The sequence below is a fragment of the Choloepus didactylus genome, chromosome X (assembly GCF_015220235.1).
Source record: "Choloepus didactylus isolate mChoDid1 chromosome X, mChoDid1.pri, whole genome shotgun sequence".
Lineage (NCBI taxonomy): Eukaryota > Metazoa > Chordata > Mammalia > Pilosa > Megalonychidae > Choloepus > Choloepus didactylus.
Window position 1 is genome coordinate 90421856 of NC_051334.1, and position 144179 is coordinate 90566034.

The window sequence follows — 144179 nt, forward strand, 5'->3', positions numbered from 1 at the left end:
AGCTGGAGATTTTATACCATGGAAACCAGCAAAAACTACAAATCAGGCTTTCCTCCAGACCCTGCCACACTCAACTCTCTGAGAGCTGGTTGTTAAACGTTTACCAACATATTACTGCCACTAACCCTACAAATATCATTTTAATGAGTAGAATCTTGATTCGGTAGATGTCGTTCCTTACCTGCTTGCTCTGGGTTTATCTTTGCTCATAGCTTGTATTCAGTAGTCCAGATTTGTTAATTAAAACCACAATTGGAGCTTGGTTGAGTTACTTTCCCTTGATCCTACTGCACTTCTTCTTTTTTCCACAGGGAAGTGTTCAAACTCAGCCTGGACTTGGTTTGGACTGCATCACCCACATTCTCATTTGACTCCAGTAGTTTGGCAGGTGGTGACAGAGCAGGAATAAGTATAAAAGAGGGTGCAGAAGCAACAGGAGCTGTTTTCTCAGGGGATGGGGATTTGCTGCTGATGGGACGCTGGATTCTGAATTCAGGACTCTTGTTTCTTCAGGTATTCAACAATTTCTGGGCAACAGTGACACATGTGACCTCTCAAAGATTCAGTAATAGGAACTTGAGTGTTACACTCTAGACAGGTTTTCCATCTACCATCCTGGAAGTCAAACACTGGGATGAGATATCATTTTCATCAAATATTCAGGTCTACTAGTTCTTTGAGTGCCATGGGCAGGGCCGTTGTTGGATACTACCATTGGCCCAGGACTCTGGCCCACAGAAGGGGTGGTGTTAAAGGTGTTAACCAGTTTGGCAACTTCATTGCTATTTTCACCCAGTGGAGATGAGGTGGGACTGATGGAAAAAAAATTATAAAAACAGAGGCTTTTGAAGATAGCTGAACTCACAATACTGGAAAATGGCTGTGACCCATGAAAGGGGCACATAGAACTGGGTACCAACTCTGGTTGACTGGTGAAACTGGGGAACTAAGAACTGGCTCTGAAAAGGGGATTTCTTTCTTTTTTCTTTTTTTCTCCCATGCTAACTAGCTCATTAGAGCAAGCCTCAGGCATTTTCAATTGTCAGTGCTGACCCAGGCAAGGGTGGAGTTCAAAGATTCAGAGAGACAAAGAAGTCATGTAGGAGATAACTCCCTAAAGGGCATATTTCCCTAAGAAAGGGGGAATACAGGGCCCAGCTCAAGCAGCTGCCCTCCCTCAGAGAATTCAGACCCAGGGCCTGGGGAAAAAAAACAGAAACAACTTAAGCTTGGATTCTGACACCTTTGGCCCCTGGCTGGGTCACAGTCTGCCAAGAATTAGAGGCACTGCACCTCTTTATTCCAGTGGGGAGCTGTGGGCTGACAAGCACTACCTGCTGGGCAGAATAGGGAAAGCGCAGTCTAGAGGTTTCACAGGAAAGTCTGACAACCTGCTAGGTCTCATCCTCAGGGAAACTTGATACTGATTACATCCTCCTCCTGAGACATGGGCTCATCTGGTCTGGGAAAATCTGATTTGGGTAATCAAGGAAACCAGATGCCTAGACAACAAAAAATTATGAGTCACACTAGGATAAATGAAGACATGGCCCAGTCAAAGGAACAAACTTACACTTGAAATGAGATACAGGAGATGAAACAACTAATTAAAGATGTTCAAATGAATCTTCTAAATCAAATCAATGAGCTGAAGGAAAATGTGGCAAAAGAGATGAAAGATATAAAGAAGATACTGTGTGACCATAAAGAAGAACTTATTGGCTTGAAAAAATGAATGACAGAACTTATGGAAATGAGAGGCATAATAGAAGAGATGAAAAACATGATGGAGACATACAACAGGAGATTTAAAGAGGCAGAAGAAAGTATTCATGAACTGGAGGACAGGACAGCGGAAATCCTACACACAAAAGGACAGACATGGAAAAGACTGGAAAAATATGGGTAGGGTCTCAGGGAATTAAAGGACAACATGAAGCACATGAATATATATGTTGTGGGTTTCCCAGAAGGAGAAGAGAAGGGAAAAGTGATAGAAGCAATAATGAAGGAAATAATCACTGAAAATTTCCCATATATTATGAAAGACATAGAGTTTAGGATCAAGGGGCACAGCATATCCCCAGGAAGGGTGGATCTGAGTGGGCTTACTCCAAGACACATATGAATCAGATTTGTGGGTGTCAGGTATGGGGAGAGAATTCTGAAAGCAGTGGGTGAGGGACAGTCCATCATATACAGGGGAATCTAGATGGGACTATGTGCAGATTTCTCAGTGGAGGCCATGGAGGTGAGAGGGTAGTGGTGGGATATGTTTGAGATACTGAAGGAGAAAGGCTGCCAACCAAGAATTCTATATCCAGCAAGGCTGTCCTTGGATGATGAGGGAATATTTTCAGACAGATGGACACTGGGAGAGTTTGTGAAATGGATACCTGTTCTGCAGGACCTGCTGGAGGGAGCACTGCAGGAGGGTGTGGGGGCACAAGACAGAGGGATTCAGAGAGGAGTGTAGAAATGAGGACTCTCAGTGGGGGTAAAGGGAGAGAGAAAAAAGATAGAAGTGGAATAAGATGTGCCATATAGAGTACAGGGGGTTGAATAGTGGTCAGTGTAAGTTATTTGGAGTCAAATTGCCCAGGGACAGAAGGACAGGTGATGTATGTTTTCATTAGTGTGAACTGATACTGGAGGGTAAAACTTGAGGGTTGAAGTTGAGAATGTGGGTTGTCAGGGGATAAAGGGTGGGTGGAGATCAGGCATCTGATGCTGGGGGAGTACAGAGTGTCCAGTGGGGTTGATTGTATGGATCCAGAGATGGATGGGGCAGTGCTGTGTGATGGTATCACAGTGTTGTAGGTACTCTGAAGAGGGATGAGTGTGAGTGCCAGTGGGGGAGGAAGTCTAGGGGCATGTATGATACCAGAAGGAAAGATAGAAGGTAAAGACTGGGATTGTATAAGTTAATGAAGCCTAGAGTGGTCAATAATGGTAAGTGTACTAATATAAGAATATTTTTACATGAAGAAGAACAAATGAATGTCAGCACTGCATGGTGTTGAAAACTGTATGGTATGGGGGAAAATGCAATCAATGCAAACTAGAGTCTATAGTTAACAGTAACATTGTAATATGCTTCTATTAATTGTAACAAAGTCAAAATAACAAGGCTAAATGTCTATAAGGGGTTATAAGGGAGTGGTATGGGATTCATGGTGTTGTTGTATGACCTTTTCATTGTATTTTAATTTATTTAATCTTCTTTTTTATTTTTCATTTTTATCCTCTTCTTCTTTCATTGTTGAAGAAATGGAAATGTCCTCATATAGATTGTGGTGGTAGAGGCATAACTATGTGATTATACTGGGATTCACTGATTGCTCACTTAGGATGGATGGTATAGTGTGTGAATAAAACTTTTCAAAAAATAAACAGAGGGATACAAGTGCTGGATAAAATGTGGAGAGAGGGATGTACCTATTCACTGTTGGTGAGGAAGTAGAATGTTGCAGCCCATCTGTGGGGCAGTGTGGTAGTTCCACAGGAAGCTAACTACAGGGTTGCCATATAGTCCTGCAACCCTGTTATTGGTTGTATCTTGGAGGAACTGAGAGCAGGGACATGAGTGGACAATTGTGGCATCAGTAGTCACAATTTATAATGGATGGAGATGGCCTAAGTGTACATCAACTGAAAAACCAAATGGTGGTAATATTGAGTGGCAGCAAGAAGAAATGAAGCTGTGAGGTATGAAAATAGGTGAATGGTTCTTGAGGACAGTAGGTTGGGTGAAATAAGCCAGAATTGAAAAGACAAACATTATAATACCTCACTACTATGGATTAACAATAATGTGAAAACTCTGAGAATTGAATCTGGGAGCATGGGTTATCAGGGGGAGACTTATATAAAGGTTCCTAGATTGAAACCTCTTACAGCAGTCACATCTATTCATGAGCTGTAACAGTTATTTACAAATTCTGAGATGCTGAGCTCTTTGTATATGACCTGACAGTCACTGGAGCTTCAGGTGTCTGTGTGGCACCTGGGACTCAGAGCCAGATTTTGGCAGCTGTGATGGTTGGCACAGCCCCATGCAGTAACTGTTAAAGAGGCTTAAAAGGAGATTTTGATTGGAAATATGAATGAAATGGACTTGGTTGAGACTGGGTTACATCAGACTAAAGGGTAAAGATGATACTAATGGTATTTTAAAACTTTGGCCTCTGTGTGGGACCAAAGGAAGACATGTTTATTTGGCGAAAAATCTATATTTTCTGTAGCATGCTATATAATTTAACTTGTATGATCAATTTACTCAAAGACCATAATTACATGGTACCTTGAATAGGGAAAGAGACCTGGTTGTTTTTTACAGGTTGATGTGATGCCCCTATGCATCCCAGAGTAATCTGGGTAGAGAATGTAAGGTTTTTGCAGGACCCCCTTGGGAGACTGGGGGACAATGTGGAAATTTTAAACTTCCCCAGCTGGGGAATTCCTGATATTCTTGCAAGCATTGGGGATTACCAGTTTAGTAGGCTGAGCCCTTGATCTTCAGGCTTGCCCTTATGAAGGAGCTAAGCCTACTTATAATTGTGCCTGAGTCCCCCCAGGGCCTTTTTTGTTGCTCAGGTGTGACTTCTCTAAGCCAAATCAGCAGGTTAATTCACTGTCCTCCCCCCTACATGGGACATGACTCCCAGAGGTATAAATCTCCCTGGCAATGTGGGACACGACTACTGGGGATGAGACTGGACCCAGCTTAGTAGGATTGAGGAAGCCCTTTGGACCCAGGGGGGAAGAGAAATGAAACAAAGTAGCATCTCAGCGGCTGGGAGATTTCAGATGTGGTCAAGGGGTCATTCTGGAGGTAACTTATGCATTATATAGATATCCCTTTTTAGTTTTAAGCTTAGACTAGCTAGAAGGAAATATCTGAAACTGTTGAAATGCAATGCAGTATCCCTGATTCTTGAATATGATTGTATAACTATATAGCTTATATGGTGTGAGTGTGTGACTGTGAAAATCTTAGAGCTCACACTCCCTTTACACAGTGTATGTCCAAATGAGTAGAAAAATGGGGACAAAAATTAAATGAATAATAGGGTGGAGGAGGGGTCTGGGATGTTTTGGGTGTTCTTTTTTACTTTTATTTTTATTCTTATTTTTATTTCTATTTTTTGTAGTAATGAAAATGTTCAAAAATTGATTGTGTTGACAAACACACAACTATATGATGAAACTGTGAACAATTATACACTTTGCATGATTGTATGGTATGTGAATGTATTTCAATAAAATTGCATTAAAATGCATGAGACTAACTGTAATCATCCAGAATGATGAATAGATTTTTATTTCCTCACCATCTTCCCTCCAAAAAAAAAAAAAAACAGTAAAAACAAATTTTCTTTGCACTTGTAATTCTTGGCTCCTTTCCCCAGTCTCACACCTTCCTTCCAAACAAAGGGACTTACATGTGTCATTAGCAAACAAGTGTTACCAAGGTGATCGAACAGAGTGTTAGGGTGGAAACCAGTCCCAATATATGAGTCTTCATCCAGCAATTTCCCAGGCACAATCCCTACTTTGTTCAACTTCCTCCTGTTGATTGGACAGCAAACCTATTCAAGAAACATTTCCAAAGCCAGAATCTAATTCAGCAATAGTTTAATTGTTGAACATTTTAAAATGAGAAGACAACCTACATGGCTGACTATCCTGTGGCTTTCCCATATTAGAGTTTGGAGAAGAATCTGATGTATAGAAGGAATACACTGAGGTGAGCACAAAGATGAATTTTTATGTTTCACTGCCAGCTTTGAGGAAAGAAATTTTTTTCTACAACTTGCATGTGAGGAATTTTTTTAAAACTCTATGTACTTATGGTTCTAAACTGAAATATAGTTTAAATGCAGAGAAACAAGATCAAAACACCAAGTCTGGGGGCGGGGCAAGATGGCAGAGGGGCGGGGCAAGATGGCAGACTGGTGAGCTGTATGTTTTAGTTACTCCTCCAGGAAAGTAGGTAGAAAGCCAGGAACTGCGTGGACTGGACACCACAGAGCAATCTGACTTTGGGCATACTTCATACAACACTCATGAAAACATGGAACTGCTGAGATCAGCGAAATCTGTAAGTTTTTGCGGCCAGGGGACCCGCGCCCCTCCCTGCCAGGCTCAGTCCCGTGGGAGGAGGGGCTGTCAGCTCCGGGAAGGAGAAGGGAGAACTGCAGTGGCAGCCCTTATCGGAAACTCATTCTGCTGATCCAAACTCCAACCATAGATAGACGGAGACCAGACACCAGAGAATCTGAGAGCAGCCAGCCCAGCAGAGAGGAGACAGGCATAGAAAAAAAACAACACGAAAAACTCCAAAATAAAAGCGGAGGATTTTTGGAGTTCTGGTGAACATAGAAAGGGGAAGGGCAGAGCTCAGGCCAGAGCTCAGGCCCTGAGGCGCATATGCAAATCCCGAAGAAAAGCTGATCTCTCTGCCCTGTGGACCTTTCCTTAATGGCCCTGGTTGCTTTGTCTCTTAGCATTTCAATAACCCATTAGATCTCTGAGGAGGGCCCTTTTTTTTTTTTTTTAATCCTTTTTTCTTTTTCTAAAACAATTACTCTAAGAAGCCCAATACAGAAAGCTTCAAAGACCTGCAATTTGGGCAGGTCAAGTCAAGAGCAGAACTAGGAGAGCTCTGAGACAAAACGCAATAATCCAGTGGCTGAGAAAATTCACTAAACACCACAACTTCCCAAGAAAAGGGGGGTGTCCGCTCACAGCCATCATACTGGTGGACAGGAAACACTCCTGCCCATCGCCAGCCCCATAGCCCAGAACTGCCCCAGACAACCCAGTGTGACGGAAGTGCCTCAAATAACAGGCACACACCACAAAACTGGGCGTGGACATTAGCCTTCCCTGCAACCTCAGCTGATTGTCCCAGACTTGGGAAGGTAGAGCAGTGTGAATTAACAAAGCCCCACTCACCCATCATTTCAGCAGACTGGGAGCCTCCCTACACAGCCCAGCATACCAGAACTGCCCTGGGGGGACGGCACTCACCTGTGACATAGCACAGTCATCCCTCAACAGAGGACCAGGGGGTGCACAGCCTGGAAGAGGGGCCCACTTGCAAGTCTCAGGAGCCATACGCCAATACCAAGGACTTGTGGGTCAGTGGCAGAGACAAACTGTGGCAGGACTGAACTGAAGGATTAGACTATTGCAGCAGCCTTAAAACCCTAGGATCACCAGGGAGATTTGATTGTTAGAGCCACCCCCACCTCCCTGACTGCCCAGAAACACGCCCCATATACAGGGCAGGCAACACCAACTACACACGCAAGCTTGGTACACCAATTGGACCCCACAAGACTCACTCCCCCACTCACCAAAAAGGCTAAGCAGGGGAGAACTGGCTTGTGGAGAACAGGTGGCTCGTGGAAGCCACCTGCTGGTTAGATAGAGAAAGTGTACTCCACGAAGCTGTAGATCTGATAAATTAGAGATAAGGACTTCAATTGGTCTACAAATCCTAAAAGAACCCTATCAAGTTCAGCAAATGCCACGAGGCCAAAAACAACAGAAAATTATAAAGCATATGAAAAAACCAGATGATATGGATAACCCAAGCCCAAGCACCCAAATCAAAAGAGCAGAAGAGACACAGCACCTAGAGCAGCTACTCAAAGAACTAAAGATGAACAATGAGACCATAGTACGGGAGACAAAGGAAATCAAGAAGACCCTAGAAGAGCATAAAGAAGACATTGCAAGACTAAATAAAAAAATGGATGATCTTATGGAAATTAAAGAAACTGTTGACCAAATTAAAAAGATTCTGGACACTCATAGTACAAGACTAGAGGAAGTTGAACAACGAATCAGTGACCTCAAAGATGACAGAATGGAAAATGAAAGCATAAAAGAAAGAATGGGGAAAAAAATTGAAAAAATCGAAATGGACCTCAGGGATATGATAGATAATATGAAACGTCCGAATATAAGACTCATTGGTGTCCCAGAAGGGGAAGAAAAGGGTAAAGGTCTAGGAAGAGTATTCAAAGAAATTGTTGGGGAAAACTTCCCAAATCTTCTAAACAACATAAATACACAAATCATAAATGCTCAGCGAACCCCAAATAGAGTAAATCCAAATAAACCCATCCCGAGACATATACTGATCACACTGTCAAACACAGAAGAGAAGGAGCAAGTTCTGAAAGCAGCAAGAGAAAATCAATTCACCACATACAAAGGAAACAGCATAAGACTAAGTAGTGACTACTCAGCAGCCACCATGGAGGCGAGAAGGCAGTGGCATGATATATTTAAAATTCTGAGTGAGAAAAATTTCCAGCCAAGAATACTTTATCCAGCAAAGCTCTCCTTCAAATTTGAGGGAGAGCTTAAATTTTTCACAGACAAACAAATGCTGAGAGAATTTGCTAACAAGAGACCTGCCCTACTGGAGATACTCAAGGGAGCCCTACAGACAGAGAAACAAAGAAAGGACAGAGAGACTTGGAGAAAGGTTCAGTACTAAAGAGATTCGGTATGGGTACAATAAAGGATATTAATAGACAGAGGGGAAAAATATGACAAACATAAACCAAAGGATAAGATGGCCGATTCAAGAAATGCCTTCACGGTTATAACGTTGAATGTAAATGGATTAAACTCCCCAATTAAAAGATATAGATTCACGGAATGGATCAAAAAAAATGAACCATCAATATGTTGCATACAAGAGACTCATCTTAGACACAGGGACACAAAGAAACTGAAAGTGAAAGGATGGAAAAAAATATTTCATGCAAGCTACAGCCAAAAGAAAGCAGGTGTAGCAATATTAATCTCAGATAAAATAGACTTCAAATGCAGGGATGTTTTGAGAGACAAAGAAGGCCACTACATACTAATAAAAGGGGCAATTCAGCAAGAAGAAATAACAATCGTAAATGTCTATGCACCCAATCAAGGTGCCACAAAATACATGAGAGAAACACTGGAAAAACTAAAGGAAGCAATTGATGTTTCCACAATAATTGTGGGAGACTTCAACACATCACTCTCTCCTATAGATAGATCAACCAGACAGAAGACCAATAAGGAAATTGAAAACCTGAACAATCTGATAAATGAATTAGATTTAACAGGCATATACAGGACATTACATCCCAAATCACCAGGATACACATACTTTTCTAGTGCACATGGAACTTTCTCCAGAATAGATCATATGCTGGGACATAAAACAAGCCTCAATAAATTTAAAAAGATTGAAATTATTCAAAGCACATTCTCTGACCACAATGGAATACAATTAGAAGTCAATAACCATCAGAGACTTAGAAAATTCACAAATACCTGGAGGTTAAACAACACACTCCTAAACAATCAGTGGGTTAAAGAAGAAATAGCAAGAGAAATTGCTAAATATATAGAGACGAATGAAAATGAGAACACAACATACCAAAACCTATGGGATGCAGCAAAAGCAGTGCTAAGGGGGAAATTTATAGCACTAAACACATATATTAAAAAGGAAGAAAGAGCCAAAATCAAAGAACTAATGGATCAACTGAAGAAGCTAGAAAATGAACAGCAAACCAATCTTAAACCAAGTAGAAGAAAAGAAATAACAAGGATTAAAGCAGAAATAAATGACATAGAGAACAAAAAAACAATAGAGAGGATAAATATCACCAAAAGTTGGTTCTTTGAGAAGATCAACAAGATTGACAAGCCCCTAGCTAGACTGACAAAATCAAAAAGAGAGAAGACCCATATAAATAAAATAATTAATGAAAAAGGTGACATAACTGCAGATCCTGAAGAAATTAAAAAAATTATAAGAGGATACTATGAACAACTGTATGGCAACAAACTGGATAATGTAGAGGAAATGGACAATTTCCTGGAAACATATGAACAACCTAGACTGACCAGAGAAGAAATAGAAGACCTCAACCAACCCATCACAAGCAAAGAGATCCAATCAGTCATCAAAAATCTTCCCACAAATAAATGCCCAGGGCCAGATGGCTTCACAGGGGAATTCTACCAAACTTTCCAGAAAGAACTGACACCAATCTTACTCAAACTCTTTCAAAACATTGAAGAAAATGGAACACTACCTAACTCATTTTATGAAGCTAACATCAATCTAATACCAAAACCAGGCAAAGATGCTACAAAAAAGGAAAACTACCGGCCAATCTCCCTAATGAATATAGATGCAAAAATCCTCAACAAAATACTTGCAAATCGAATCCAAAGACACATTAAAAAAATCATACACCATGACCAAGTGGGGTTCATTCCAGGCACGCAAGGATGGTTCAACATAAGAAAATCAATCAATGTATTACAACACATTAATAACTCAAAAGGGAAAAATCAATTGATCATCTCAATAGATGCTGAAAAAGCATTTGACAAAATCCAACATCCCTTTTTGATAAAAACACTTCAAAAGGTAGGAATTGAAGGAAACTTCCTCAACATGATAAAGAGCATATATGAAAAACCCACAGCCAGCATAGTACTCAATGTTGAGAGACTGAAAGCCTTCCCTCTAAGATCAGGAACAAGACAAGGATGCCCGCTGTCACCACTGTTATTCAACATTGTGCTGGAAGTGCTAGCCAGGGCAATCCAGCAAGACAAAGTAATAAAAGGCATCCAAATTGGAAAAGAAGAAGTAAAACTGTCATTGTTTGCAGATGATATGATCTTATATCTAGAAAACCCTGAGAAATCGACGATACAGCTACTAGAGCTAATAAACAAATTTAGCAAAGTAGCGGGATACAAGGTTAATGCACATAAGTCAGAAATGTTTCTATATGCTAGAAATGAACAAACTGAAGAGACACTCAAGAAAAAGATACCATTTTCAATAGCAACTAAAAAAATCAAGTACCTAGGAATAAACTTAACCAAAGATGTAAAAGACGTATACAAAGAAAACTACATAACTCTACTAAAAGAAATAGAAGGGGACCTTAAAATATGGAAAAATATTCCATGTTCATGGATAGGAAGACTAAATGTCATTAAGATGTCAATTCTACCCAAACTCATCTACAGATTCACTGCAATCCCAATCAAAATTCCAACAACCTACTTTGCAGACTTGGAAAAGCTAGTTATCAAATTTATTTGGAAAGGGAAGATGCCTCGAATTGCTAAAGACACTCTAAAAAAGAAAAACGAAGTGGGAGGACTTACACTCCCTGACTTTGAAGCTTATTATAAAGCCACAGTTGCCAAAACAGCATGGTACTGGCACAAAGATAGACATATAGATCAATGGAATCGAATTGAGAATTCGGAGATAGACCCTCAGATCTATGGCCGACTGATCTTTGATAAGGTCCCCAAAGTCACTAAACTGAGTCATAATGGTCTTTTCAACAATTGGGGCTGGGAGAGTTGGATATCCATATCCAAAAGAATGAAAGAGGACTCCTACCTCACCCCCTACACAAAAATTAACTCAAAATGGACCAAAGATCTCAATATAAAAGAAAGTACCATAAAACTCCTAGAAGATAATGTAGGAAAACATCTTCAAGACCTTGTATTAGGCGGCCACTTCCTAGACTTTACACCCAAAGCACAAGCAACAAAAGAGAAAATAGATAAATGGGAACTCCTCAAGCTTAGAAGTTTCTGCACCTCAAAGGAATTTCTCAAAAAGGTAAAGAGGCAGCCAACTCAATGGGAAAAAATTTTTGGAAACCATGTACCTGACAAAAGACTGGTATCTTGCATATATGAAGAAATCCTACAACTCAATGACAATAGTACAGTCGGCCCAATTATAAAATGGGCAAAAGATATGAAAAGACAGTTCTCTGAAGAGGAAATACAAATGGCCAAGAAACACATGAAAAAATGTTCAGCTTCACTAGCTATTAGAGAGATGCAAATTAAGACCACAATGAGATACCATCTAACACCGGTTAGAATGGCTGCCATTAAACAAACAGAAAACTACAAATGCTGGAGGGGATGTGGAGAAATTGGAACTCTTATTCATTGTTGGTGGGACTGTATAATGGTTCAGCCACTCTGGAAGTCAGTCTGGCAGTTCCTTAGAAAACTAGATATAGAGTTACCATTCGATCCAGCGATTGCACTTCTCGGTATATACCCGGAAGATCGGAAAGCAGTGACACGAACAGATATCTGCATGCCAATGTTCATAGCAGCATTATTCACAATTGCCAAGAGATGGAAACAACCCAAATGTCCTTCAACAGATGAGTGGATAAATAAAATGTGGTATATACACACGATGGAATACTACGCGGCAGTAAGAAGGAACGATCTCATGAAACATATGACAACATGGATGAACCTTGAAGACATAATGCTGAGCGAAATAAGCCAGGCACAAAAAGAGAAATATTATATGCTACCACTAATGTGAACTTTGAAAAATGTAAAACAAATGGTTTATAATGTAGAATGTAGGGGAACTAGCAAAAGAGAGCAATTAAGGAAGGGGGAACAATAATCCAAGAAGAACAGATAAGCTATTTAACATTCTGGGGATGCCCAGGAATGACTATGGTCTGTTAATTTCTAATGGATACTGTAGGAGCAAGTTCACAGAAATGTTGCTATATTAGGTAACTTTCTTTGGGTTAAGTAGGAACATGTTGGAAGTTAAGCAGTTATCTTAGGTTAGTTGTCTTTTTCTTACTCCCTTGTTATGGTCTCTTTGAAATGTTCTTTTATTGTATGTTTGTTTTCTTTTTAACTTTTTTTTTCATACAGTTGATTTAAAAAAGAAGGGAAATTTAAAAAAAAAAGAAAAAAGAAAAACAAGGAAAAAAAAGATGTAGTGCCCCCTTGAGGAGCCTGTGGAGAATGCAGGGTTATTCGCCTACCCCACCTCCATGGTTGCTAACATGACCACAGACATAGGGGACTGGTGGTTTGATGGGTTGAGCCCTCTACCACAGGTTTTACGCTTGGGAAGACGTTTGCTGCAAAGGAGAGGCTAGGCCTCCCTATGGTTGTGCCTAAGAGCCTCCTCCCGAATGCCTCTTTGTTGCTCAGATGTGGCCCTGTCTCTCTAGCTAAGCCAACTTGAAAGGTGAAATCACTGCCCTCCCCACTACGTGGGATCAGACACTCAGGGGAGTGAATCTCCCTGGCAACGTGGAATACGACTCCCGGGCAGGAATGTAGACCTGGCATCGTGGGACGGAGAACATCTTCTTGACCAAAAGGGGGATGTGAAAGGAAAGGAAATAAGCTTCAGTGGCAGAGAGATTCCAAAAGGAGCCGAGAGGTCACTCTGGTGGGCACTCTTATGCACACTTTAGACAACCCTTTTTAGGTTCTAAAGAATTGGGGTAGCTGGTGGTGGATACCTGAAACTATCAAACTACAACCCAGAACCCATGAATCTCGAAGACAGTTGTATAAAAATGTAGCTTATGAGGGGTGACAATGGGATTGGGAAAGCCATAAGGACCACACTCCACTTTGTCTAGTTTATGGATGGATGAGTAGAAAAATAGGGGAAGGAAACAAACAGACAAAGGTACCCAGTGTTCTTTTTTACTTCAATTGCTCTTTTTCACTCTAATTATTATTCTTGTTATTTTTGTGTGTGTGCTAATGAAGGTGTCAGGGATTGATTTGGGTGATGAATGTACCACTATGTAATGGTACTGTAAACAATCGAAAGTACGATTTGTTTTGTATGACTGCGTAGTATGTGAATATATCTCAATAAAATGAAGATTAAAAAAAAAAAGACATAACCATTGGAAGACATAATAATATTAAAAAAAAAAAAATAAAAACACCAAGTCCATCCTGAGGCTTTCAGCAACGTTTCCTTTCTGTGAGCCAAGGAGAGGTAACCTACATAGGCTTGTAAATTGTTAATCTTTAAAATATACATAAACGGAAGATTTAATGAAATAAGTGGGAAGGAATAATAAACACTGTGTTTTTTCCCCTAGGTTATCCTGTTTAATAGGCTTTCACAGACTGGGAGATGCTTAAGATATGATGGCCCTGGTGGTACACATGTGACATTTGCTGCCACCTATTTTTTCTTCCTCCATGCTTTTTTGTAACACCCAGCACACTAAAATATAGTGAACTGAAGCAATCCCTCCCAGAAAACAGCTTGACTAGCTTTGTGAACTAATGGCATCTGAAAACTGATCTGCAGACCCATCTGGGCTTTTCTTCTCCAGCTTTTTGCCTGATAACATTTTATTGATAGAATATGAACTTACACATCAACCTTTTGCCTCTGAGAAAATTCATGAACTGTGATTGGTTGACTGTCCACAAGTACCTAATCCTATTATCTGGTAGTATCAGCAGCAGCCAAAGCCTTAGCAGAGCTGGATTCTTGGCCTCTGCACAGCGTATGACTTTCTTGATGAGTAATTCTTTTAAGATCTAATGTCAGCAGTGGATTGGCTGGGTTTTAGTCAGGAAATTATTTTTGTGGACACTGCCTGCATGGTTTGGTAGTGTCAGACCCCAGAAAAAAGAGTCTAACATATAGAAGGAATGTCTGATCCAGGGGACCTGCTGCTTATCTCACAGTAAATAGGTGCCCCATAAACTAAAGAATGAAGGCTGTTCAAGGCTGTCCCAGCCACAGTGGTGCCTCAAAAGTGGGTGAGGCAAGGTCAGATATGTCCATAAGATGAATGACCACAAACAAGCCAAAAGGTCTGCTTCCTCCACATAGATGATACAGTGCACATCAAAGAAGAGTAGTGTGTTAAAACCCTAGTAACCAGTCAGCTCAGAAGTTGATAAGCTCTCACCCACTCAAAGCACAGGACACCCTTCCCTCCCCACATGGTTTTTTCCTTTAAAACTGCTGCTTTCTGATAGAGAGCCAGAGCCATTTTTTCTTTCTTTCTTTTCTGCTGGCTCCCACCTGCTTTCTTCTGCTTTCTTCCTCTAATAAACCTTAAACTCTCTACTTAAACCATGACTCACTGAGTTGTGTGGACTCCTGAATGACTCCAACCTAACAGGTAGTAGAAGAAAGTTTTTTTTTTTGTATATTTCAGTTTACTCAGTAAACAAGTATTTGCTGACTAAAAAATAGTACATTCAAAAGAGGTTACTTCAATGTCTGGTTAATTCAATTGTGTTTTCAATAATTTAATCTGAAGAGTTTATATCATAACCAATGAATAAAGAATGCTTTGTTGCAAGGAATTCTTAATTTCAATACTTTTAGAGGGTTACTGGTAATATTTAGGTCTTTGTGGCAAAGAGAAACATTTTGGAAGTATTTGTGTCTATTTGTTGGTCTAAAGTATAATGGGAATATTTATGGAGGGAGTATAACAAGTAATGATCCATAAGAAAGTCTATAGCATCACAAAAATGTGTTCATAATCCCATCACTTATTAGTTGTGTGACCATGGGCAAGTCAACCTCTCTAAACTTGAGTTTCCCCATATATAAAATGAAGAAAATAATATTTTCTAGCACACAGAACTGTTGTAAGAATTAAGTGAGTTAATATATGTGAAATACTTAATCCACATCTGGCATGTAATAAGCATTCTATAAATGGTACTAATGATATGTGATAAAAGTAAGTTGTGCTAAACCTCTTTCCATTGGGTGTTTTATCAATAAGAGAAGTGCAAGAGCAGAAACATTAAAATTTTAATTTATTTGCTAAACATTTACTGAACACTCTTTTGGATTAAATAGTGCTAAAAAATGTGAGGGACACAAAAATAATCAAGACAAGGTCCTCAGGGAGCACTCAGTTTAACATCCTTACAAATTATAATGCAAGATACAAAAATGAGGTACATGGCTAAGAGGCTTACAGGCAGAAAAAATTACTTTTGCTCTCTTGTCAGCAATAACTCCTCACTCCTTCTCATCTTCTCTTCCTTCACAATTCTCAATCTCATTGTGCCTCTGGCTTTAGTATCTGTAGGGACAGCCCCCATGCTCTCTTTCTCCTTCCCTGACTCTTTTACTAGCTTTCTTTCCAAAATCATACCCTTTAATTTAATTAGTTCTTATATCATTGCTTTTGTGTTACTACTCAACTTGAGTTTAATTAAAAAATTTTCTTGCATAGCTTATATGTTCAAGTTGATAATGTGTGCAAGATGATATGTGTGCAGTGATCAGTGTACTAGGTGGACAAACTAAGCTGATGATGGAATGGAAAATAGAGAGAAATCAGGAGAATTAATGCACAGAACTGTGGGCAAGAAGAGACTAGTGACATGTCTCTGAGTAGACAGAAGGTGAAGGATCTGTCTCCCATAGGGAAAGGGTATAAAGGCAGGAAGAATATCCAGATCAACAGGAATGAGCAGGGTTGGGCATAGTGTAGTCCTATTAAATATTGAAAAGACATGGAAATATCTGAAATGTAGTTCACCATCTATTATATCAATTATGAAGTTCAACAGTTTTATCCTATAATTACAAGTTAAATAATCTTAATAAAACAATCTTGATTGATAAAACATAGCCTGACATTCAATAACCACAAATAGAGCCTCATTTATAATAGGAACATGATAATCACACATAATCCTGGTGCAGTTTTTGTTTTTTTTGTTTGCACTCAAAATGGCCTTTTTAAGAAGACATTAAATTTCAGAAACACTTCATTAGAAAAATGTGTGTGAGACACAAAGACTAGAATCTGATGGCAATTAAACCCCTTCAAATAGCAAAAAAGGCATCAACAATGAAAATAAAACTTCAGAATTTTGAAACAATAGGCAAAACACAGTAACACCCCCACATTCATTCTATCATCATGTCCTAACAATTCTTTTCTTATAATGTCTCTCAGATCAACCATTTTCCTTCCATTTCTTTAGCCACTTGCTGGTACTAATCTCATTATTTAGTCTCCTAGGTCATCTTCCTGCCTTCAATTCATTCTACATTCATTTTGCAGAATAGTCTATCTAAAATACCATTTTCATGCTGATAATAGATAACTACTAAGCACTTAGTATGTGCCAGGCTTGTTCTAAGTAATTCATATGTATCATCTCAGTTAATCCTCATAACAATGCTATGGTGCATTTACTATTATTATGCCTGTTTTACAGAAGATGAAAATGAGTTGAAGAGTGGTCATGTAATCTGTTCAAGGTCACAACTTTGTAGGTAAAGCTAGGATTCAAACACAGATTGTCTGACTCCAGTTTCCATACTTCTAGCCATTCTCCTATATTGCAGAGCTCAAGAATATCTGATATCTCTCCACATTTTACTGAATCTGATCTTTACTGCCACAGAGTCATAAACAAAAAGAGCTGGAAGGAAACTTAGTGTCCATCTAGTCCAAAGATTGCAAACTGGTAGCACACAGGCTGAATATGGCCTACAGTAATATTTTATTTGGTCTTATTATTTTAATGGAAATTCTTGTTAGCAATTAAATGTTGAAAGAATTCTGAAAAAATTAGAATGGTTGGAGTCTCTAGAAAAATTACAGCATTGTGTGGGAGCCGAACCAGCTTGGACCCACGGTGACACAGCAAAATAACTTGAGGTGAAACCACAAGTTGCAAGAGCAAGAACAGCTCAAAGGGAGTGTCCTCTCAAGCCACAGTTTCTCAAGTATTTATTATCAAAAAACAAGAGCGGGGACATGAAGGAAGGCAGTGCTGCAAGTTTACAAAAAACAAAGCCCATTGTGAATGCTAAACTAAGAGCGGTAAGTGCTGCGGCTGGAACATAGCGAAGCAGGACGTTCCTATCGTTTGTGATGGGAATCAGCAAAGACATGACATTCCTATCATTTGTGATAAGAATCAGGGACAGCAAGCAACACATATTATAAATCTTTTATCCATAGTATTCCCACATTTCCCCCTTCTCTATTAATTGACTGCCTAGTAGTTGAGGGAGGATCAGGGAAGGTGGCAGCGGTGGTGAAGGTGATGAGCTTGGTTTCTGCTTGGCCGATTCTTTGGAAAAGTTTAACAAATAGTGTGCAGGAGCAAATAAGAATGAGAAATAAAATTAAGCCTAAACCAGTTAAAATCCAGATATGTAGATTGAGGCCTTGGAATCAATTAGAAGGATTTAACCATATGAGATTGTCATTAAGTGTAGTAAGGTAAATATTCCTGGGGAATGACTTGAGGGCAAGAAGTTGATGGGTGACTGGAGGCACAAATTGGGAGTAATTGTGAGAAAAATGTAGTAGTTTGGTTTAGACAAAGCCAATGAACATTTTCTATAAGAGGGCCATTAGGTGGTACCCAATATCTCCCGGTCCAATGACTGTCATTGGAAGATATAGGGGGGTCTGATTCCCACCAAGTGACAGGCTTAAAAAAGGGAGGGTCTACTATATGTGCCCAATAAGTGTAATTAGTAGAAATGGGCGGTAAAAGCATAAGAATCAACACCGACAGAAAAAATACCTGCGAGGAATTATGAGTCACGATTGTAAGATAAGCAAGAAATCTATTTTTAGGTGTAGCCGGAGTGTTGGTGCTACACATTTCCATGGCCTTTTGATCTAATTGTTTAAGACCACCCCAGTTTACTCCCTGTGCATGCATAGTTGTGACCAATGGCTGTGCATGGCAATTTCTGTTATCAGCCAGGTTCATCTGTTCCAACTGCCGGATCGGGTTTGGTGGTTGGTATTTCCAGCTCATGATATGGTTTGACGTGTCTTGCTGGGAACCACTGCAGTCCTGAGGGAGTAAGCACACAAGCATATACTCTTCCCTAAGTGAGAAGGTCATAGGGTCCTTTACAGGAACCATCACCTAATGAATCTTTATACATTACTTTCGCTTTTGGTTGGGTGGAATTTGATAGTTGTTGAAAATGATGCTTGGCTGCAATGAGCCCATTAGCATCACAATTTAAAAAATTTAAAGTAAAGAGAGCAATTGCTAATTTGCTTTTGGGATTAGCTTCCATAATCCCCCATTTTTGTGTTTTAAGAAGTTGTTTTAGCATGAGATGTGCTCTTTCGATAATGGCTTGTCCCTAAGGATTATGGGGGATGCTGGTAACATGTTTAATATTCCAATATTGTAAAAAATGCTGGAATGAAAGTGCAGTATATGCAGAGCCATTATCTGTTTTTAAAGTTTCTGGATGTCCCATTGGACTGATTGCTTCAAGGACATGTTGTTTAACATTTCTCACTCATTCTCCAGCTAGTGGGGTGGCATGTATAAAACCAGAGAACGTGTCACATGAAACATGAACAAAACACTGATGTCCAAAAGATTGGACGTGTGTTATGTCCATTTGCCACAGTTGATTAGGGGCTAAGCCATGAGGGTTAACTGCAGAGTGGTAAGATGGGCCTGCATGTTGCTGGCAGTCTGGGCAGGCTAGAATGATTTCTTTAGCTTGGGCTAGGGTGAGTTGGAATTCTTTGACAAGTACTTTTGCGTTTTGATGAAAAAAACTGAGCATTGTGCTTGTTGAAAGGCTAAGGTTAACCCTACTAGAGAGTCAGCCTTTTGATTTCCTTCAATAAGAGGACCAGGTAAATTAGAATGAGAGTGAAGATGGGTAACAAAGATTGGCTGATATTGTTGATTTGATAGAGTTTGTAAAGTGAGAAAAAGTGTGTACAAATCTTGGTCATTAATAGGTTTAATAAATGCTTGTTCAGTATGGAGAAGGGTATAAACAACATATTCAGAATCACAGATGATGTTGATAGGCTGAGAGGGAAATTGCTTGAGAGCCTTAATGGCGGCCTCTAGTTTGGCTCGTTGAGTGGATGTATGGTGTTTAGTAATGGCCAATTGCCAGGTAGAATTTTGGTACCAAGTGATGGCAGCTTTAGTAGTTTTTCTTGATCCATCTAAAAATATGGTTATGGCATTGGGAAGAGGGGTGGAGCTAACTTTTGCAGGAAGCTTAAGGTGCAGCAAAGGAAGTTGCTGCAGAATTTTATCTGCTGGCAGTGAGAAGCTGAGTTGTCCTATGTAATCAGCATAGGCTGTTTGTAATTCTGCAGAATTGAATAAGGCTTGTTGAAATAGTTCTTGAAGCAAACAAACATGTATATAATCAGGATCATAACCAGTAAATTGTTGGCAGAGAAAGCGGCCTTTAAACAATAATGATGCAAGATTACTTATGTATGGGGTTAATGTTTTACGAGGGGTGTGAGAAAGAAATAGCCATTCTATGCAGGTTAGATGCAGGGCAAGCTGACCTAGCAGTCCAGTAGGCGAAAGGGCTGTAGGAAATAGAAAAAGACATATTGGAAGAGTAGGGTATTGTCTAGTAAGTTGCCGAGACTGAATGGCACGATTAACTATTTGAACTTCTTCTAAAGCTTCTGGGGTTAGTGTACAGGGGGAGAGTAGATCAGGATCTCCTTTTAGTGAATTAAACAAATGTAACTGACAAGTAGGGATGCCTAAGCTGGGATGAATCCAATTATATTATTTGGGTACAGTCCTTTTGAAAATGTCCTTCTTTCCCACATTGTAAACAAGTGGGTGGAGGGCAAAGGACAGCAGCTAATGCTTGAGCTTTATGAGTTTCAGTTCCCACATTTTGACAAGCCTTTATAAATTCTCCAGTAGATTGGGGAGTAGCTCTAACTGCTGCTAGTGCTTGTTTACAGTCCATATTGGCATTTTCATAGGCTAACTGAAGTAAAAGTCCAGAGGCAGCGTCAAGTAGACAATCCAATCAAGGCAAATTGGAATTTGTTGTTCCAGGTTATGAAGAGAGTGCTGAAGACAGCCCTCTTGAAATTCTAATTACCAGACACTGAACCAAGCAGGAGTTACAATAGTCTTAATAAATGATCTCCAGTCCCATGGGCACGTTTGATAGCTACTAGCAATGGCTTCTAAAATTCCCTTAGTAAAAGTTCTTTGAATGCCATTATCTGCGATGCTTTTATGCAATTCTTTGAAGACAGTATAGGGGAGGCCATCATGCTGAGGCTACCCTTGTCTTAGGATTACAGGGAATGCAGTACAGTCTCCCTGTAATGCAGCGGTCATTAAGCACTGTTCAGTTACAAGACATGAGGTAAAAGGTGGAGGAGCATCACTGGAAGAAATGGGGGCAATAGGTGGAGGAGGAGGTGGCCATGATTCATCTGTTTCTGTGGGAGCAGGCTGCTTAACTTCAGCAGGAAGAGCAGAAGGGGAGGAAGACTCGGGCAGTACTGAAGATTCTAGAGGACACAAGGCAGTATGTACTAGGCCCCATGTCATTAGAGTGGAGACTGAAATTTTATTTCCCAATTCATGTTTCTTCTTAAGCAAATAACCAACTTGCTCCCATAATTCACGATCTAAGGTGCCTGGGTCAGGAAACCAAGGACAATAAGCTTGTATAGCTTGGAGAAGTGAAAGTAATTGAGTTTCCTTAACTGAGCAATTGGCAGCTTTTAGAAGCTGTTGCAGGGTTTTAATATAGACAGACTGCTCTTTAGTGAGACCTGAACCTATGATAAAGAAAGAAGAAAAGCTTCTGCTAAGACTAAGCACATCAGCGGCTATTTCAAGAGAACGCTGTCCCTCACCTTGGGATGATTATCTGCCTAGGTGAATATCACTTCCACTGGATGAGCTGGCAGTGACACTTGAATGAGCAGGGTGCAGTGCACCTCACACAGGGCACCACTTGTGGGAGCTGAACCAGCTGGACCCATGGTGATGCAGCAAAATAACTTGAGGTGAAAACACAAGTTGCAAGAGCAAGAACAGCTCAAAGGAAGTGTCCTCTCAAGCCACAGTTTCTCAAGTATTTTTTTTACCAAAAAACAAGAGCAGGGATGTGAAGGAAGGCAGTGCTGCAAGTTTACAAAAAACAACGCCCATTGTGAATGCTAAACTAAGAGCGGTAAGTGCTGGGCGCTGGAACATAGTGAAGCAGGACGTTCCCATCGTTTGTGATGGGAATCAGCAAAGATATGACATTCCTATCATTTGTGATAGGAATCAGGGACAGCAAGCAACACATATTATAAATCTTTTATCCATAGTATTCCCACAGCATTGAGTCTACATTGCCACTTAGCTAATGACAACTGGAGCTAAATTATCACTGTCTATTTAAATAGGGCATTCATGTTTTAGTTAGACAAGTCCCCATCTTTCCTTCACTCATTTAGCTACTTGACTCTTGTAGGCATTTGCATTTATGATTCATAGTTTGGTTGACCTCCAGATGTAGAATTGAGTCCTAGAGAGGGAAAATGACTTACCCAAGATTACACAGAGTGTTGGTAGCTAAACTATGACTATAGCCCAGGTATTTTTGACTCTCAATTTGAGGCTTTTTCTACTACTTGATGTGCTTCTACTTGACTCTTAATTTGAGGTTCTTTTCACTATATGATGTGCATCTTCTATGTCTTTGAATAAGTTATTCCTCTTGCTATCATTGTTCTTGCCTCTTCTTTCAGTCTGTTCATTATTTCCTTCTTGACCTCAAAATTTATTCCCCATACATAGTCTTCCAAACTAATAACACCTGATACTGATAACAAGTTTATTCAGCATCCCCTCATCACTTAATTTGCACTTGCTGATATGCTGCTTTGTAAAGCACCCAGTCATTTCCTCTGTGTATGTTTCGTTTCCTCATCTAGACTAAGATCCTTAAGACTGAGAATAAGGTTGGCTTGAGGCAAGGTTGTGAAGGTGGTGAAACTGATGTTCAGTGGTTGCAGCTTCTTATTTCTCTGCCATTTTGACTACCCAGTACTCACTTTTATGTTCTCTTCTTCCAGGAAATCCTCTGATATCAGTCATTGACTAAGGGTCCATGAACTGATGGCCTGCAAGCTGAATTTGGCTAACAGACCTATTATGTTTGGATGAAACACAGTTTTTAACTGTTTCAGTTTGAATGTATTTTGATTAGACATTCAATTTCTAGTTCATCTCATACCCCTCTCTCTTCTAGATTCCTAGACTTGGCCTGATTTGCACACTTTTGTGGTCTCTCAGCCATTGTTGATATTTAAATTTGTGTTCTCTATTTGTATCTTCCATTTGGAATTCTGCATTATTCCCAAGACCTTTTTTACTTTGCCCTAAATTTGACAACTGAATGCCTATCTCGTACCTGTGCTTGAATCTACTGAATCTTGGGACTCTTCCCAAATTCTCAAGGTCTGGGAGATGCAGGGCAAGATGGTAGCATAGAGAGTTGTGGAATTTAGTTAGTCCTCTATAGCAACTAGTAATTAGCCAGGAGCAGCTAGCAAATAGTCTGGAACAACTGTTGGGGGACATCTGGGACTGTCCACACATCATACACCACATAGAATGAGTGGAATGGCTGATATTGAAAGCTGTAAGTAAAAAACTGCAGAACTGGTGGCCCTTCCCCCACAGCAGGCGCAACTGCAAAACCTTGCCTTGGAAAAAGAAGCAGTCCCTGCTGGGAGCAAACAAATACAGCTCAACCAAGCTCCAATTGGGGTTTTAAATAAGAAATATGGGCTGCTGAATATAAGCTCCCAACACAGACAAGCCCCTAACAAGCAGGAAAGTACCCTGAGGTCACTCCCAGTGGAGAGGAGGTGGGGCTGATCTCCAACAGGTGAAACTGGGGATCCGGGGACTGGCTATGTAAAGGGGCTTTCTCTCTCAGTGGAGAAAGCTTCAGGCATTTTCAGTTCTCAGTACCCTAACCCAGGCAGAGTTGGAGTTAACAGAGTCAGAGAGACAAAGAAGTAATTCATATGCAGAAAATAACTCCCTTGGGGGTGTATCTTCCCTAAGAGGAGGGGAGCAGGAACCAGTGGTAGTGTCTGCCATCCCTTCAGAACTCTGATCCCAGGGCCTGGGGTAAAACAATCAAACCAGAAACAACTTAAGCTTGGCTTCTGATACCCTTGATCTCTGGCCAGGACTGGGTGCACTGTGAATTAAAGGGACCATACCTCTTTATACTAGAGAGGAGTGATGGGCTGACAGGTGCCACCTGCTGGGCAGGTTAGGAAAAGCACAGCATCTAGAGGCCTCATGGGAAAGTCATCAGTCTTCTAGGACACACCCTCAGGGAAACCTGATACTGAATATAGCCCCCCCTTCAAAGACCTGAGCCCATTCTTGTCTGGGAAAATCTGATTGGGTAATCAAGGAAACCAGATGCCTAGACAAAACTACAAATCACAGCAGGAAAAATGAAGATATAGCCCAGTCAAAGGAACAAACTTACACTTAACTGAGATAGAGGTATTGAAATAACTAATTAAAGATTTTCAAATAAATATGCTAAATCGATTCAAAAATCAAATCAAAAAATTGAGGGAAAATATGGCAAAAAATGAAGGACTTAAAGAAAACATCAGGTGAACATAAGGAAGAACTCAAAAGTTTGCAAAAACAACTGGCAGAACCTATGGAAATAAAAGGCATAACACAATAGGTGAAAACACAATGGAGACATACAAGAGTAGATTTCAAGAGGCAGAAGAAAACATTCAGGAACAGGAGAACAAGGCACCTGAAATCCTACACACAGAAGAACAGATAGGGAAAAGAATAGACAAATATGAGCAATGTCTCAGGGAAGTGAACGACAACATGAAGTGCTTGAATGTATGTGTGTCATGGGTGCCCCAGAAGAAAAGAAGGGAAAGAAGGCAGAAGCAATAATGGAGGAAATAATCACTGAAAATTTCCCATCTCTTATGAAAGACATAAAATTACAGATCCAAGATGTGCAGCATACCCCAAACAGAATAAATCTGAATAGACACACAACAAGACATTTAATAATCAGCTTTTCAAATGTCAAAGAGAGAATCCTGAAAGCAGCAAGAGAAAAGCAATCCATCACATACCAGGGAAGCCTGATAAGGCTATGTACAGATTTCTCAGTAGAAACCATGGAGGCAAGAAGGCTGTGGTGTGATATATTTAAGATACTGAAAGAGAAAAACCACCAAACAAGAATTTTATATTTGGCAAAACTGTCCTTTAAATATGGGAGAGAGTTTAAAATATTCTTTGACAAATAGACACTGAGAGAGTTAGGGAACAAGACACCTGCTCTATAGGAAATACTAAAGGGAGCACTATAGACAGATAGGAAAAAAACAGTAGTGAGAGGTTTGGAGCACAATTTTGGGTGATGGTAGCACAAACTCACAGACTGTGAGTATGGTTGAAAGAGGAAGGTTAGGGACATGTGGGACACCAGAAGGAAAGAGGGAAGATAAAGACTAAGACTGTATAACTTAATGAAAACTAGAGTGCTCAACAATTGTGATAAAATGTACAAATATGTTTTTACATGAGGGAGAACAAATGAATGTCAAAATTGCAAGGTGTTAAAAATAGGGTGGTATTGGTGAAAAATAAAATCAAGGCAAACTAGAGTCTATAGTTAACAGAAATATTGTATTATCCTTCCTTTAATGTAACAATGGCAATACACCAAAGCTAAATGCCTATAAGAGGTGGATATAAAGGAATGGTATGGGATTCTTGGCATTGGTGATATTGTCTGACTTTTTTATTGTAGCTTATTTTAATTTTATCTTTACTCTTGTTGCTTTTTAGCTGTCATTTTTCTTTTGTTTTCTTTTTCTTTTGTCTTTCTACCTTTTTTGACTCTTCCTCTTTCTTTGTGGAAGAAATGGAAATGTCCTTATATAGATAGTGGTGGTGGTGGCGAATGCATTACTACATGATTATACAGGGAACCATCAACTGTTTACTTAGGATGGAATGTATGGTGCATGAACAAAACCATCTTAAAATCACTGGTTGATGGATGAAATTTGAGGACATTATATTGAGTGAAATAAGTGAGACACAAAAGACAAATATTGTATGATCTCACTGATATGAACTAAGTATAATATATGCACTCATAGATATGGAATATAGGTCTAGGATATAGAATGAGGCTAAAGAATGGGGAGAGGTAGCTTGATATGTGCAGAATGTTTAACTAGGTTGAATTTAAGCATTTGGAAATGGACAGAGGTGATGGTAGCACGTTATTATGAGAATAACTAACAGTGCTTAATGGCATGTGGATGTGGTAGAAAGGGGAAGCTTAGAATCAGGTATGTTACCAGACATAAAGTTGGAGATTAAAACATGGGAATGTATAACACTGTGAATCTTGTGGTGGACAATGTCTGTGATTAACTGTATAAATATTAGAAATTTCTTTCATGAACCCAAACAAATGTATGACATTATAACTAGAAGTTAATAATAGAGGGGTAAATGGGGGGAAATTACCTGTTGCAAACTATGTACTACAGTTAGTAATATTTTATTATTATTTAATCAACAGCAGTAACAAAAGTACTATACCAATACTATAAGTCAATAATGGAGGGGTGTTAGGGATATGGGAGGATTTGAGTTTTCTTTTTTATTTTTATTTCTTTTCTGGAGTAATGAAAATGTTCTAAAATTGAAAAAAAAAACTAATTGTGGTGATGAATGAACAACTATATAATGGTACCTTGAACAATTGATTGCACAATTTGGATGATTGTATGGTATGTGATTAACCTCAATAAAATTGAACTAAAAAAAAACACAGCCCTTGGGGAAAAGTGGGTGAAGGGTACATAGGGCCTCTATTATTTTTCCAAATTCCTTTGAATCCATAATAATTTCAAAATAAAATACATATATTTTAATAATTGAAAAAAATCTCAAGGTCTTCCAGTATCTTAAATATATCATACCACTCCCTGATACTGTCTACTTGACTGTATTCTGAAAAACATCTGTTCCTTGATTCAATGGACATTTAGGAGCATGTTATTTCTTCCTATTAGACCTTCTCATTTATTCATGATTACCTGTTTTCATGTCAATCAGATATGGTGACTTTCTGCCAGACAGGACTTGCCTCCAATGCCTAAAGCTAGATCTGATCATAGGTACTTATCTCTGCTTAGTTGAGTTCTAATTTCAGGTCCTGTTCCTGCCCAGTTGATCTGAAGTCATTTGTAATTAATTAGGCCACAATCAGGGAGATCTATTGATATTATACTTAATGTGAATCTAAGTTAATGAACTGTCTTTTCCAGGGGCATTTTCATTTTGGCATTTTAGATATCAACCAACATGGGTGGGGGAGGGGTAGCAGTGGAGGGGATGAAGGGGTAACAGACATGAGCAGGAGTTTCCCAAGTTCTCTGAAATCAGTCCCTGCCCAGGATTGTGCTACAACTCAGCTCCTTGGTAAGCATTTAAAAAATGAAATCCCACAAAGTGTTAAGCACAAATGGAGGTTCAGCAAATGCTCTTTCTGGGAAACTGTTCACAATGCAATAAAAGTCACATATTTAAACAAACCAGAAACAGAAAAAACAGTTATTCAAAGCTAAGTTCTTCATGAAAAGACTCAAATTGGTTATATCAATACAGGAAATAAATGAGAAGTTATAAAACTCTTGACAGTTTTTGATGTGCAGTCTTGACTAAAAACTTAAAAAAAAGATGAATTAATCAAAGAAAACACATAGTAAAAAATCGGTTTTTATTTCTTCTAATTGATTAAATCTTCACTCTCACATTTTCTGTTTTGTTTTATCATCAACTGTTGACAGTGTTTTTGTTAAATGAAAGTTAGGATGGATTACTTTTTAAGTTTTTGAATAGTAAATAAAGTGACTAGTATTGCTTCTAATTTTCACATATGGAAATGACAGCTAAATTATTTGTCCAAAGTTCCCAGAAGAATAGCCCTCAGAACAAGAAATGTTTTATTCACTGTTACATGAGTAGATCCTAGTCCTCAAATAGTTACCTACTACAGATATCCCCAATCTATTTATTAAAAATCCTATTGAAATTCAGTGATAAGCACCAATATTTTTTTCATAGTTGTATTATTGTACATTGAAAATATAGAGACAGTTCCTTGGAAACCAATAGCTACAAAAGTAAGAGAATTACACTAAAACATAGAATTTTATATAAAATAAATCATTTAAGCACCATCAAAATTAGCAGCAAAACTAATCTATCAAATGGATTCTGGAAAGATGGCAGAGTGGGCAGATCCAGGAATCAATTTTCCACAAGAACAACTGTTTAACAGGCAGGATCTGTCTGAATCAACTATTTTGAAACTCCAAAGTCCAGTAGAACACTTTGAAGAAACCAGGGAAGAGTGGGAAGAAGAGACTGGTAAATTATAGTAAATACCAATAAATTGCTTTCTCTGCAACATGATTACCATCACCCATCCCCCAATCTCACAGCATCCAGCTGTGGTGTCCAGGCCCTGATGTAGCTTGCTAGAGCCAGAGAGGTACATAAAAACCTATTTTCCCAAAATCTGTGGGGGAACCAGTGCAGTCTTCTGATTCTTCCTGCTTTGGATTAGCTACTTCAGATCATGGTGACTCAGCTCTGAGTGTGACCATCCTTCCATCTAACCCTAAAAAAAGCCAGAGGGGGAGACTTAAAAATAGCATGCTTTCTCATAGCTATAGAAAAAGTTGAAGGGCTACATTTGCTGAGCAGGAACCAGTCAAGAAAGTACAGCTTTGGGGAGTCACAGAAGAAGATCCTGAAGGCCTCCCTGACCCCTCCTTCATCCCCTACACAGGGCAGTTAGTAGCTGGTCAGCACTCCCTTTGTGGATTGCTGGCCTTGTTCTGTCTGGGAAAGACTGCCTTGGAAACATCTTTCTTTCATGCCCCCTACCCAGAATTTGCCCAAAAGGCAAAAGCAGCTTGGGACAAGAGCAGTATAAGAAAAAATTGGATCAAGAAGCCTGGTGCAAATGCTTACCTACTTTAAATCGTGTTGTGGAACAGGGAGAGGACAAAGTCTGTTTCCTGGGAAAGAAAGGGGGCATTCAAACTACTCTAAGCACATGAGCTCCTAAGACCCCTACCAAGCACAAGCCTAGGAAAAGACATATGCCCAGGAAAGCCAGAGAAGACCCTGCACTTTTGTATTTGCCTTGGGCTGAACTTTCTGGTAGATCTAAACACTGAAGGAGAGAACAAGCCAACACAGAGCCAATTTGCAAAAGCAATGAGTGATGTTTTTTGCTTAGGTTTATTTGTTTTGTTAGCTCCTGAATCTCAAGAAAATTTCTTGTCATATAACTAGCTGGATACAAACTTAAAAAAATAGATATCTCAAGGAATGCATCCCAGAGTTAAAATTTTAAAATATTAAAATGTACAGTGTGAAACAAAAGATTAAAAAACAAACAAAAAAAAAAAAAAAACAAGAAATCATGGCCTATCCAAAGGAAGAAGATAAAAATCCAGAAAACATCAATGAAGAATATGGGACTGTGGACATATAAAAGACTTAAAAAAAATTAACAGCACTGAAATATACATCTGAATGCAGTTAAAATGGATAATGTTAGGTTGTAAATATAGTAAAAGAACAAACTGAAAAAAATAATTTTGGGAACTGCACACAAAGTGTGAACTCTAAGATAAATAATGGATTAGTATTGCTAGTACAATTATTAAAACATGCTTTCGTGAACTGTAACAAATGTTCCTGAACAATGCAAGAAGTTAATAAAAAGGTGGTATATGGGAATACTATGTTTGATGCCTGATTGCTCTGTAAACCCACAACTTCTTTAATAAAGAAAAAAAGAATTTAAAAATGCTCCAGAAGATGAAGGAAAATACAGAAATACTGGAGTTGAAGACCACAATAATTGAAATGAAAAGTTCCCAGGATGATTTCAAAAGCAGATTGGAGAAGAGGGTGGGGAAATTTGGTGGAGTTGTGAGGTATGAGTTTTAGTTACTCCTCCAGGGCAGGTGGTAGAAAGCCAGGAACTGTGTGGACCAGACATCACAGAGAAATTTGATTGGGCATACTTCATAAGCACCAACAAACATGTGGAACAGCTGAGATCAGTGACATCTGTAAGTTCTTGCTGCCAGGGTACCCACGCCCCTCCCTGCCAGGCACAGTCCTATGGCAGGAGGGGCTGTTGGTGCTGGGAACCAGGAGGGAGAACTACAGTTGAGGCTCTGATTGAAAACTCAGACTGCTGATCAAAAACTACAAACATAGATAGACTGAGACCAGACACCAGAGAATCTGGGAGCAGTTAGCCATGTGAAGAGGAGACAGGGCTAGCAAAAACAGCAAAAAAAAAATAGACTTTTTGGATTTCTGGTGAACATAATATGGAGAAGGGAAGGACTCAAAGAGAAACAGGCACATATGCAAATCCAGAGGGTGAGGACCCTTGTCTGAAGAGCCAGGTTCTCTGCTTTATTGATTGTTCCTTAATGGCCCTCAACATCTTGTCTCTTAGCATTTCAATAGCCCATTAGATATGCAAAGAATATAAATAGTACATACTGGGCTCTTCTTTTCCTTTTTTTTAAATCTTTTCCTCTTTTTCTAAAACAATTATTCTAAGAAGACCATTACAGAAAGACTCAGAGACTTGCAATTTGGGCCCAGGAAAGAGCAGAGGTAAGATAGCTCTGAGAGACAAAGCAATAAGCCTAGTGGTGGAGAACATTCAATAAGCACCATAACTTCCAAAGAAAAGGGGGCATGGCCAAGCTCCAGTGACAGCCCTTCTTCTGGGAACTCAGACCTCAGGGGCTGGAATTCAGAAACAAGCTTTAGTCAGCCACACCACCAACAGGGTCAGGGTCACCAGGAGAACTAAAGACTCCATAATGCCTTACACTGGTGGGGTAACTGTGGGCTGGCAAGTGCCACCACCTGGACAGCATAGGAGAAGCATAGACTCTAAAGGCCTCAGAGGAGTGTCTCATACTCCAGGAAATTCCAAAACCTCCTCCTGAGACTGGGGCCTCTCTGGAATGGGAAAACCTAACCGGGGTTGACCATATCGGAGGAGACCATCACACATAAAGGCTACATAGAGGCAGGGCAAGAAACAGAAAAACAAGAGGTGAAAAACTCTGATCAACTAAACAGAATCTAAGTTAAATGTCTAGAAAAGGTGGAAATGAACACCAAGGGTTAGAGAACAAAGACAAACAACAAGAAAACACTAGATAAAAGAGTGAAAACAAGATCCAGAATAAACTAATCAATAAAGTCAGATGCCTAGACAGCTTAAGATAATGAGCCATACTAGGAAACATGAAAATATGGACAAGCCAAAGGAATGAACTAATAGTTCAACCAAGGCACAGGAGTTGAAGAAATTATTGCTAAAGCAATTAAATGAACTGAAGGATGAACTAATTGGAGATGTTCAAACAAAGTTAAATCAATTCAAAAATTAAGTCATTAAACTTAGGGAAGACATAGAAAAAGAGATGAAGGATATAATGAGGACACTGGATGACCATAAGGAAGAATTCATAAACTTGAAAAAGCAAATGGCAGAACTTATGGGCATGAAGGGCATACTGGAGTAGATGAAAAGGACAATGGAGGGATACAACAGTAGATTTGAACAGGTAGAAGAAAGAATCAGTGAACTGGAAGACCAGACATTTGAATTTACACACACAAAAGAAAAGATGGTGAAAAGAATGGAGATATATGAGCAGGGTCTTGGGGAGCTGAGTGACAACAAGAAACACACAAATATATGTGCTATGGGTGTCCCAGAGGGAGAAGAGAGGGGAAAAGGGGCAGAAAGAATAATAGAAAAAATAATCACTGAAAATTTCCCTAATCTTATGAAAGACAGAATATTAGAGATTCAAGAAGTACAGTGCACCCCAAACAGAATAGAACCCAATAGACCTACTCCAAGACACTTACTGATCAGATTGTCCAATGTCAAAGGAAAGAGAGAATTCTGAAAGCAGCAAGAGAAAAGCAATCCATCACTAACAAGGGAAGTTTCATAAGACTATGTACAGATTTCTCCACAGAAACCACAGAGGCGAGAAGACAGTGGTATGATATATTTAAGATACGGAAAGTGAAGAACTGTCAACAAAGAATTCTATATAAAGCAAAACTGTCCTGCAAAAATGAGGGAGAAAATAAAATATTTCCAGACAAACAGAAACTGAGAGAGATCATGAATAAGGGACTGGTGCTACAAGAAATACTAAAGTGAGTGCTACAGGCTGAGAGGAAAAGACAGGAGAAGAGGTTTGGAAAAGAGTGTAGATATGAAGATTATCGGGAAGGGTAAAATGGGAGAGAGGAAAAAATAAGATGTGACATATAAAATCCAAAAGACAAAATGACATGCACTTATAGTAATAACACTAAATGTTAATGGATTAAACTCCCCAATAAAAAGAAACAGACTGGCAGAATGGATTTAAAAAAAAAACAGGACCCATCTATACGCTATCTACAGTAAACTCACCTTAGATACAAGGACAAAAATAGCCTGAAAATGAAAGTTTGGAGAAAGATATTTCATGCAAATAGCAACCAGAAAAAAGTAAGAGCAGCTATATTAATATCAGACAAATTAGACTTCAAAAGTAAAACAACTAAAAGAGACAAAGAAGGACACTATATATTAATAAAATGGTCAATTCATCAAGAAAACATAAAAATCATAAATATTTATGCACCAAGCCAGAGTGCCCCAAAATTCATGAGGCAAACACTGAGAACACTGAAAGGAGAAGTAGATAACTCCACAATAATAGTTGGAGATTTCAGTGCACTGTTGTCATTAATGGATAGAATATTTAGACAGAAGATCAACAAGGAAACAGAGATGTTGAATTGTATGATAAATGAACTAGACTTAACAGATATTTATAAAACACTACACACCACAACAGCAGGATACAAATTTTTCTCAAGTGCTCATGGAACATTCTCTAGGATAGACAACATGCTGGGTCACAAAGCAAGTCTAAACAAATTGAAAAATATTGATATTATAAAAAAACACTATCTCAGATCATAATGGAATGAAGTTGGAACTAAATAACAGGGAGAAGATTGTAAAATTCACAAATATATGGAGACTAAACAACACACTCTTAGAAAACCAGTAGGTAAAGGAAGAAATTACAAGAGAAATAAGTAAATACCTTGAGGCAAATGACAATGAAAACACAACATTTCAAAACTTATGGGGTGCAGCAAAGGTGTTGCTGAGAGGGAAATTTATTGCCCTAAATGCCTATATTAAAAGAGAAGAAGAGCAAAAACTTTAGGAATTAACTGTCCACCAGGAAGAACTAGGGAAAGAACAGCAAATAAACCCCAAAGTAAACAGAAGGAAAGAAATAACAAAGTTTAGAGCAGAAATAAATGAAACTGAGAACAGGGAAACAATAGAGGGAGTCAACAAACCAGAAACTGGTTCTTTGAGAAAATCAACAAAATTGATGGACCCCTAGCCAGGCTAATAAAAAACAAGAGAGAGGATGCAAATAAATGCAATCAGAAATGGGAAAAGAAACATAATTATTGACCCTGCAGAAATAAAGGAGATAATGAGAACATACTATGGGAAACTATATGCTAATAAACTGGACAACTTATATGAAATGGACCTCTTCCTAGAAAAGCGTAAACAACCAACACTGACATGAGAAGAAATAGATAACCTCAACAAACCAATCACAAGCAAAGAGACTGAGTCAGTCATTAAAAGCTCCAAAAAAATAAAAGCCCAGGACCAGATGGCTTCACATGTGAATTCTACCAAGCATTCAAGAAAGAATTAATAGCAACCCTGCCCAAACTCTTCAAAACCATTGAAGAGGTGGGAAAGGTACCAAAATATTTCTATGAAGAAAACATCACCCTAATACCAAAATCAGGTGAAGTTACTTCAAAAAAAGAAAATCATAGACCAATCTCTTTAATGAATATAGATGCAAAAATCCTCAACAAAATACAAATACAATCCAGCAGCACATTAAAAGAATTATACACCACAACCAGGTTGGATTTATTCCAGGTATGCAAGGCTGGTTCAACATAAGAAAATCAATTAATATAATATACCACATCAATCAATCAAAGCAAAAGAACCACATGATCATTTCAATCATTGCAGACAAGGCATTTGACAAAATTAAGCATCCTTTCTTGATGAAAACACTTCAAAGAATATGAATAGAAGGGAACTTTCTCAATATGATAAAGGCAATATATAAAATACCCACAGATAACATTGTACTCAATGGGGAGAGATTGAAAGCTTTCCCTCTAAGATCAGGAACAAGACAGGGATGCCCACTGTCACCATTGTTATTCCACATTGTGCTGGAAGTTCTAGCTAGAGCAATTAGGCAAGAAAAAGAAACAAAGATGCATCCAAATTGTAGAGGAAGAAGTAAAACTTTCACTGTTTGCAGATGACATGCTTCTATATGTAGAAAATTCAGAAAAGTAAAACTTTCACTGTTTGCAGATGACATGCTTCTATATGTAGAAAATTCAGAAAACTCTACAGCAAAGCTATTAGAGCTAATCAATGTATAGAGCAAAGTGGCAGGCTACAAGATCAACATGCAAAAATCTGTAGTGTTCTTATTCAGAATAATGTGCAACAAGAGGAAAAATTTTTAAATAATCCATTTACAACAGCAACCAAAAGAGTCAAGTATTTAGAATAAACCTAATGAAGGCCACAAAAGACAAACTACAAGAAACTGCTAAAAGGAATCAAACAGGATGTAAAAAAATTGAAGAAAATACCATGCTCATGGATTGGAAGACAAAATATAATTAAGACATCAACTCTACCTAAACTGATTTATAGATTCAATGCAATACTAATTAAAATCTCAACAACTTACTTTCCATAAATAGAAAAACCAATAACCAAATTTATTTGGAAGGGCAAGGTGCCCTGAATAGCCAAGAATATCTTGAGAAAGAGGAACAAAGTGGGCAGTCTGACACAACCTGACTTTGAAGCATATTACAAAGTTACAGTTCTCAAAACAGCATCATACTGGCATAAGGAGAGAGATACCAATGTTCAGAAATAGGCTCTTGCATCTATGGGCAATGTGTCTTTGATAAGGCAATAAAGCCCTAGCTACTGGGACAGAGCAACCTCTTCAACAAATGTTTTGAGAACTGGATATCCATTTCAAAAAGAAAGAAATAGGACTCCTACCACACACCCTATAAAAAAACTAACTCCATGAGGATCAAAGACTTAAACATTAGTGCTAAGACCATAAGAGTGTTAGAAGAAACATAGGGCAGTATCTTAAAGATCTTGTATTAGGAGGTGGTTTCCTAGACCTTACACCCAAAGTGCAAGAAACCAAAGAACAAACAGACAAATGGGAGCTCCTCAAAATCAAACACTTTTGTACACCAAAGGACTTTGTTAAAAAAAAAAACTGGAAAGGCAGCCTACACAATGGGAGACCATATTTGGAAACCACATATCAGATAAGGGTTTAATATCCTGAATATATAAAGCAACCCTAAAACTCAATAACAAAAAGACAAACAACCCAATTTAAAAATGGGCAAAAGACATGGACAGACACTGTATTAGTTCAGGTTCTCTAGGGAAAAGAATCAGTGAGAGATATCTATAAAAATAAGATTTATAAAAGTGTCTCACACAACTGTGGGTATGCATAAGTCCAAATTCCATAGGACAGGGAGCAAACTGGCAACTCCAATGAAGATGTTTAATGAATTCCTCAGGAAACAAACTGGCAACTTCAATGAATGTGTTTGATGAACTGATGAACTCCTCAGGAAACAAACTGGCAACTTTGGCAAACTCCTCAGGAAACACTTTGCTGGCTAGCCAAAGAAGAAAAGGTCCTCTATCTCTCTCACTTAAAAGTCTTCAACTGTTTGGATTAAATCCAGCTGACAGCATTCTCTCATTGTTGAAGACACACCCTTCATTGACATCATCAGTCACAGCTTCAGTCAACTGATGATTTAAGAAACCAGCATTCTGGTTTATCAAGCAGCCACAAACGTCCTCACAGCAACTGTTAGACCAGTGCTTGCATGACCAAACACCTGGGTACCATCACCTGTCCAAGTTGACACATGAACCTAACCATCACAGTCCACCCCTTGTCAACTTGGCAGTTATACACATCACCTAAAATCATACTTTATCCCTAAGTAGAGAAAAATAACAGATATATTTTGCATAATAATACTCCACTGTCCAGCATACAACCAGAAATGCACCTAATCTCTCCAGAATAGGGTGCAAGTCCTTGGGTGACATTAATGCTTAAAATTGATTTCCTTTAACTAAAACACTGCAAAATGAACAATAGAGCTTATGTCATATGATAAGGGGATAAGACAGAGAAGAAAGGAAAGATATTTGCTTTACAGACAAATACAAACATACTCATAACAAAACAGGGAGGAAATATTCATACCATCGTAGTCCTCATTTCTGTAACTGGTCACATGACCATAGTTCATATTTATCAATACCTTCTTCCACTATCCATTCCGTGTTCCCTTTACCCTCAGCAAGCACTTCAGCTGGCCATGGTTCTTTGCCTGGTGGGGTGACCCAAACCTTCATTCCTGAAGTTTCTTGGCTATTTGTAGCCTTGCCTGGATTGCATTGATGCAGTTATCTATTGACTTTACTCCCTGGGCATGGTAGTACTAAGAGATGCCCTAGGAGTTCTTCTGTATTCCAGGAAAATTCTTCTATACCCTCACTGTGTAGTTGCCATGCTATTTCCCCCTTGATATTCTGGATCAATCACCTCAGCCAGTACAGTAGTACCCTTCATTGCCTGTTGATTCAGAGGCATAAGAAGACCAAAGTGGCCAGGTGGCAGTCTTAACTTCCAGTTCAATGGCATTATTTTTGTGTTACCTGGTGGAAGCATTCCTCCTTTTAGAATGAAGACTTGCAGACCAGCAGAGCTTAAGATTTTAGGGATAGGAAACAAATTTTCCTAGTGGACCACTAGGAGTGATAGTGAGTGGTGTCACACCTGTTTCCACCCCTTAGTTCCTGGACCCATGAATCCTGGCTATGGGAGAAACAGCACCATAGAGTGGATGCTAATTCAGAGCATACACAGCCTCCTGGAGAACACTTCCCCAGCCCTGCAAGGTATTGGCACCTACTTGGTGCCATAATTGAGTCTTCAACAGGCCATTCCACTGTTCTATAAACCCAGCTGCCTCTGGATGATGGGGAACATGGTAAGACCAGAGAATTCCATGAGCATGTGCCCATTCCCTCACTTCATTTGCTGTGAAGTGTGTTCATTGGTCAGAAGCAATGTTGTGTGGAATACCACAATGGTGGATAAGCATTCTGTAAGTCCACAGATTGTAGTTTCGGCAGAAGAATTTCATGCAAGGAAGGCAAACCCATATCCAGAGTATGTGTCTATTCCAGTAAGAAAAAATTGCTGCCTCTTCCATGATGGAAGTGGTCCAATGTAATCAGCCTGCCACTAGAGAGCAGGCTGAACACCTCAAGGAATGGTGCCATATTTGGGAATGAGTGTGGGTCTCTGCTGCTGGCAGATACAGCACTCAGCAGTGGCTGTGACCAGGTCAGCTTCAGTGAGTGGAAGTCCATGTTGCTGAGCCCATGCATAACCTCCACCCCTACTACCATGATCACTTTGTTCATGAGCCCACTGGGCAAAGACAGGAGTTGCTGGGGAAAGAGGCTGATTGCTATCCACCAAACAGGTCACTTTATCCATTTGGTTATTAAAATATTCATCTGCTGAAATCACCCTCTGGTGAGCATTCACATGGAATGCAAATGTCTTCATGTTTTTTGCCTACTCAGAAAGGTCTATCCACATACCCCTTCCCCAGACTTCTTTGTCTCCAATCTTCCAATCATGTTCCTTCCAAGATCCTGACCATCCAGCCAAACCTTTAGCAACAGCCCATGTATCAGTATACAAATGCACCTTGGGCCAGTTCGCCTTCCAAGCAAAGTGAACAACCAGGTGCACTGCTCAAAGTTCTGCTCACTAGGAGGATTTCCCCTCACCACTGTCCTTCAAGAACATCCCAGAATGGGGCTGCAGTGCTGCAGCTCTCCACTTTTGGGTGGTGCCTGCATATCATGCAGAACCATCTGTAAACCAGGCCTGAGTTTTCTCTTCCTCAGTCAACTGACTGTAAGGAACTCCCCAAGGTGCCATAGCTCTGGGCTGGGAAAGAGATGGTAAGATGGAAGGAGCAGGAGCCATGGGCATTTGGGCCACTTCCTCGTGTAACTTATTTGTGCCTTCAGGATCTGCTTGATCTCTATCTCATATATACCATTTCCAATTTTTGATGGAGTGTTGCTGTGCACACCCAACTTTATGGCTTGGCTGGTCAGACAACACCCAGCTCATGATAGGAAACTCTGGTCCCATGATAACTTGGTGGCCCATGGTTAAGCATTCTGTCTCTACTAAGGCCCAGTAGCAGGCCAACAGCTGTTTCTCAAATGAAGAGTATTTATCTGCAGAGGATGGTAAAGCTTTACTCTAAAATCCTAAGGGCCTGCCTTGTGATTCTCCTTTAGGAGCCTGCCAAAGGCTCCAAACAGCATCTCTATTTGCCACTGACACTTCCAGCACCGTTGGATCAGCTAGATCATATGGTCCAACTGGCAGAGCAGCTTGCACAACAGCCTGGACCTGTCACAGAGCCTCATCTTGTTCCAGTCCCCACTCAAAAGTAGAAGCTTTTCTGGTCACTCAGTAAATGGGCCAGAGTAGCACACTCAAATGAGGAACATGTCTCCAAAATCCAAAGAGGCCAATTAAACATTGTGCCTCTTTCTTGGCTGTTGGAAGGTCCAGATGCAAAAGCTTACCCTTCACCTTAGAAAGGATATCTTGACAGGGCCCACACCACTGGACACATATAAATTTTACTGAAGTTGAAGTCCCCTGTATTTTTGTTGGATTTATTTCCCATCCTCTGCTATGCAAATACCTTACCAACAAATCTAGAGTAGTTGTTACTTCTTGCGCAGTAGGTCCAATCAACATATTATCAATATAATGGACCAGTGTAATGTCTTGTGGGAGGGAGAAACAATCAGGATCCCTGTGGACAATATTGACATAGGGCTAGAGAGTTGTTATAACCCTGAGTTAGCACAGTGAATGTAAACTACTGGCCTTGCCATCTGAATGCAAACTGCTTCTGTGGTCCTTAATGACAGCTATTAAGAAAAAGCATCTGCCAGATCAATAGCTGCATAACAGGCACCAGGGAATGTGTTGATTTGCTCAAGCAATGATACCACATCTGGAACAGCAGCTGCAATCGGAGCCACCACCTGGTTAAGCTTACTATAATCCACTGTCACCCTCCAAGATGATGACATCTGTTTTTTGCCCAGGTCAAATAGGAGAGTTGAATGGTGATGTGGTGAGAATCACCACCCCTGCATCCTTCAAGTACTTAAGAGTGGCATTAATCTCTGCAATCCCTCCAGGAATCCAGTATTGCTTCTGGTTTACTATTTTGCTAGGCAAGGGTCATTCTAGTGGCTTCCACTTGGCCTTTCTCACCATAATAGCCCTCAATCCATGAGTCAGGGGACCAATGTGAGGATTCCTCACAGTTGCTGAATATGTCTATTCTAATTATGCATTCTGGCACTGGGAACATAACCACAGAATGGGTCTGGGGACCGACCGGATCCACTGTGAGATGGCCTAAGCTAAAACTCCATTGATCACCTGGACTCCATAAGCCCCAACTCTGACTAGTGGACCAGAATAGTGTTTTGGATCTCCTGGAATTAATGTCACTTCTGAACCACTGTCTAATAATCCCCCAAATATATGATCATTTCCTTTTCCCCAATGCACAATTACCCCAGTAAAAGGCCATAGGTCCCCCTGAAGAAGGCTGGGAGGAATATTAAAAATATAAATTTTTGGCAGTGTAACGGTCCTTCCTCAAGGGTACCCAGCCTTCCCCTCATTCAAGGGGCTCTGGATCTGTAAACATTTCAAGTCTGGGAATTGATTAAGGGGCCATGACTCTCTGTATTTGTAATTCAATGTAGACTTTTGTTTACTTGACCTAGAATTCTTCTGCTTATATAGTTCAAACAAGAATTTAGTTGATTGCCCATCTATTTTACTACTTGGTACTCCATGGTTCACTAGCCAATGCCATAAGTCCATGTGAGTCAGATTATTTTGATTGATGCTTTGAGCCTGTTTTCCATTATGGTAGCCACACCCACCTTGTCTGTGGCAATTAACTGCATCCACTGGTCTTTGCCAACTCAAGATCCAATTATCCCCAATGTGTTTAAGGATTCCAGCTCAGTGACAGCAGTTCCTACAATAATATCTGTCCTACAGAGAAGGGCAACTACAGAACTCTTCAGAGATATGGAGCTGGTCTCACAAATTTATTCCTCACAGTCCTGGTAAAAGGTGTGTCCTCTGGACATTCCAGGAGTGTGTGAGCAGGTCTTCCATGATAAACCTACTCTAACATTCCAGTCTCTCTAAGCCTTTGAAACCCCTCCTCTACATTATATCAGGGCATTTCTGGCACTTCAACCTTCAGTAATGCTGGCCACCTTTTGATCCATGTTTCAGCTAACCACCCAAATAAACTGCCAATTCCCTTTCTAACACTTTGAGCTACAACATTGAATGCAGAATCTGCTTAGTGGGACCATATCAGTAAATTCAACCTGATCCATCTTTATATTCCTTCCACAATTATCCCACACCCTTAATATCCATTCCTTCACATATCCCCCAGGTTTCTGTCTGTATAAGTTGGAAAACTCATACAGTTCTTTTGGAATATAGCATACTTCCCCATGGGTCACACTTTGTACTTCACCCTTTGGGGCCTGTTGGGACTTTAGTCTAGTTATAGGTTTGAAGTAAAGACTGGTGGTGGGGGTGGGGTCATTAAAATATTAGAAGTATCCCTCAAGCCATCTACCTCAGAACACTCTGTGGCATTTTCATCTCATAAAAGAGGATAAATCTCTCCAGACAGAGGAGTGAGAGCTGCTTCCTCCGGGGAGGTGATTACAGGATTAGCAGGCACTGAAGGGTTAATCTCTTTAGGCAGAGGTTGGATGTCAGGCTCCTTAGGGCATACTGGAGGTGGGGAAGCTGTTTTCTTAGGGCAGAGCAGAGGTGGGGGGGCTGTTTCCTCAGGACAGCCCACTACAGGTAAATCTAACAATGACTCAGCAGAATCCAGGGTTCCAGTGTCCTCACTGACATTATTATCAATCCATATGTCCGCATCCCAAGTTTCAAGATCCCATTCTTTTCCAATTAATGTGTTTACTTTAACAGCAGACACCCCGAGAGGTTGAGATTTTAGTTTACATTGTAAATCTGCTACTCGCACCATGAGAGTCTGCATCTGGTTTTCAGAAATAAGTCTGTGGGCACAGGAAATAAGATTTTCTTTCAGAGCACACATAGAAACCTTTACATATGTCAAACAGCACTTAAGTTTTAAACTTGAAACTTTAGCTCATCCTTTTCCTTTATAACTTTATCCAGCATATCTAAGAGCAGCCAGCCAATGTCATTATACCTCTTAATTCTGCAAAACTCTGTGAAGGTGTCAAAAACACTGTCACCCACAGCCTTGCTTCATACAAAAGTATAATTAGGAGAATTGAATGGTGCTATTTTGCATATCGCCATTGCCAGCTCATGCCATGGACCATCAGTGTCATCTTGATTATTGGAAATGGAGTCATTAGTGCCTTTGAATCTAATCAGAGAAGAAAACAAATTGTAAAAGCCCACCTTAAGATTCTGTTTCTCAAGAACTACTCCTGCTACCAAGTTGTATTAGTTAGGGTTCTCTAGGGAAAGAGAATCAATGAGAGATATCTATAAATATAAGATTTATAAAAGTGTCTCATGCAACTGTGGGTATGCATGAGTCCAAATTCCATAGGGCAGGAAACAAACTGGCAACTCCAATGAAGATGTTCAATGAACTCCTCAAGAAATGGACTGGCAACTTTGATGAACTCCTCAGGAAAGATTTTGTTGGTTAGCCAAAGAAGAAGAAAAGGTCCTCTGTCTAGCTTAAAAGTCTTCAACTGATTGGATTAAATCCAGCTGACTGCATTCTCTCATTGTGGAAGACACATCCTTCATTGACATCATCAGTCACAGCTGCTGTCAATTGACTGATGATTTAACAAACCAGCCTTCTGGTTTATCAAGCAGCCACAAACATCCTCACAGCCAAGGTTAGGCCAGTCCTTGCTTGACCAAACACCTGGGTACCATCACCTGGTGAAGTTGACATATGAACCTAACATTACAGACACTTTCCTGAAAATGAAATACAAATGGCTAAAAACATATGAAAAAATGCTCAACTTCACTGGCTATTAGGGAAATGCAAATCAAAACCACAATGAGATATCCTCTCACATGTACCAGAGTGGCCACAATCCAAAAAACAGAGAATTACAAGTGCTGGAGAGGATATGGAGAAATAGGCACACTACTTCATTGCTGGTGGGAATGTAGAATGGTGCATGCACTGTGGAAGGCAGTGTGGAGTTTCCTCAGGAAGCTGAGTATAGATCTTCCATATGAACCAGCAATTCCATTTCTAGGTATATACTCAAAGGAACTGAAAGATAAGACAGTAATGGACATTTGTAAACTGATGTTTATTGTGGCATTATTCACTATTACCAAGAGATGGAAGCAGCCAAAATGTCCATCAATGGAAAATTGTATAAACAAATTGTGGTATATACACATGATGGAATATTATGCAGCTGTAAGACAGAACAAAGACATGGAACATATAATAACGTGGATGAATCTTGAGGACATTATGTTGAGTGAAGTTAGCCAGAAACAGAAGGAAAAAAACCATATAGTCTCTCTAATATGAACTAAAACTAGTGAGCAAACTTCACAAATTAAAAGGTGATAACACAGGCTACAAGAAAATAGAAAGAGGGTAGGAATCAGGCATTTGATGCTGAAGGACTGCAGAATGTTCAGCAGTATTGATTGTATAGATCCAGAAATAGCAAAATACTGTGTGAGGTAATATTGTAAGTACACTGAACAAAGATGTCTCTGAGTAAGGCTGAAATAGGTTGGATAGGGGAATGTATGACACCAGAGGTAATGATAGATGATGAAGACTGGGACAGTATAACTTGGCAAAAACTGGAGTGGCCAATGACTATTACTAAATGTACAAATATAAAACATTCTCACATGTGGGAGAACAAATGAATGTGAACCATGCAAAGTACTGAAAAAGGGATTGTATTTGGGTAAAAAAGATAATCAAAGCAAACTGGAGTCTATGGTCAACAGTAACATGGTAATAAATTTCCATTAAATGTAACAAAGGCAATATACCAAAGTTAAATGTGTATGAGAGGGGGATATAAGGGAGGGATACAGGATTCTTGGTAGTGGTGGTATTTTCTGTCCCTACTAATATATTGTGTTGTATGACACTTTATTTTTCTTTTTTATTATCTTTTTAATTATTCACCAAAAATCATTTTTCACAGTAATCAATATGTTGAAGTGCTGACTGTGGTGATAAATGGGCAACAGTATCATGATACTGTGAAAAATTGATTGTACACTGTGGATAATTTTATGTTATGTGAATATATCTCTATAAAATTGCAGGAAAAATGATAAATGGGGTAAAAGTACTGGAGAAAACATGGGGAGAAGGATGTACTTATTTACTGTTGATGAGGCAGAATGGTGTAGCCTTTCTGGAGGTCACTGGGGTGGTTCCACACAAAGCCAAGCATATGGGTACTATAAGGTCCTGCAACCTCATTTTGTGGTTTCTACTTGGAAGATCTGAGAGAGGAGACATGAATTAACATTTGAACATTGTTGTTTATTGAGGCAATATTCATGATTTGCAATGGGTGGAGGTGGCCTAAGGGTACAATGAGGAACAGAATGGTGAACTGTGGTGTATGCATGCAATGGAATATTGAGCAACTACAAGAAAGAGTGAAGTTGTGAGACACACAAAGAAGTGAATGGATCCTGTAGACAGCATTTTGAGTGAAGTATGCCAGAAACAAAGGCAAAAACTATAATGCCTCACCGATATGGACTAACTACAATGTGTAAACTCAGAATTGAATCTTAGAGCACAGCCTAACAGGGAAATGATTATTGTAATGGTCCCTAGATTGTAAGCTCTTACAACAGTCAAATCTATTCCTGAATTGTAATGGCTGTCTCCAATCTCTGAGATGTTGATCCCTTTGTGTATAACCTGATTGATATCTGTAACATTGAGTATCTGTGACACCTGAAACTCAGAGCTAGAGCTTGGCAGATATGAATGTCAGCATTAATGTGTTCAGCAACTGTCAAAAAAATAAGCTGAAAAAGAACCCAGGATTCAATTAGAGATATGAATGAAGCAGATCTGGTTAAGACTAGGGAAAATCAGCCAAAGGGTAAAGATTGAAACTGACTGTGTATTAAAACTTCAACTTCCATGTGAGACCAAGGGAAGAAATGTTTATTTGGTGTAGGATAAATATTTTCTGAACAATATAACTTTTACGGTTTGTTCAAACACCACAATTTCATGGAACTTTGAATAGAAAGTGAGTTATGGTAGGTACGTATAGGTTAGAGTGAAATATCAACACATCCTAAAGTAATTTGGGTGGAGAATAAAAATGTACATTTGGGGCCCCCCTGAGGAGCTGGGGGAGTATGCAGAGGTGTTGGACTTCCTCAACTGGTCTGTTGCTGATGTTCTCACAAACACTGGGGACTGACAGCTTGACATGTTGAGCCTTCTGTCTTGGGGCTTGCCCCTATGAAGCTTGTTACTGCAAAGGAGAGGCTAAACTTGCTTATAATTTTACCTAAGTATCTCCCCCTGGTTGCCTCATTGTTGCTCAGATGTAGCGCTGTCTCTCTAACTAAGCCACCTTTGCTGGTGATCTCACTGCCCTCCCCATAACATGGGACATGACTCACAGTGGTGTAAATCTCTAAGGAAGCACTGCAGACAGAAAGGAAAAGACAGGAGTGAGAGGCTTGGAAAACAATTTTCAGAGATAGTAGCACAGCAATGTAAGTACACTGAACAAAGATGACTGTGAATATGGTTGAAAGACGAAGGCTGAGACCATGTGCGACACCAGAACAAAAGATTAGAACAATAAAGACTAGGACTGTGTAACTCAGGGAAACCTAGGGTGCTCAACAATTGTAATAAAAGATACAAATATGTTTTTACCTGAAGTAGAACAAATGAATGTCAACATTGCAAAGTGTTAAAAATAGGGTGGGATTGGGGGGAAAATACAATCAATGCAAACTGGAGACTATAATTAACAGAAACATTGTATTATGCTTCCTTTAATATAACAAAGGCAATATACCAAAGCTAAATACATATGGAGGGTGAGGAATAGGGAAAGGGTTTAGGACTCCTGGCATTGGTGATGTTGTCTGACTCTTTATTCTACTGTAGGTTAATGTTATCTTTCCTTTTGCTGCTTTCTAGCTATCAAGTTTTGCTTTTTGTTTGTTTGTCTTTTCTCTCTTTCTCTTTTCTTTTTCTTTTGCCTCTCTGCCTTCCTTGACTCTTCCTCCATCTTTGTGGAAGAAATGGAGATGTCCTTATATAGAGAGAGGCAATGGTGCTGAATACATAAATGTGTGACTATACAGGGAACCAATGATTGTTTACATAGGACAGAATGTATGGTGTGTGAACAAAACAATCTTAAAAGAAATGGGTTGATGAAGAAACCTTGAGAGCACTATGCAGAGTGAAATAAGACAGACACATAAAGGCAAATATTTCAGGGTCTCATTGATATGAACTAATTATAATATGTAACCTCATGGGAAATATGTTAACAGGATATAGAATGAGGCTAAAGAATGGGAAGTGGTTGCTTATTATGAGAATGTTCAACTAGGGTGATATTAAATGTTTGGAAATGGACAAGGGTGAGGTTAGCATGTTGTGATAATAACTAAAAGTGTTAAAAGGTGTGTGAAAGTGCTGGAAAGGGTAAGCTCAGTGTCACATATGTCACCAGAAGGAAAGTTGGAGGTTAAAAGATGAGAATGTATGGAATAGTGAATCTTGTGGTGGGCAATGTCCATGATTAACTATACAAATATTAGCAATCTGTCTCATGAACTAGAACAAATGTATGACACTATAACTAGAAGTTAATGATAGAGAGGCATATAGGGAAAACTATATACCTATTGCAAACTATATACTACGGTTAGTAGTATTTTAACATTCTTTCATCAATGGTAACAAATGTACTATACCAAAATTATGAATCAATAATGGGGGGCATGGTTAGGTGTGTGGGAGGATCTGAGTTTCCTTTTATATGTCTTTATTTCTTTTCTGAAGTAGTGAAAGTGTTCTAAAAATTGAAGAAAAATTAATTGTGTTGATGGATGTACAGCTGTATGGTGGTGCCATGGGCAATTGATTGTACACTTTGGAACTTTGGATAGTTGTATGGTATGTGAACAATCTCAATAAAATATATATAAAAGAAAGAAAAGAACCTAAATAAATGGAAGGACACTCCATGTTTATTGATTAGAAGAGTAATCATTACGATGTCAATTCTACACAAAGAAGTTTACAGATTCAGTGCTATCACAATAAAAATTGCAACATATTTCATTGCAGAAATGTAAAAGACAACCATCAAATTTATGTGGAAGGGTAAGGGGCTCCAAATAGCCAGCAACCATATCTTCATGCTTCCTAGTATTTGTCATTTTTGCTGTGTATGCATCTGATTTTCTTGAGTAATTTATTCTTGAGCTCATTTTCACTGTTTTACCTAGGTTTTTCTTGTTGGTTGGCTTTTTTCTCTATCTGTTCTTTGATGTTCAATTCAACTTATTCTAAATCTCTAGCATAGCTTCTGTTTAGTTGATCAGAATTTTTTCAGCTCTTGTTTTTTTGTTCTTGCCCTGCTATATGTAACCTTTTTATGAGGAGGTCTCCAAAGATATTATCAATCCCAATCTGATTTTTCCCATCTAGTCAGGCCCAGGTCTCAGGAGGAGTGTTTAATCCTTATCAAGTTTCCCTGAGAATGAGACCCAGCAGGTGTTTAGACACTCCTGTGAAGCCTGTAGACTCTGCTTTTCCTATCCTGCTCAGCAGGTGTCACTTGTCAGCCTACAGCTCCCCACTAGTGTAAAGAGACATGGTGCTTCTAATTCTCAGCAGCCCATCCCTGCCAGGGGCATGTCTGACTCAAACTATTTCTCTTTTGCAGTCCAAGGGGTCTTATTTCTCTGAAGGAAAGTTACATATAAGCAGGGCAAGGAAGCATGAAGATAAGGACCAGCCAAAGGAACAAAGTAACACTTCAACTGAGATACAAAAGTTGAAACAACTAATTAAAATTTTCAAACAAATATAAATCAAATCAATGAGCTTAAGGAGAATGTGGCACATGAGATGAAGGATATAAAGTTAGACACTGGGTGACCATAAATAAGAATTCATAAGCTTGAAAAGACAAATGGCATAACTTATGGGGATGAAAAGCACAATAGAAGGTATGAAAAACAAAATGGAGACATACAGCTGCAGATATGAAGAGACAGAGGAAAGGATCAGTGAACTAGAAGACAGAGAATCTGAAATTATATGCAAAAAAGAACAGATAGGGTAAAGAATGGAAAAATATGAACAGGTCCTAAGGGAAATGAATGATAACATAAGGCACATGAATACACATGTTATGGGTGTCACAGAAGGAGAAGAGAAAGGAAAAGGAACAGAGAGAATAATAATGTTCCATTCCTAATAATGGAGGAAATAATTGCTGAAAATTATCCAACTGTTATGAAAGAACCAAAACTAGAGATTCCATAAGTGCAACATAACCCAAACACAATTGACATAAATGGAACTACTCAAAGACACTTACTGATCAGACTGTCCAATGTCAAAAACAAGGAGAGATTCTGAAAGCAGAAAAAGTGATTCATCACATACAAGGAAAACTCAATAAGAGTATGTATGGATTTCTCCACAGAAACCATGGAGACAGGAAGAGAGTGGTATGATATATTTAAGACACTGAAAGAGAAAAAACTGCCAACCAAGAATTCTATATCTGGCAAGACTGTCCTTTAAAAGGAGGAAGAGTTTAAAATATTTTCAGACAGACAGACACTGAGAAGGTTGTGAACAAGAGATCTGCTCTACAAGAAATAATAAAGGTGTTGTCTGACCTTGCTATTACATTATATTGTATAATAATTTATTTTTTATTATCTTTTTTATTATTCTTTAAAAATTTTTTCATAGTAATCAATATGTTCAAGTGCTGATTGTGGTGATAAATGCACAACTATATGATGATACCATGAACAATTTGTTTAACACTGTGGATAACTGTATGGAATGGGAATATATCTCTATAAAATTGTTGGAAAAATATAAATAAGGATAAAAGTGCTGGAGAAAACCTGGAGAGAGTTATGTATCTATTTACTGTTGGAGGAGAGGTGGAATGGTGTGGCCTATCTGGAGGACAGTGTGGTGGTTCTACAAGAAACTAAGCATGTGGGTGCCATAAGGTCCTGCAACCCCATTATGGGTATATACTTGGAAAATATGAGAATAGGGATATGAATGGACATTTGCACACTAGTGTCAATGGAGGCAGTATTCATGATTTGCAATAGGTGGAGGTGGCCTATGGGTACATTGACTGATGAACAGAATGGTGAACTGTGCTGTATGCATGCAATGGAATATTGAGCAACTGAGAGAAGGAGTGACGCTGTGAGACATGCAACAAGATCAATGGATTCTGTAGACTGCATTTTGAGTGCACTATGCCAAAACAAACCATAATAAATGCCTCACCAATATGGACTAACTATAATGTGTAAACTCAGAATTGAATCTTAGAGCCCAGCTTATCAAAGGAACACTTACTGTAATGGTCCCTAGATGGTAAGCTCTTAGAGCAGTCACATCTATTCCTGAATTGTAATGGCTCTCTCCAAATTCTGAGATGCTGATCCCTTTGTGTACAGTCTTGTCAGTCTCCGGAAATTTTGATATTTGTGTGACACCTGAAACTCAGAGCTAGAGCTCACCAGCTATGAATGTCATTATTAGTGCTCACAACTGTTAAAAAAGCTGAAAAATTTCCCAGACTTCAATTAGAGTTATGAATGAAGCAGCTTTGGTTAGGACAAAGACAAATCAGGCCAAAGGGTAAAGGTTGATATTGACTGGGTTTTGAAACTTGAATTTCATGTGAGACCAATGGAAGATATGTTGATTTGGTGGAGGATATACATTTTCTGTAGTACACTAAATAATTTAAATTGTATGGTCAGTTTATTCAAACACCATAATTATATGGAATATTGAATAGGAAGTGAGATCTGGTAGGTTTGGACAGGTTAGTGTGAAATAGCAATATATGCCAAAGTAATTTGGGCAGAAAATAAAAGTACATAGACACCCCCCCAAGGAGCTTGGGGAAAATGCAGAAATGCTAGACATCCCCATCTGGGTGGTTGCTGATGTTCTCACAAACATTGAGGACTGACAGTTTGGTATGCCAAGACCTCTATCTTATGCCTTGGCCTTATGAAGCTTGTTACTGCAAAGGAGAGGCTAAGTCTACTTATAACTGTGCCTAAGACTCTCCCCCAGAGTATCTCTTTGTTGCTCAGATATGTCCTTCTCTCTCTATCTAAGCCAACTCAGCAGATGAACTCATTGCCCTCCTCCCTACATGGGACCTGACCCTCAGGGGTGTAAATTTCCCTGGAAATGCAGTTTATGACTCACAGGGATGAGCCTGGACCTGGCATTTTGGGGTTGAGAACATCTTCTTGACAAAAAGTGGGAAGCAAACGGAAACAAAATAAAGCTTCAGTGGCCGAGAGATTTCAAATGAAGTTGAGAGGTCCCTCTGATGGTCATTTTATGCACTATGTAGATATCCCTTTTTAGGTTTAATGTATTGGAATAGCAAAAATAAATACCTGAAACTATCAAACTGCAACCCAGTAGCCTTGATTCTTGATGATGATTGTATAACTATGTAGCTTTCATTGGATCACAGTGTGATTTTGAAAACCTTGTGTATCACACTACCTATATCCAGTAAAAAAATGGGGACAAAAACTAAATGAAAAGTAGGGTGGAATGGGGGGATGATTTGGGTGTTCTTGTATACTTTTATTTTTATTCTGTCTGGCATAAGGAAAATGTTCAAAAATAGATTGGGGTGATGAATGCCGACCTATATGATGGTACTGTGAACAGTTGATTGTTCACCATTGATGATTGTATGGTGTGTGAACATATCTCAATAAAACTGAATTTTTAAAAAAGAAATAATAAAGAGTGTTTCAGACTTATAGGAAAAGGCAGCAGAGCAATGTTTGGAGAAGAGTGTAGAAATTAGGAATATCGATAAGGGTAAAAGGAGAGAGAGAAAAAATAAGATATGACATATAAAATCCAAAAGACCAAATGGTAGAAGAAACTACTGCCCTTACAGTAATAACATTAAATATAAATGGATTAAACACCACAGTAAAAAGACATAGGCTGGCAGAATGGATAAAAACCTGGGCTTATCTGTATGCTATCTGCAAGAGACTCACTTTAGACATGAGGACAAAAAAGTTTGAATGTGAAATCTTGGAAAATGACACTTCACACAAACAACAACAAGAAAAGAGTGGAGATAGCTATATTTTACCAGACAAATTAGACGTCAAAAGTAAAACAATTAGAAGAGACAAAGAAGGACACTAAACATTAATCAAAGGGACAATTCATCAAGGAGACATAACAGATATAAATATTTATGCACAGAGCTGGAGTGCCCCAAAATACATGAGGCATAGCTGACAACAGTGAAGGAGAAGTAGACAACTCTACAATAATTGTTGGAGATTAAATAAATTGCTCTTATCAATGGACAGAACATCTAGACAGAGGATCAATAAGGAAACAGAGAGGTTGAATTCTATGATAAATCAAATACACTTAACAGATATTTATAGAATCCTACACCCCACAACAGCAAGATGCACATTTTTCTCAAATGCTCATGGATCATTCTGCAGGATAGACCACATGTTAGGTCACAAAGAAAGTATCAATAAATTAAAGAATATTGATATTATTCTCAGATCATAATGGAATGAATTTGGAAAACAATAATGGGGAAGGCTGAAAATTCACAAATACATGTAGCCTAAAAAACACATTCTTAAATAACCAGTGTGTCAAGGAAGAAATTACAAGAGAAATAATTAACTATCTTGAGACAAATGAAAATAAAATCACAGCATATCAAAACTTATGGGATGCAGCAAAGACTTTGATGAGAGGAAAATTTATTGCCCTAAATGCCTATATTAAAAAAGAAGAAAGAGCAAAAATTGAGAAATTAACAGCTTACCTAGAGGAACTAGAGAAAGTACAGCAAAGTATCCCCAAAGAAAGCAGAAAGTAAGAAATAACCAATATTAGAGCAAAAATAAATGAAATTTAGAACATGAAAAAAATATAATTTCTTTTAAAAGTAATTGGTTCTTTGAGAAAATCAATAAAATTGATTGCCCCTTTTCTATGCTGACAAAAAAAGAGAGAGGATGCAAATAAATGAAAACAGAAATAGGAAGGGGGAAATAACTACTATACCTGAAGAAATAAAGGAGATAATGAGAAGATACTTTGAGCAAATGTATGCTAAAAACTAGACAACTTGGATGAAATGAACAACTTCCTAGAAAAGTGTTATCAACATTGACTTGAGAAGTAAAAGACAACCTCATGAAACCAATCACAAGTAAATAGATTGAATCTGACTTCAAAAAGCAACAAAAAAAGAGAAGTCCAGAACCAGATGGCTTCACATTTGAATTCTACCAGCCATTTAGAAAGAATTAGTATCATGCCTACCCAAACACATCAAAAAAAATTGAAGAAGGAAAGCAACCTAATTCAATCTATGAAGCCAACATCACCTTAATACCAAAGCCAAGGATACTACAAAAAATTACGGGCCAATCTCTTTAATGATTGTAGATGCAAAAATCATCAACAATATAATCACAATTTGAATCCAGCAGCATACTAAAAGAATTATACAACATGATCAACTGGGATTTATTCCAGGTATGTAAAGCTGGTTCAACACAAGAAAATTAATTAATGTAATATACCACATCAATCAAAGTGGAAAAACTACATGATAATCTTGATGTAGAAAAGGCATTTGAAAAAATTCAACATCCTTGATGGAAACACTCCAAAGGATAGGAATAGAAGGGATCCTTCTCAATATGATAAAGGCAATATATGGAACATACACAGCTAAAATCATACAACTGTGGAAAGACTGAAAGCTCTCACTCTAAGATCAGGAACAAGACAAGGATGCCCAAATTCATGATTGTTTTTCAACATTGTGCTGGAAGTTCTAGATAGAACAATTAGGCAAGAAAAAAGAAATAAAAGACATTCAAATAGGAGAGGAAGAAGTAAAACTTTCACTGTTGGCAGGTGACATGATCCTAGGTGTAGAAAATCCCAAGAAATCTACAGTAAAACTACTTAGAGCTAATAAATGAATAAAGCAATGTGACAAGGTACAAGATCAAGAAGCAAAAATCAGCAGTGTTCCTATACACTAGAAAACAGCAACATGGGGAGGAAGTTAAGAAACAAATTATTTACAATAGAAAACAAAAGAATCAAATATTTAGGAATAAACTTAACTAAGGCCACAAAAGACCTATATACAGACAGCTACAAGAAATTGCTAAAAGAAACCACAGAGGACCTAAATAAATTGTAGGACATACTGTGTTCATGGTTGGAAAGACCAAATATAGTGAAGATGTCAATTCTACCTAAATGTATTTATAGACTTAGTGCAATACCAATTAAAATTCCAACAACTTATTTTGCAGAAATAGAAAAACAAATAACCAAATTTATTGGTGAAGCCAGTGTGCTCAAAAAGCCAAAAATATCTTGAAAAAGAAGAATGAAATAGGAGGTATTGCATTATTTGTATTAAAAACCTATTACAGGAGGGGGCAAGATGGCAGCATAGAGAGGAATGAAGTTTAGTTTGTCCCCTGGAACAACTAATAAACAACTAGGAACAACTAGTAAATTATCTGGAATAACTGCTGGGGGACAACCATGACTGTCCACACATTATGTGCCAGCCTGGATTTGGTGGAGTGGCTGAGACCACACCATAAAATCTGTAAGTAGAAACTGTGGAACCATGCCTGGTACCCCCTCCTCCCACAGCAGGCTGAGCTGCAGAACCTTGCTGTGGAAGAGACCAGGAGTCACAGAAGAGTGAATAGAGCTCAGCCCAGCTCCAACTGGGATTTTAATTAACAGATGTGGACTGATGAATACAACTACAAACATAGGCAAACCCTTAACAAGCAGAGGCTTTAGTGACTACTGAACTTAATGAGTCACAAAACTCCTGTGTCCCAGGAAAGGGAGCCCAGAAGACCAAGTACTATCTCTGGCTGATGGGCAAAAATGGGGTGCCATGGACTGGCTCTGAAAGGGGACTTTCTTTTCCTTTTACTTGTCTCAACATGAGTGGTTCAGTGGAGAGAGTCTCAACCATTTTCAGTTTACAGCATTTTGACCCAGACAGGGGTGGAGAGAACAGAGTCAGAGAGACAAAGAACAATTCAAATGCAGATGATAACTCCTTTGGGGGTGTATCTTCCCTAAGAGGAAGGAGGTGGGACCCCAGCTCTGCTGCTGCCTTCCCTTCAGAACTCAGACCCCAGAGCCTTGGGGAAGCAACTAAAACAGAAACTAAAGGGGCCACACCTCCTTACACCAGTTGAGAGTGACAGGCTGATGGGCACCACCAGCAGGGCAGGTTAGGAAAAGCACAGTGGCTAGAGGACTCACAGGAAAGTCTGTCAATCTCTAAGAAACACCCTCAGGGATGCTTGAAACTGAATATAACCCCATTCTGAGATCTGAAACAATTTTGTTCTGGGAAAATCTGACTAGGATAACCAATAAAACCAGATGCCTAGACAAGAGAGGACTACAAACTACACTGGGAAGGGTGGAGATAGGGCTCAGTCAAAGGAACAAACTTACACCTCCATTAAGGTACAGTTGACAAATTGTTTCATTTTAATGAAACAATCAATTAAAGACCTTAAAAGGAATTGTCAAATCAAATCAAAAACCAAATCAATGAGTTGAGGGATGAAGGATGAAGGATACAAAGAAAACACTGGGTGAACATAAGGTAGAAATTGAAAGTTTGAAAAAACAACCTGTAATGAAAGACACAACACAAGAGATGAAAAACACAATGGAGACATAAAACAGCGGTTCTCAAGGGGCAGAAGGAAACACTCAGGAACTGTAGAACAAGACATGTGAAATCCTACACATTAAAGAACAGATAGGGAAAAGAATGGAAAAATATGATCAGTGTCCCAGGGAATTGAATGATAACATGAAGCACAAGAATGTGTGTGTCATGGGTGTCCCAGAAAGAGAAGAGAGGAGAAAGGGGGCAGAAGCAATAATAGAGGAAATAATCAACAAAAATTTCTCATCTCTTACAAAAGACATAAAATTATGGATCCAAGAAGTGCAGCATAACCAAAAGAGAATAGATCTGAATACACCTATGCCAAGACAGTTAATAATCAGATTACCAAACATAAAAGACAAAGAGAGAATCCTGAAAGCAGCAAGAGAAAAGTGATCCATCACATACAAAAGAAGCTTGATAAGACTATGTGTGGATTTCACAGCAGAAATGATGGAGGCAAGAAGGAAGTGGTGTGACATATTTAAGATAGTGAAAGAGAAAAACCACCAACCAAGAATCCTATATCCAGCAAAACTGTCCTTCAAATATGAGGGAAAGTTTAAAATATTCTCTGATAATCAGACAATGAGAGAGTTTGTGAATAAGATACCTGCTCTACAGGAAATATTAAAGGGAGCACCACAGACAGGAAAAGACTGGAGTGAGAGGTTTGGAACACAATTTTGGGTGAAGATAGCACAGCAATGTAGGTACATTGTGAGTATGGTTGAAAGAGGAAGGTTAGGAGCATGTGGGACACCAGAAGGAAAGAGGAAAGATAAAGCCTGGGACTGAATAACTCAGTGAAACTTAGAGTGCTCAACAATTGTGATAAAATGTACAAATATGTTATTACAAGATGGAGAACACATGAATGCTAACCTTGCAATGTGCTAAAATGGGGTGGTATCAGGGAAAAAATACAATCAATGCAAACTAGAGACTATAGTTAACACAAACATTGTATTATGCTTCCTTTAATGTAACAATGGCAATATACCAAAGCTAAATGCCTATAAGAGGGGGACATAAGGGAGGGGTATGGTACTCTTGACAGTGGTGATGTTGTGTAACTCTTGTTCTACTTTAGTTTAATTTTGTCTTTCCTTTTGCTGCTTTTTAGCTACCATTTTTTTCTTTCTCTTTTTCTTTTCTCTCTCTACCTTCTTTGACTCTTCCTCCTTCTTTGTGGAAGAAATGAAGATATCCTTATATAGATAATGATGATGGTGGTTAATGCACAAATACATGACTCTACAGGGAACCATCAATTGTTTACTTAGGATAGAATGTATAGTGTGTGAACAAAACCATCTTAAAAAAAAGAAAAATAGATTAATGAAGAAACCTTGAGGGCACCATATTGAGTGAAATAAGTCAGACACATAAGGACAAATATTGTATGGTCTCACTGATATGAACTAATTATAATTGATAAACTCATAGATATTAAATATAAGTTACTAGAATAAAGAATGAGATTAAAGAATGGGGAGGTGTTGCTTATTAAGAGCAAAATGTTTAACTAGGTTGAACTTAAGCATTTGGAAATAGAGGCAATGGTAGCATGTTATTGTGAGAATAACTAATAGTGCTGAATGGTGTGTGAATGTGGTAGAAAGGGGAAGCATAGAGTCACATATGTCAGCAGAAGAAAAGTTGGAGGTTAAAAGATGGGAATGTATAAAACAGTGAATCTTGTGGAGGACAATGCCCATGATTAACTGTACAAATATTAGAAATCTCTGTCATGAACTAGAACAAATGTATGATAATATAACTAGAAGTTAATAATAGAGGCTTATATAGGAAAAATATACCTGTTGCCTATGTACTACAGTTAGTAGTATTTTAACATTCTTTCATCAGCAGTAACAAATGTACTATACCAATACTATGAGTCAATAATGGAAGGGGATGGTTAGAGGTATTGGAGGATTTGAGCTGTTTGTTTTTTTCTTTATTTCTTTTCTGGAGTAATGAAAATGTCTTAAGAATTAAAAAAAAATAGTTGTGGTGATGGATGCACAGCTGTATGATGGTAACATGGGCAATTGATTGTGCAGTTTGGATTGTTGGATAATTGTATGGTATATGAACAATCTCAATAAATTTAAATTAAAAAATTTAAATAAAACAAGCCTATTACAAATTACAGCAGTCAAAACAGCATGATACTGGCATAAAGATAGGTATGCTGACAGATGGAATCAAACTGAGTGCTCAGAAATAGATCTTTTCATCTCCAGACAACTGATCTTTGATAAGGCAGTCAAGCCCACACAACTGGGACAGAGCAGCCTCTTCAGTAAATGAGTAAATGCTGTTTGGAGAACTGTATATATATATATCCCAAGGAATGAAAGAGGACACCTATCTCACACCTTATACAAAAATTGACTCAAAATGCATAAAAGACCTAAAAATTAGAGCTAAGAACATAAAACATTTCAAAGAATATGTAGGGAAATATCTTAAAGATCTTGTGATAGTGGGTGGTTTCCTAGACCTTACACCCAAAGTGCAAGCAATGGAAAAAGAAATAGATAAATGGAATCTCCTCAAAATTGAACACTTTTGTGCACCAAAAGAATTTGTCAGAAAGTTAAAAATGCAGCCTACCCAATGGGAGAAAACATTTGGTAACCACATATCAGAGAAGGGTTTAATATCCATGATATATAAAGAGATCCTGCAATTCAACAACAAAAAGACAATATATGGGCAAAAAACATGAAAAGACACTTTCCTGGAGAGGAAACACAAATGGCTCAAAAACATGCAAATCAAAACCACAATCAGATATCATCTCACACCTACTAGAATGTCCATTATCAAAAACAAACGGAAAATTACAAGTGTTGGAGAGGATGTGGTGAAAGAGAGAGACTTATTCACTGTTAGTGGGAATATAGAATGGTGTAACCATTCTGGAAGGCAGTTTCGAAGTTCCTTATTAAACTAAGTATAGAATTGCTATATGATTAAGCAATCCAATTGCTAGGTATATACTCAAAAGAACTGAAAGCCTAGGATGTGAATGGAAATTTGTAAACCAATATTTATAATGATATTATTCACAGTTCCCAAGAGGTGGAAACAGTCCCAAATGTCCATCAACTGACAAGTGGATAAACAATCTATTGTATATACGTATGATGGAATATTATGCAGATGTAAGACATAATAACATCATGGAACACATAACAACATGGATGAATCTTGTTGAGAAAAATTAGCCAGAAACAAAGGATACATACTGTATGGTCTCACTAATATGGACTAACATTAATGAGCAAATCTTGAGAGTTAAGGCTGAGAATACAGTTTATCAGGTGTATGAAAGAGGGTAGAGATCAGGCATCAGATGCTGAAGGAGTATACAGTGTTCATCAGGATTGATTTTATAGATCCAGAAATGGATAGCACAATGCTGTGTGATTGTATCGCAATATTGTAAGTACACTGAACAAAGATGACTGTGAGTATGGATGAAAGAGGAAGACCAGGGGCATGTATGAATCCAGAAGTAAAGGTAGAAGATAAAGACTGGGACTCTATAACTTAGTGAAACCTAGAGTGATCAGTGATGATGATTTAATGTACAAATATAAGAATGTTTTTTATGAGGGAGAATAATGAATGTCAACTTTGCAAGGTGTTGAAAATAGGATGTTATTGGGGAAAATAGAATCAATACAAACTAGAGTCTATAGTCAACAGTAACATTGGAATATGCTTCCATTAATTGTAACAAAGTCAATATATCAAAGCTAAATGTCTATCTATAAAGGAGAATATAAGGGAGTAGTATGGGATTCTTGGTGGTGCTGTTGTTGACTTGTTTATTGTATTTTATTTTATTTGTATTTTTTCCTTTATTATTATTGTTGTTATTATTTGTGGAGTAATGTATGTGTACAAGTGCTGTTTTTGGTGATGAATGCAAACTTATATGCTGATACTATGAACAACTGCACACTGTGGATGATTGTATGCTAACTGAATATATCTCAAAAAATTTCAGAGGAAAAAATAAACACAGGGATACATGTGTTGGAGAAAATGTGGAGAAAGGTATATACTTATTTGCTGTTGGTGGGAAAGTAGAATGGTGTAGCCCACATGGATGGCAGTGTGCTGGTTCCAAAAAAGCTAAGTATGGGCTTGCCATTTTTTCCTCTAACTCCATTATTGAGTATATACTTGGAAGACCTGAAAGCAGGGATATGAATAGACCGTCACACACTGGTATTTATGGCAGCATTATTTATGATTTGCAATGGTTGAGAGGTGGTCTAAGAGTACATCAACTGATGAATGGAATGGTGAACTGTGGTGTACACATGCAATGGAATATTGAGGAGCTGCAAGAAATAATGAATTTGTGAGCCATGCAGCTTGGTGAATCGACCTTGAGGACAGCATTTTGAGTTAAATAAGGCAGAAACAAAAAGACAAACACTATAACACCTCACTAATATGGACTAACTATAGTGTGCAAACTTTGAGAATTGAATCTTAGATCATGTGTTATCAGGGGAAGGCTTACTGTAAAGGTCCCTAGATTGAAGCTCTCACAGAAGTCACATCTATACCTGCATTGTAATGGTTATCTCTAGATTCTGATTTGTTGAGCTCTTCATGTATAACATAGTCTCTGGAGCTTCAGGTGTCTTTGTTCTTGAAGTCGATTGTATAACTATATTGCTTACACAGTGTAAACATGATTGTTAAAAACTTGTGGCTCACACTCCCTTTACACAGTGTAAGGATAGATGAACAAAAAATGGGGACAAAAATTGAATGTACAATTGTGGGTGTGCTTGTTTGGATATTTTATTTCCCCCAGAAAATCCATGTTCTATAATGCAACTTGTGAGGCCAGTCTTATGGTCTTGATTAGGGTGTGACTTTTGATTAGATTGTTTCCATGAAGATTTGACTCAACCAACTGTAAGTGAGATATTTTGAATAGATATTTTCATGGAGATGTGACTCTGCCCATGCATGGTGGTCTCAATCAGATTATTGGAATACTTTAAGAGGAAACAGAGCCAACAGTGTTGTTTAGAGATGCTTGGAGATGCAGACAGAAAAATGTTTGGAGATGCTAAGCTAACAGATTAAGCCCAGAGTTTGCCCTGGAGAAGCTATGAGAGAACCCCCAGACACTTAGAGAGAAATGCTTTGGGAGAAAGAAGAAAGGATGCACAGGAGCTATGAGAGAGGATCCCAGAGACATTTTGGAGAAAGCCATTTTGAAGCCAGAACCTGGGAGCAAAGGACCAGCAGATGCCAGCTACATGCCTTCCCAGCTGACAGAGATGTTCTGGATACAACTGGCCATTCTTCAGTGAAGGTATCCTCTTGTTGATGTCTTAATTTGGACACTTGTATGGCCTTAGAACTGTAAATTTGTAACTTAACAAATACCTTTTATAAAAGCCAATCCATTTCTGATATTTTGCACAATGGCAGCATTAGCAAACTTAAATGGAAGGATGGCAGGAATGGGATATTTTGGGTGTTGTGTTTTACCTTTATTTTTATTCTTTTTTGGAGTAGCGAAAACGTTCCAAAATTGTGAAGATGAAAGCACAACTTTATGATGGTACTGTGAACAATTCATTATATGCTGTGGATGAGTGTATGAAATGTGAATATGTCTCAATAAAACTGAATTAAAAAATAAAGTAATTGCCCCCCAAAAAGAAAATCAGATGCTTAGACATTAGCAAAAGATTACAAGCCATACTAAGAGACAAGAAGATATGACCAAGTAAAAGGAACAAATTAAAACTTAAAAGGGACTCAGAATATGGAACAATTAATCAAGGATATTCAAACCAATCTCCTAAAATCAATTCAAGGTGATGAAGGAAAATATACATAAAGAGATAAAAGATAATATTAAGAAAATGTGTGAGAATAAAAAGATGAATGTATAAAAGGAAACATAACAGAAAGTATGGGAAATACATGCACAATAATGGAGATTAAAAGTGTACTAGAGGCATACAGCAGCAGATATGAACAGGCAAAACAAAAAATCAATGAACTAGAAGACAGGACAATCAAAATCATGTAGTCAGAACAGAGAAAAGAGTAGAAAAAATGAGCAATGTCTCAGGGATTTGAGTGACAGCATGAAGTACACAAATGTAATGTATTATGGGTGACCCAGAAGAAGGTAAAAGTTGTGGAAAGAGTATCTGAGGAAACAATGGCAAAAAATTTCCCAACTCTTATGAAAGACAAATATAAATGTCCAAGATGTGCAACATTCCCCAAACGGAATAAATTCTGGTAGACCTATTCTGAGACACATACTAACCAGACTCTTAAATTCCAAAGATTAAGAGAATCCTAAAAGCAGCAAAAGAAAAGTGATTCTTCACATAAAATGGGTCCTCAATAAGATTACATACCAGTTTCTCATCAGAAACCATAGAGGTAAGAAGTCAGTGGTGTGATATATCCAAAGTACTTAAAGAGAAAAACTGCCAGCCAAAAATTCTGTATCTGGAAAAACTGTGCTTCAAAAATGAAGGAGAATTTAAAATATTCTCAGATATTCAGAAACTGAGTGAGTTCATTAAAAAAGCCTGTTCTGCAGGAATTACTGAGGGTAGTTCTGCAGGTTGAAAGGAAAAGACAGGAGAGAGAGGCTTGTAGTACGAAGACATGAAGACAAAGAGAATGTGTATACTATTGAAGCTAAGTTGGCATATTTTTAAATTAGTAAGTTACAGATGAAGATTTTTTAAAAACCCCATGGTAACCAACAGGAAAGTATTTTAAAAATATACAGAAACAGAGGACTTCTGGGAAGATGGTGAGATAAGGACAGGCAGAATCACTCCTCCACCAAAACCTTCCAGGGAACAGGCAGGAACTATCTAAAGCAGCTCTTCTGGGGCTCAGGAGCCCAGGGAAAGATAATTGTAGCATATAACAGAGACCTGATCATAAAAAGAGAAACTAGTACTGAGAAATTGTGGTGAGTGATCTCAGCTACATCACCTGGCAGTTTTGGGATGGCTTGGCTCTCACCAGCTGGAGAGATGTGGCTCAGTCTTACTCCAGTTGAGGTCCAGTGAAGTTAACCCTCTAGAGCCTTTTTTAGCAGGAGCTCAGAAACTTGAGGTTCCATTAATCCTACAAACTGAGAGACACCAGCAAGAAACTAATCTCCATTGTTGTTCCTGTCACTCATACCCCCACCCCTGAGGCTGGCAGACAGGTGAACTCCTTTGCAAACTCTTGTCTAGAGAAGTTAAACCTCTCAGTCCTGTAGTCTACAGAGTTTTCACATGGAGGCTCAGGAGCCTGCAAAAAAATTTGTTTCACAAACTGAAACAATGTGGTGAGGGACTGATCTGAACCAGGTTGCTTGATACCCATCCCCCACCCCTGTGGCCAGCAGATCCAGGCATATCTGGCTCTCATCCAGATGGCTGCAGTGGGCTGGGAGAAACAAGGAGGCCATCCATCAGGAAAAGTAAGGATGCATGTCACAGCCCATGTGGGTCTTTGCTGCCGAGAGGTCAAAGAAGACACCAGGCATGTTCAGAGGCATGAACTTTTTATTCAGGGCTTACTTAGAAGGGAAAAAATGGAAGTCAGTCATGTTGCCCAGAATTCAGGAGCTTCTCTGGATGGATTCAGGAGTTGCTCTGAATGGCAGCCAGTTCAGAGCACAACATGGAAGTAGTCCACACTTTGGAGGGCTGAATAAGCTGGTTATAAGAGCTCAACATTCTAATGGGCATGAGAGCATAAGGAAGGGAGTGGGGTTGTGCAATGTAGGGAGGGGTTGATAATAATCAACAGGGAGGAGGAGCATTATAGAGATAACAGTATCTCAGGGAATCTCAGGGAGGAGCTAGTTTTGGGTATAGATTACAGTTAGCATCTGATATTGCAAGGAGAATAGGTCAAACCTCAACTGACCTAGGTCACACAAGCTGCTGTGTGCAATCTTCAAGGCCCTTGGTGAATGCCCTGTGCCCAGGTTTCCCACATTCCACCCCCATGCAGAAGTTTGCATTGACCATAGGACATACATTACATCCATAATCCACAACAATACAGTGAACAGCAGAGTACAAGTAAACCAGTACATATGGACAGTAAGCCTATTAAATGGAGCCATGGCCAAGTTAAAGAATTAAACCATTTAGACAAAGGATCATCAGATGTTCAATATTTTGTATATGATCTTGCATGTGATTAAGAGCTTGGGTTACATTTTGTGAGTTATCAGGTACATATACACAGCATTGAATATTAATTTAAGCACAGGAACTGCCTTGGACAATGGTTATAATATCCAGAGCCATTCTGTTTTGTAAGACTATTTTCCTTAGTTGTGTAGGTTCATCATTAAGCAATGATATAGCTAATTTTGACTCATTGAGTGCTTGTGCAGTGTAGTTAGCTAAAGCAGCTATATGTACTTCAGTTACTATGGCAGCACCACCTGGGGCTAAGACAGCCAAAGAATAAAACCACCAAGCAGTCTGTTTTGTTCTATATCTGTTTTTTTACCATCTCCCAATTGCTGTGTGTATGTGGTAAAGTGTCATAGAGGGTAGCAGGCACATAGGGTTGTCCCCAGGTGCATCATCCAATCCAGCCATAGCCATTCTGCCCACAGGTCCAGAGACATCCCTTTGGGGATGGGTAAGCTCCATGGCTAATGTTAACATTTTGCCACTGAAAATAACTATCCTTTTGTAGGTGGATGGTTATGCCACAGAATTCAGGAGGCAGCCATCCCATTTGTTTATACCCTTCAGTATGCTCCATACAAACTGAAGCCACTTTATTTATGGTTACAGCCTCAGCAGTGAGCCATCCTAAACCATCTTGTACAGAATACCCAAATATAGGCCAGGACTTATTAATTTGCTCCCAGACCAGGGAATATATGTAAGAATAAGATTCAGTCTTGGAGGGAAAAATATTCGGTGATGCAGAGAAAGGGAAGAAGTCTTTCCACACTTGCCATTGTGAGTGTGTTGCTACATCAGCATGGTGTCCCAAGTCATCTGTTCGGCAGGAGTGATGGCCCATGGGAGGCCGGTGGTGCTGGATGATGGCAAATCAGTGCATACCCAGCACTGAGACCTGTTATGTGTGGAAGTTACTGCAGATGCCCACTGTAAAATGTGTTTCCTACAGTGCTATGGGCAAAAAGAAAGATGTTTATGGGGTACAATAAGAGGCAAATCTTGGTGGTCTAACAATATACAAGCTATGCTTCCATCAGTAGATAACAGTGTCCTAGGTAAGGGGGCATTATGAGGGGGGCTTAAATACCATATCTTTTCCCCTTGGGGTTGCAAGTACCCCCAGGTGTTGCATCCATGGTTAACCTAGGCATAATGTCATACATATAGCACCTTGAGGTATAGGGGGCCCCAGATTAACAATGTATACAACCTTTGGCATTTTTTGAATAAATTGTGGTCTAATACTTAGGTTTTGGGTGATCCCAACCCCCCCATGGGCTTAGGACACCCAGCCATTGAGGCTGCATTGGCCAGGACCAGGGCCAATCAACCTTATTTTCCCCAATTTCTAGCGCTTGTGGCATAGGCAAGAGTAAATTATCATTACCTTGCTGTGGCTTTAAGGTCTCTGGCCCCTTTACCTGAATTTGCAAAGCTTGCATGGGCCCAGCCATTACCATTTCAACTGGAGCAGGGGCAGCCACCCTAGGCCTGGAGTTGATACTGATTAATGTTGAGTACAGTCGTCAAGTCCATTGCTGCAGGGAATTTTTATCATCCTTCAAATGTTCTTTTAAAAGGCCATTCATTCTCTCAATCAACCCTGCCACAGTGGTGTTGTAGGGCAGGTGGAATGTCCAGGGGACATCATGCTCAGCCACCCAGGCTTGGGTTAGCTGCCCAGTAAACAGGGTCCCTCTGTCACTGTCCACATATGTGGGGATCCTGAAGAATACACTCAGCTTTTCTAGGCTATGTATTGTAGCCCATTGGTTGGCCTTGCCTACTGGGAAGACCAGCAGCAGTCCTGTTGCTGTATCTACTGCAGTGAAGGCATATTTTGCCCCTTCAGACAGAGGAAGGGGGCCAATATAATCTACTTGCCACCAAGTGACAGGGATCTGGTCCCTGCCAATGTGCCCAACTCGATGAGGAAGCATTCTGGGATGTTGCAGTGAGCAAGAGGGGCAAGCACCCACTACTTCTTTTAATTGGTGTCTGGTGATGGGTAGTTGAAACTGCTGTGCCAGCTTCCACAGGGTATGATATCCTTGGTGTCCTGTTTTCTGATGCAGCCACTCAGCAGCTTCATGCATTGTTGGTGCTAGGCTGCAGATTTTTGCTAAGGCATCAGCTTCTATGTTACCTGGTAGTGAATTGGTGTTATGGGCAGAGACATGAAAAATGGTTACCTTGCATTTGTGGCAGGCAGTTCAGATGTCTTCCCACATTTCTTTTCCCCACAGGGTATAGCTGACAACTGTCCATTGTTCTTGCTTCCAGGTGACCATCCATACAGTTAAGCCCCAGTACATGGCCCAGTTGTCTGTATAGTCAAAGCATCCCCTGGTTCATGGAAAGTGACCATCCATACAGCCCACAGCTCAGCCCACTGGCTTGCTTTGTGATGTTCCAGTCTCCCACCAGATGGTGTCAGTACTGGGTTGGACAGCCATGGCCATCCAGGTAGCAGGTTGCCCATGTGCTGATCCATCAGTATACCATGCAGTCAGGTATGTTTTCTTGTCTGACAATGGTGGGCATGGGAGGAGCCACCTCAGGAGTATTGACAGGAAGAAAGGCATGTTGCTCTTCCACATAGGAGACTGGTCCTAAAGTGTCATGCATTTCTGTACTCAAAGGGCTGTTATTAAAAATGCTATGCTGCAGGAGGTAGGCGTTCCATTTTGTCAACATGCTCAGCTGAGCACTTCCTAAATGGGGCTTGTTTACAGTATCTCATATCCACCCCTGTATAGGAATGGCTGTTCGTAAGGTCACTGGGCACCTTTGAGTTAGCCCTTCAACTTGTACCCGAGCATTATAAGCTGCACACAATTGCTTTTCCAAAGGGCTATACCTGAGTTCTGCACCCTTCCATAGCTGGGACCAAAACCCAAAAGGTGCATGTTTAGCCTTTGCCTTTGCCACAAACCCCACCCAATGCCAATATCAGCACTAGCCACACCAATTCACAGGGTATATTGGAGTCCACCACCCTTACAGCCTGTGCTTGCACTATTGTGCACTTAGACCTCTCAAAGGCAGCCTGTTGGGGGGCATCCCACTCCCATGTTTTCCCCTTTTGGACTAATAAGTACAAAGTTTTTAGAATTTGTGCCAAGTGGGGTATAAAGGGTCTCCAATAGCCTAACATATCAAGGAAAGCCATTAATTGCTTGGGGGTGCATGGGGTAGGATAATTTTGCACTTTATCAATAACAGCAGAAGGAATAGTTTTAGTCCTACCCAACCAGATAACACCCAAAAATTTGACAGACTCTCCAGGCCCTTGTACTTTGCTTCAATTTATCACCCATCCCTGACTTTCAAGGTGGGTCACCACTGTGCTAGTGGTGATTTCTAGTTCTGGAAGAGAATTACTGGTTAGCATGATATTGTCAATATAGTGAAACATAGTGACATTCTTAGGGGGTGTCCATTTCTTCAAATCTTGTGCCACCAGTCCATGGCAGATGGTGGGACTGTGGAGATATCCTTGTGGCAGCACAGTGAAAGTCCACTGTTGTCCTCCTCACATTAAGGTGAGTACAGACTGGCTGGAAGGATCTAAAGAAATGTTGAAAAAGGCATTAGCAAGATCCAACACAAAATGATACAGGCCTAATTTTGTACTGATGTCTTGCAGCAGGGTAGCAATGTTTGGTACTGCAGCAAACAAAGGGGGTGTTACTTTATTCAGTTCTCTATAATCAAGTCATCCACCAGGTCCATCATGGTTTTTTACTGGCCAAACAGGGCTACTGGAAGGACTATGAGTGGGGACAATGATGCCCATTCTTTCTAGCTCCTTTATAGTGACAGTGATCTCCTGATGGCCTCCAGGCAGCTTATACTGGCACACTGCTACCATGCACCTGGAAAGAGGCACCTTCACTGGCAACCATTTAGCATGACCCCTAAGAACAGCTTCGACTACTCGACACCAGAGGTGAAACTCCCCTATAGTAGTTTGCTAGGTAATATTTTGCAAAATGTCAATTCCTAGTATATACTCTGGAATAGGGGATATATACACCATATAAGTTTGAGGGGGCAGTTGGCCAATTTGCATTACTACCCGCCTCTGTGTTGCTTTAATTCCTTGGCCCTCATATCCAGCAATGGTTAATATGGGGCCTTCAGTTCATGGTCTTTTTCCATGTATTAGGGTACATTCAGCTCTGGTGTCAACTAGAGCCAAAACTATGCCCATTTGTCGGGGACCAGAAAATAGTTCTTTGTGTGGCCTCCAATCCCCAGTGTCCCTATGAATTGTTCTCACTCAGGAACCTTGGCCCCACCCCTAATCTAGGGGGAAGGGAGCCTCCCAGACCTCTTTGGCTGGAGGAGCAGAAGGCTCCTTATGAGGCATGGGCCAGGGTTCATAGATTTTGTAGCTTGAAATACTATCCTCTTCCAGAGATCTAACCTCTGGCTTAGTAATCCTTTGCTCCATAGGTAACCTACTCCATAGCTTAGTTAACACTGCATTTGGCCATCCATCAATTTCTTCTGTTTTTGTCCCAGCAGCCACCAAATCTGCCCACATTTGTCTATGGGACACCTGGTTTGGACCATCCTGCCCCCTGAGGACATGACCAGTAGCTCTAACTACAGCTTTGTATCACCTCAGGTGGTCCATTTCACCTAGTCAGGCAATTTCCTGGGCTGCTTCAGACAAAGGCCTTCTTATTAGGGGATTGAGAGTTGGCATCAATGTTCCATACCATCGGTTAGGAGCAGTTTGCAGAATTGTCCCACACAACCCTGCAGTGGAGGGTACATTATCTGGCCCAATGACACCTGGCACATATATTGAGTGCTTCATTCCCAGCCCCTGTAGTACATCTTGGAGCTCATCTATAGTGCACCATGGAGGGGGCAGGTGGGGTAAGTCCCCTTCATTAGGCCAGACTTCTTTACATTGGAATATAAGCCAATCAAGTAGTGAACATATTTCCGTGCTAGGGCTAGTGCATACATGCACTGGCATAGAGAGGGGTGGGTGGTAAGTGAGGATAGTTTGTTCATCTCATGCCCAGAGAGCAAGGTACTATCAGCACCATTGTCACTCAGCTGCAGCAGCCAATTTGCTAGGGGTTCCCTAGGTTTTGGTTTATATTGATTTCCAATATCTCTTAATTCAGCTACAGAAAAGTACCGCATTGTAATTAGCACCTCTCCGCCTGCCTCACTAGGAATTGTGACATGCTCTGATTTGACTTTGCATCAGACCAGAGGACAAACAAGCTTGCAGTCCTCCTCTTTGTCCCACTCTGATTGTGGATCATCCTCATCTGAGGAAAAATCCACCGGATCCAATATTTTAGGATCCCAATCAGGGGAGGTTAAAGTGCGCCTGACTTGGGCTTTATGCAGTTTCTGCCCTTTCACTCTAGCATTTTGACAGGCTAAAGTTTCTAAGCCTTCAAAGCATCTTTCATTCAAAGCATCCTTTAATTCTACTTGGGTCAACCTCATATCTCTCTCTAACTTCAATTCCTCTTCCAAATGGTGCACTGATGCTTTAGCTGTTAAAGCCTCCTCCATGGCTGCATGCACAGCCTCTAACAATGGCCAGCCTATTGTGGCAGCATTCTGACAACAGTTTTTCTTTTTATGAAGTCCCAATAATCCTGTGGCTTGCCACAGGATGACTATTAGTCCAGCCAGGGAGGTGCATGTGCCTCCATACTCTCTTGGCAGGGCCCATTCATCTAGGAGGGTAGCCACCCCTCCCCACATACATGTCTCAGGCCACACTGGTATCCCACCCAGGGACTTCCCCTTTCCCTTCCCAAAGTTCATGTCATCAATGCCTGGGATTTCTTTAGTCTCCAGGCTGGCAGCTCACCAATTGTCATGGCCCAAGTGGGCCTTTGCTGCCAAGAGGCCAAAGAAGACACCAGGCATGTTCAAAGGCATGAACTTTGTATTCAGGGCTTACTTACAAGGGAAAAAATGGAAGTCAGTCATGTTGCCCAGAATTCAGGAGCTTCTCTGGATGGATTCAGGAGCTGCTCTGAATAGCAGTCAGTTCAGAGCACAACATGGAAATAGTCCACACTTTTGGGGGTTGAATAAGCTGGCTATAAGAGCTTGACATTCCAATGGGTGTGAGAGCATAAGGCAGGGAGCCAGGTCATGCAGTGTAGGGAGGGGTTGATAGTAATCAACAGGGAGGAGGAGGATTATAGAGACAACAGTATCTCAAGGAATCTCAGGAAGGAGCTAGTTTTGAGTATGGTTTACAGTTAGCATCTGCTATTACAAGGAGAATAGGTCAAACCTCAACCGACCTAGGTCACACAAGCTGCTGTGTGCAATCTTCAAGGCTTTGTGCCCAGGGTTCCCACAATGTGACACAGTCCTGTTGCAGCTGGTAGCTGGATGGGGGGACCTTTTGGGTCTTGCAGCTTTGAACCTTTCTGCACAGGTTCCCAGGGTGCTCACACCACCACTATTTCCGCAATCAGAGAAGCTATGGTGAATGACAGCACCACAGTGGCCCCAGCAACCCTTCCCCAACCCTGAGGCTGACAGCCCCAAGGGTGCCTGGGTCTTCCCTGGCATGCAGCTGCTGTCTGGGAGAGGCAGGGAAGTCCTCTGCTTGGAAAAAGAGGGGGCACAAAACAATTTTGATGCAACTGTTGGCTGTTGAAATAAGACAGCAGGAGCCCACAGTCCTGGTCCTTTCTGGACAGGTGCCCACAGCACTGTGGGGCATTTATCCCCATTCACTGTAAAAACAGATCAGTCAGAGGCATTGAAAAATAACTTACCTTGCTTGGCAGGGCAAGATGGTGGAGTGGTGAGGTGTGGGTTTTAGTTACTCCTCTGGAACAGTTGGTAGAAAGCCAGGAACTGAGTGGACTGGACACTGCAGAGGAATTTCAGGTTGGAATACTTCATACAACACTCACAAGTGCATGGAACAGCTGAGATTAGTGAAATCTCTAAGTTCTCAAAGCCAGGGGACCCATGGCCCTCCCTGCCAGGCACATTCTTGTGGGAGGAGGGGCCATTTTTGCTGGGAAAAAGGAAAGAGAACTGCAGTTGCACCAAAGTTTAACAAACACAGACTCTGGAACAAAAACTATAACCATAGGTAAACTGAGACCAGACACCAGAGAATCTGGGAGCAGTCAGCCCACTGGAGAGAAGATAGGGTCAGTGAAAAGAACAAAAAATAAATAAATAAAATGAAAACAGACACTTTTAGGAGTTCTGGTGAACATGATGCAGAGAAGGACCAGGTTCAGACAGAATCAGGCACATATGCAAACCCAGGGTGTGAGGGCCTTTGCCTGAAAAGCCAGTTTCTCTGCTTTCTTGATTTGTTCCTTAATAAACCTCAACCCATTGTCTTTTAGCATTTCAATTGCCCATTAAATCTGCAAGGACTGCAAATAGCCCATACTGGGCCCTTCTTTTCCTTTTTCCTTTTTTTAAAAAAAATCTTTCTTTTTCTCAAACAATTATTCTAAGAAGCCCATTACAGAAAGCCTCAAAGACTTGCAATTTGGGCCCAGGCAAGATCAGAGCTAAGACACCTCTGAGAGACAAAGCAATAAGTCTAGTGGCAGAGAAAATTTGCTAAAAAACAAAACTTCCCAGGAAAAGGGGTATATGGCCCAGCTACAGTGGTAGCCCTCCTTTTGGGAACTCAGACCCCAGGGGCAGGAATTCAGAAACCAACTTCAGTCAGCCATACCCCTGACAGGGTCAGGGCTACGAGGAGAACTAAAGGCTCCACAACTCCTTACAGTGGTGGGGGAACTATGGGATGGAAAGTGCTACTTCATGGACAGCATAGGAGAAGCACAGACTCTAAATGCCTCAGAGGAAGGTTTCATTCTCAAGGAAAATCCATACCCTCCTCCTGAGAACTGGGCCTCTCTGGACTTGGAAGAACTGACTGGGGTTGACCATATCTGAAGAGACCATCACACATAAAGACTACATAGAGGCAGGGCAAGAAACAGAAAAACAAGAGGTGAAAAACTCTGAACAACTAAACAGAATCTAAGTTAAAGGTCTAGAATGAGCTGAACTGAGTACCAAAGGTTAGAAAACAAAGCCAACCTACAAGAATACACTAGGTAAAAGACTGAAAACAAGCTCCAGAATAAACTAATCAATGAAGTCAGATGCCTAGAGAGCTTAAGATAATGAGCCATACTAGGAAACATGAAAATATGAGCCAGCCAAAGGAACAAACTAATAGTTCAACCAAGGTACAGGAGTTGAAGCAATTATCACTAAATCAATTAAATAAACTGAAGGAAGAACTAATTGGAGATGCTCAAATAAATCTAAATCAATTCAAAAATCAAGTCAATGAAATGAGGGAAGACATAGCAAAAGAGATGAAGGATATAGGAGGACACTAGATGACCATAAGGAAGAATTCAAAACTTGAAAAAGCAAATGGCATAACTTATGGGAATGAAGGGCATAATGGAAGAGATGAAAAAGACAATGAAGGGATGCAACAGTAGATTTGAACAGGCAAGAGAAAGGATCAGTGACTTGGAAGATCAGACATCCGAATTCACACACATGAAAGAAAAGATGGTGAAAAGAATGGGAAAATATGAACAGGGATTTAGGGAGATGAGTGACCACAAAAAATGCATAAAAATACATGTTATGGATGTCCCAGAGGGAGAAGTGAGGGGAAAAGGGGCAGAAAGAATAATAGAAGAAATAAACACTGAAAATTCCCCAACTCTTATGAAAGACAGAAAATTAGAGATTCAAGAAGTACAGCACACCCCAAACAGAATAGACCCTAATAGACCTACTTGAAGACATTTACTGATCAGAATGTTCAATGTCAAAGACAAAGAGAGAATTCTGAAAGTAACAAGAGTAAAGCAATACATCACATAAAAAAGAAGCTTGATAAGACTATGTACAGATTTCTCAGCAGACTCCATGGAGGCAAGAAGACAGTGGTATGATATGTTTAAGATATTGAAAGAGAAGAACTGCCAAAAAAGAGTTCTATATCCATCCAAACTGTCCTTCAAAAATGAGGGAGATGATGATACCATGAACAACTGATTGTACACTGTGGATAAATGTATGGTATGTGAATATAACTCTATAAAATTGTAGGAAAATATATATATAGGAGTAAAAGTGTTGGAGAAAACATGGTGAGAGGGATGATGCCTCACCAATATGGACTAACTACAATGTGTAAACTCAGAATTGAATCATACAATATAGCCTAACGTGGACATAATAATTGTAATAGTCCCTAGATTGTAAGCTCTTACAGCAGTTAACTCTATCCCTGAATTGTAATGCCTATCTCTAAACTTTGAGATGCTGATCCCCTAGCATATAACCTGATTGGTCTCTGGAACAATGCATATCTCTGAGACACCTGAAACTCAGAGCTAGAGCTCGGCAGATATGAATGTCAGTATTAGTGCATACAACCACTGTCAAAAAAAAAAAAAAGCTGAAAAAGAGCCCAGACTTCAATTAGTGATATGAATGAAGCAGGTCTGGTTAAGACCAGGGCAAGCCAGGCCAAAGGGTAAAGGTTGAAACTGATTGTGTTTTAAAACTTCAACTTCCATATGAGACCAAGGGAAGAGATATCTATTTGGTACAGGATCTAAATTTTCTAAATGGTACAACTCTACAGTCGATTTGTTCAAACACCACAATTGCATGGAACTTTGAATAGGAAGTGAGATACGGTAGGTTAGTATAGGCTGGAGTGAAATAGTGACACATCCCAGAGTTATTTGGGCAGATAATAAAAAATATATTTACAGCCTCCCCCTCCCCAGCCCCGAGGATCTGGGGGAAGGTGCGGATGTGTTGGACATCCTCACCTGGACTGGTGTTGATGTTGTCACAAACATTGGGACTGGCGGTTTGATGTGCTGAGCCCTCAAGCATGGGACTTGCCCTTATGAAGCTCATTACCACAAAGAAGAGTCTAAACTTGCACGTAATAGTGCCTAAGAATCTCCCCCTGAGTACATCTTTGTTGCTCAGATGTGGCCCTCTCTCTAACTGAGCCATCTCAACAGGTGAACTCGCTGCTCTCCCGCCTATGTGGGACCCGACTCCCAGGGTTGTAAATCTCCCTGGCAATGCAGAATATGACTCCCGGGGATGAATGTGGACCCAGCATCGTGGGACTGAGAGTATCTTCTTGACCAAAAGGGGGATGCAAAATGAGACGAAATAGTTTCAGTGGCTGAGAGATTTCAAATGGAGTCGAGCGGTCACTCTGGTGGACATTCTTATGCACTATATAGATAACACCTCTTAGGTTTTAATGTATTGGAATAGCTAGAAGTAAATACCTGAAACTACCAAACTCCAACCCAGCAGTCTGGACTCCTGAAGACAATTATTATAATAATGTAGATTACAAGGGGTGACAGTGTGATTGTGAAGACCTTGTGGATCACACCCCCTTTATCTAGTGTATGGATGAGTAGAAAAATGGGGATAAAAACTAAAGGACAAATGGGGTGGGATGGGGGGATGATTTGGGTGTTCTTTTTTCACTTTTATTTTTTATTCTTGTTCTGGTTCTTTCTGATGTAAGGAAAATGTTCAGCGATAGATTGTGGTGATGAACGCATAACTGTGTTATCATACTGTGGACAGTGGATTGTATACCATGGATGATTGTATGGTGTGTGAATGTATTTCAATGAAACTGAATTTAATAAAAAAAATTAAAAAAAATGAGGGAGAAATTATAATATTTTCAGACAAACAGACACTGAGAGAGTTTGTGAATAAGAGACAGGTGCTAAAAGAAATACAAAAGGGAGTGCTACAGGCTGATAGGAAAAGACAGGAGAAAGGTTTGGAGAAGAGTGTAGAAAGGAAGATTATCAGGAAGGGTAAAAAGAGAGAGAGGAAAAAATAAAACATGACATATAAAATCCAAAGGACAAAATGATAGAAGAAATTACTGCCCTTACCGTAGTAATACTAAATGTTAATGGATTAAACTCCCCAATAAAAAGACATGAACTGGAAGAATGGATTAAAAAACAGCACCCATCTTTATGCAGTCTACAAGAAACTCACCTTAGACACAAGGACAAAAATAGACTGAAAGTGAAAGGTTGGAAAAAGTTATTTCATGCAAACCGCAACAGGGAAAAGTGGGAGTGGCTATATTAATAATAGACGAAGGAGACTTCAAAAGTAGAACAATTAAAAGAGACAAAGAAGGACACTACATACTAATAAAAGGGACAATTCATCAAGAAAACATAACAATCAAAAATATTTATGCACCAAGCCAGAGTGCCCCAAAATTCATGAGGCAAACACTGAGAACAGTGAAAGAAGTAGATAACTCCACAATAATAGTTGGAGACTTCTATACATCTCACTCATCAATGGATGGACCATATAGGTGAAGCATCAACAAGGAAACACAGATGTTGAATTGTATGATAAATGATTTAGACTTGACATTTATAGAACACTGCACCCCACAACAGCAAGATACATGCTTTTCTCAAGGGCTCATGGAACATTCTCTAGGATAGATCATATGCTGGGTCACAAAGCAAGTCTCAACAAATTTAAAAATATTGGTATTATAAAAAAACACTGTCAGATCATAATGGAACAAAGTTGGAAATAAATAACAGGCAGAAGATTGTAAAATTCACAAATAATATGGAGACTAAACAATATACTCTTAGAAAACCAGTGTGTAAAGTAAGAAATTACAAGAGAAATTAGGAAGAATCTTGAGGCAAATGACAATGAAAACACAACATATCAAAACTTATGGGATGCCACAAAGGTAGTATTGAGAGGGAAATTTATTGCACTAAATGCCTATATTAAAAGAGAAAAGAGCAAAAATTGAGGAATTAACTGTCCACCTGGAGGAACTAGAGAAAGAACAGCAAATTAACACCAAAGCAAACAAAAGGAAAGAAGTAACAATTAGAGCAGAAATAAATGAATTTGAGACCAGGAAAGCAATAGAGAGAGTCAACAAAACCAGAAGCTGGTACTTCAAGAAAATCAACAAAATTGATAGACCCCTAGCTACGCTAACAAAAAAAAAAGAGAGCGAGCAGATGCAATTAAATGCAATCAGAAATGGGAAAGGAAACAAAACTACTGACTCTGCAGAAATAAAGGAGGCAATGAGAAGATATTATGAGCAACAATATGTTAATAAACTGGACAACTTTCATGAAATACACAACTTCCTGGAAAAGCATGAACAAGCAACACTGACCCCAGAAGAAATAGACAACATCAACAAAATCACAAGGAAAGAGAGTGTGTCAGTCATAAAAAAGCTGCCCAAAAATAAAAGCCCAGGACTAGATGGCTTCACATGTGAATTCTACCAAGCATTCAAGAAAGAATTAATACCCATCCTGCTCAAACTCTTCAAAAAATAGAAGAGGAGGGAAAGCAACCCAACCTATTCTAGGAAGCCAACATTACCCTAATACCAGAATCAGACAAAGATACTACAAAAAAAGAAAATTACAGACCAATCCCTTTAATTAATACAGATGCAAAAATCCTAAACAAAATACTCACAAATTGAGTCCAGCAGCACATTAAAAGAATTATACACCATAACCAAGTGGGGTTTATTTCATGTATGCAAGGCTGGTCCAACACAAGAAAATCAATTAGTGTAACACACCACATCAATATATCAAAGCAGAAGAACCACACGATCATCTTGATCAATGCAGAAAAGGCATTTGACAAAATTCAACATCCTTTCTTGACAAAACCACACCAAAGGATAGAAATAAAAGGGAATTTTCTCAGTATGATAAAGGCAATATATGAAAACCCACAGCTAACATCATTCTCAATAGGGAGAGATTGAAATCTTTCCCTCTAAGATCAGGAATAAGACAGGGATTCCCACCGTCACCATTGCTATTCAACATTGTGCTAGAAGTTCTAGCTAGAGCAATTAGGCAAGAAAAAGAAATGAAAGGCATCCAGATTTGATAGGAAGAAATAAAACTTTCACTGCTTGCAGATGACAATAGTCTACGTATTAAAAATCCAGAAAAATCTACAGCAAAGCTTTTAGAGCTAATCAATGAGTACAGCAAAGTGGCAGGCTACATCAACATGCAGAAATCTGTGGTTTTCTTGTACACAAGTAATGTGCAACAAGAGGAAGAAATAAAAAATTCCATTTGCAATAGCAACCAAAAGAATCAAATGTTTAGGAATAAATTTAATGAAGGCCACAAAAGACCCATAGAAAGAAATATACAAGAAACTGTAAAAGAAATTGAACAGGATCTAAAAAAACATGGAAGAACATACCATGTCCATGGATTGGTAGACTAAATATAATTAAGATGTCAACTCTACCTAAACTGATTTATAGATTCAATGCAATACCATTTAAAATCCCAACAACTTACTTTGCAGAAATAGAAAAACCAATAACCAAATTTATTTGGAAGGGCATGGTGCCCCAAATAGCCAAAAATATCTTGAGAAAGATGAACAAAGAGGGAGGTCTCACACTACCTGGCTTTGAAGCATATTACAAAGTGACAGTGCCCAAAACATCATGGCACTGGCATAAGGACAGAGATACCAACCAATGGAATCAAATTGAGTGTTCAGAAATAGACTCTCATTTTGACAGACAATTGATCAAGACAAAGCAACTGGGACAGAGCAGGCTCTTCAATAAATTGTGTTTGGAGAACTGGATTTGCATTTCCAAAAGAATGAAAGAGGACTCCTACCTCACACCTTACACAAAAATTAAGTCCAATTGGATCAAAGACCTAAACATAAGTGCTAAGACCATAAGACTCTTAGAAGAAAATATAGGGCAGTATTTTAAGACGTGATAGGAGGTGGTTTCCTAGACCTTACACCCAAAGCATGAGCAAGCAGAGAATAAATAGGCAAATGGGATCTCCTCAAAATCAAACACTTTTTTACATCAAAGGACTTTGTTTAAAAGTAAAAAGGCAGCCTACACAATGAGAGACAATATTGGGAAACCACATATCAGATAAGGGTTTAATATTCTGAATATATAAAGCAATCCTACAACTCAACAACGGAAGGACAGAACCAAATTAAAAAATTGACAAAAGACATGCACAGTCACTTTTCTGAAGAGGAAATACAAATGGCTCACAAGCATATGAAAAAAATGCTCAACTTCACTGGCTATTATGGAAATGCAAATCAAAACTACAATGAGATATCATTTCACACCTTCCAGAATGAACATTATCCAAAAAAACAGAAAATTACAAGTGCTGGAGAGTATACGCAGAAAGAGGTAAATTTATTCATTGCTCTTGGGAATGAAGAATGCTGCAAGCACTCTGGAAGACAGTGTGGAGGTTCCTCAAGAATCTTAGTATAGATCTGCTATATGACCCAGCTATTCCATTGGTAGTTATATGCTCAAAGGAACTGAAAATTAAGACACAAACACACATTTGTCAACTGATATTTATTGTGGCATTATTCACAAATGCCTTGAGATGGAAGCAGCCCAAATGTCCATCAATGGATGAGTGGGTAAACTGTTGGATATACACATGATGGAATATTATGCAGCTGTAACACAGAACAAAGATACGGAACATATAATAAATTGGATGAACTTTGAGGACATCATGTTGAGTGAAGTTAGCCAGAAACAAAGGGACAAATACTGTATGGTCTCACTAAAATGAACTAACAGTAATGTGCAGATTTCATAGTTAAAAGGTGATAACACAGGCTACCAGGATATAGAAAGTGTAGAGATCAGGCATTTGAGGCTGAAGGACTACAGAATGTTCAGCAGGACTGATTGTCTAGATCCAGAAATAGCATAATACTGCATGATGGTATCACATTATCATAAGTATACTGAACAAAAATGTCTGTGCATAAAGCTGAATGAGGTGGGATGGGGAATGTATTAAACCAGAGGTAAAGATAGATGAAACTGGGACTGTATAATTTGGCAAAAACTGGAGTGGGCAATGGCTTTTACTAAATGTACAAATATAAAAATGTTCTCACATGTGGGAGAACAAATGAATGTCAACCACATAGCATGTTGAAAAAGGGATGGTATTTGGGAAAAAATATAATCAAAGTAAATTGGAGTCTATAGCCAATAGTAGCATTGTAATATGCTTCACTTAAATGTAACAAAGGCAACATACCAAAGTTAAATGTGTATGACAGAAGGATATAAGGGTGGGATATGGAATTCTTGGTAGTGGTGTTGTTTTCTGTCCTTACTATTATATTGTATTGTATGACATTTTATTTTCATTTTTATTATCTTTTTTATTATTCACCAAAAATTTTTTTATAGTAATCAATATGTTCAAGTGCTGACTGTGGTGATAAATGTACAACTATATGATGATACCATGAACAACTGATTGTAAACTGTGGGTAATTGTAAGTTATGTGAATATAACTCCATAAAATTGTAGGAAAAATATACATGGGGTAAAATTGCCAGAGAAAACATGGAAAGAGGGATGTACCTATTTACTGTTGATGAGGAGGCAGAATCGTGTAGGCTTTGTGGAGGTCAGTGTGGTGACTCCACCAGAAGCTGAGTATGTGGACCATAAGGTCCGGCAACCTCATTATGGGGTAAGTTCTTGGAAGATCTGAGAGCAGAGACATGAATGGACATTTGCACACTGGTGTCTATGGAGGCAGTATTCATGATTTGCAGTGTGTGGAGGTGGCCTGAGGGTATGCTGACTGAGGAACAGAATGGTGAACTGTGCTGTATGCATACAATGGAATATTGAGCAACTACAAGGAGTGAAGTTGTGAGACACACAAAGAAGTGAATGGATTCTATAGATAGCATTTTGAGTGAAGTATGCCAGAAACAAAGGCAAACACTATAATGCCTCACCAATATAGACTAACTACAATGTGTAAATTCAGAATTGAATCTCAGAGCACAGCCTAACAGGGAAATGATTATTGTAATGGTCCCTAGATTGTAAGCTCTTACAGCAGTCAAATCTATTCCTGAATTGTAATGGCTATTTCCAGACTCTGAGATGTTGATCCCTTGGTGTATAACCTGATTGGTCTCTGGAACATTGGGTATCTGTGTGACACCAGAAACTGAGAGCTAGAGCTCAGCAGATATGAATGTTGGTATTAATGCATACAGCAACTTTTAAAAAAAAATAAAGCTGAAAAAGAGCCCAGACTTCAATTAGAGATATGAATGAAGCAGATCTGGTTAAGACTAGGGCAAATGAGGCCAAAGGGTAAAGGTTGAAACTGACTGTGTGTTAAAACTTCAACTTCCATGTGAGACCAAGGGAAGAAATGTTTATTTGGTGTAGGATAAATATTTTCTGAACAATATAACTTCTACACTCAGTTTATTCAAACAGCACAATTACATGGAACTTTGAATAGGAAGTGAGATATGGTAGGTCAGTATAGGTTGGAGTGAAATATCAACACATCCTAAAGTAATTTGTGCGGAGAATAAAAATATATATTCAGGGTCCCCTGGGGAGCTGTCGGAGGATGCAGAGGTGCTGGACTTTCTCACCTGGATTGTTTGTGATGTTCTCACAAATATTTGGGACTGATGGCTTGATATGCTGAGCCCTCTGTCTTGGGGCTTGCCCCTATGAAGCTTGTTACTGCAAAGTAGAGGCTGAACCTGCTTATAATTGTTTCTAAATGTCTCCCCCTGAGTGCCTCTTTGATGCTCAGATGTGGCCCCCTCTCTCTAACTAAGCCACCTTTGCAGGTGATCTCACTGCCTTCCCCTCTATGTGGGACCTGACTCCTAGGGGTGTAAGTCTTCCAGGGAACACAAGTTATGACCCCCAGGGATGAATATGGACCTGGCATCATGGGACTGAGAACACCTTCTTGACCAAAATGGGGATGCAAAATGAAATGAAACAAAGCTTCAGTGGCTGAGAGATTTCAAATGGAGTAGAGAGGTCACCCTGGTTGACACACTTACACACTATATAGATAAAACTTTTTAGGTTTTAATGTATTGGATTAGCTAGAAGTAAATACCTGAAACTACGAAACTCCAACCCAGTAGCCTTGATTCTTGAAGATGATTGTATATCAATGTAGATTACAAGAGGTGACAGTGTGATTGTGGAAACCTTGTGGATTGCACTCCCTTTATCCAGTGTATGGGTGGATGAGTAGAAAAATGGGGACAAAAACTAAATGAAAAATAGGGTGTATCAATGTAAATTACAAGAGGTGACAGTGTGATTGTGGAAACCTTGTGGATTGCACTCCCTTTATCCAGTGTATGGGTGGATGAGTAGAAAAATGGGGACAAAAACTAAATGAAAAATAGGGTGGGATGGGGGATTATTTGGGTGTTCTTTTTTACTTTTATTTTTTATTCTTATTCTGATTCTTTTTGGTGTAAGGAAAATGTTCAAAAATAGGTTGGGGTGATGAATGCACAACTATATGTTGGTACTGTGAACAGTTGATTGTACACCATGGATGATTGTATGGTATGTGAATATATCTCAATAAAACTGAATTTTAAAAAAGTAAAAAAAAAATACTACACCTTTATAGAGCTGTGGGGAGGTCACCAAGATCCCCATCTGCTGGGAAGGCCGGGAGAGTACAGTCTGAGAAGTTATTTTCCTGACCCTTTCTCTTAGAACCCTTTGGTATGTGTCTGCACACCCTGTGTGGGAAATAGGTTGAAAGTGAAAGAATGGAAAAATATATTCCATGCAAGCAGTAACCAAAAAATATCTGGGGTAGGTATACTAATATCAGACTCAATAGACTTCAAATGCAAAAATGTTATGAGACAAAGTAGGACACTATATATTAGTAAAAGGGGCAATTCACCAAGAAGAAATAACAATCATAAATATTTATTTACCTAATCAAGGTGCCCCCAAAGTATATGAGGCAAATACAGGTAAAAGTGAAGGGAGTAATGCTGTCTCTACAGTAATAACAGAAATTACTTAAAAACACCATTGTCTCCCATAGATAAGGAATCGAAACACGGGATAAATAAGGACAAAGAGAACCTAAATAATCTGATAAATGAACTAGATCCAACAGACATATACAAAACATTGCACCCCAAAGCAGAAGGATACACATTCTTCTCAGGTGCTTACAGAACATTCTCCAGGATAGACCACTTGCTGGGTCACAAAACAGGTCTTAGTAAATTTAAAATGATTGAAATTATTCAAAGAACTCTCTATGACCATAATAAAATGAAGCTGGAAATTGATAACAACTGGAGAACTGGAAATTTCACAAATACATGGAAGTTAAACAACATGCTCATAAACAATCAAAGAATGAATTGTGAGAGAAATCAGTAAATATCTCGAGATGAATGAAAATGAGAACACAACATACCAAAATTTATGAAATGCAGTGAAGGCAGTGCTGAGGGAGAAATTTGTAGCCCTAAATGCCAACATTAAAAAGGAAGAAAGAGCTAAAACAATATACCAAAGTTAACTGGAGAAACTAGAGAAAGAACAGCAAATTAGTCCCAAAGCAAGCAGAAGGAAATTCATAACAAAGATTAGAATAGAAATAAATGAAATGGAGAGCAAAAGAACAATAGAGAGAATGGATAGAACCAAAAATTGGTTCTTTGAGAAGATCAATAAAATTGACAAAACCTTAGCTAGATAACAAAGAGAAAAAGATGAAGATGTAAATAAACAAAATCAGAAATCAGAGGGCAGTCATTGCCACAGACCCCAAAGAAATAAAAAAAAAAAATCATAAGGGAACACTATTAACAAATATATGCCAACAAACTAGAAAAATTAGATGAAATGGACAACTTCCTAGAAACACTTCAACAACCACTTCAGCCCAACTGAACCCCCAAACCAAAAAACTCACCAGTCAAAATGTTACCAATGAGTTTTAATTAGGGACCGATTTATGGGAGGATTTTTCCCAATGGTGGCTTGTTGGGAAATGGAAGTCAATGATCTGTGCAAACAAGAGGAATGGGAGTCCCTTATATAATTGAGCAGAGCCTCACTAGGTTTGACTACAAAGACACCTCTGTTGAGCCTCATGAAAGTTGATTTTAGCAGAGCCTTGAGAGAGGTGGTTACAATATTTGGTTACAAGGAAACCTCAGCTGAGTCTCATGAATGTTGACTACCAACAGTGATTAGACTCAATGACCTTCAAGATCTGTGTTCTGGTCACATGGGCCACTGCATGCTCAAGGCTCCAGCCTTTTCCCTAAGGGAGGGGGAGTTCCAACCCCTGGGATTCCACAATCCACCCACATGCAGCAGTTTCCATTGACCATAGAACAGACATTGCATCTATATTCCACAACAGTATAAGAGATAACAGAACATTAGGAGCTCCCCCATACAGAGAGATAACAACTTCACAAAGTGATAGTGCCGCTGTCAAGAAACGGAATTAAAACTTTATACTGATAATTGATGAGAACTGTGATTTCAGTCTATCTTTTCCAGATTCTCTGACATGTTGAATTCTGTCAGCAGGGTATTCCATGCAGTTCAATTATCAGGGGTCGAATTCCAAGGCAGGTTGGTGGCACCCAATGATGGCAGTTCAGCATTGATATTTATTGTGCATGTAAGTTACTGCAGAAACCTATTGCAGAAAAGTATTTGCTACAACACTAAGGGTGAAAAGAAAGATGTCTATGGGGAACTATGAGAGGCAAATCTTGTTGATCTAATAGAATACTAACTAAATTTCCATTGGTAGACAGAAGTTTTTCTGGAAAGGGGGTATTATGAGGGGGTTTCAAATACCCCAGTTTTTCTCCATGAGTTTGCAAGGACCTTTCTGGGGTTACATATATTGTTAACCTAGGCATAATGAGTGTTCATAAAACCATATATATAGTTCCCTGGGGTATTGGGGGTCCTGAGTTACTGATATAAATAACCTGTGACTTTTTTGTATAAACTGTGGTTTAATGCTTAAATTTTGGGTGGTCCCAATACCCCATGGGCTTAGGATTCCCAACCAGCACTACTGCATTGGCCAGGACCACAACCAATCAACTTTATTTTCCCCACTTTCTAATGTTTGTGGCACATGCAATAGCAAATTATTTTCATAATTTACCTTGTGGATATAACATTGCTGCTTCTTTCACCTGAATTCATAGTGCTTGCATGGGTCCTGAAGTTGCCAACTCAATGGGTGTGGGAACAGCTGCTCAAGGTCATAAATTGAGGCTGGTGAGGGCTGGATATAACCAACAGTTCCATTGCATCTGGTTACCAGGATCTGCTCACAGCTGATACAACCAAGTTGGAGAGGAAGCATTCTTGGTCATCACAGCAAGCAGGAGGGTCAGGCATCCACAATATCTTTCAGCTACTGCCTCATAATGGCCAACTGGTATTGCTGAACCAGCCTCCACAGAGTTTGGTATCCTCAGTGTCCTGATTTACTATGTAGCCATTCAGCAGCCTTGTGCAATATTTTCTCCAGTCTATGAACATTTGCTAAAACATCTGCTTAGATATTGCCAGTTAAAGTCAGAATTAAAGGGAGAAACATGAAACATGGTTACCTTGTGCTTGTGGCAGGCAGCCCATATGTCTTCCCATATTTCTTTCCCACATAAGGGGCAGCCAACAATGGGCCACTGCTTTTACTTCCATGTGACCATCCACACTGTTAAGCCCTGCTACACTGCCCATTTGTCAATACAAATAGTGCATCTTCTGGTTCATGAAAAATGACCACCCATACAGCCTTTAACTCAGCCCACTGGCTGCTTTGCATAGTGCCAATTTGTCTCCATAGAGTGTCTGTACTAGGTTGCACAGCTACTGCCATCCAGGTGGTGGGCTGTCCATGTGCTGATACATCAGTATACCAGGCAGGATCCAGTATATAGCTGGATCAATGTTGGGCACAGAAACAGCCACCTTAGAGGGATCAGCAGGGAGGGGCAAACGTTTTAATTCCATATAGGAAACTGGTCCTAGAATATCATGCATTTCTGCAGTTAAAGGGTTGTTGTTAAAGACACTGTGTTGCAGCAGATAGGCTTTCAATTTTGTCAGAGTGCACAGCTCTGTGTCTGTTCAGGCACCATTTGGTAAATAAAATGCATAGTCTCATTTTCCACTCTTTAAAATCACATTCAAAATTTGGCAAAGAAATGCAACATGGAGTGAGTAGATGGGTGGGAGAGGGTATGCCAACCCAGTCCCAGGAGGAGAGGACATGATGCCACACACAGGACTGCAACTGGTGTGAAAGGGCATGCATCAAGTGGAGTGCCCTTTGGGCCATGGCACTGATGAGGGTTTAGGGACAGACAGCCTAAGAGGGGCACACCAACATTTGCTGTGCCTTTTATCCACCTCTGTAGGGGAATGGCAGTGCATAATGACACAGAGCATTTTGGGGTTAGTCCTTCAACTTGCAGTAGGGCATTATAGGAAGGGCATAGTTGTTTTTCTAAGGGGCTATATCATACCTCAGCCCCTTTCCAAAGCTGAGACCAAAAGCCGAGGGGAACTGGTTTTGCCTGTTGCCTTTGCCACAAGCCTGATCCAAAGCCAATATCAATACTACCCACAACCAATTAACCAGGCACATCTGGGTCCACCCTCCCCTTAAAACTTGAGTCTCTTATATGGCTTGTTTAGCCTTTTCAATGTCATCCTGCAGTGGAACATCCCTTTCCTATGTTTTTCCTTTCCTGACTAGGACATACAAATGTTTTAGGATTTGTGATAAATAGGATATAAATGGTCTCCAATAACCCAACAAACCAAGGAAAATCCTTAGCTGTTTAGAAGTATGTGGGGTGGGATAATTTTGCACTTGATATTCTTGGGCTACTAGACCATGGCCAATAGTGGTCTATGGAGATATACTTGTGGTAGCATGTTAAATGTCCATTGTTTTCCTTCCCATGTGAAGGTGAATGCAGGTTGCCTGGACAAGTCTATGGAAATACTAATGTGTTAGCAAGGTCTAACACAAAATGAAACTGGCCTAATTGTATACTTATGCTGTGTAACAAAGCAGCTACGTTTGATACAGCTGCAAACAAAGGAAGAATTACTTTATTAGGCTACTTATAATAAATAGTCATTCACCAGGTTCCATCAGTTTTTCTTACTGGCCAGACTGGGCTATTGAATGGGCTATGAGTGGGGATTATAATGCCCACTCTTTCCAATTCATTAATAGTGGCAGTGATTTCTTGATGGCCTCCTGGTAACTTATAATGAAGAACTGCCACTGTGCATCTGGAGGAGATTACCTTTACCAGTAACCACTTAGTATGTCCTCTTTGGATGGTTTTGACCATCTGGCACTGGAAAAGAAATTCACCTGTGATAGTTTGCAAAGTGATATTTTGCAAAATATTAATCCCCATTATATATTCTGGAATAGAAGATATGTACACTGTGTATTTTTGAGGTGGTAACCAGCCAGTCTGCATTAGTAATTGTTGTGCTGCTTTAATACTTTGGCCCCCATATCAAGCAATAGTTATCATAGTGCCCCCAATTCAGAGCCATTTCCCATATATTAAGGTGAATTCCTCTCTGGTGTATACCAGGGCCTAAACCGTGTGTTCATTATTGGGGGGTCAAAAGGTAGTTCTATATGTGGCTTCCAATCTCTAGTGTCCCTGTATATTATTCTTATTTGGGATCTTGAGCTACCCCCTATATTAGGGGGAAGGGGGCCTCCAAGATCTCCTTGGCAGGGGTGTAAGAGGGCTGTTTACCTGGTATCAGCCATGTCTTTTAGCCAGAATATACATCCTCCTCTAGTGACCTGGTTTCAAGTTTAATAAACCTCTGCTCCCTTGGCAGCTTGCTCCACAGTTTAACTAATATTGCATTTGGCTGCCCATTAATATCCTCAGTTTTAGTTCCAGCAGTTATTAGATATGTCCACATTCTTCTGCATGACACCTGTTTCAGACCATCATGTCCCTCAGGATGCTACCCATAGCTGTGACTCCAGCTCCCCTTCACCTTAGGTGAACTGTCTCTTCCAGGTATGCAATCATTTGGGCAGCCTGTGAAATGGGCTATCCTATAAGTGGGCTTAAAAATGGGCACCAAATTCCTATACCCCTAATTGGGAGCAGTATGTAGAATTATCTCATTAATTCCTGTGGTGTAAATTACACTATCTGGTCCAACAGCACTCAGCATATAAACTGCATGCTTCATCCCTAGCCCCCTCAATACATCTTGTAGTTCATCAATGGTATTCCAATAGGGGGTTTGATTGGGAAAATCTCCCTCATGGGGCCGCACATCCTTACCCTGGAATATAAGCCAATTAAGTAGGGATATTTTTTCCATTTTATAGGCTAACAAATATATGCATTGATGCAGAGAGGGATGGGTGGTGAGAGAGGACAATTTGCTCATCTTATACCCTAAGAGCAGTACACCATCTGCACTGTTATCCCACAATTGCAGTAGCCAAATTGATAAAAGTTATTTAGGTTTTTGCCTATACTGGGTCCCAATTTCTCATAATTCAGTAGCAGTAAAATCTCACATTTTATTGCATTCTTTGCTCAACAGGTGTGGCTGGGGCTGTGGCCACATAAGTGGCATCATTCCTATCTGTCTGGGGTTCCAGCTGTGGTGGGATATGCTGTGTCTTAATATTATGTTGGACCAGAGGGTGAACAAATTACCCTTCATCCTCTTTCTCCCATTCAGACTGGGAATTGTCATGATATGAATAAAAACCCTCTGGGTCCCAAACTTTGGTATTCCAATCAGGATATGTTAGAATACATCTTACTTGAAATGTAGATAACTTCCTCCAACTTATCCTAATGTAAAGACATGCTAATATTTCCAAATTTTTGTTAACTCATCATAGCCTCTCATTTAAAGGATATTTCAACTCTGTTTGTGCTACCCACATGTTCCTCCCTAATGTCAGTTACTCTTCCAGGTGGCACACTGCCATAATGGCCATCAAGTCCTCTTCCACTGCAGATCACAGGGCCTCCAAAAATGGACAGGCTACAGCTGTGATGGCCAAGCAGCTTTCCTTTTCCATATGAAATCACAACTCTCCTGTGGCCTGTTGCAGGCAGGTTTAGTCCAGCCATGGATTATAAGCATCTCTATACTCCATCAGTGGACCCATTCATCTAAGATGGTAGCCAACCCTCCCCACACTGATGTTGCAGGCCATCCCAGGATTCCCTCTTGGGAAGCTCCCTTCCCAGTATTCATGACTTCTATGGCTGTCAGTTCTTGGCCACCTGGAAGGCTTGCCAAATACTCCAGCCCAACTCAACCCTAACACCAAAGAACACATTAGGCAAAATATTACCCATGAGTTTTAATTAGGGACTTACAGGAGATTTTTTCCCAATGGTGGCTGGTTGGGAAATGGGAGTCAATGATCCATAGAAACAAGAGGAAGAAGAATGCCTTATATAGCTGAGCAGAGCCTCACTAGATCTGGTTACAAAGAAACATCATCTGAGTCCTGTGAAAGTTGACTACCAACAGTGATTAGCCTCTATAACCTACAATGTATGTCCTCTGCTTTCACAGGCTGCTGCATGCTCATGGCTCCTCCCTTTTCCCTAAGAGAGGAAGGGTTCTTACCCCTGAGCTACTACAACCTATCTTGACTCAAGAAGAAAAAGAAGAACTCAACAAACCAATCACAATTAAAAATCTTCCCACAAAGAAAAGCCTAGGTCATGATGGCTTCACAGGCAAATTTTACAAGGTATGCCAAGAGGAATTAATACCAATCCTTCTCAAAGTCTTCCAAAAGACTGAAGAAGAGGGAAGATTCCCTAACTCATTCCACGAAGCCATCATCACCCTAATACCAAAGGCTGCTAAAGATGGTACAAGGAAAGAAATGTACAGACCAATCTCTCTAATAAATATAGATGAAAAAATTGACAACAAAATACATGCAAATTGAATCTGGCAGCACATTAGAAGAATGATACATCATGAAAAAGTAGGTTTTATTCCAGGTATGGAAGGGTGTTTCAACACAAGAAAATCAAATAATATAATGCACCATATCAACCAATTGAAAGGGAAAAAAACATGTTATCATCTTGATTGATGTAGAAAAAGCATTTGACAAAATACAGCATCCTTTCTTGATAAAAATATTTTGAAAGGCAGGAATTAAAGGAAACTTCCTCAAAATGATTATGCTGGTTTGAATCTATTATATCCCCCACAAAAGCCATGTTCTTTAATGCAATCTTGTGGGGGCAGGATTATTAGTCTTTTGATTAGGGTGGTACCTTTTGATTAGGCTGTTTCCATGGAAATGTGACCCACTCAACTGTAGGTGAGACCTTTTGATTAGATCATTACTGTATTAGTTAGGGTTCTCCTTGGAAACAGAATCAATGAGAGATGTCTCTGATTATCAAATTGTAAAAGTGTCTCACGCAACTGCAGGCACGCATGAGTCCAAATTCTGCAGAGCCGTCAACAAACTGTCAACTCCAAGGAAGACGTCCGACGTGCTCCTTGGGAAACGAACCAACAACTTTGACGAACTCCTCAGGAAACGAACCGACAACTTTGATGAACTCCTCAGGAAACGAACCGGCAACTTTGATGAGCTCCCCAGGAAATGCTTCACTGAGCAGCTGAAGAAGAAGTGAAGGTTCTCTAACCGTCTGGCTTATAAGCCTCCAACTGATCACCCGGACCAAATCCAGCCAATTGCATTCTCTCATTGTGGAAGGCATGCCCCTTGATGAGTCATCAGTTAGCCACAGTCAATTGACTGATGATCCAACAAACCAGCTGATCACCCGGACCAAATCCAGCCAATTGCATTCTCTCACTGTGGAAGCACGCCCCTTGATGAGTCATCAGTCAGCTGCAGTCAATTGACTGATGATCCGACAAACCAGCCCGTTGGTTTATTAACCAGCCTCAAATATCCTCACAGCAATCGTCAGGCCAGTGCCCGCTTGACCAGACAGCTAGGCCACCTAGCCAAGTTGACACATGAACCCAACCGTCACAATTACCATGGAGATGTGACCCCATCCATTAAGAGCAGGCCTTGATTAGTTTACTGGATAACTTTAAGAGAACTCACAGAGAGATGGAGCCCAGTGAAGCTGAGAGAGACATTTTGGAGAGAAGCTAAGATAAGTAATCCAGGGCTTGCCCCCAGGAGAAGCTAGGATCTGACACAGACACAAGTGCTTGGCAATGCAAACTAAAAGACATTTGGAGATGCTAAACTAAGAGATGAAGCCCAGAGTTTGCCCCAGAAAAGTGAAGAGAGGAGACCCAGATAAATAGAGAGAAATACCCTGGGAAAACCAGCAAGAATGCACAAGAGCTGAGAGAAAGAAGCTAAGAGAGACAGAAGCCAAGAGACATTTTAAAGGAAGTCATCTTGAAACAAGAACCTGGGACAAAGGACAAGCAGATGCCTTCCCAGCTGACAGAGTTGTTCTTGATGCCATCAGCCTTTCTTCAGTGAAGGTATCCTCTCATTGATGTCTTAGTTTGGAAACTTTTATGGCCATAGAACTGTAAATTGTGACCTTATAAATACCCTTTATCAAAGCCAATCCATTTTTGGTATTTTGCATAATGTAGCTTTAGGAAGCTAGAACAATGATGAAAGGCATATATGAAAAATCCACAGCTAACACCACACTCAATGGAGAAAGATTGAAATCTTTCCTTCATTGATGAGGGACAGGACAAGGATGCCCAATGTCACCACTATTATTCAATGCTGTGTTAGAAGTTCTAGCTAAGGCAATTAGGCAAAAGAAAGAAATAAACAACATCCAAATAAAAAAGGAAAGCTAAAACATTTGCTATTTACAGAAGATATGATCCTAACTTTAGAAAATTCTGAAAAGCTATGACAAAGCTACTTGAGCTAATAAATGAGTTCAGCAAAGTGGCAGGAAACAAGATCAACTTGCAAAATCAATAGGGTTTCTATACACTAGTAATAAGCTATCTGAGGCTGTAATCAATAAAAAGTCCATTTACAATAGCAACTAAAAGAATTAAATATGTAAGAATGAAACCCAACTAAGGAAGTAAAGGACCTGTACAAAGACAACTACAAAACATTGCTACAAGAAATCAAAGAAGAACAAAATAAGTATAAAGACATCCTGTGTTCATGTATTGGAAGGCTAAGTGCTAAGAGATCAATTCTCCAAAAATTGGTTTGGAGATTCAATGCAATACCAATCAAAATCCAACAACCTGCAAGAAGAATTGAAGTCATGAGGCATGCAAGTAGGTGAATGAACCTTTAGGACATTATGTTGAATGAAATAAGCCAGAAATGAAAGGGCAAATACTGTAATGCCTCACTGATATAAACATTACAATAAGCAAGTGCTAAGATTGAATTCAAGGGCATAGTTATTACACTATAGAATGTGGACAGAGATTGGGCAATCAATGATGAAGGAGAATGGAGTGTTCAATGAGGCTTGTTGTAAAGGTTTGTAGATTGTAAGCTCTTATGGCACCAACATCTATTCCTGAGTTTTACTGTTATTTAAGAGATATTTAAATGGGGAATGAGATTCTTGTTATTCATTACAGGTTAATATGATACCCTGATGCACTCCAGAATACATTGAGCAGAAAATAAAAGTATTTGCAAAGTCCCCTTGAGGGACTGGGGAAAAATATGGAAATATGAAACTTCCTCACCTGGGGAATTCCTGATATTCCCACAAGCATTAGGGTATCCCAATTAAATAAGTCAAGCCCTGATCTGGGGGTTTTCCATTATGAAACTTATTTTTGCAAGGGAGAAGCTAAGCCTACTTATAATCATGCCTAAGTGTCACCCCATGAGAATGTCTTTTGTTGCTCATGTGTGGTCTCTTTCTCTCAGCCAACTCTGCAAATAAACTCACTACCTTCCCCATTTCATGGGATATGACTCTCAGGGGTGTAAGTCCCCCTGGCAAAGTGGGACATTACTCCCAAGGATGAGCCTGGCCCTGGAATCATGGGACTGATAATGCCACCTTGACCAAAAGGGGGAAAAGAAATGAAACAAAATAAAATTTCAGTGGCTGAGAGATCTCAAATAGAATCAAAATGTTAATCTGGAGGTTATTCTTATGTGTTATATAGATATTCCTTTTTAGTTTCTGGTGTATTAGAATAGCTAGAAGGAAACACCTGAATCTGTTGAATGGTAATCCAGTACACTTGATTCTTGATGATAGTTGTATAACTATATAGCTTTTATCATGTGACCATGTGATAGTGAAAACCTGGTGACTGACACTCTCTTTAACCCTTGTATAGGCAGATGAGCAATAAAATAATCACAAAAAATTGTATGAATAATAGGGGGGTAAGGGGCGTTCTGGTTTGCTAATGCTGCCATTATCCAAAATACCAGAAAATGGGTTAGCTTTTATAAAGGGGGCTTATTCAGTTACAAATTCACAGTCCTAAGGCCATAAAAGTGTCTAAACTAAGGCATCAAGATGATACCGTCACTGAAGACTGGCTGATGGTGTCCAGAACACCTCTGTCAGCTGGGAAAGCACATGGCTGGCATCTGCTGGTCCTTTCCTCCTGGGTTGGGTTTCAAAAATAGCTTCCTCCAAAATGTCTCTGGGTTTCTGTCTTCATTCAGCATCTATAAGCATCCTTCTATCCACATCTCCTAGTTTCTCTAAGTTTCTGCAAGCATCTGGGGTGGATCTTGAGCTCTCTTAAATACTCCAGTGAACTAATCAAGACCCACCCTGAATGGTTATGGCCACACCTCCATGAAAAAATCTAATAAAATGTTTTGCCTACAGTTGGATGAGTCACATCTCCATGGAACTCAATCAAATGTTTCCACTCAATAAGGTTGGATCGTGACTCTTCTGGGATCTATAACAGTTTTAAGCTGGCACAAGGGATATGGAATGGTTTAGGTGTTCTTTTTTATTTCTATTTTATATTTTTTCTTTATTTTGGGATAATGAAAATGTTATAAAATTGTGGCAATGAATGAACAATTATATGATGATACTATGAGCCACTGATTGTATACTTTGGGTGGATTATTGAGAATATCTCAATAAAATTGCATTAAAATAGCAAAAATGGGCAAAACATACTTTGCATGGATTATATGGTGTGTGTAAATATTTCAAAAGAATTTCATTAAAAAAGAAAAAGAATGGGCAAAAGATATGAATAGACATTTTTCCATAGATGAAATACATATGGCTAAAAAAAACACATGAAAAGATGTTCATCTTTACAAGCTATTAGGGAAATTCAAATAAAAACCACAAAGAGATATCACTTCACACCTGTAAGAATGGTCTCAAGTAAAAAGGAAACCAGAAGTGTGGGAAAGGATGTGGGGAAATAGGAACACTTATTAACTGCTGGTGGGAATGTAAAATGGTACAGTCACTATAAAAGACAGTCTGGGAGGCGGGGCAAGATGGCAGACTGGTGAGCTGTAAGTTTTAGTTACTCCTCCAGGAAAGTAGGTAAAAAGCCAGGAACTGCGTGGACTGGACACCACAGAGTAATCTGTCTTTGGGCATACTTCATACAACACTCATGAAAATGTCGAACTGCTGAGATCAGCGAAATCTGTAAGTTTTTGCGGCCAGGGGACCCGCGCCCCTCCCTGCCAGTCTCAGTCCCGTGGGAGGAGGGGCTGCCAGCTCCGGGAAGGAGAAGGGAGAACTGCAGTGGTAGCCCTTCTCGGAAACCCATTCTACTGATTCAAACTCCAACCATAGATAGACTGAGACCAGACACCAGAGAATCTGAGAGCTGCCAGCCCAACAGAGAGGAGACAGGCATAGAAAAAAAAAATAACACGAAAAACTCCAAAATAAAAGCAGAGGATTTTGGAGTTCTGGTGAACACAGAAAGGGGAAGGGCAGAGCTCAGGCCTTGAGGTGCATATGCAAATCCCGAAGAAAAGCTGATCTCTCTGCCCTGTGCACCTTTCCTTAATGGCCCTGGTTGCTTTGTCTCTTAGCATTTCAATAACCCATTAGATCTCTGAGGAGGGCCCTTTTTTTTTTTTTTTCTTTTTTTTAATCCTTTTTTCTTTTTCTAAAACAATTACTCTAAGAAGCCCAATACAGAAAGCTTCAAAGAATTGCAATTTGGGCACGTCAAGTCAAGAGCAGAACTAAGAGAGCTCTGAGACAAAAGGCAATAATCCAGTGGCTGAGAAAATTCACTAAACACCACAACTTCCCAAGAAAAGGAGGGTGTCCGCTCACAGCCACCATCCTGGTGGACAGGAAACACTCCTGCCCATCGCCAGCCCCATAGCCCAGAGCTGCCCCAGACAACCCAGTGTGACGGAAGTGCTTCAAATAACAGGCACACACCACAAAACTGGGCGTGGACATTAGCCTTCCCTGCAACCTCAGCTGATTGTCCCAGAGCTGGGAAGGTGGAGCAGTGTGAATTAACAAAGCCCCATTCAGCCATCATTTGAGCAGACTGGGAGCCTCCCTACACAGCCCAGCAGCCCAGAACTGCCCTGGGGGGACGGCACTCACCTGTGACATAGCACAGTCATCCCTCAACAGAGGACCCGGGGTGCACGGCCTGGAAGAGGGGCCCACTTGCAAGTCGCAGGAGCCATACGCCAATACCAAAGACTTGTGGGTCAGTGGCAGAGACAAACTGTGGCAGGACTGAACTGAAGGATTAGACTATTGCAGCAGCTTCAAAACTCTAGGATCATCAGGGAGATTTGATTGTTAGGGCCAACCCCCTCCCCGACTGCCCAGAAAGACACCCCACATACAGGGCAGGCAACACCAACTACACACGCAAGCTTGGTACACCAATTGGGCCCCACAAGACTCACTCCCCCACTCACCAAAGAGGCTAAGCAGGGGAGATCTGGCTTGTGGAGAACAGGTGGTTCGTGGACGCCACCTGCTGGTTAGTTAGAGAAAGTGTACTCCACGAAGCTGTAGATCTGATAAATTAGAGATAAGGACTTCAATAGGTCTATGTGCCGGTTTGAGTGTATTGTGTCCCCCAAATGCCATTATCTTTGTGGTTTTGTGTGGGGCAGGCGTTTTGGTGCTGGTTGGATTTGCTTGGAGTGTGCCCCACCCAGCTGTGGGCAATGATTCTGATGAGATGTTCTCATGGAGGCGTGGCCCCACCCATTCGGGGTGGGCCTTGATCAGTGGAGTTACATAAATGAGCTGACTCAAAGAGAGAAAAGAGAGTGCAGCTGGGAGTGATGTTTTGAAGAGAAGCAAGCTTGCTGGAGAGGAACGTCCTGGGAGAAAGCCGTTTTGAGGCCGGAGCTTTGGAGCAGATGCCAGCTGCCTTCCTAGCTAACAGAGGTTTTCCGGAGGCCATTGGCCATCCTCCGGTGAGGGTACCCGATTGCTGATGTGTTGCCTTGGACGCTTTGTGGCCTTAAGACTGTAACTGTGTAGCGAAATAAATCCCCGTTTTATAAAAGCCGATCCATCTCTGGTGTTTTGCATTCTGCAGCATTAGCAAACTAGGACAGATTTTGGTACCAGAGAAGTGGGGTGCTTTTGCTGCTGAGTTTGCAAATACCAAACATGTTGGAATGGCTTTTTAAATGGATAATGGGGAGTTTCTGGAAGAATTGTGAGGAGCTTGTTAGAAAAGGCCAAAACTGCTTTAAAGAGACTGTTTGTGGAAATATGGACTCTAAAGATACTTCTGATGAGGACTTGAGCAGAAATGATGAATATGTTGTTGTAAACTGGAAGAAAGGCGATTCTTGTTTTAAAGTGGCAGAGAATTTGGCAAAATTGAGTCCTGGTGTCAGTTGGAAGGAAGAATTTAAAAGTGACAACCTGGAATACTTAGCTGAGGAGATCTCCAGACTACCTGTGGAGGATATACCCTGGCTTCTCCTTGCAGCTTATAGTAAAATGCGAGCGGAGAGAGATAAACTTAGAACTGAACTCTTGGGTTCAAAGAAACCAGAAGTTGATGGCTTGGAAAATTACGGGCTTCCAGTGGGTAGAATCCCAGAAGCTACAGCCCAACCTGAGGACAAGCCAAGATTGGATAAGGAGTTAAGCAGAAAGGATTTGTGGAAACTCCTATTGTCTGATGGCTTTGACCCCTGCATGCTTCATGCAAAGCCAACAGAATTTTTGCGAGATCTTTATAGACGGAGCCATTGCCGGTCTAGACTGGAGGAGACAGACAAGGAAAAAATTAAAGGAAAAATCTCTTCAAAGACAGAGCCATGGAGGTTGAGGTCTGGAGTCAAGAGGTTTAGGGCTGGGAGAGCAGAGCAGCCCACATGCATGGAAAGGGTGAGTTTGCCCTGGAGGTCGAGGGCGGGCTTTCCGCCTCGATGCTCTGGAAGAGTTTTGCCACCTCAGGTCCCAAAGAGGGTGGAGCACATTTCCAGGGAATTGGGGAGAGCCTGGCTGCCACCACACTGTTCTGAAGGGGTTGAGCGTGTGACCCGGAGATGGAAGGGAATCCGGGAGCTGCCCCGATGTTTGAGGAGGGTGGGGCCGAGAAGGTGGTCTCCCCAATGTGTGGAAATGTTGGAGCACTCACCTAAGTGTTTGGAGAGGAACGGGCTGCAGAAAAGGCCCTTGGGAAGGGTTAGGCTCCCACTCTCTCAAGCCCCAAGGATGCAACATTGTTCTGTAAATGACTCTCAGACTTTGAAATCTAATGGACTTTGTCCTGTGGGTTTTAGGAACTGTTTTGCTCCTGTTAACCCTGTTTTCCTTACTGTTTCTCCTTATGGCAATGGAAATGTTTATCCTATGAATGTCTCTCCTTTGTATATTGGAAGCACATAACTTGTTCTAGGTTCACAGATCCACAGCTAGAGGGGAATTATGCCTTAGAACTGACCAAGCCTAAACTGATTTTGATGGATTTTGTACTTAACTTTTGTTACTGAAATGATTTAAGTTTTTGTGATATTGTGATGGAATGAATATATTTTGTATTTGGAAAGATAATGTCATTTTGGGGTTCAGGGGGTGGATTGTGCCGGTTTGAGTGTATTGTGTCCCCCAAATGCCATTATCTTTGTGGTTTTGTGTGGGGCAGGCGTTTTGGTGCTGGTTGGATTTGCTTGGAGTGTGCCCCACCCAGCTGTGGGCAATGATTCTGATGAGATGTTCTCATGGAGGCGTGGCCCCACCCATTCGTGGTGGGCCTTGATCAGTGGAGTTACATAAATGAGCTGACTCGGGGGGAGAAAGAGAGTGCAGCTGGGAGTGATGTTTTGAAGAGAAGCAAGCTTGCTGGAGAGGAACGTCCTGGGAGAAAGCCGTTTTGAGGCCGGAGCTTTGGAGCAGATGCCAGCTGCCTTCCTAGCTAACAGAGGTTTTCCGGAGGCCATTGGCCATCCTCCGGTGAGGGTACCCGATTGCTGATGTGTTGCCTTGGACGCTTTGTGGCCTTAAGACTGTAACTGTGTAGCGAAATAAATCCCCGTTTTATAAAAGCCGATCCATCTCTGGTGTTTTGCATTCTGCAGCATTAGCAAACTAGGACAGTCTACAAACCCTAAAAGAACCCTATCAAGTTCAGCAAATGCCACGAGGCCAAAAACAACAGAAAATTATAAAGCATATGAAAAAACCAGACGATATGGATAACCCAAGCCCAAGCACCCAAATCAAAAGACCAGAAGAGACACAGCACCTAGAGCAGCTACTCAAAGAACTAAAGATGAAAAATGAGACCATAGTACGGGATATGAAGGAAATCAAGAAGACTCTAGAAGAGCATAAAGAAGACATTGCAAGACTAAATAAAAAAATGGATGATCTTATGGAAATTAAAGAAACTGTTGACCAAATTAAAAACATTCTGGACACTCATAGTACAAGACTAGAGGAAGTTGAACAATGAATCAGTGACCTGGAAGATGACAGAATGGAAAATGAAAGCATAAAAGAAAGAATGGGGAAAAAAATTGAAAAAATCGAAATGGACCTCAGGGATATGATAGATAATATGAAACGTCCAAATATAAGACTCATTGGTGTCCCAGAAGGGGAAGAAAAGGGTAAAGGTCTAGGAAGAGTATTCAAAGAAATTGTTGGGGAAAACTTCCCAAATCTTCAAAAACAACATAAATACACAAATCATAAATGCTCAGCGAACTCCAAATAGAATAAATCCAAATAAACCCACTCCGAGACATATACTGATCACACTGTCAAACACAGAAGAGAAGGAGCAAGTTCTGAAAGCAGCAAGAGAAAAGCAATTCACCACATACAAAGGAAACAGCATAAGACTAAGTAGTGACTACTCAGCAGCCACCATGGAGGCGAGAAGGCAGTGGCACGATATATTTAAAATTCTGAGTGAGAAAAATTTCCAGCCAAGAATACTTTATCCAGCAAAGCTCTCCTTCAAATTTGAGGGAGAGCTTAAATTTTTCACAGACAAACAAATGCTGAGAGTATTTGCTAACAAGAGACCTGCCCTACTGGAGATACTAAAGGGAGCCCTACAGACAGAGAAACAAAGACAGGACAGAGAGACTTGGAGAAAGGTTCAGTACTAAAGAGATTCGGTATGGGTACAATAAAGGATATTAATAGAGAGGGGGAAAAATATGGCAAACATAAACCAAAGGATAAGATGGCCGATTCAAGAAATGCCTTCACGGTTTTAACGTTGAATGTAAATGCATTAAACTCCCCAATTAAAAGATATAGATTCGCAGAATGGATAAAAAAAAATGAACCATCAATATGTTGCATACAAGAGACTCATCTTAGACACAGGGACACAAAGAAACTGAAAGTGAAATGATGGAAAAAAATATTTCATGCAAGCCACAGCCAAAAGAAAACAGGTGTAGCAATATTAATCTCAGATAAAATAGACTTCAAATGCAGGGATGTTTTGAGAGACAAAGAAGGCCACTACATACTAATAAAAGGGGCAATTCAGCAAGAAGAAATAACAATCGTAAATGTCTATGCACCCAATCAAGGTGCCACAAAATACATGAGAGAAACACTGCCAAAACTAAAGGAAGCAATTGATGTATCCAAAATAATTGTGGGAGACTTCAACACATCACTCTCTCCTATAGATAGATCAACCAGACAGAAGACCAATAAGGAAATTGAAAACCTAAACAATCTGATAAATGAATTAGATTTACCAGACATATACAGGACATTACATCCCAAATCACCAGGATACACATACTTTTCTAGTGCTCATGGAACTTTCTCCAGAATAGATCATATGCTGGGACATAAAACAAGCCTCAATAAATTTAAAAAGACTGAAATTATTCAAAGCACATTCTCTGACCACAATGGAATACAATTAGAAGTCAATAACCATCAGAGACTTAGAAAATTCACAAATACCTGGAGGTTAAACAACACACTCCTAAACAATCAGTGGGTTAAAGAAGAAATAGCAAGAGAAATTGCTAAATATATAGAGATGAATGAAAATGAGAACACAACATACCAAAATCTATGGGATGCAGCAAAAGCAGTGATAAGGGGGAAATTTATAGCACTAAATGCATATATTAAAAAGGAAGAAAGAGCCAAAATCAAAGAACTAATGGATCAACTGAAGAAGCTAGAAAATGAACAGCAAACCAATCCTAAACCAAGTAGAAGAAAAGAAATAACAAGGATTAAAGCAGAAATAAATGACATAGAGAACAAAAAAACAATAGAGAGGATAAACATCACCAAAAGTTGGTTCTTTGAGAAGATCAACAAGATTGACAAGCCCCTAGCTAGACTGACAAAATCAAAAAGAGAGAAGACCCATATAAACAAAATAATGAATGAAAAAGGTGACATAACTGCAGATCCTGAAGAAATTAAAAAAATTATAAGAGGATATTATGAACAACTGTATGGCAACAAACTGGACAATGTAGAAGAAATGGACAATTTCCTGGAAACATATGAACAACCTAGACTGACCAGAGAAGAAATAGAAGACCTCAACCAACCCATCACAAGCAAAGAGATCCAATCAGTCATCAAAAATCTTCCCACAAATAAATGCCCAGGGCCAGATGGCTTCACAGGGGAATTCTACCAAACTTTCCAGAAAGAACTGACACCAATCTTACTCAAACTCTTTCAAAACATTGAAAAAAATGGAACACTACCTAACTCATTTTATGAAGCTAACATCAATCTAATACCAAAACCAGGCAAAGATGCTACAAAAAAGGAAAACTTCCGACCAATCTCCCTAATGAATATAGATGCAAAAATCCTCAACAAAATACTTGCAAATCGAATCCAAAGACACATTAAAAAAATCATACACCATGACCAAGTGGGGTTCATACCAGGCATGCAAGGATGGTTCAACATAAGAAAAACAATCAATGTATTACAACACATTAACAAGTCAAAAGGGAAAAATCAATTGATCATCTCAATAGATGCTGAAAAAGCATTTGACAAAATCCAACATCCCTTTTTGATAAAAACACTTCAAAAGGTAGGAATTGAAGGAAACTTCCTCAACATGATAAAGAGCATATATGAAAAACCCACAGCCAGCATAGTACTCAATGGTGAGAGACTGAAAGCCTTCCCTCTAAGATCAGGAACAAGACAAGGATGCCCGCTGTCACCACTGTTATTCAACATTGTGCTGCAAGTGCTAGCCAGGGCAATCCGGCAAGACAAAGAAATAAAAGGCATCCAAATTGGAAAAGAAGAAGTAAAACTGTCATTGTTTGCAGATGATATGATCTTATATCTAGAGAACCCTGAGAAATCGACGATACAGCTACTAGAGCTAATAAACAAATTTAGCAATGTAGCAGGATACAAGATTAATGCACATAAGTCAGTCATGTTTCTATATGCTAGAAATGAACAAACTGAAGAGACACTCAAGAAAAAGATACCATTTTCAATAGCAACTAAAAAAATCAAGTACCTAGGAATAAACTTAACCAAAGATGTAAAAGACCTATACAAAGAAAACTACATAACTCTACTAAAAGAAATAGAAGGGGACCTTAAAAGATGGAAAAATATTCCATGTTCATGGATAGGAAGGCTAAATGTCATTAAGATGTCAATTCTACCCAAACTCATCTACAGATTCAATGCAATCCCAATCAAAATTCCAACAACCTACTTTGCAGACTTGGAAAAGCTAGTTATCAAATTTATTTGGAAAGGGAAGATGCCTCGTATTGCCAAAGACACTCTAAAAAAGAAAAACGAAGTGGGAGGCCTTACACTCCCTGACTTTGAAGCTTATTATAAAGCCACAGTTGCCAAAACAGCATGGTACTGGCACAAAGATAGACATATAGATCAATGGAATCGAATTGAGAATTCAGAGATAGACCCTCAGATCTATGGCCGACTGATCTTTGATAAGGCCCCCAAAGTCACTGAACTGAGCCATAATGGTCTTTTCAACAAATGGGGCTGGGAGAGTTGGATATCCATATCCAAAAGAATGAAAGAGGACCCCTACCTCACCCCCTACACAAAAATTAACTCAAAATGGACCAAAGATCTCAATATAAAAGAAAGTACCATAAAACTCCTAGAAGATAATGTAGGAAAACATCTTCAAGACCTTGTATTAGGCGGCCACTTCCTAGACTTTACACCCAAAGCACAAGCAACAAAAGAGAAAATAGATAAATGGGAACTCCTCAAGCTTAGAAGTTTCTGCACCTCAAAGGAATTTCTCAAAAAGGTAAAGAGGCAGCCAACTCAATGGGAAAAAATTTTTGGAAACCATGTATCTGACAAAAGACTGATATCTTGCATTTACAAAGAAATCCTACAACTCAATGACAATAGTACAGACAGCCCAATTATAAAATGGGCAAAAGATATGAAAAGACAGTTCTCTGAAGAGGAAATACAAATGGCCAAGAAACACATGAAAAAATGTTCAGCTTCACTAGCTATTAGAGAGATGCAAATTAAGACCACAATGAGATACCATCTAACACCGGTTAGAATGGCTGCCATTAAACAAACAGGAAACTACAAATGCTGGAGGGGATGTGGAGAAATTGGAACTCTTATTCATTGTTGGTGGGACTGTATAATGGTTCAGCCACTCTGGAAGTCAGTCTGGCAGTTCCTTAGAAAACTACATATAGAGCTACCATTCGATCCAGCGATTGCACTTCTTGGTATATACCCGGAAGATCGGAAAGCAGTGACACGAACAGATATCTGCACGCCAATGTTCATAGCAGCATTATTCACAATTGCCAAGAGATGGAAACAACCCAAATGTCCTTCAACAGATGAGTGGATAAATAAAATGTGGTATATACACACGATGGAATACTACGCGGCAGTAAGAAGGAACGATCTGGTGAAACATATGACAACATGGATGAACCTTGAAGACATAATGCTGAGCGAAATAAGCCAGGCACAAAAAGAGAAATATTATATGCTACCACTAATGTGAACTTTGAAAAATGTAAAACAAATGGTTTATAATGTAGAATGTAGGGGAACTAGCAGTAGAGAGCAATTAAGGAAGGGGGAACAATAATCCAAGAAGAACAGATAAGCTATTTAACGTTCTGGGAATGCCCAGAAATGACTATGGTCTGTTAATTTCTGATGGATATAGTAGGAACAAGTTCACAGAAATGTTGCTATATTATGTAACTTTCTTGGGGTAAAGTAGGAACATGTTGCAAGTTAAGCAGTTATCTTAGGTTAGTTGTCTTTTTCTTACCCCCCTGTTATGGTCTCTTTGAAATGTTCTTTTATTGTATGTTTGTTTTCTTTTTAACTTTTTTTTTTCATACAGTTGATTTAAAAAAGAAGGGAAAGTTAAAAAAAAAAAAAGAAAAAAAGGAAAACAAGGAAAAAAAAAAAAGATGTAGTGCCCCCATGAGGAGCCTGTGGAGAATGCAGGGGTATTCGCCTACCCCACCTCCATGGTTGCTAACATGACCACAGACATAGGGGACTGGTGGTTTGATGGGTTGAGCCCTCTACCATAAGTTTTACCCTTGGGAAGACGGTTGCTGCAAAGGAGAGGCTAGGCCTCCCTATATTTGTGCCTAAGAGTCTCCTCCTGAATGCCTCTTTGTTGCTCAGATGTGGCCCTCTCTCTCTGGCTAAGCCAACTTGAAAAGTGAAATCACTGCCCTCCCCCCTACGTGGGATCAGACACCCAGGGGAGTGAATCTCCCTGGCAACGTGGAGTGTGACTCCCGGGGAGGAATGTAGACCCGGCAGCGTGGGACGGAGAACATCTTCTTGACCAAAAGGGGGATGTGAAAGGAAATGAAATAAGCTTCAGTGGCAGAGAGATTCCAAAACAAGCCGAGAGATCACTCTGGTGGGCACTCTTACGCACACTTTAGACAACCCTTTTTAGGTTCTAAAGAATTGGGGTAGCTGGTGGTGGATACCTGAAACTATCAAACTACAACCCAGAACCCATGAATCTCGAAGACAGTTGTATAAAAATGTAGCTTATGAGGGGTGACAATGGGATTGGGAAAGCCATAAGGACCAAACTCCACTTTGTCTAGTTTATGGATGGATGTGTAGAAAAGTAGGGGAAGGAAACAAACAGACAAAGGTACCCAGTGTTCTTTTTTACTTCAATTGCTCTTTTTCACTCTAACTATTATTCTTGTTATTTTTGTGTGTGTGCTAATGAAGGTGTCAGGGATTGATTTAGGTGATGCATGTACAACTATGTAATGGTACTGTAAACAATCGAAAGTACGATTTGTTTTGTATGACTGCGTGGTATGTGAATATATCTCAATAAAATGATGTTTAAAAAAAAAAAAAGACAGTCTGATGTTTCCTCATAAAGCTAAATATAGAGTTTCCTTATGATCTGGCAATTCCACTGCTTGGTATATACCCAGAAGACCTGAAAGCAGGGTCATGAACAGACTTACACACTGATATTCTTAGTGTCATTATTCACAAATGCCAAAAGATGAAAACAGCCCAAGTGTCCATCAACAGATGAATGGATCAACAAAATGTGGTATGTACACATGATGGTATATTATTCAGCAGAATCAATGAAGTTCTAAAGCATGCATCAACATGGATGAACCTTGAGGGTAATTTGTTGAGTGAAATAAGTCAGACACAAAAGGACAAATATTGTATGATCTCATTAGGAACTGAGTATAATATGTAAGCCCATGGGCATAAAATCTAGACTATAGGTTACCAGGAGATAGAATGAGGCTAGAGAATGGAGAGTTGTTGCTTAGTATTTACAGAATATTAAATAGGTTGAATTTAATCATTTGGAAACAGATAGAGGTTATGGTAGCACATTATTGTGCGTATAATTAGTGCTGAATTGTGGGCAGATGTGGTTGAAAGGGATAGTTTAGAGTCATGTATGTCAAGAGAATTAAAGCTAAAGGTGAAAACATGGGAATTTATAACACAGTGAATATTCTGGTGTAAAATGACTGTGTTTAAGAGTACAAATATTAAAAATCCCTCCTGTGACCTAGAAAAAATGTACAACATTATTTCAAAGAGTTAATAATAGATGGGTATTTGGGTATATGGGAGTGTGCTAGTTTGGATGTATTATGTCGTGACAGAAGCCATATTATTTAATGCCATCTTGTGGCGGCAGATGTATTAGTATTGATTAGGTTGGAACCTATTGTTTGAGTGTTTCTATGGAGATGTGACTCAATCAACTGTGGGAAAGACTGTTGATTAGAAAATTTCCATGGAGCTGTGGCCCCACCCATTCAGCATAGGTCTTGATTAATTTACTGGAGCCCCATATAAGAGCACAGACAGAAGAAGCTTGCTGCTGCAGCTGAGACAGACATCTTGAAGAAAGCCATTTAAAACTGATGCTGACATTTTGGAGAGTGCCATCTTGGAACACAACCTGGGAACAAGCAGATGCCAGCCACATGCCTTCCCAGCTAACAGAGGTTTTCCAGATGCCAATGGCCTTTCTCCAGTGATGGTATCCTATTTTCAGTGCCTTACCTTGGACACTTTATGGCCTTAAGACTAACTTATAACCAAATAAACCCCTTTATAAAAGCCAATCAATTTCTGTTGTTTTGCAAAATGGCAGCATTAGCAAATGGGAACAAGGAGTAAATGTACCTATTGCAACTAAGGACTATAATTAACAGTAATATCTTAACATTCTTTCATCAACAGTAAAAAATGTACCACATCAATTCTAGGGATCAATAATGGGGGTGGGATGGGGGTATGCCAGCTTGAATGTATTATGCCCTCCAAAATGACATTATCTTTGATGCAATATTGTGTGGGCAGACATATTAGTGTTGATTGGATTGTAATTCTTTGTGTTTCCATGGAGATGTGACCCACCAAACTGTAGGTGATAATTCTGATAGGATGATTTCTATGGATGTGTGGCCCTGCCCATTCAGCATGGGCCTTGGTTAGTTTACTAGAGCCCAACATAAGCTCAGAGAGAAGGGGTGAGCTTGCTACAGCCACAAGGAACACTTTGAAGAACACACAGGAGCTGAGAGACTAGCTGCAGATGAGAGACAGTTTGAGGATGGCTGTTGAAAGCAGACTTTTGCTCTGGAGAAGCCAAGAGAGGAAAAACAGCCCAAGATCAACTAAGAGTGACATTTCTGAGGAACTGCACCCTAGAGAGGAACGTCCTGGGAGAAAGTCATTTTGAAAACAGAACTCTGGAGCAGATGCCAGCCATGTGCCTTCCCAGCTAACAGAGGTTTTCTGGATACCATTGGCCATCCTCCAGTGAAGGTACCCAGTTGTTGGTGACTTACCTTGGACACCTTATGGCCTTAAGACTGTAACTGTGTAACCAAATAAACCCCCTTCATAAAAGCTGATCCATTTCTGGTATTTTGCATCCCAGTAGCATTAGCAAACCAGAACATGGGGTATGGGAAATTTGGGGTTTTCTGCTATATTTTTATCTTATTATTATTATTATTTTTGGATTAATGAAAATGTTCTAAAATTGATCTTTGGTGATAATTGCACAACTATGTGATGCTACTGGGACCCACTGATAGTATACTTTAGATGGTTTGTATGGTATGTGAATATATCTCAATAAAATTGCATTAAAATTATACAGAAATGGGTCTTCCTCAGTAAATGGGTCAGCTACAGCATCTGGGATTTTTGAATTTCAAAACCAGAAGCTGAAGCCAGAGAACTCCTCACTGTTCCTGATGGTTGGAAGGAACCAACCTTTTCCAAAGAGGATAATCCCAGAGGTCTCTTGGAGGAAAGCAGTTCTGCAACTTTGTTTCCAAAATATAAGGGGGCTTACTTGAAAGAATGCTGGCAATTAGTACAGAAACCTTGAATGAACATCACGCTAATGCAACCCAGGACCTGATCTAGGGGAGCATGACAGTTTACACAAGAAGACTTTTGATCCATACATCATCATTAGGGCCAGAGGCCTAATAAAACTTTTAGCAAGGAGCACATCATTTGAACAGACAGTCTGAATTCTTCAGGGTGATGTTGCTTGTGACATCATTAAAACAGGTTCTTTAGTATGAAATAAAGAAAGGTTTGTTAAAAGAAGGCAACAGCTTATTGGTCTCAAAGGATCCACACTGAAGGCATTGTAACTCTTAATAAACTTTTACATGATGGTTCAGGTAAACACAGTTTCAGCCATTGGACACTTTAGTGGCTTAAAGAAGTTTGAAAATAAGTCTTAGATACTATGAAGAATATTCATCCAATGTATAACATTAGTTGGCAAAATATTCTGAATTAAGATCACAAAGTTGGGAAAGATTTTTGCCGCAGTTCAAACACAAAAATGTGAATAAATACAAGGAACCAAAGAAAACAACTGTTAAAAATGAATATTCTCCATTCCCACCACCACAGCCATTAAGAAAGATTGATAAAGAATTGGCTAGGGGTGAATACTTTTTGAATACCGTTGTGAAACCTAAGGACAGTTCCACTGAAATTAAAATTGATGTGGCTGCCATCAAGGAAAGGGTTAATAAAGCAAAGAATAAGAAACTGGGAGCATTTACAACTGAAGAAGTTAAGCTTAAGATGGAAGCAGATGAAAAGAAAAAGAAGTAACAGGCCAAAAACAAAATCCCGAGCTAGAACTTACTAAACTATTTCCTTTTGTAAAGGATTTGGAGATATGAGAACATTAGTTGCCTTATCTATAAGAAATAATAGTCTGGTCACTTTTTTCTCTGATTGTGTTTGTTCATAAAAACAGTATTCTTTTAAAATATAAATTATGGAATTCTCCAGATGTTTTTTGAGAACTTTTGTACTAGAAAGTGGTATATATGTCTTTGTATATTTTGCATCCAATGTGTTCCAGGCAGGTTTTGCCCAATAATGATTTTAGGAGCAATTCTTTAGGTTGTTTATATCAAGATTTTGGGGATGAACTGTTGTTTTTCTTTTGTAACTACTCATCAAATCTAATGGCTGATGCATTGGTTAAGCTTTAAATATAATCATGCCCCAGCATTTGGTTTTGAGGAAAAGAAATGCAAATTTTATGTTTTATTCCAAGATTATACAACCTATAGGCAGAAAGAACAAGGCCTCTTAAATTAAATCCCTTAATTACTATTTTATCTTGAGTCTGGGGAATGGATAAAACAGAAAGACAGCAAGTTGCAAGGAAGTGGGAAAAATCAGATCTTTAGAATTGAGGCCACATGTGACAAGTAATGTAGAAAGGTTTTTTAATACTTAGTAATAATGAGAGCCACTGGAGTTACTTAGAATCACCTAAATGTAGCACATTCATTTTAGAGATTTGGAAACCGAGGCTTGCAGAGAATAGATTACTTACCAAAGATCACAGCTGTGTGGAAGCCTGAAAATGACATTCATAGAAAAGTGGAATGCAAAGATGGGTTTATCCTATAAACTTAGGAAGTTGAACAGTTTCTTCTCTTGAATAAGGGCTTACTACAACATGTGCTTTTTTAATTTAAAAAAAAAATTATTGTGGAAATATATATACAATACATTTGCCATTTTAACCACTTTCAAATACACAATTCAGTGTGCTAATTACATTCATAGTCAAAGGCTATCAAAGGTCATGATATTTTGAATATGCATATGTGAATACAAATCCTCATTTAGGCATCACCATTTATTAATATTTTTAAAGGTTTGTCATATCTTCTACTGCAACAAAGGTATAAATGTATTTTTTCGGCTGTAAAGAACAATGAAGATATGAATTAACTTTATTTTAATTCAGTTTTATTGAGGAATATTCACATACCATACAATCATCCGTGGTGTACAATCAACTATTCACATTACCATCATATAGTTGTGGCTTCATCACCCCAATTGATTTTTGAACATTTTCTTTACAGCAGAAAGAAGAAAAATAAGAATAAAAAACAAAATTAAAAGAACACCAAAGTCATCCCCCCATCCCACCCCAATCCTCATTTACTCCCTGTCCCCATTTTTCTACTCATCCATCCTTTCACTGGGTAAAGGGAATGTGATCCACAAGGTTTCCACCATCACACTGCCACCCCTTTTAAGCTACATAGTTATGCAATCATCTTCAAGACAAGACCACTAGGTTGGAGTTTGATAGCTTCAGGTATTTACTTCTAGCTATTCCAATTCACTAAAACCTAGAAAGGGATAGCTATATAGTACATAAGAATGCCCACCAGAGTGATCTCTTGACTCCATTTGAAATCTCTCAGCCATTGAAACTTTATTTTGTTTCATTCTGCTTCCCCCTTTTTGTCCAGAAGATGTTCTCAATCCCACAATGCCAGGTCCAGGTTCATCCCAGGGAGTCATATCCTGCATTGCCAGGGAGATTTACACGCCTGGGAGTCAGGTCCCATATAGGGGGGAGGGCAATGAGTTCACCTGCAGATTTGGCCTAGCTAGAGAGAGAGGGCCATATCTGAGCAACGAAGAGGAACTCATGGGGAGACTCTTAGGCACAGTTATAAGCAAGTTTAGCCTCTCCTTTGCAGCAACCATTACAATAACTGTTCCTTTGATAAGCTGTGCTCTAAGATTCAATTCTGAGTTTACAAATTGTAGTTAGTTGGTATTGGTGAGGGATTATAGTGCTTGTTTTTGTTTCTGGCATAGTTCACTCAAAATGCTGTCTACAGGATCCATTCACCTCCTTGCAGGTCTCACGGCTTCACTCTTTTGGCAGTTGCTCAATTTTCCATTGTATGCATGCACCAGAGTTCACCATTCTGTTCTTCAGTTGATGTACCCTTAGGCCACCTCTGCCTGTTGAAAATCATGAATACTTCCCCCATAAATACAAGTGTGCAAATGTCCACCCATGTCCCTACTCTCAGATATTCCAAGCATATATCAATAGTGAGGTTGCAGGACCTTATGGTACCCACGTACTTAAGCTTCTTGTGGAACCATCACACTGTCCTCGAGAAAGGCTACACCAGTAAAAAGTCCATCCCTCTCTCCATGTTTTCTCCAGCACTTTTATCCTTATATTTTTATATATATATAAAATATATTTTAAATTTATATTTTCCCTACAATTTTATAGAGATATATATAGTTATCCACAGTGTACAATTGTGTCTTCATGTTATCATCATATAGTTGTGCATTTATCACCACAGTCAGCACTTGAGCATATTGATTACTACAAAAAGTGTTTTTAAGGAATAATAAAAAAGATAATAAAAACAAAAATAAAATATCATGCAAATCAATATAATGGTAAGATCAGACAACAGCACACCACTACCAAGAATCCCATATCCCCCCTTATATACCCCTCTCATACATGCTTAGATTTGGTATATTGCCTTTGTTACATTTAATGGAAGCATATAACAATGATACTGTTGACCATAGACTCCAGTTTGCTTTGATTATATTTTTCCTCTACACCTTCCCATTTTCAACACTTTGCATGTTTGACCTTCATTTGTTCTCCCACATGTAAAAACATTCCCACATTTGTACATTTATGCACAGTCATTGACCACTCCAGCTTTTGCTAAGTCATGCAGTCCAAGTCCCTACATCTATCTTTACCTCTGATGTCATATATGCCCCTAGCCCACCCCTCTAAGCTTCACTCACAGACATCTTTTTTTCAGTGTACTTACAATATTGTGTTACCATCATGCAGTATTATGCTATCAATTTCTGGATCTATACAAGAGGTCTTGCAGAACACTCTGTAGTCCTTCAAAATCAAATGCCAGATCTTTACACCCTTCCTATCTCCTGATAGCCTGTGTTATCAGCTTTTAACTCTCAAAGATTTTTCTTTAATGTTAGTTCATATTAGTGAGACCATACAGTATTTGTCCTTTTGGTTCTGACTAACTTTGCTCAACATATCGTCCTCAATGCTCATACATGTTATTATATGTTCCATGTCTTTGTTTTGTCTTACACCTGTGTAATATTCCATTAGGCTTATATATCAGTTTGTTTATCCACTCATCCATTGATGGACATTTGGGCTGTTTCTATCTCTTGGCAATCATGAATAATGCCACAATAAATATCAGTTTACAGATGTCCATTCTTGTCTTAAATTTCAGTTCCTCTGAGTATATACCTAGTAATGGAAGATCTGGGTCATTTGGAAAATCTATACTTAGTTTCCTGAGGAACAGCCACACTGTCTTCCACAGTGGTTGCACCATTCTACATTCCTACCAATGGTGAATAAGTGTGCCTCTTTCTCCACATCCTCTCCAGCACTTGTAATTTTCTGTTTTTTGGATAATAGCCATTCTAATAGGTGTGAGATGATATCTCATTTTGGTTTTGATATGCATTTCCCTAAAAGCCAGTAAAGTTGAGCTTTTTTTTCATATGTTTCTTCAGCCATTTGTAGTTCCTCTTCAGAAAAGAGTCTGTCCATGTCTTTTGCCCATTTCTTAATTGTGTTGTTTGTCTTTCTGTTGTTGGGTTGTAGGATCACTTTATATATCCAGGATATTCAACCCTTATCTGATATGTGGTTTCCAAATATTGTTTCCCATTACATAAACTGCCTTTTTACTTTTCTGACAAATTCCTTTGATGTACAAAATGCTTAATTTTGAGGGGCTCCTATTTGTCTTCTTTTTTCTTCAATTGCTTGCACTTTGGGTGTAAGGTCTAGGAAACCTCCTCCTATCACAAGATCATTAAGATATTGCCCTACATTTTCTTCTAAGTGTCTTCTGGTCTCAGCACTAATGTTTAGGTCTTTGATCCATTTTGAGTTAATTTTTGTATAGGGTGAGAAATAGAAGTCCTCTTTCATTCTTTTGGAAATGCATATACAGTTCTCCAAACACCATTTATTGAAGAGGCTGCTCTTCCCCAGTTGCTTTGGCTTGATGGCTTTATCAAAGATCAATAGCCCATAGCAGCAAGGGTCAATTTCTGAGCACTCAATTCAATTCCATTGGTAGGTATATCCATCCTCATGCCAATACCATGTTATTTTGTCCACTGTAGTTCTGTAATATGTTTCAATGTCAGGTAGTGTGAGACCTCCCACTTTGTTCCTCTTTCTCAAGATATTTTTGGCTATTCAGGGCACCCTGCCATTCCAAATAAATTTGTTTATTGGTTTTTCTAGTTCCGCAAAGTAAGTTACTGGGATTTTAATTGGTATTGCATTGAATCTATAAATCAGTTTAGGTAGAGTTGACATCTTAAATATATTTAGTCTTCCAATCCATGAATACAGTATATTTGTCCAATTTTTAGGTCCTGTTCAATTCCTTTTAGCAGTTTCTTATAGTTTTCTGTGTATAGGTCTTTTGTGATCTTGGTTAAGTTTATACTTGATACTTTTGGTTGCTATCATAAATTGAATTTTTTCCTTGATTTCCTCCTCTTGTTGCACATTGCTTGTGTGTAAGAACACTACAGATTTTTGCATGTTGGTCTTTTAGACTGCCACTTTGCTGTATTCATTGATTAATTCCAGTAGCTTTGCTGTAGATTTTTTCTGGATGTTCTACATTTAGAATAATGTTATCTACATACAATGAAAAGTTTTTTCTTCCTCTCCAATTTGGATGCCTTTTATTTCTTTCTCTTGTCTTATTGCTCTAGCTAGAACTTCCAGCACAATGTTGAACAACAATGGTGACTCTGGGCATCCCTGTCTTGTTCCTGATCTTAGAGATATTGATTTCAGTCTTTCCCCATTGAGTATGATGTTAGCTGTGGGTTTTGCAAATATTTCTTTTATCATATTGAGAAAGTTCCCTTTCATTCCTAGCCTTTGAAGTGTTTTCATCAAGAAAGGATGTTGAATTTTGTCAAATGCCTTTTCTGGATCAATTGAGATTGTTATGTGATTCTTCTGATTTGATTTATTGATGTGGTGTGTTACATTAATTGATTTTCTTGTGTTGAACCAGACTCACATACCTGGAATAAATACCATCTGGTCATGGTATATAATTCTTTTAATGTGCTGCTGGATTCAATTTACAAGTATTATGTTGAGAATTTTTGCATCTGTGTTCATTAAAGAGATTGGTCTATAATTTTCTTTTTTTGTAGTATCTTTGTCTGACTTTGGTATGAGGGGGATGTTGGCTTCATAGAAGGAGTTAGGAAGGCTTCCCTGCTCTTCAAATTTTTTTGAAGAGTTTGCACATGATTGGTACTAATTCCTTCTTAGAAGCTTGGTAGAATTCACATGTGAAGCCAATTGGTCCTGTGCATTTTTGGGGGGAGTTTTGATGACTGACTCAATCTCCTGTGATTTGTTTGTTGAGGTCATCAGCTTCTTGAGTCAATGTTGGTTATTTAGGCTTTTCTAGGAAGTTGTCCATTTCATCTAAGTTGTATAGTTTCTTAGCATATTGTTGCTTGTAGAATTTTCTCATCATCTCCTTTATTTCTGAAGGGTCAGTAGTTATGTTTCATTTCCCTTTTCTGATTGTATTTATTTGCATCCTCTCTCTTTTTGTTTTGTCAGTCTAGCTAGTGTTGCATCAAATTTATTGATTTTCTCACAGAAGAAACTTGTGGTTTTGTTGATTCTCTCTATTGTTTCCTTCTCAATTTCTTTTATTTCTGCTCTAATCTTTATTTCTTTCTTTCTTTTGCTTTGGGGTTAGTTTGTGGGTCTTTCTCTTGTTACTCAAGGTGACCATTAATTCTTCAATTGCAATATGTGTTTCTTTCCTGAAATGTTCTTAAATTAGAAATACACACAATTGCTATCATGATTAAAAAAGAACAGCCATATAAAAGCAACAGAAATGAGAAAGGGATCAGTCAGATATATCACAAAAGATCAACTATACTCTAAAGGATATTGCAATAAAAGAAAATAGAGATAAAAAGAGATATGATATATATAAACCAATTACAAAATGGCCAAAATACTGCCTTTACAGTAATAACACTTAATGTTAATGGATTAAACTCCTCCATCAAAAGACACAAGTTGGAGATTTCCTGGAGAGTTGGAGGATTAAGAAATTCCAAGATTCACTCCTTCCTCCAAAACAGCTAGTAAACAGGGAGGAACTGTGTGAAACAAAATTTATGGACCTCCAGATGCCACAAGGACACTGTACAGGATCCAGGGAAGAGTAGAAGAGGCCAAAAAACTCTAGTAAATAACTAAGCAGCCCTCTCCATACAGCAAATGCCAGAACCCACCCCCCCCCCCACTCTCAGAGGTCTGCTTTGGGATCCAGTCCCTGGATATTGCTGCTGTCAGAAAGGGACACAAAAATCCTCTTCCCCAAGCATGGCCAAACACTGAGCATGTCATTTTCTTTAAATTTTTCAGTGTTTACTTTTAAAGTCAATTTTATTGAGATATATCCACATACCATAAATCATCCAAAATGTATAATCAATTTTTCACAGTACCATCATATAGTTGTACATTCATTACCCTAATCTATTCTTTGAACATTTTCCTTGAACCAGAATAAGTGAAAATAAGAAAAAAAAAGAAAAAGAAGACCCAAATCATACCCCCCACTCCATTTTCCATTTAGTTTTTTGTCCTCATGTTTGTACTCATCCATCCATAAACTGGATATAGTGTGATCCACAAGGCTTTCACAATCACACTGTCACCCCTTGTAACCTACATTGCTGTATAATCATCTTCAAGAGTCAAGGCTACTAGGTTGTAGTTTGATAGTTTCAGGTATTTACTTCTAGCTATTCCAATGCATTAAAACCGTAAAAGGGTTATCTATATAGTGCATAAGAATGCCAACTAGAGTGACCTCTTGACTCCATTTGGAATCTCTCTGCCACTGAAACTTTATTTTGTTTCATTTTACATTCCCCTTTTGGTCACGAAGATGTTCTCAATCCCACATTGTTGGGTCCATATCCATCCCTGGGTGTCATATCCCAAGTTGCCAGGGATATTTATGCCCTTGGGGGTCAGATCTAATGTACAGGGGAGGGCAGTGAGTTAATCCACTGAGTTGGCTTACCTAGAGAGAGCCACATCTGACCAAAAAAGAGGTACTCAGGGGTAGAGTCAGGAACAATTATAAGCAGGTTTAGCCTCTCCTTTGCAGAAACGAGCTTCATAAGAGTAAGTCCCATGATAGAGGCCTAAAACATCAAACTGTCAGTCCTCAATGTTTGTGAGAACATCAGCAACAATCCAGATAAGGAAGCCCAATACCTCTGCAACTTCCCCCAACTCCTCAGTGTGGCCCTGCATGTATATTTTTATTCTCTGTACAAATTACTTTGGGATGTGTTGCTATTTCATACAAACCTATGCAAACCTACCAGGTCTCACTTCCTGCCAAAAGTTCCACATAATTATGTTATTTGGACCACCTGTATGAGTTAAATTGTTTAGGAAATATAGATCTTGCACCAACTAAACATGTCTTCCCTTGGTCTCACATGGAATTTGAAGTTTTAAAACACACTCAGTATTGTCCCTTACCCTTTGGCCCAATTTACCCTAGTCCTAACCACATCTGATTCATTCATATCTCTAGTTGAAGTCTGGACTCTTTCTCAGGGTTTTTAACAGTTGCTATATGTGATAATACTGAAATTCATATCTGCAAAATCTAGCTCTGAGTTTCAGGTTTCACAGAGATACACAAAAATCCAGGGATCCATCAGGTTATACACAAAGGGATTAGCATCTCAGAATCTGGAGATAGCCATTACAATCCAGGAATAGATGTGACTCCTGTAAGAGCTTACAATCTAGGGACTGTTACAGTAAGTGTTCCCCAGATAAGCTGTGCTCTCAGGTTAAATTCTTAGTTTAGACATTGTAGTTAGTCCATATTAGTGAGGCATTATAGTGTTTGCCTTTGCTTCTGGCATAGTTCACTCGAAATGCTGTTTACATGTTCCATTCTCCTTGTTGCATATCTCACAGCTTCTTTCCTTCTCACAGTTGTTCAATATTCCATTGAATGCACACACAACAGTTCACCATTCTTTTCCTCAGTCAATGTACCCTTAGGCCAACTCCACCCATTGCAAATCATGCTTAATCTCTCCATAAACACCACTGTGCAAATGTCCCTTCATGTCTCTGCTCTCAGATCCTCCAAGTAAATGATCCCTAATGAGGTCGCAGGACCATATGGCACACACATCTTAGCTTCTGTTTGAACCACCCCATTGTCCTCCAGAAAGACTATACCATTCTGCCTCCTTACCAACAATAAATATGTACATCACTCTCTCCATGTTTTCTCCAGCAATTTTTTCCATTTATATTTTTCCATATAATTTTTTATTTTTTAATTTTATTTTGAAATAAATTTAAAGTTATAGGAACAGTTGAAAAAACAATACAAACCCCATACACAGAACTTCAGCATTCCCTGACCCCCCTCCCCCAATACCCTGATCCGCCAACCTTAACATGCTGTCACACCACCATTTCTCTTTCCCTCCCTCCCTCCCTCCCTATCATCCATCATCTATTGCTCTGTCTTCTGAACATATGAGAACAAGCTGCACACATCCTTGAACAAGCACTATGATTCACATATACAATTCCGATGAGCAAGAACATTCTTTTATGCAATCCCATTAAGCACAGCTAAGAAGTTCAAGAAATTCAACATTGATACAAAGCATACATTCTAAATTTCCTTTTTTTTTATGTCCCAACTGTGTCCCTTTGAGTCTCCTGTCCTCCATCCTCAGATCCCATCCAGGGTCATCCTTGACATTCAATTGTCATCTATTTAGACTGTCTTTTTTCTTCAATTGTGGAAACATATATACAGCCTAAATCTTCCCATTCCACCCCCCCCCCCAGCATTCCATTAGTGGGATTAATCACGTTTAGAATGTTGTAATGCTATCACCTTCCCACCACCTATTACTAGAAGTTTCCCTTCACCTCAAACAGCAACCCTACACTCATTTCTTAACCCCCCCATTGCCAACTTCCCCCATTTCTCATAACCCATACTCTACTTTTCATCTCTATGGTCATATTCTCTGATAATTTCTTTGTGTTTACTGTGGGGCTTAAAATTAACCTCTTAAATCCATAGCAATCTTGTTTTTCTTTGATACCAACTTAACTTCAATAGGACACATAAGCTATGTTCCTATACTCCTCCATTCCCCCACCTTTATATAGTTCTCATCAAAAATTACATATTTTTAATTGAGTCCAAAACCACTGATTTGTCATTAGAGTTTGTGTATTTTATATCATGTAGGAAGTAAATAGTGGAGTTACAAATCAAAAATTATTGACTTCTATTTGTATTCCATTGTGGTCAGAGAATGTGCTTTGAATATATTCAATTTTTTTTTAAACTTATTGAGGCTTGTTTTATGTCCCAGCATATGGTCTATTCTGGAGAAAGATCCATGATCACTAGAGAAAAATGTGTGTCCTGGTGATTTAGGATGTAAGGTTCTATATATGTCTGTTAAAATTCTCTATATCTCTCTCTCCTTTTTTTGTTTCTCTGTCAGTAGGGCTTCCTTTACTATCTGAAGTAGGGCAGGTCTTTTATTGGCAAAATCTCTCAACATTTGTTTGTCTGTGAAAAATTTAAGCTCTCCCTCAAATTTGAAGGAGAGTTTTGCTGGATAAAGTATTCTTGGCTGGACATTTTTCTCTCTCAGAATTTTAAATATGTCATGCCACTGCCTTCTCACCTCCATGGTGGCTGCTGAGTAGTCACAACTTAGTCTTATGTTGTTTCCTTTGTATGTGGTGAATTGCTTTTCTCTTGCTGCTTTCAGAACTTGCTCCTTCTCTTCAGTATTTGACAGTCTGATCAGAATATGTCTTGGAGTGGTTTTATTTGGATTTATTCTATTTGGAGTTCACTGGGCATTTATGCTTTGTGTATTTAAATTGTGTAGAAGGTTTGGGAAGTTGTCCCCAACAATTTCTTTGAATACTCTTTCTAGACCTTTACCCTTCTCTTCCCCTTCTGGGACACCAATGAGTCTTAAATTTGGATGTTTTATTTTATCTATCATATCCCTGAGATCCATTTTGATTTTTTTCTCCATTCTTTCTTTTGTTCATTCATTTTCTATTCTGTGGTCCTCTAGGACACCGAGTCATTGTTTAACTTCCTCTAATGTTGTATTATGAGTATCCATAGTCTTTTTAATTTGGCCAACAGTTTCTTTTATTTCCATAACATCTTCTATTATTTATTTACTCTTACAATTTCTTCTTTATGCTCTTCTAGGGTCTTCTTTTTGTCCTTTATATCCTGTGCCATGCTCTTGTTCTTTGATTGTAGTTCTTTGATTAACTGCACCAAGTACTGTGTCTCTTCTGATATTTTGATTTGGGTGTTTGGGGTTGGGTTCTCAATATCATCTGGTCTTATCATACGCTTTAAGATTTTCTGTTGTATTTGGTCTCTTGGCATTTGCTTTGCTTGATAGGGTTCTTTCAAGTTATAAAAAATATCAATTTAATTTTTCAGATTTCCAACTTGGTGGCATACACTTTCTCTAACTAACCAGCAGATAGCATCTGTGAGTCACATATTCCCAAGTCAGTTCTCCTCAACTTCGTCTTTTTGGTGTATGGGGAAATGATTTTTGTGGGGTTCAATTAGTGAACTCAGTTTGGGTGTGTTGTTGGTGCTGTCTGCCCTGAATGTGGGGCATGTGTCTGGGTGGTTAGTGAGGCAGGGCAGCTTTAATAATCAAACCTCCCAGGTGTTCCCAGAGATTCAAGGCTGTTGCAAGGGTCTAAGCCTTCATTTCAGTTTTGCCCCAGATTTTCTCTGCTGCTGACCCACATGTTCCCAGCATTGATGTAGAGTCCCTGGGTTTTCTGAGCAGGACCCCTTTCTCAGCTGTGATCTTCCAGGACCTCTGCTGAGGGAAGGCTGTGTTACATCACAAGTGTGTGCCATCCCTCAAGGGAAGCCCTGGGCCACCAGACCATGCAGGAGTGCTCTCAGCCTGATGCAAAGATGACTGAATGGAGCATCTCAACCTCCCCCTTTTTGCATAACTCCACCTTCCCAGCTCCGGGACGACTAGCTGTGTGTGCACCCAAGGACATTGTCCACGGCTGATATTGTGGCATGTGCGCAGTGCCATGGGATATACTCCCTGTCACACTGAATTTCCTGGCATGGCTCTGGGCTGTGGGTCTGGCCCTGGGCAGGAGTGTCTCCAGCCTGCCAGGGAGCCAGCTGCAAGTAGCATGGTTTCTTTCTGCTTTTGGATCTCCCCTCTGCCTCTCTGGCCCTGAGGGAATCAGCAGCAGTCTATCCTCCATGCCAGACACCAAGAGGCTGGCATAGCCCACTCCTGCCATGCTTCACTGCACAGTTCTTGCTGTTGTACCTGCAGCTGTTCCTGGGGTTTTTTTTTAAAGAACTAGTCCATCTCCAAACACCAACCCCTGGTTTCCCCACACCACATTGTGGCCATGGGACTTTCAGCCAGCTTACTCACTCGTTTCAGAATGTAGACTCCCAGTTTCACTGAACTAGTCCATCTCCAAACACCAACCCCTGGTTTCCCCACACCACAGTGTGACCACAGGACTTTCAGCCAGCTTACTCACTCATTTCAGAATGCAGACTCCCAGTTTCACCAAGTGCACAGTCCCTGTGGTTTTAGCAGAACTTGTCCAGCTGGTGCATCATTGGAACTGATGTTTTGGGTCACTTTCTGGTTTTTATCTAGTATTTTTCATGGAGGTGTTTTTTGCCCTGTCTCACCTAGCTGCCATCTTAGGTTCTGGCCCTCCATACAATTTTATAGAGCTGTATTCATGCACCATATAACTACCCACAGTGTACAAACAATTCTTCATGGTTTCATCATACAGTTGTGCATTTATCACCACATTCAGCAACTGAACATATTAATTAGTTTGAAAAAATTTTAATGAATGATAAAACAGATACTAAAAGGAAAAATAAAATATCTTAAAATACAAAAAATAGTAGGGTCAGACCACAATACCATGACCAAGAATCCTGAATCCCTCCCTTATATCCCTCCTCTCAAACACATTTAGTTTTGGTATATTGCCTTTATTACATTTAATGGAAACATATTACAATGTTACTGTTGACCATAGACTTCAGTTTGCTTAATTATATTTTTCCCAACACCAGCACTTTTCCAGCACTCTGTATGGTTGACATTCATTTTTCTCCTATATGCAAAAACAGTTATATATTCGTACATTTAGTCAAAATCATTGACCACCCCAGTTTTTGCTGAGTTAAATATTCCCAGATTTTATGTTCTGTCTTTACCTCATGTGTCATTCATTCCCCTAGCCCACCTCTTTCAGCCTTAGTCATGGACCTCATTTTTCAGTGTAGTTACAATATTGTGCTACCATCACACAGTATTATGCTATCTATTTCTGGATCTATACAATCAATTCTGCTGAACATTCTGCAGTCTTTCAGCATCAAATGCCCAATCTACCTGCTTTCAATCTCCTGGTAGCCTGTGTTATCAGCTTTTAACTCTCAAAGTTTTCTCATTAATATTAGTTCATATTAGTGAGACCACACAGTATTTGTCCTTTTGTTTCTGGCTAACATCACTCAACATAATGTCTGCAAGTTTCATCCACATTATTATATGCTTCATGTCTTTGTTCTGTCCTAGAGCTGCATAGTATTTCATCATGTGTTATGTACCACAGTTTGTATATCCACACATCTATTGATGGAAATTTGGGCTGTTTTCATCTCTTAGCTAATGTGAATAATGTCATGATAAGCATCAGTTTACAAATGTCCATTCTTGTCTTAAGTTTCGGCTCCTATGAGTATATACCTAGGAATGGAATAGCTGGGTCATATGCAAAACCTATACTTCCTGACAATCTGCCACAATGCCTTCCAGAGTGTTTGCAACTTTCTACATTCCCACCAAGAGTGAATAAGTGTGCCTCTTTCTGCACATCCTCTCCAACACTTGTAATTTTCTGTTTTTTGGATAATGGCCATTCTGGTAGGTGTGAGATGATATCTCATTGTGGTTTTGATCTGCATTTTCCTAATAGCCAGTGAAGCAGAGAATCTTTTTATGTTATTGAGCCATTTGTATTTCCTCTTCAGAAAAACATCCGTCCATGTCTTTTGCCAATTTTTAAATTTGGCTGTTTGTCTTTCTGTTGTTGAGTTGTAGGATAACTATATATTTGGGCTATTAAACCCTTATCTGATATGTGGTTACCAAATATTGTCTCCTGTTGCATAGGCTGCCTTTTCAATTTTGAGGAGATCCCATTTATCTATTTGTTCTTTGGTTGCTTGCCCCTTGGGTGTGAATTCTAGGAAGCCACCTCCTATCACAAGATCTTTAATATATTGCCCTCTGTTTTCTTCTAGTAGTCTTATGGTCTTAACATTAACATTTAGATCTTTGATCTCTTTCTAGTTAACTTTTGTATAAGATGTGAAACAGGGTCTTCTTTCATTCTTTTGGAAATTGATGCTCAGTTCTGCAAACACCATTTATTGTAGAGGCTGCTCTGTCCCAGTTGCTTTGGCTTGACTGCCTTTTAAAAGATCAATTGTCCATAGATGTGAGGGTCTATTTCTGAACACTCAATTTGATTCCACTGAATGGTGTGTTTATCCATATGCCAGTACCATGCTGTTTTGACCACTGTAGCTTTGTAATGTGTTTCAAAGTCAGGTAGTGTGAGACCTCCCAATTCATTCCTCTTTCTCAATATATTTTTGCTATTCAGGGAAACTTGCCCTTCCAAATCAATTTGGTTGTGTTTTTTCTATTTCTGCAAAGTAAGTTGTAGGGATTTTAATTGGTATTACATTGAATCTATAAATCAGGTATAGTTGACATCTTAATTATATTTAGTTCTCCAATTCATGAGCATGGTATGTTCTTCCATTTTTTTTTAGTTCCTGTTTGATTTCTTTTAGCAGTTTCTTGTAGGTTTCTTTGAAGAAGTCTTTGTGGCCTTCATTAAGTTTATTCCTAAATACTTGATTCTTTTGGTTGCTATTGTAAATGGAAATTTTTTAATTTCTTCTGCTTGTTGCACCTTATTGTGTATAGGAACACTACAGTTTTCTGCTTGTTGATCTTGTAGCCTGCCACTTTCCTGTATTCATTGATTAGCTCTAATAGCTTTGTTGTAGATTTTTCTGGATTTTCTACATATAGAATCATGTCATCTGTAAAGGGTGAAAGTTTTACATCTTCCTCTCCAGTTTGAATGCCTTTTATTTCTTTTCCTTGCTTAATTGCTCTAAATAGAACTTCCAGCACAATGTTGAATAACAATGGTGACAGTGGGCATCCCTGTCTTGGTCCTGCTCTTAGAGGGGAAGTTTTCAGTCTCTCTATATTGAGTACAATGTTAGCCTTTGGTTTTTCACATATTGCCTTTATCTTGTTGAGGAAATTCCCTTCTATTCTATCCTTTGAAGTATTTTCATCAAGAAAGGATGTTGGATTTTGTCAAATGCCTTTTCTGCATTGGTTGAGATGATCATGTGGTCCTTCTACATTGATTTACCGATTTGGTGTATTACATTAATTGATTTCTTATGTTGAACCAGCCTTGCATACCTGGAATAAATCCCACTTGGTCGTGGAGTATAATTATTTTAATGTGCTGCTGGATTCAGTTAGCTAGTATTTTATTGAGGATTTTTGCATCTATATTCCTTAAAGAGAATATAATTCTCTCTTTTTTTGTAGTATCTTTGTCTGATTTTGATATTAGGATGATACTGGCTTCATAGAATAAGTCAGGTAGCTTTCCCTCCTCTTCAATTTTTTTGAAGAGTTTGAGCAGGATTGGTATTAATTCTTTCTTGAAAGCTTGGTGGAATTCACATGTGAAGCCCACTCATCCTGGGTTTTCATTTTTGGGAGCTTTCTGATGACTGAGTCAATCTCTTTACTTGTGATTGGTTTGTTGGGGTCATCTATTTCTTCTCAGGTCAATGTTTTTTGTTTATGTCTTACTAGGAAATTGTCCATTTCATCTAAGTTGTCCAGTTTATTAGCAAATAGTTGCTTGTAGTATCTTCTCATTATCTCCTTTATTTCTGCCAGGTCAGTAATTATGTTTCCATCCCTGTTTCTGATTGCATTTATTTGCATCCACTGTGCTTTTTGTTTTTTGTTTTTGTTAGCCTAGGTAGTGGTCTATCAATTTTGTTGATTTCCTCAAAGAACCATCTTCTGGTTTTGTTGATTCTCTCTATTGTTTTCCTGTTCTCAGTTTCATTTATTTCTGCTCTAATCTTTGTTATTTCTTCCCTTCTATTTGCTTTGGCATTAGTCTGTTGTTCTTTCTCTAGTTCCACCAGAGGGACAGTAAATTCCTCAGTTTTTGCTCTCTCTTCTTTTTTAATATAGTGATTTAGGGCAACAAATTTCCCTCTCAGCAAAGCCTATGCTGCATCCCATAAGTTTTAAAATGTTTTGCTCTATTATCATTTGCCTTGAGTTATTTACTAATTTCTCTTGCAATTTCTTCCTTTAAACACAGGTTTCCTAAGAGTGTGCTGTTTATTCTCTGTATATTTGTGAATTTTACAACCTTATGCCTGTTATTTATTTCCAACTTCATTCTGCTACAATCTGAGAAAGTGTTTTTTATAATATCAATATTTTTAAATTTGATGAGACTTGCTTTTTGACCCAATTTGTGGTCTATCCTAGAGAATGTTCCATGAGCACTTGAGAAAAACCTGTATCCTGTTGTTGGGGTGTAGTGTTCTATAAATGTCTGTCTTGTTCATTCATTGGACAATTCAATTACTCCATTTCCTTGTTGATCCTCGGTCTAGATGTTCTATCCATTGATGAGAGTGGTATATTGAAGTCTCCAACAATCGTAGAGTTATCTACTTCTCCTTTCAGTGTTCTCAGTGTTATCCTCATGAATTTGGGGGCACTCTGGCTTTGTGCATAAATATTTATGATTTTTGTCTTTTCTTGATGAATTGACCTTTTCATTAATGTATAGTGCCCTTCTTTGTCTCTTGTAGTTGTTTTACTTTTGAAGTCTACTTTGTCTGATATTAATATAGCTACTCGCACTTTTTCCTGTTGTGGTTTGCATGAAATAACTTTTCCCAACCTTTCACCTTCAGGCTATTTTTGTCCTTGTGTCTAAGGTGAGTTTCTTGTAGACAGCATATAGATGGTTGCTGTTTTTTAATCCATTTTGCCAGTCTGTGTCTTTTTACTGGGGAGTTTAATTCATTAACATTTAGTGTTATTACTGTAAGGGTAGTACTTTCTTATACCATTTTGTCTTTTGGATTTTATATGTCATGTCTTATTTTTTCCTCTCTTTCTTTTTATCCTTCCTGATAATCTTCATTTCTATACTCTTCTTCAAACCTCTTTCTCCTATCTTTTCCTGTCAGCCTGTAGCACTCCCTTTTGTATTTCTTTTAGCACCATTCCCTTATTCACAAACTCTCTCAATGTCTGTTTGTCTGAAATATTTTAATCTCTTCCTCATTTTTGAAGGACAGTTTTTTCTGAATATAGAATTCTTGGTTGGCAGTTCTTCTCTTTCAGTATCTTAAATATATCATACCAATGTATTCTCACTTCCATGGTGTCTGTGGAGAAATCTGTACATAGTCTTATCAAGCTCCCATTATGTGATGGATTGATTTTCTTTTGCTGCTTTCAGAATTCTCTCTTTGTCTTTGACATTGGACAATCTGATAGTAAATGTCTTGGAGTAGGTCTATTGAGGTGTATTTTATTTGGGGTGTGCTGTACTTCTGGAGTCTGTAATTTTCTGTCTTTCATAAGTGTTGGGAAATTTTCATTGATTATTTCTGCTATTATTCTCTCTTCCCCCTTTCCCCTCTCTTCTCCCCCTGGGATCCCCATTACATGTATATTCATTTGCTTCATGTTGTCACTCATCTCCCTAAGACCTGCTCATATTTTTCCATTCTTTCAGCATCTCTTCTTTTGTTTGTATGGATTCAAATGTCTGGTCATCCATTTCACTGATCCTTTCTTCTGCCTGTTCAAATCTACTGTTGTATCCCTCCATTGTCTTTTTCATCTTCTCTATTATGCACTTCATTCACATGAATTCTGTCATTTGTTTTCTCAAGTTTATGACTTTTTCTTTATGGTCATCCAGTGTCTTCCTCATATCCTTCATTTCTTTTGCTATATCTTCCCTCAGTTCATGGACTTGAATTTGAATTTATTTAGGAGATTTGTTTGAGCATTGTTAATTAATTCTTTCTTCAGTTCATTCAATTGATTTAGCATTAGTTGCCTCAACTCCTGTCTCATGGTTGAACTATTATTTTTTTCCTTGGCTGGTCAATATTTTCTTGTTTCCTAGTATGGCTCATTATCTTGTGCTTCCTAGGCATCTGACTTTCTTGATTAGTTTATTCTGGAACTCATTTTCACTCTTTTTCCTAGGGTTGGCTTTGTTCTGTAACCATTGGTGTTTAGTTCAGCTTTTTCTGGGCCTATAGCTTAGGTTCTATATAGTTGATTGGAGTTTTTCTCCTCTTGTTTTTTCTTTTTCTTCCCTGCCTCTATATAGCCTTTTTGTGTGAGGGTCTCCTCAGTTATGGTTGACCCCAGTCATGTTTTCCCAGTCTAGAGAAGGCAGATCTCATGAGGAGGATATGGTGTTTCCTTGAGAATGAGACCTTCCTGTGAGTCCTCTAGACTTGGTGATTTTCCTTTCCTGTCCAGCAGTGACACTTGCCAGCTTGTAGTTCCCACACTAGTGTAAGTATGTGGAGTGCTTTTAATTCTCTGCAGATTTGGTGCCTGTCAGGGACAGGGCTGACTGAAGCTGGAGACTGATTTCCAGCCCCTAGGGTCTGAATTCCCAAAAGGAGGGCTGCCAATTGAGCTGAACCTCCTCCACTATCCCAATCCTAGAAACTCCAGCTGTCTCCTAAGGGCACCATTCCTTTCTCCCCTCTCCTCTTTGGGCAACTCCAACTAAATCTCTTGATCAGCCTGAGTTGCCAATTAAAGACCGGGTTGGAGACCTTCTTCAAATGTGAATCTGAAATTCAAAGAAATTCTAGGTACTCTGTCTCCCCCCAAGACCAGCCTAGACATTCAACCTGGGCTGTCTGAAAGAAAATAACTACATATGTTACTTTTAATTTAAAAAAAAGAAAAGAAGAAAAAGAAAAAAGAAGAAAAAGAAGTCCTTTTTTTAAAACCTTTCCCCAGTCTGGAAGTTTTCTGTGTCAGAACAGAGCATTTAAAGATGCACTTTGGGATACTGTCTGATAATACTTTCCAACAGCATCTATTCTCCCCTGCTGGGGGCTACTCAAGTGGAAAAAGATAAGAAGTCAGAGAGAAATGAGAAGGGACAAAATGTAGGAGATAAAATAAAGCTTTTTTGAAGTCAGGGAATGGGTGCCTGCTTTTATGTGCCCCCCTCCTTCTCAGAGCCCAGCCCTTCTTTAGCACCCCTGGCTCCAAAAATTAGTTATACAATTCTTTAATTAATTCTGCAGTTGAGGCTGGGTTGAGCTCCCTTCTTGCTCTCAGCAGATTGTTGCTTCTTTTTCTTTTCAAGGAGCCACCTGCAAGAGAGTCCATGGAGTCTGGGTCAGGAGGGGCACCAGGCCCCTTGTTGGGGGGACTTACAAAGTTTTCTGTGATCTCAGCTTTTCTTCTGGTTCCAAACTTATGTACAATGTGTGACTTGTCACTGGGAACCCCAAAAACACTGTTTCATACAGTTCCTAGATAATCACCAGCTGCTCTAGAGGAGAGACTAAATTCCACACCTCACCACTCCTCCATCTTGCCCCACCCCTCTGTCCCTCATTTTTGAAGGACAGTTGTGCCTGATATAGAATTCTTGTTTGGCAGTTCTTCTCTTTCAGTATCTTAAATATATCATACCACTGCCTTCTCGCCTCCATGGTTTCTGCAGAGAAATCTGTACATAGTCTTATAGAGCTTCCCTTGTATGTGATGGATTGCTTTTCTCTTTCTGCTTTCTGAATTCTCTTTTGTCTTTGACATTGGACAATCTGATCAGTAAGTGTCTTGGAGTAGGTCTATTGGGATCTTTTCTCTTTGGAGTATGCTGTACTTCTTGAATATGCAATTTTCTGTCTTTCATAAGAGTTGGGAAATTTTCAGTGGATATTTCTTCTGTTATTCTTTCTGCCCCCTTTCCCCTCTTTTCTCCCTCTGGGGCACTCATAACTCATATATTTTTGCAGTTCATGTTGTCATTCAGCTTCCTTAGATCCAGCTCTTATTTTTCCATTCTTTTCACCATCTGTTCTTTTGTGTGTATGAATTCAAATGTCTTGTCTTCCAATTGACTGATCCTTTCTTACTCCTGTTCAAATCTACTGTTGTATCCCTCCATTGTGTTTTTCATCTCTTCCATTATGCCCTTCATTCCCATATGTTCTGTCATTTGTTTTCTTTCAAGTTTATGAATTCTTCTTGTGGTCTTCTGGTGTCCTCATTATATTCTTCATCTCTTTGGCTATATCTTCCCCCAATTCATTGACTTGATTTTTGAATTGATTTAGGAGATTTCTTTGAGCATCTTTAATTAGTTGCCTCAACTCCTGTATTGCAGCTCCATATTTTTGTGTTTCCTAGTATGGCTTGTTAATCTTGAGCTGTCTAGGCATCTGACTTTCTTGATTAGTTTATTCTGGAGCTCATTTTCACTCCTTTATCTAGGGTTTTCTTGTTGGTTGGCTTTGTTCTCTAAACTTTGGTGTTTAGTTCAACATATTCTAGGCCTCTAACTTAGGCTGTATTTAGTTGATTGGAGTTTTTCACCTCTTGTTTTTCTGTTTCTTTCCCTCCCTTTATGTCACCTTTTTGTGTGAGGGTATCCTCAGATATGGTCAATCCCAGTCAGGTTTTTCCAGTCCAGAGAGGCCCAAGTTACAGGAGGAGGGGATGGAGTTTCCTTGGAAATGAGACCCTTCTCTGAGGCCTTTTGAATCTGTGCTTTCCCTGTGTGGTCCAGCAGGTGGTGCTTGCCAAACTGCAGCTCCCCCACCAGTGTGAGGATATATGGAGCTTTTAGTTCCCCAGTGACCCTGACCCTGTTGGGGCATGGCTGACTGATGTTGGTTTCTGAATTCCAGCCCCTGGCATCTGAGTTGTCCAAAGGTGGGCTGCCACTGGAGCTGGGCCATGCTGCCATTTTCTTGGGGAATTTATGCTCTTTAGTGAATTCTCTCCCCCATAGACTTATCACTTTGTCTCTCAAAGCTGTCTTAGCTCTGTTCTTGCCTGGGCCCAAATTGCAAGTCTTTGAGTCTTTCTGTATTGGGGCTTCTTGGTATAGTTACTTTAAAAAAAGAGATAAAAATATTTTTAAAAAAGGAAAAGAGACCCTGGTCTGGGTCACAGAACTGGGAACTGAAAATGACTGAGGCTTTCTCCACTGAGACAAAAAAGGAACAGAAAGTCCCCTTCAGAGCTAGTTTGAGGAGACCCTCCAGCTCTCCAAGCCAACAGAAGCTGTACCTCCCTCCTCTCCCACTGTCCCTGTGTTCCCTGTCCTGCCAGTCCCTGCTGAGAATACTGTCATCCTACCCACCATACCATAGGCAAATTCTCCTCCAGTACTGGTCAACACAGATAGCTTGGAAACACCAACATATGCTAATGGCACTGATGCAGATTATGAATATGAAGAAATCACACTTGAAAGGGGAAATTCAGGGCTTGGTTTCAGCATTGCAGAAGGTACGGACAACCCACACATTGGAGATGACTCAAGTATTTTCATTACCAAAATTATTGGAGGGGCAGCAGCTTCCCAAGATGGAAGGTTGCGGGTCAATGACTGTATATTACAAGTAAATGAAGTAGATGTTCATGATGTAACACATAGCAAAGCAGTTGAAGCATTGAAGGAGGCAGGATCTATTGTATGCTTGTATGTAAAAAGATGAAAACCAGTATCAGAAAAAATAATGTAAATAAAGCTAATTAAAGGTCCTAAAGCAGGTCTTGGGTTCAGCATTGTGGGAGGTGTTGGAAATCAGCATATTCCTGGGGATAATAGCACCTATGTAACCAAAATCATTGAAGGCGGTGCAGCACATAAAGATGGCAAACTTCAGATTGGAGATAAACTTCTAGCGGTGAATAGTGTATGTTTAGAAGAAGTTACTCATGAAGAAGTGGTAACTGCCTTAAAAAACACATCTGATTTTGTTTATTTGAAAGTGGCAAAACCTACAAGTATGTATATGAATGATGGCTATGCACCACCTGATATCACCACCTCTTCTTCTCAGCCTGTTGATAACCATGTTAGCCCATCTTCCTACTTGGGCAAGACACCTGCATCACCATCCAGATACTCACCAGTTTCAAAAGTAATGCTTGGAGATTATGAAATCACAAGGGAACCTAGAAAAGTTGTTTTTCATTGTGGCTCAATAGGCCTTGGCTTCAACATTGTAGGAGGTGAAGATGGAGAAGGAATATTTATTTCCTTTATATTGGCTGGAGGACCTGCTGATCTTAGTGGAGAGCTCAGAAAAGGAGATCAAACTATATCGGTAAATAGTGTTGACCTCAGAGCTGCCAGTCATGAGCAGGCAGCAGCCACGTTGAAAAATGCTGACCAAGCTGTCACAATTGTTGCACAGTATTGACCAGAAAAATACAGTTGTTTTGAAGCTAAAATACATGACTTAAGAGAGCAGATGAATAGTAGCATCAGTTCAGGGTCAGGTTCTCTTCGAACTAGCCAGAAGCGATCCCTCTATGTCAGAGCCCTTTTTGATTATGACAAGACTAAAGATAGTGGCCTTCCCAGTCAGGGATTGAACTTCAAATTTGGAGACATCCTCCATGTTATTAATGCTTCCGATGATGAATGGTGGCAAGCCAGGCAGGTTACACCAGATGGTGAGAGTGATGAAGTTGGAGTGATTCCCAGTAAACGAAGAGTTGAAATGAAAGAACAAGCCCAGTTAAAAACCATGAAATTCAATTCTAAAACAAGAGGAGATAAAGGGTCATTCAATGACAAGCGTAAAAAGAACCTCTTTTCCCGAAAATTTCCCTTCTAGAAGAACAAGGACCAGAGTGAGCAGGAAACAAGTGATGCTGACCAGCATGTAACTTCTAACGCCAGCGATAGTGAAAGTAGTTACCATGGTCAAGAAGAATATGTCTTACCTTATGAACCAGTGAACCAACAAGAAGTTAATTATACATTACCAGTGATCATATTGGGACCTATGAAAGACAGAATAAATGACGACTTGATCTCAGAATCTCCTGACAAATTTGGATCATGTGTTCCTCATACAACTAGACCAAAATGAGATTATGAGGTAGATGGAAGAGATTATCATTTTGTGACTTCAAGAGAACAGATGGAAAAAGATATCCAGGAACATAAATTCATTGAAGCTGGCCAGTATAACAATCATCTGTACGGAACAAGTGTTCAATCTGTACAAGAAGTAGCAGAAAAGGGTAAACACTGTATTCTTGATGTGTCTGGAAATGCCATAAAGAGATTACAGATTGCACAACTTTTTCCAATCTCCATTTTTATTAAACCCAAATCCATGGAAAATATCATGGAAATGAATAAGCGTCTAACAGAAGAACAAGTCAGAAAGACATTTGAGAGAGCCATGAAACTGGAACAAGAGTTTACTGAACATTTCACAGCTATTGTGCAAGGAGATATGCTGGAAGACATTTACAACCAAGTGAAGCAGATCATGGAAGAACAGTCTGGTCCTTACATCTGGGTTCCGGCAAAATAAAAGTTATGAGGACTGATAATTCTCTATTTCTCTTTTCCATAGTCTCATTTCCTTTATTTTACACTTCTTTGCCCTTTCTTTCTGGAGACTGTCTTCAGTACTCTCCTTGTTGAGTCATATCTCACTCATCATGGTCTACAGTTATGCTTATTTTTGACATCTAATGTCTCCTTCAAGTTGCATCATCTGTATTATTTTACATTACTATTGGTTTGTGGCCATTTTTCAAAACTGAAGATGGAATGGCCTGACCAGCTATTAAGGATTTGGGGAGACGGGGAGATTGTGGTAAAATTTCCTTAATGTTTAAGGGAAAGTAACATTAAGAGATTTTCAGAAAAGCTTTATATACATTCTTTTTTCAATATAAATGAAAGAAAAGTGGTCTTAATCAGTGATTTAGTAAACTTTGAGCAACTATGCATGCTTAACTTGAATAGCATGGTTTGGCCAATGTGTTAGCTCACGTCCTTTTCTGAGTTGACTTCTGTTATCAAAGCAAATATTTCATTATAGACAAATAAGGAAAATACATGTTCTTGATTTCAAAATTAAAAAAAAAAGGAAAATAAAGGCCCAGTATATACTATTTAAAGAAAAGCCCTCTAATTAAGTTCTTGCAGTTCTGATGGGCTCTTTAAATGCAAAGAGACAAGGAATTGGAGGAAATTGAGGGACAATCAAGGAACCAGCAAAACTGGCTTTTCATAGAAGGGCCCTGGCCACCTGGGTTGGCATTTGTGCCTGGTTCTGTTTCAGCCTAACCCTTCTTTGTATTATGTTCACCCCCAAATCCAAAAGTCTCTGTTTTTATTTTTTTTATTTATTTTATTTTATTTTATCTTTGCTGTTTTTGCTAGCCCTCTCTCATCTCTACTGGGTTGGCTGCTCCCAGATTCTCTGGTGTCTGGTCTCAGTTTATCTATTGTTGAAGTTTTTGTTCAACAATCAGAGTTTGTTAATCAGTTCTGTAACTGCAGTTCCCCCTCCTGGTTCCCAGCACTGATGACCCCTCCTCCCTTGGGATTATGCCTGGCAGGGAGGGGTGTGGGCCCCCTGGCCATGTGAATGTACAGATTTTGCTGATCTCAGCTGCTCCACCTGTTCATGAGTATTGTATGACATGTATCCAAACCCAAATTCTTCTGCAGTACTAGGTCCACACAGTTCCTGACTATCTACCAGCTGCCCCAGAGGAGTAACTAAAACCCACAACTTGCCACTCCACCATCTTGCTCCTCATCTCATTCTGTTTATTTTTAAACCATTTTATTCACACACCACACTATCCATCATAAATGAGCTATCCATGGCTACTGGTATAATCACATAGTTATGCATTCACCACCACAATCTATAGAAGAACATTCCTTTCCTTCAGCAAGGAAAGAAAAAGAGGAAAAAAGTTTTTTTAAAAAAAGGGGTGTTAATCACATCAACAACAATGATCCCATACCCCTACATTATATCCCCTCTGATTAACATTTAGCTTTGGTATTATTGCCTTTGTTACCATTAATGGAAGAATACTACACTGTTACTGTTAACTCCAGATGCTATTTTGCATCAATTGTGTTTTTTTCCATATATCATACAATTTTCAACACCTTGCAATGGTTACATTCATTTGTTCTCCCTCATTGTTCACATAAAAGCTTTGTTATGTTTGTGAATTTAATCACCATCATTGTCCATTCTAGGTTTTGCTAATTCATACACTCCCAGTTTTAATCCTCTGTCTATACTTCTGGTGTCATACATGCCCCTAGCCATCCTCTATCAACTATACGCACATTCAGCTTTGTTCATTATAATTATGGTATTGTCCTACCATCAGACAGTATTGTGCTATCAATTTCTGGATCTTTGCAATCAATTCTGTGAACATTCTGTACTACTTCAGCATCAAATGCCTTATCTACACCCTCTTTCTATCTCCTGATATCTAGTGTTCTTAAATTTAGCTCTCATGGTTTGCTCATAATAGTTAGTTCATACTAGTGAGACCATACAGTATTTGTCCTTTAGTTTCTGGCCAATTTCACTCAAAATAATGCCCTTAAGGTTCTTCCACATTGCTATATGTGTCATAACTTTGTTCTGTCTTTCGTCTGTGTAATATTCCATCATATTTATATACCACTGTTTGTTTACCCACTCATCTGTTGATGGAGAATTGGACTGTTTCCATCCCTTGGCAATCATGAACAATGTCACTGTAAACACTGACGTACAAGTGTCTGTTGGTCTCTCTGCCTTCAGTACCTCTGAGTATATTCCTGGTAAAGGGATTGCTGGACCATAGGGCAATTCTATACTTAGCTTCCTGAGGTAGTGCAAAACTGGCTTCCAGAGCAGTGACACCATTAGATTCCCACCATCAGTGAATGTGTTCCTCCTCCTCCACATCTTCTCAATAATTTGTAGTTTTCTGTTTTCTTGATAACATCCAATCTAGTAGGTGTGAGATATTATCTCATTGTGGTTTTCATTTGCATTTCCCTAACAGCCAGGGAAGTTGAGCATCTGTCCATGTTTTTGATCCATTTGTATTTCCTCTTCAGAAAAGTGTCTGTCCTTGAATTTTGCCCGTTTTCTAATTGGGTACTTTGTTTTTGTTGTTGTTGTTGTTTTTGTTGTTGAATTGTATGATCTCTTTAGATATCCTCAATATTAAAATTTATCTGACATGTGGTTCCCAAATTTTGTGTCCCATTGCATAGGCTGTCTTTTTTACTTTCCTGACAGTCTTTTGATGCAAAAAAGTGTTCAATTTGGTGGAGACCCCACTTGTCTATTCTTTCTTTCATTACTTGCATTTTAGGTGTAATGTCTAGGAAAGCAGTCCTCATCATCAGATATTTAAGATATTTCCCTATATTTTATTCTAATAGTTTTATGGTTTTTGCCCTAATGTTTCAGTCTTTGATCCATTTTTAATGCAATTTTATTAAAATATATTCATATACCATACAACCATCTGAAGTGTACAATCACTTGTTCACAGTATCATCATATAGTTGTGTATTCATCACCACAATCAATTTTTGAACATTTTCATTACTCCAAAAAGTAAAAATGAGAATAAAAATAAAAGTAAAAAAGAACACCCAAAACATCTCACAGTTCTTCTACTCTCCTATTATTCATCTATTTTTGTCCCCATTTTTCTACTCATCAGACCATACAGTGGATAAAGGATGTGTGAGACACACAATTTCACAATCATATGGTCACATTTTATAAGATATATAGTTATACAATCATTTTCATGAATCAAGGCTTCTGGTTTGTAGTTCAACAGTTTCAGGTATTTACTTCTAGCTATTCTAATACACTAAAAACTAAAAAGGGATATCTATATACTGCATAAGATTAACCTCCAGAATGACCTGTCGACTACATTTGAAATCTCTCAGCCACAGAAATTTTATTTTGATTCATTTCTCTTTCCCCTTTTGGTCCAAGAAGGCTTTCTCAATCCTACAATATCAGGGCCAAGCTCATCCCCACAAGACATGTTGTACTTTTCCAGGGAGATTTACACTACTGTGAGTCATGTCCAACATAGGGGAGAGGGCAGTTAGTTTACCTGCAGAATTGGCTTGCAGAGAGAGGCCACATATGAGCATTTAAAAGAGGTTCTATGAGTGTGACCCCTACGCAAAATTATAAATAAGCATATCGTCTACGTTGCAGGAACAAGCTTCATAAGTGCAAGCCCCCAAATCAAGGGCTCAGTCTGCAAAACTGGTAGTCACCAATGCTTGCAAGAATATCAGGAATTCCACAAGTGGGGAAGTTTAATATTTCTACATTTTCCCCAGCCCCTCAAGGGTGTTTTGCAAATAATTTTTATTCTATTCAAAATTACTCTGGGATGTATTGAGGCTTCATGCCAACCTGTAAAACCCAACCAGATCTCACCCCATATCCAAGGTTCCATGCAATTATGGTGTTTGAATAAACTGACCATACAAATAAAATTATACAGTGTGCTATAGAAAATACATATTTTGCACCAAAAAAGCATCTTTTCATTTGGTCTCACATAGAAGTTGAAGTTTTAAAACATAGCCAATATCATCCTATTTACTTTAGTCCCAACCAATTCCACTTGATTCATAACTCTAATTAAACTCTGATCTCTTTTTCAGCATTGCTGTATTTGCTGTATGGGGTAATGCTAACATTCATAGCTGCTGAATTCTGGTTCTGAGTCTCAGGTGTCACACAGATACCCAAAGTTCCAGGGACTGACCAGGTTGCACACAAACAGCTCAGCATCTCAGAGTATAGAATTAACCACTACAACTCATGAATAGATGCAACTGTTGTAGGAGCTTACAATCTAGGAACCTTTACAGTAAGCATTTCCCTGATAACCTATGCTATGAAATTCAATTCTCCAGAGTTTGAACATTATGGTTAGTTTATATTTGTGAAGTGTAATAATGTCTATCTTTTTGATTCTGGCTTATTTCACTCAACATAATGTTCTCAAGGTCCATTCACCTAGTTACATTTCACAACTTCATTCCTTCTTGCTTCCACTCAATATTCCATTGTATGTAAACACCACAGTTCACCATTTCATTTATCAGTCTATGCACCCTTAGGCCACCTACATCCATTGAAAATCATGAATATTGCTGCCATAAGCACCAGTGTGCAAATGTCATTCATATCCCCTGCCCTCCATTCTTCCAAGTATATACCCAATAACAGGGTTTCGGGACCAAATGGCAATCCCATTTTAGCCACCATACTGACTTCCAGATGGGCTGCACCATTCAACTTCCCCAATAACAGGGAGTTGGTAAATATCTGTCTCCATATTTTCTGCAGCAGTTGTATTCCTTTGTTTATTTTTTAAACAGTTTTATGCACATACTGTATAAGCCATCCCAAGTTAACAATCAATGATTCCTGTCATAATCACATATTTATGCATTCACCACCACAATCTATATGAATATATTTCCGACTCTTCTGCAAAGAAATAGGAAGAAGAGAAAAAATGAAGAATAAAAAATAAAAATTATGAGGAAAATAAAAATAAACTAAAGTAAAATACAATGAAAAGGTCAGACAACAATCACAACACTGAGAATCCTATACCACTCTCTTATATCCCCCTCTTATAGACATTTATATTGGTTATATTGTCTTTGTTGCAATTAATGGAAGTATCTTCAAATGTTACTTTTATCTATAGACTCTAGTTTGCATTGATTGTATTTTTCCTCTATACCATCCGATTGTCAATACCTTACAATAATGACCTTCACTTGTTCTCCCTAATGTAAAAACATTCTTATATTTGTGCGGTTAACCAATATCATTGACCACTCTAGGTTTCACTAAGTTATACAGTCCCAGTCTTTATCTTCTACCTTTACTTCTGGTGTCATACATGCCCCTAGCCTTGCTCTTTCATCTGTACTAACTGTCATCTTTGTTCAGTGTACTTACAGTATTGTGCTACCATCACACAGCATTGTGCTATCCCTTTCTAAATCTATACAATAAATCCTGATGAACATTCTATACTCCTTCAGCATCAAATGCCCAATCTCTTCCCTCTTTCAGTCTCCTGATAGCCTGCATTATTTTTTTAAAATTTTAAAGAAATTTAGTATCTCACAATAATTGTAAATTGGCAGATAATGCAGGCCCTGGGTAAAATTCTCTCTGGGATTCACTCATTTCATCATTAACTCAGGTCTTTCTGCCCTTCTGCTTTGCTTTCTTAACCCTTCATCTTCTGTTTAATTGCCTTTATGGTACAAGGTAGTCAACAATGGATATTGAAAGCAAATGATGATTTGTTTAATTCTGTTTGGAGGAAAAAAGATGAGCTCAAGCATTTAATATAAGGTCTTCTTTTAGTGCTATTTGATTGGCTTAGGACACATGTTCACTCATGGATCAATGATAGGGTCTAGAGGAATGTTATAGATTGACTGAATAGCCAAGATTCATTCCAGGACCAGGGATTATTGAGATTGTTCACATACCATACAGTTATCCAAAGATCCAAAGTGCACAATCAATTGTCCACAGTACCATCATACTGTTGTGCATCCATCACCACAATTAATTTTTTTCAATTTTAGAACATTTTCATTACTCCACAAAAGAAAGATAAAAAAAAAACCTCAAATCCTCCCATACCCCTAACCACTCCCCTCCAGTATTGAGTCATAGTATTGGCATAGTACATTTGTTACTGTTGAAGAAAGAATGTTACAACACTACTAACTGTAGTACATAGTTTGCAATAGGTATAATTTTCCCTATATACCCCTCTATGATTAACCTCTACTTATAATGTCATACATTTGTTCTAGTTCATGAAAGAGATTTCTAATATTTTTAAAGTTAGTCACAGACATTTTCCACCACAAGATTTACTGTTTTATGCACTCCCATATTTCAACCTCCAACTTTCCTTCTGGTGACATATGTGGATCTAAGCTTCCCCTATCCACCACATTCATACACCATTCAGCACTGTTAGTTATTCTCACAATACTGTGCTACCATCACCTCTACCTCTGTCCATTTCCAAACACTTAAGTTCAACCTAGTTGAACATTCTGCTCATAATAAGAAACTGCTTCCCATTCTTTAGCCTTATTCTATATCCTGATAACTTATATTTCATGTCTATGGGTTTACATATTATAATTAGTTCATATCAGTGAGACCATGCAATATTTGTCCTATGTGTCTGACTTATTTCATTCAATATAGTGACTTCAAGTTTTATTCATCAACCCATTTCTTTTTTTAAGATGGTTTTGTTCACCAACCATACTTTCCATCCTAAGTAAGCAATCAATGGTTCCCTGTATAGTCACATATTTATGTATTCAACCTCATCACCACTATCTATATAAGCACATCTCCATTTCTTCCCAAAGAAGTAGGAAGAGTCAAAGAAGGTAGAGAGACAAAAGAACAACAGAGAAAGAAAAACCCTGACAGCTAAAATGCCACAAAAGGAAAGATAGAATTAAACTAAAGTAGAATAAAAGTCAGACAGTATCAGCAATGCCAAAAGTCCCATATGCCTCCCTTATTTGCCCCTCTTATAGGCATTTAGCTTTGGTATATTGCCTTTGTTACATTAAAGGAAGCATAGCGCAAATTTCACCTATTTATACACAAAATGCTGTCCTGTGGAAGTGGGATGTAGAAACAATAACTTAAAAACTGCTTAAGAGCAAATGAGGAAGCCTGAAAGATAGGAATCTACAACCCCTGGGAGCTCCAAGCCAGGACTGAAATTAACCAACACAGTGGTGGGTTTTGCACAGCCCTAGTGTCCCTCTCAGACATGCCTGTCTCCTGTTTCTTGCCTTTCTTTCCAGCCTCAAGTGAGAATTCTGTCGTGCAAAACAAAGGTGATGCCTTTCCCTTGCATTCTTCCAATCCTAGCCCCCAAGGCCGAAAGTCTAAGTTCCAGAAACCCTGTGCTTGGGACCATTGATCCCGAATTCCTATAACACAGGCTCGCTCTCAGGTTGGGATCCTGGAGACCAGGTATGCACTCTGATAGAAGTACCTCAATTTGCCTTAGCTTCCAGCTCTCAATGACTGATTCTTTAAAAACTGTGAAAAGATTGCTCTGAAGTTATAATCAGGTACAATGACAAATGCTATTGATCCCTTTGTTAAAAATAATAGTAACAATAGTAAGTATAGTAACCACCATTAGTGAGCTCTTATGTACCTTTGGTAAAGCTGCGGTTTGAACCCAGCTGTCTGACTCCAAAGTCCATGGCAAAGAAAATGCATAGAACAATGCATCAAATTATCTCACCATAATTTGGCATGTTAGGAAATGCACTATACAAGGAATTAAGAGATCTGACTTCTAGTATCTGCCCTCCACTGACTTCTTGTTAAGCCACATTTCCTTCATTTGTAGAGGAGGAGGTTGGAGCAGAACAGTGATTCTCAAGCTTAACTGTATATGCAAATCACCTCGGGATCTAGTTAAGATGAAACTTCTGCTTCAGGATGTCTGGGTGAAGGCTGAGATTCTGCATTTCTAACAAGTTCTCAGATACTTAAACTAATTGAAAAAAAATGAAAAGCCCCACTCATCTCATTAAGGTGTGTCTTAATCCTTTTACTGGAGCCCTATATGGGAGGATAAAAGACTGAGAGAGCTTACAGGGAGAAAAGCCCTGGAGAAGCAAGAAAGGATCCACAAAAGCTGAAAGCAATGAAACCTGGGAAAGAAGGAACAGCAGATGCTGACCATGTGCCTTCCCATGTGACAGAGGAGTCCCAGAGCCAGAAGCATATCTTCAGAGAAGGAATCCTGGTCACTAAGAATCCCAACCAGCACCACTTGCCCTGTGAGGTGAATCACAAGACCAATTTTTCAACTGCAGAACCACTGACATTTTGACTGGACAATTGTTTCTTGTGGGGGACTGTACTCTGCAATGCAGAGTATTTAGCAGTATCCCTGCCCGCTACCTGCTAAATGCCAGTAGTACACTTTTCCCCAGTTGTGACAAGCGAAACATTGTCGGTTGTCTCTTGGGCCCCAATTGAGAACCATTTGTCTAGATCTTTAAATTACTGTAGAAGAGAGGCTGCATTTCCGGGCCATTTGCTATAGTTGGAAGTCCCACATGGCTACCCAAATGGTGTTTGATAAGGTGCAGAAAATGATGTTCTGTAGGGAAGTCAGCAATTGGTTTATAACCTAATCAAAGGACTAAATAACCTACATGAAATCATAAAAGAATAACAGCTGCTAAACTTGTGACATAACCAGGAAATTTCTAAAAGACGTGGTACAAGACAAGAAAGCTTGCCAACTTCTCAGGCCTCATAGGGTCCTCAGCCTGGGAGTTTCAAAAACTGGATACTATTTGCCTTTAGCTTTTTAAAAAAAAAGTACTCATTTTAAAATGTGAAATTTTAACCAGATATATTTATTGATGTTTCCTCAGCTCATCAAACCATGCCTGCAACCACATCAAGGGGTGTTAAAATGTTAACATTTTGTTATGTTTCTGTCCACACTTTTTTCCATGCCTCTACAACCACATTTATATATTGGTTAGTTTTTTAAAATAATTTTAAAATATTGTAAGATATACATTATTGTGTACCTTGCTTCGGTCACTCAGTGTATCATAGACATTCCTCAACAACAGCTGTAGATATTTTTAATGGTTGCATAATATTCCATAGTATGTGTGCACCATAATTTGATCAAGTTTTTTGGACTTCTGGATTGTTTCTTGATGTTTTTCCAGCAACATCAATGTCACAAGAAACATTCTTATACTTATATCCTTACCTATTTGCACATTTCATTTTTTTAAAGATAAGTATTCTCCACTTGTAATCTTAGTAAATATTTCCAGATTGCCTTCCAGATTACAATATGATGTCATACTATGACAACAGCACATGAGAGTATCAGTTTCCCCATATTCTGGTAGCAACAAAATTTGTGTTTGTTTTTTTTTTTCTATTTGAGGGTGTGCAAGTTTGGATGTATTATGTCCCCCAAAAATGCCATGTTCTTTGATGCAATGTTGTGGGAACAGATGTATTAGAATTGATTAACTTGGAACCTTTGGGTTAGGGAGTTTCCATGGAGATGTGACCCACCCAACTGTTGGTGATAGCTCTGATTAGATAATTTCCATGGAGGTGTGGCTCCACCCTTTCAGTGTGGGCCTTGATTAGTTCACTGAAGCCCTATAAAAGCTCAGACAGGAGTTCATAGCTAGTTGCAGCTGAGAGACACATTTTGAAAATGGCCATTGGAAGTTGACACTGACATTTTGGAGAATGCCATTTTGAAATGCAACCTGGGAGCAAGTGAACACCAGCCATGTGCCTTCCCTGATAACAGAGGTTTTCCAGTTGCCAATGGCCTCTCTCCAGTGAAGGTACCTGATTGTTGGCGTCTTATCTTGGACAATTTACAGTCTTAAGACTGGAACTGTGTAACCAAATAAACCCCTGTGGTTGATAGGTTAATGTTTCAACTTGGCCATGTGATGGTGCCTAGGTACCTGGTCAAGCATGCACTGGTCCAACCATTACTCCAAGGACATTTATGGCTGGTTGATAAACCAGAAACCTGGCTTAGTAAATCATCATTCAATTGGCTGCAGCTCTGACTGATTACATTCAATGAAGGATGTGTCTTACACAATGAGAGAATTCAATCAGCTGTATTTAATCCAATCAGTTGAAGACTTTTAAGCAAGACAGATAGAGGACATTCACTTCTACAGCTGATCAACAAAGCATTTCCTGAGGAGTTCATCAAAGTTGCCAGTTCATTGCCTGAGCAGTTCATTGAACATCTTCATTACAGTTGCCAATCTGCTGTCTGCCCTACAGAATTTGGACTCATGCATACCCACAGTTGTGTGAGATACTTTTATAAATCTTATATTTATAGGCATCTCTTGTTGATTCTGTTTCCCTAGAGAACCCTAACTAATAAAACTTGGTACCAGGAGTGGTTCTTGAGAAACAGAATCTTAAAATGGGCTTTTACATTTGGTTTTCTACTCTGATTAGATTCAAAGGCACTGATGACTCCATTTCCAATAACCAAGATGGCACTGACAGTCCATGGCATGAGTTGGCAATGGAGATATGCAAAATATATCCATTTGAGTCTCCTAATCATATTCTTGTATGAAGCAAGGCTCTGGGTGACAGTGTTTTTGACACCTTAACAGAGTTTGCAGAGTTAAGAGGTATAATGATGTTGGCAGGTGGCTCTTAGATATTCTGGATAAAATTATAAGAGAAAGGGACAAGCTAAAGGCTTCAAATTTAAAACTTAAGTGCCATTTGACAGATGTAAAGGTTTCTATGTGTGCCCTGAAAGAAAATCTTATTTTCTGTGGCCACAGACTTGAGATTTCTGAAAACCAGACCCACAGTCTCATTGTGCAAGTATCAGATTTACAACATAAACTATAAACTAAAATCTCAACAAAAGACATTGATTGGAAAAGAATGTGAACCTAAAACTTGGGATGGGGACATATGGATTGATAATAATGGCAGTGAGGACACTGGAACCCTGGATTCTGCTGAGTCTTTGTTAGATATACCTGTGTAGTGGTCTGTCCTGAGGAAACAGCCCCCCCCACCTCCAGTCTGCCCTGAGGAAACAGCTTCCCCACCTCCACTCTGCCCTAAGGAGCCTGACATTAAACCTTCACCTAAAGAGGTTTACCCTTCAGTGCCAGCTAAACCTTTAATCACCTCCCCTGAGGAACCAGCCCTCACTCCTCTGTCTGGAGAGATTAATCCTGTTTCTCAAGATAAAACTGCAATAGAATGTCCTCAGGTAAATGGCTTGAAGGATTCTTCTAATTCTTTTAATGACCCACCCCCAACACCAGTCTTGGCTTCAAGACCTATAACTAGACTAAAGTCCCAACAAGCCCTGAAGGGTGAGATACAAAGTGTGACCCATGAGGAAGTATGCTATACTCCAAAAGAACTGTATGAGTTTTCCCACTTATACAGACAGAAATCAGGGGAATATGTGTGGGAATAGTTATTAATGGGGTGGGATAATGGTGGAAGGAATATAAAGTTGGATCAGGCAGAATTTACTGATATGGGCCCACTAAGCAGAGATTCTGCATGCAATGTTGTAGCTTGAGGAGTTAGAAAGGGTGTTAACAGTTTGTTTGGGTTAGCAGAAACATGGATCAAAAGGTGGCCAGCATTATTGGAGGTTGAAATGCCAGAAATGTCCTGGTATAATGTAGAGGAAAGGATTCAAAGGCTTAGAGAGATTGGAATTCTAGAGTGGATTTTTCATGGAAGACCTGCTCACACACCCCTGAAATATCCAGAGGACACACCTTTTACTAGGACTGTGAGGAATAAATTTGTGAGTTTAGTTCCATCATCCCTGAAGAGCTCTGCAGTTGCCCTTCTCTGTAGGTCAGATATTACTGTGGGGACTGCTGTCACTGGGCTGTAATCCTTAAACACAATGGGGTTACTCAGATCCCAGGTTGGCAGAAGCTATGTGGCAGCAGTTAATCATAAAAGACAAGGTGGGCCTGGCTACCATAATGGAAAATAGGTTCAAGGCGGCAGTCACAGAGACTTATGGTGTTGGCTAGTAGATCATGGAGCACTTAGCAGTAAAATTGATGGGCAGTCCACTAAATTCTTCTTTGAGCTGTTTAAGCAAAAGAATTCTGAGTCAAGTGAACAAAAGTCTACCCTGGATTCCAAAAACAGAGCCATGGCCCCTTAATCAATTCCCAGACTTGAGACAGTTTACAGATCCAGAGCCCCTTGAAAGAGGGGAAGGCTGGTTACTCTTAGGGAAGGACCCTGCTACACTGCCAAAAATTTATAGTGTTAATCTTCCTCCCAGCCTTCCCCAGGGAGACCTATGGCATTTTACCAGGGTAAATGTGCATTGAGGAAAAGGAAATGATCAGATATTTGGGGGATTATTGGACACTGGTTCAGAAGTGACATTAATTCCATGAGACCTAAAACATCACTCTGGTCCACCAGTCAGAGTTGGGGCTTATGGAGATCAGGTGATCAATGGAGTTTTAGCTCAGGTCAATCTAATGGTTGGCCCAGTGTGTCCCCAGACCCATTCTATGGTTGTTTCCCCAGATCCAGAATGCATAATTGGAAGAGACATACTCAGCAACTGGCAGAATCCACATGTTGGTTCCCTGACTTGTGGAGTGTGGGCTATTATGGTGGGAAAGGCCAAGTGGAAGCTGTTAGAACTGCCCTTGCCTAGCAAAATAGAAAATAAGAAGCAATACTGGATTCCTGGAGGGATTGCAGAGATTAATGCCACTCTTAAGGACATGAAGGATGTGGGGGTAGTGATTCCCACCACATCCCCTTTCAACTCTCCTATTTGGCCTGTGCAGAAAACAGATGGGTCTTGGAGGATGACAGTGGATTATTGTAAGCTTAACCAGGTGGTGACTCCAATTGCAGCTGCTGTTCCAGATGTGGTATCATTGCTTGAGCAAATCAAGACATCCCCTAGTGCCTGGTATGCAGCTATTGATCTGGCAGATGCTTTTTCTCAATAGCTGTCAGTAAGGACCACAGAAGCAGTTTGCATTCAGCTGGCAAGGCCAATAGTTTACATTCACTGTGCTACCTAAGGGTTGTATCAACTCTCCAGGCCTATGTCATAATATTGTCCATGGGTATCTGGATCATTTCTCCCTCCCAGGAGACATCACACTGGTCCATCGTATTGATGATATCATGTTGATTGGACCTAGTGAGCAAGAAGTAACAAGTACCCTTGATTTTTTGGTAAGGTATTTGCATGGCAGAGGATGGGATATAAATCCAATAAAAATACAGGGGCCTTCCACCTCAGTAAAATTTCTAGGTGTCCAGTGATGTGGGGCATGTCAAGATATCCCTTCTAAGGTGAAGGATAAGCTGTTGCACCTGGCCCTCCTATGACCAAAAATAGGCAGGATGCTTAGTTGGCCTCTTTGGATTTTGGAGACAACATATTCCTCATTTGGATGTGCTACCCTGGCCCATTTACTGAGTGAACACAAAAGCTTCTAGGTTTGATTGGGGACCAAAATAAGATGAGGCCCTCTGACAGGTCCAGGCTGCTGTGCAAGCTGCTCTAACACTTGGACCACATGACTCAGTTGATACAATGATGCTGGAAGTGTCAGTGGCAAACAGAGATACTGTTTGGAGCCTATGGCAGGATCCTATAGGAGAATCACAAGGCAGGCCCTTAGGATTTTGGGGTAAAGCTTTACCATTCTCTGCAGATAACTGCTCTCCATTTGAGAACCAGCTGTTGGCCTGCTACTGGGCCTTAGTGGAGACAGAACACTTAGCCAAGGGCCACCAAGTTACACTGAGACCTGAGTTACCTATCATGTGCTGAGTGTTGTTGGGCCCATCAAGCCATAAATTTGGGCATGTGCAGCAGCACTCCATCATAAAATGGAAATGGTATATACAAAATAGATCTTGAGTGGGTCTTGAAGTCACAAGTAAGTTACATGAAGAGGTGGCCCAAATGCCCATGGCCCCCACTCCTGCCATCTTACCTTCTCTTTCCCAGCCCACAGCTATGGCCTCTTAGGGAGTCCCTTACAATCAGTTGACTGAGGAAGAGAAAACTCAGGCCTGGTTTATAGATGGTTCTGCATGATATGCAAGCACCACCCGAAAGTGGACAGCTGCAGCACTGCAGCCCCTTTCTGGGATGTCCCTGAAGGACAGTGGTGAGGGGAAATCCTCCCAGTGGGCAGAACTTTGAGGAGTCCCCCTGGTTACTCACTTTGCTTGGAAGAACTGGCCTGAGGTACATTTGTATACTGATACATGGGCTTTTGCTAATGGTTTGGCTGGATGGACAAGGACTTGGAAGGAACATGATTGGAAGATTGGTGACAAAGAATTCTGGGGAAGAGATATTTGGATAGACCTTTCTGAGTGGGCAAAAAACATGAAGATATTTGTGTCCCATGTGAATGCTTACCAGAGGATGACTTCAGCAGAAGAAGATTTTAATAACCAAGTGGATAAAATGACTCATTTGGTGGATATCAATCATCCTCTTTCCCCAGCCACTCCTGTCATTGCCCAATGAGCTCATGAACAAAGTGTTCATGGTGGTAGGGATGGAGGTTATGCATGGGCTCAGCAATATGGGCATTCTCTCACCAAGGCTGACCTGGCCACAGCCACTGCTGATTGCCCAACTTTCCAGAACCAGAGAACCATACTCAGTCCCCAAAATGGCATCATTCCCCAAGGGGATCAGCCTGCTACCTGGTGGCAGGTTTATTACATTGGACCACTTCCATCATGGAAGGAGCAATGATTTTTCTTACTTGAATAGACACATACTCCTGATATGGGTTTGCCTTCCCTGATTGAAATGCTTCTTCCAAAACTATCATCTGTGGACATGCAGAATGTCTTATCCACAATTATGTTATTCCACACAGCATTGCTTCTGACCAAGGAACCCACTTCACAGCAAATGAAGTGAGGGAATGGGCATATGCTTGTGGAATTCTCTGGTCTTACCATGTTCCCCATCATCCAGAGGCAGCTGGGTTGATAGAATGGTGGAATTGTCTGTTGAAGACTCAATTACGGCACCAACTAGGTGACAATGCCTTGCGGGGCTGGGGCAGTGTTCTCCAGTAGGCTGTGTATGCTCTGAATCAGTGTCCATGCTATGATGCTCTTTCTCCCACAGCAAGGATTCCAGGAATCAAGGGGTGAAAACAGGAGTGGCACCACTCACTATCACTCTTAGTGATCCACTAGGAATATTTTTACTTCCTGTCCCTGCAAGCCCAAGTTTTGCTGGTCTACAAATCTTTGTTCCAAAAGGAGGAGTGCTTCCACCAGGAAACACAATAATTCCATTGAAATGGAAGTTAAGACTGCCACCTGGCCACTTTGGGCTT

General features: G+C 39.4%; 3 pseudogenes; 2 read left to right on the forward strand and 1 right to left on the reverse strand.

Moving 5' to 3' along the window:
- Nucleotides 1-21533: 21533 nt before the first annotated feature.
- On the reverse strand, nucleotides 21534-63914 carry LOC119522247 (annotated as a pseudogene).
- Nucleotides 63915-64914: 1000 nt separating this feature from the next.
- On the forward strand, nucleotides 64915-105562 carry LOC119522248 (annotated as a pseudogene).
- Nucleotides 105563-108184: 2622 nt separating this feature from the next.
- Nucleotides 108185-128703, forward strand: LOC119522249 (annotated as a pseudogene).
- The last annotated feature ends 15476 nt before the right edge of the window (nucleotides 128704-144179 follow it).